The sequence below is a fragment of the Ischnura elegans genome, chromosome 12 (genome assembly GCF_921293095.1).
Source record: "Ischnura elegans chromosome 12, ioIscEleg1.1, whole genome shotgun sequence".
Classification (NCBI taxonomy): Eukaryota; Metazoa; Arthropoda; class Insecta; order Odonata; family Coenagrionidae; genus Ischnura; species Ischnura elegans.
The window spans coordinates 59000102-59144280 of NC_060257.1; the positions used below are offsets into that span (position 1 = coordinate 59000102).

The 144179-nt window shown below is 37.8% G+C and overlaps 4 protein-coding genes and 1 long non-coding RNA gene across 6 annotated transcripts; 3 read left to right on the forward strand and 2 right to left on the reverse strand.

The window, feature by feature from the left end:
* Positions 1–25633: 25633 nt before the first annotated feature.
* Positions 25634–49769, forward strand: LOC124169361. Its single transcript, XM_046547949.1, has 4 exons — positions 25634–25862; positions 42004–42159; positions 47214–47306; positions 48966–49769. Exons 1-4 carry the CDS (start codon positions 25769–25771, stop codon positions 49460–49462), a joined length of 840 nt encoding a protein of 279 aa, XP_046403905.1. The 5' UTR covers positions 25634–25768; the 3' UTR covers positions 49463–49769.
* Positions 49770–52065: 2296 nt separating this feature from the next.
* LOC124169448 lies at positions 52066–55384 on the reverse strand. Its single transcript, XR_006867132.1, has 3 exons — positions 55344–55384; positions 54601–54671; positions 52066–52161 (listed from the first exon to the last, which is right to left on the reverse strand). It is a non-coding gene; the product is annotated as an uncharacterized LOC124169448 (long non-coding RNA).
* Positions 55385–64932: 9548 nt separating this feature from the next.
* LOC124169043 lies at positions 64933–78173 on the forward strand. The gene is made up of 4 exons (XM_046547512.1): positions 64933–65058; positions 71080–71327; positions 72068–72154; positions 73418–78173. Exons 2-4 carry the CDS (start codon positions 71186–71188, stop codon positions 76561–76563), a joined length of 3375 nt encoding a protein of 1124 aa, XP_046403468.1. The 5' UTR covers positions 64933–65058; positions 71080–71185; the 3' UTR covers positions 76564–78173.
* A 17851-nt stretch (positions 78174–96024) lies between these two features.
* LOC124169042 lies at positions 96025–109002 on the forward strand. Of its 2 annotated transcripts, none has more exons than XM_046547510.1 (4): positions 96025–96118; positions 102966–103187; positions 103920–104006; positions 104781–109002. In XM_046547510.1, exons 2-4 carry the CDS (start codon positions 103061–103063, stop codon positions 107909–107911), a joined length of 3345 nt encoding a protein of 1114 aa, XP_046403466.1. In that variant the 5' UTR covers positions 96025–96118; positions 102966–103060; the 3' UTR covers positions 107912–109002. The 2 variants fall into 2 exon arrangements, with proteins under 2 accessions (XP_046403466.1, XP_046403467.1); XM_046547511.1 differs by lacking the exon at positions 96025–96118 and adding an exon at positions 100774–100789.
* Positions 109003–133468: 24466 nt separating this feature from the next.
* On the reverse strand, positions 133469–134758 carry LOC124168698 (putative nuclease HARBI1). The gene is made up of 4 exons (XM_046546964.1): positions 134559–134758; positions 134339–134474; positions 133885–134029; positions 133469–133805 (listed from the first exon to the last, which is right to left on the reverse strand). Exons 1-4 carry the CDS (start codon positions 134756–134758, stop codon positions 133555–133557), a joined length of 732 nt encoding a protein of 243 aa, XP_046402920.1. The 3' UTR covers positions 133469–133554.
* Positions 134759–144179: the final 9421 nt, after the last annotated feature.

The window sequence follows — 144179 nt, forward strand, 5'->3', positions numbered from 1 at the left end:
CCAAAGGATTTATTTATCAAATATATGTGCATTTTCCTCATCTTATGCTTTGTTCAAAGTAAATGAACTTATGTGGCGTAACCATGTAGTGGAATGCTCATAAATGGCGACTGTTTATTCAAAACAACAGCAAATCAAAGTGACATAACTCGACATAGGATAATCATTAGGTGATAAAAAGCTAAAATTTATCTTGAAATTAACCCGTCACAGGGAAGATAGTTTTATCTATAGAGAGACATAAAAATTATAGTGAGTCTTTCAAAATCGATATTACGAATGATGCACTATTTGTGCCGAAATTGAAGGAAAGTGTCATCAATCGGTCCGATTCACAGAAAGTCAAGTTACGCCAAGTTAAGTTGTTGTGAACGGGGCTTCAAGCTGCCGATTGCCACGTCCAAGGAGGCTGCATTGAGGTCGACCCGTTCCATCCCACAGAAGGCTGATTTCTGTCGCCTCTTCGGTCGCATTTTAATCGGTTTTCAAAAATGACCGCGGCGCGGTGATGAGTGCAAAGCGATCCAATATTTTGCATTAAAATGTTTGTCATTACGAGGAATAACATTGAAATGTTATGAATTTGATGGAGTGATATAGAGAGATATTTGATCACGTGTATAAATTTTGGTTAAGACCCCTAATTACGCCTTATTTCCCCGTGAAACACGGATCACTTAGTCCGTCAGCGACGCGAGTGGCGACTTTTGTAAACTTATTTAAATGCGCGGAGGTTGACAACACATTTAGACACCGACCTGAAGATCATCTTTTGTAATATTCGTGGTCACGTCGAACAAAGGAAGCGTACATAAATGTTTTCTTTCACAAAAAAGCAACCGGAAATTTTTGACAATGGCCATATGGCATGAAGAGGCTTGTGTGGGAGTCTTAAATGTAGTGATCCACCGCAACACGCATTAGTGAAGCAGTAAAGGTGCGACAAAGGGGAATGAGTTCGGGGGGGCTTTGAATTCAATTGTGTCGAAGAATGGTGAGATTAAGACGTGCGAACGATGAAGAGATCACTCGCATACAGATGGAAATGGAAGCCAGCGGGCTCTAGAGGCTGATGGGTTTGACAGAAAATCTAATCTGAACAGACAGAGAAACATCAGACATCGACAATTTAAGATATTTTTTTCAATTTAATAAATCAAAATTCTTAGGTCACTGTGAGTTGTATATATTAGGTTAGTTACCATCAATAAACAAATATAAAACATTGCAAAAAAGGTATGAAAAGACTCTCATTTCATCTTTTTAATCAATTTACGACTGAATTCTATTTTGTTGAATCACAGACACACTTTTGTTTTACTTGGTAAAGCCTGAATCACACGATAATTTTATCCGTCATTTCCGAGTGATCACTACAGCGATCACTAGAGTGATCACTCGCAAATGGTCGTCGCCGGCAATTGTTTTTCGCGATCATTTCAATGATGAGTATTCCCATCAGTTTTTTCATCACTCGTCCGGTCGCTTTTTCCGTCGCTGAAACCGTCACTGAAACCACATCAGCCAATCAGAACGAATTCCCGTATGGAGCGATTACAGCGTAACGTTTGACAAACGTGGGAACGACATTGATAAACCAACACGCGATATATTTTCGTTATGCGGGTCTTATGACAACGAGCTGTGATATCGGAAGTGATGCGAAAGGCGACGGCGCACAGTGGGCTGAAATCGAAAAAAGCTGGACAAAACCTCGAAAATGGTTTTTTGGAGTATGGAAGTTGAAACTTTGCACAGTTGTTGCCAACACATTAGTGCATTTGTTGACGCAAAATGTTTTTCGTAGGTTGATTTTTTGTATAAAATACATAGCCTCAAAGTTGAACAAATTTGGCGCAAATTGCCCGCTTTGAATTTTTTTCGAAATTCAGCATGTTTAAACTAATGTCACACCTTTAGTAGGAATTCAATAGCAACAAAAATTTATAAAATTGTTAAACGGTTTGTTAGCATCGATTACCATCAACTTTCACGACTTAGTTGTTGTGTTTGTGACCAATACGATACAAAATGGCGGACCCTGTTTTTCGTCGAATTTTTGGGTTTATGTAGGATTTTAAAAAAAGGATCACCGAGTTACCTCGAGATATTTACACCACATATACAACAAAGTATATAGATTACGATAATCGGAAGTGCAGCTGCGACCACCTGCGACGCCGAAAGTAAGATCGATTTTTCGAACGTGCGGCACCGCCCGGAGCTTGCTGCTGGCCACGGGAATTGCCGTACTCGACGGACGTTGGATAGTGAATCATTTTAAGCAAATTTATTGTATAAAAGCTAAGATATATTATTACTACATTTATTTTCCTTTTGTTATAACCTGATTTCTTTACTCTCTTATAATATTTATAGTCGATGCAGTACAAAATGGCGGACGCTAATTTCAGTAACATTTTTGCCCGTGTGTGGCTATATAAAAAGAAGGACACCGAGTTGCTCTCAGATATTTACATCGTAATTGCATCAAGCCTTTTAGAGTCTCCATCCACATAAATAATCTGCGACCGTTCGCAACAAACAAAATGAAAATCGATGTTTCTACCGTGCCGCGCAGTCCGCGGCTGCTCCCTGGGCGGATGGAATGTCGTGTGCAGCGTACATGATAAAGCGCTATGAAGTCTTTTCTGTGGTTATGTTTGATTCCAACATAATTATTACTATTTCATTTCAAGTTGGCTTGTGATGACTTTAGGAAAATGAATTCGCTCCTCTATCAATTTATGCTGACTAGTGACTATTTACAAAATTCCCGAATGCAAACTAGCTGACTTCAAACTATGACAATTCCGCACGTGAATTGTACCCCTTGGATGGGTAAAACGGCTCTATTAGCCTGCTTCTAACCTCAAAGACGAAATAGATTTTACAACCAGCCGACCAGCCCACAGCTGGTTGGTATTTGCCCGTCCACCTCCTGCGGTAGTCGCGAAAATGGTCTTTTTATGACCCCACGTTGCTCGTGTGCGGTCCCTTATACCTTTTTCGGAAATTCCGTTTCCAGAAAGAAATGCATATATGAATTTAGTTTTGAACATACAGTGAAAGAGGTTTGTTGTGCTGTGGTGATTTTGGATGCACGCGCTTTGGATATTGAGAACTTCGGGGAACCTCATCGGTTTTCTGCTTTAACTCCATTGGCGGTGTCAATCACTCATTCGCCAGGCATCTATCATCCAAACTGGTAAGATATTTTCATTTGTAGTTCTTTATATTTTGCCTCGTGCTATAAGCAATTTCCCTTTTTTTATTTACCATGAACGCCTCTAGAATTGACCCTTTCTTTAATTTTCATGTATGTTACTTGCTATTGGTAACTCGTAGAGCTGAAATAGAACCAGTGTTGTATTGTCAAATCCGGACGTAAATCCTTTGTTGAGAGATATGAATTTTTAATGAAATATCTGACGAAAATATTTCACGTGCAAGGTAATATTGAAGCTACGAAGGGCCTTAGTGACTGTCTTAAACGATATTTTTTGATTCGCTACCAAAGAAATGGGAATCCTGTAGTAGAAATAATGAAAGATTTTAGAGGAGAAATATTAAGTGGCTGAAAGCACCTATATATGTACCAGAAAACGTTCTAGAATTGCCAAGAGCTTCTAATTCTTCGGGTAAGTATATTCCATAATACATTACAACGACCACTCCAACCAGAGCAAAAAGAAATAAAGGAAATAGCCAAGGCAGAAGAGATGCACCTTAAGAAGCAAATAAAAAAATTGAGGCCGATTCATGTGGGAGATTACACCATCGGGTTCTCAATGCTTCTCACAATAGTTAACGGAAAGGTGGGCATAACTGCCATATAACTGAAACGAAAATACTCTTTCATTCTTGATAGCATGAATTAATTACTTTAGGTCTGCAATGCATTGACTGAGACGGAAAGCATGACATGCTTTGTTTGGGGTGCAAAAATTTCGGAAATGCATCGAATTCAAGAATTGAAAAGCCGACCTGTAAAAACGAAAAATCTGAAATTTGGCATTTCCACATTGCACTGCTACATAAGATTTTTTAAATGTCTTCTACATATTTCATACATATTGGATTTTAAGCAGTGGCAGGTAGGTTGTAATTTCACTGAAAGACAACTTTTTCTTTTACCCTATGAAAATTACTTATCATATCATTCAATATAACTTTCTCAACCAAGCCCGCGGAGACCAAAGCAACTGCTATTACACCGAAGAGGATTAATACAAAATACGTTTAAAGAAGAAATAGGTTTGATTGTTGATGTGACGAAACAGGGTGATGAACAACAAACGACGGCTCTTCTTTGAAAATCCCACTCTGTCATCTGAAATATTAGGTAAAAACATTTTAATTCATATTATGATGAAAAGGCAGGTCTGACTTTACAACCTCGATTGGCATTTCTGTCAACAGCTGCCTTATAATTTTAGCTAAATCTCTCATGCTTAATTTGCAGAAATTGATGAAGAGCTTATCAAAAGATTTTCAACTATTTTGAGGGCTATTTCCAGCGATACACCCATAAAAGAATATCAATTCAAAGATTATTGCTTGGAAACCGCTGTGCTCTTCGTCACTCTGTACACATGGTTTCACATGACTCCGACCGTTCATAAGGTCCTAATACACAGAGCATATATAGCTTCAGAGATGATTCTTCCTTTAGGGCAATTATCTGAAGAAGAAATTGAAGCACGCGATAAAGATACCAGAAAATATCGAGAAAGCTTCAGCAGGAAGCACTCAAGAATATCTACCAACAATTACTTATTTCGCCGGCTCCTCCTGACCTCGGATACAGTAATATCCAACGCCGCATCCCTAATTACGAAGAAATCCCGAAGAATGCCGATAGAAGTGAGTAATTTACTTACTTACACTAAATGACGATGAGCCAGAAATCCTGCAGCCTGGAAATGAATCCGACAGTTCTTCAACCGACCCGGAGTGATACTATTGCACGTACATGGGGAAAGTTCAATAGTTATTTAGATATTCATTGATAACCTTTTATCAAAATGAAAGGGCTGAGAAAAAAGCCTAAAAGGCTATACTGTTAATAATAACATTAAATACATCCTCAACAAAGACTATGCATTCATAGCGTTTTATAATGCACGCTGCACACGACATTCCATCCGCCCAGGGAGCAGCCGCGGACTGCGCGGCACGGTAGAAACATCGATTTTCATTTTGTTTGTTGCGAACGGTCGCAGATTATTTATGTGGATGGAGACTCTAAAAGGCTTGATGCAATTACGATGTAAATATCTGAGAGCAACTCGGTGTCCTTCTTTTTATATAGCCAAAGTCTAAAGCTGGGCTCACCCTCCTACATAGGAAGGAAAGATCATAAATTCAAAATTAAGTTAAAAAAAACAGAAAACAGAAATTTTGAAAAAAATCCTTCCTGCACAGAGGAATAAAGGAGTGGAACGATCTACCTGAAGTTATTTTTAAGGTCTTCCCTGCAAATGCGAACATTTTTAGGAATAAGTATCCATCACTTATTGATTAATTACATAGTGGTTCAATAGGGAGAGTGTTAAATTGGGTTAATTGGGTCAATTTTCATTTGTTAGTTGTATTATATTAGAATTAATGAATTTTATGGAGTGTTTGAAATTGTGTTATTTGGGTGAATGTTCAATTGTTAGTTGTATGATATTAGCATTAATGTTTTATAATTTTTTTACTTTAGTGTCTTTTCTGTTTCTTACTTAGTAATTAGATTGGTACATTTGTTATTCATGCATGTAAATCTAATGCTGCCACCAGGTAATGGCCTACTTGCAGCAATATGTAATAATAATATCATCCCCATTCAGAGCGGGGGATACTTTAAAAATATACTGAAAGTTTGGGGAGGCTTCTTGTTATATAATATAAGCCCGTTGAAATTCTGCCGGGGTGAAATTAATTGTATTTAGTATTGTTAATTTCCGCTAATGAGATTGAAGCATTGCCTAAATGTTGGAGTTTAAGTTAAAATGATGCAAAAATTTTATGCCGACGATAAAGCAAGCAATCTTTTTTTAATTAATGTTAAAGAATATTGTTTTTAATCTTTAATTTTGTTTATTGGACTTTCGTTTTTCATTTAAAGCCCTGAAGATGGTTTATAAATAAACCGAAACGTCGGCATAAAAGTGTTGCATCATTTTGACCTAACCTCCAAGATACTTATGGTCATTAAAATTAGAAGTCAAGACAAGAAAAAAATCTAATTGTCTAATGAATGTTTGGAATTAATATGTCCATTATCATGCCGGCCTCTACGGCGGCGGAATAAAGTCCTTACCTGCCACATCAGAGCTCGCGGGTTGGAGTACTGCCTAGGTAGATTGCCCCTATTCACGGCATGGATTTTCGTATTCTTTTGATTGCAAGTTAAAAGTCCTGATGTAAAGGCCAAAGGTTCTGTTTTCCGTGGTACATTTTATCATGCATTTCTTCTACCACCTAGCAGCTTCAAGCTTTGATTCAAATGCATGTCTAAATCGGAGATGTACTCAACTAAGTAACCGATAATTTAAGTAGCATAATCGTCATTTGATCGAGAACGAAAATAATAATTTGTATGGGTCTGATGTAGTTTTAAGTATTCATCATCATCACTAACATTCACGTATACACATACACATTCACATACATAACACGTCAACAATCCTAACATTGGTGTGACGCAGCTCTCCATTCCTCTCTCCTATCCGATATCGTTTCCATAGCGACGTATTTATTCTGTTTTACATTCTTTATGACCTACCTATGTAACTCATTCGGGGCCGTCCCTTGCCCTAATTCCTTTCCACCTGTCCTTCTTATATTGTTTTCAGCAGTGTGTGAGCTCCTATGTGAAGATAAGACTGGTTCGGAAAGAGAGAAAGATAAAATATTTTTTTTCGTAATCCCAATGAAGAATGTTTTGACAAAAAATTTGAAACACACTCGGAGGCTACTCAGCCTAATACGAGCATTTTATACATTTACAGGAGAATTTTTGTCTGTATTTAGCATATATCCCGGTATATAGCGGACCTTTTTTTCAAGCAATGCAAACAAAACAAGAAAATATAGTGATATAGGAAACTCAACATTACAATTTATAAAATAATGATCATCATTAGTCAACTATCCTAAGATTGGTATGAAAATCTCTCCATTCCTCTCCTCCATTCACTAGCCTTTTCATAGTGGCGTGTTTCTTCTCTTTTACATCCTTTATAACCTGTCCTATGTAACTCATTCGGGGCCGTCCCTTGCCCTTCTTCCCTTCCACTAGTCCATCTACGGTTGTCTTCATGAGGCCATAGTGCTTCAAAATAGTGGCCAACTTAAGTTGTCCCGGCTTGACCTTAAGGTTTTTAGAAAACTTCTCTTTTCTCTCACTCTTCTTAACACTTCCTCATTACTTACACGGTCAATCCATTTTATCTTCATTATTCTTCGTTAGCACCGCGTTCTTGATTATTATTCTTCATCATTAATCATAATTATGCTTCGTATTAGCTGTAATATTCGCCGGCAATCTCAAATAATAACACAAGTGTTTCCTTGCGTGAAATCGTTTCATGGTAGGTTTTTCAATTTCGAATGCTCGCCATCTATTCTCTTTTCATCGAAGTGTAACTGTGCGCAACAGTGTGTTTCCTTTGTCTACTTAAGCGTAAAAATCCGTGTATTGTGTTCCAATAAGTTCTTCAGTTTTGCATTCCGTTTCCTTCCAAGGGTCTACATTATTCATACTAATATAGCATTTCCTATTGCAGTCACAATGAGGGAGACTCGCTCTATGAATTTCGGAAGCATGGTCCATTCCGTTTGGCTGGTCGATGAAATTTCCATTTCGTGAAATCCAATATGAAACTCTTTCAATTTCTTGTGTGGGATTTCGCGGTGTGCCGACGACTCAGGGCAGATGTTCATCTACATCTACATAATACTCTGCGAGCCATCTGTAGGGTGCTTGGCAGGGGGTGATCAATCACCAGCATTCGGCATGCAATTGATTTGCATGCCGAATGCACACCACACGGTCCAAAAACATTACTCATACTAACAAACTATACTATCACATTCATGAAAAGGCAAAACCTGCCTACTGCTCATTAAGTTAATCTGCCAAATCAGCTAGTAGAACAGAAAACGTGCTGTTAGAAATAATATGAAAATTCATAAAAATGCATTAGAGAAAACACTGCTCTTGAATTTACATAATAGGTTTTGTCTACCAGGTAATTAGAGTAGAACATCTCATTAGGGATATTTCCGAGTAAATGTTAAAGAGATGTGTTTATAGTTTATATTTTCTTCGGTCACAAAGATTTTTTAGCTAAAAAAATGCAGTTAAACTCCGTTACCAAAACCCAGTATCAGCCAATCAGAACGGATACCCGTATGGAGTGATTGCATCGCAACGTTTGACAATCGTGGGATTATTTTCTTTCGTTGCGAAAAGTGATCACTCTTGCGATCTCTTTTCGCGACCGGAAAAGTGATCGCTCAAGTGATCATTTTTCTGAATCACACGGTCCCTCCCGCCGTCGCCTTTCGCATCACTTCCGATATCACAGCTCGTTGTCATAGGACCCACATCACGAAAATATGTAGCGTGTTTGTTTATCTGTGCCGTTCCCACGATTCTCAAACGTTGCGCTGCAATTTCTCCATACGGGAATGCGTTCTGATTGGCTGATATGGGGCTTTAGTGACGGTTTCAGAACGGAAAAAGCGACCGGACTAGTGATGAAAAATAGCGATGGTAATCCTCATCATTAGAGTGATCGCGAAAAACAATTGCCGGCGACGATAATTTGCGAGTGATGACTCGAGTGAACGCGATAGTGATCACTAGGAAATGACGGATGAAATGATCGTGTGATTCAGGCTTTAATCTCGGTGACGGGATTAGTAAGAGTGGGAATTATTGAAAAACGAAAATGGTAATCGTTTAAGTCGTCTTCAGACGGAGGCGCAGTCGGCTATACTTTCGAGAAGAAGGTATTTAGCAGTTGAATTGGCACCTAACAGTCTCGGCTCCGAAGCGGTTGTTTTTCTGCAAAGTAACGGTCTACGGCTTCTTGTGAGAAGTAGGCCTCGCTGAACTGAAAAATGATGAAGTGATAGGGACCGGATTTTAACCTGATCCGAGCTCTAAAACATGGCAATGAAAAAATAAAATAAAAACTATTTTAAAAACACACTCCTTCTTCTAAAGACAGCATAAAATGCACTAAAAATTAAAAAAAAATAGCTTTGAATCATTAGGATAATAAAGCGTGGGGAACGATTAGGTTAATTAGAAAAGAGCCTGGTTGGTGAATAAGGATTGGCCCGAAATATCAATATCTAAAATTAATTGAGCTATATCTCTTTATTGTCCGAGTTGTGAAAAGCTTTTTTATTTACTTTCTGGTGCATTTTATTGTTGTTGGAAGAAGTTTGTTTTAATTTTATTCCCGAACTACCGAATACAGCTCTCACAAGCCATATGATATTGGGGTACTTAACAAATTCAACAATTGCAAGTAACGAACAACCATGCCCTGGAGAGGAATAACTTACGCCGGTGGGACTTGAACTCGCGATCTCTTATTTAGAAGGCGAGGAATTTACCCCGCCGCCACCGAGGCCGGCATATTTCAAACCTCCTTATATTGATTCGAGTTTCACTTGGAAATAAGGTATAATTAGGGGTATTGACCAAAGTTTATGCAAATGATGATGTGATCTATCAAATTCATAACTTTTGAATGCTATTCCTTACATTGTCATAAATTACACTGCAAAATATTGGGAAAAAAGTGAATCGCATTGCACTCACCACCGCGCTGTGGACATTTTTGAAACTCGCTTAAAATACGACCGAAGTGGCAACAGAAATCAGCCTTCTACGAGATGTAATTGGGCCTGCAGATCCCTTGGTTGGAATTTTTTCTTTCATTTTTTACCCACCTTCCAATGTCGGATCGGTTTGAAATTTTGCACACTCTCTTGCTTCTGATGTCAATACGATATTCAAAAATGAAACGTTTGAAATTTTGTTTCATCGCGCTTTGTATTAATTAACTAAAATTCTATTTCCATTTTATAAATTCACTAAAATTCTATTTCTAAGATGGGCGTGCCCCCACCTTAATCCGCCGGTGGATGAATCCATATTTAATCAACAGATATAAAGTATCGACGCAGAAAATTCTCCACTGTGAGCAACGCGGCACTCATCATGCCGGAACCCCGATATTTTGAGAAATAAAAAATATACACTTCAAGTGCATCCAAAATTATGTGTTTTCCCTAAGTTTCAGACCTCAACAATGAAAAATGACCCGAGAAAAAATTGAAACACGATTTTTAGTTTTTTAACCATTTCTCCAGTTTTTATTTTTATAAAATCGTTATCTTGATTTTAACATGTAAATACAATTACGTTCTACCATCCTGATTTTTTTCAAAAGTTTTTAACCGAAAACTCAACTTTTACATAAGTTTGAAAATTTCAAAATTAAATTAAAAAATTTAGTAAACAATAGACACGCCGAAAAAATATATGTTCTTATCCCTACCCTGAAGTATAATCTAAATTTTTTTCAAATTTTTAAAATTGGCGGAACAGGGTCAAAAACACGAATAACTGTTTTGTGCCATTTGCATCTATGTATTCCAAGAGGATATTTGATTTGATTGTAGAGAGGAACTATTGTTGATCTGTTTCTAATATTATTGATTAAGTATAAACATTAGCATAAACAATGCCCATCACACTTACTTTAATCGGAATTATTGTTTATAACCATACTGTTAAGCTTTAATTTCCTATTTAATACGTGAAAATGGCAGAAGCGGTGATAATTGAATTGTCTTTTCGAATATACATAAAGGCCGTTATACACGGTGCAAATCATTCCGCAGGTTAGCATTGAAAAAAATTGTTGAAATTGCAAGAATTAGAGCAGGGGCTATTTCCCCTTTCCCTTGAAGTGTATATTTTTTATTTCTCAAAATATCGGGGGGCACTTTTCACCATCTTAACCTGCTAGACCCTTTAACTAAATTGTATTTCGCGCACTTCGCTCGTCTATCACTTAAAACCATGTCGTGCATCTTTTCAAATATTTCGGGTGTGTGCACTTCAACGTAGCGATTTTCATCTTTTTTTAATGTACGGCAATGGAATTCATTTACACAATATAACCCTTCACCGCATTTCGTATCATACATGATGCATTACACTCATTGCAGGTTATTTCTGAAGGGCACAAGTCTTCCTCTCTAACGCATAGTGCATCCAAGAAGGTTGTAAATATACTGGAGGGGGCACCACTAGTTCCGAGCGTTGAGCGCAGTGTGGTAAGAATGGGGGTGCTTGGGTAGGATAGCCACGCCTACTTTGACCAAAACATTGATAGCTAGAGTCAATGCTAACTATTTGGTGAAATATTCGGTCATGATCGTTGTTACGTTAAAATAAACTATCGCAAAAGAACACAGTAAACCTTTTTTCTATCATTATGGGAAGGCTTAGTGAGAATATGCCTCGAATATCTTTTCCCAAGGAAAAATTGTTGTCAATCACCACGGTTCCGCTGTGCAACTAGCTTAGCCGAAAATAACATTTTACAAGCGTTAAATAATCATTCCCCTGCACTTCTACTGGTAATTAATAAGATTACAAACAATTGAAATCTTACGATAGCGGGCCGGTCGCAATAATAGTACGAAAGTATGTTCACGAGGACATATTATCCCCACAATATGACTATATGGACACTTAAATATACTTAGTAGTATGGCCAAAGATCGGAAAACTCCGATGACAGTCTAAAAGTATTTGTTGCATTTTCATTTAAATTTTTTTTTCTCTCTTCTTATCTTGGCCTTGTTTAATATAAGTCATAATATTTCTTGGAGTTTAGGTCAATGTAAAACAAGTTATAGCCAACGTATCGTTTTATTTTCAATCATCATCAGGGCTATAAAAGAAAAAACATGAACAATATAAAATACAAAGATAACAGCGATATACAATATTTTTACATAAAAAGTCACTATCGCTTTTTTTATACAATAATATAATTTTTTTAAAATATATAAACATATATATATATATACATATAAACAGAATAGAATACACAAAATATTTTGACATACCTCTTAACTTTGAACATATTTTTTGATGTTATTAGATTTTTTGATGTATTGCCACACCTAGTTACCATTAATTTTGATTGTTTTTAACGATATACGTCTGATGCTGACCAGTAGCGAAGCCAGGAATTTTGTTCGGGGGGGGGTCCAAAACCAGGGGGGGTGGGGAAATTTTTGAAAAACAGAATTCTAAGTAATGAGTTTTTAACTAATTTTAACACTTTTCATAATCGAAAAAACTTCATTTGTTAAAGAAATATTTTGTAAATTCCTGATTTTTCAATATTTTGTTTCCTTTTATAAAGGAAAATAATTGTGTTTTTATATTTCGGGGGGGGGGGGGGGTCCGGACCCCCTTGACCGCCCACCCTGGCTTCGCTACTGATGCTGACGCCAATGCATTGGTGACCGTTACGCGATAAATCTTGTCTAATGTTACGATTCGAGTTTTACCATTCGCAGTGCGAATACCCTTTGAGAATCCCTTCTGTATATAACGTTCTCATCAATCAGTAGAATCGGTGCGACCATTTCACGTGCATTAATCATGACACCTTGTTCTTCACTTGCTGTTGGCTGCTCATCTCCCGTAATAACTAGGTTTAGTCCACGAACAAACAAGAAAAGAAAGAAAATTCCCGTCACTTATCCACCGGACGCCAATTTCATCTCGATCAGCGCGTCTTTTTGTCGATCACCTCGCGAAAGAGTGTAATGGCAACCGTAGCGTAACGTAATCGCTCACGCGAGCAGTGGTCACTTTTTTTCCCACAAAATCCATCTCCACTTCTCGGCCTCACGTCCCGCTGCCTTTTTCGACCAACTCCATTTAATGAACTCCACGTAATGGAATTGCGATCGCAGTCTTATTCCTGGGTATAAGAGAGTGATTCTTGGCGTCTGCGCTCGCGAACAATATTTGGATGAAAAAATCCGTGACCGCGTCATAAATTTGTTAGGTCTGATTAGATTAGCTCACATGTGGAAGGATTTTTTTTTGTATTTAGTAAACTTTGGGAGCTACCCCTGTGTTTCATTAGAAAACTGATACGTATGCAATGTGGGAGTGGAAGTTAGCATAGAAATTATAGTTTTTTGTGTCGTTTCTTATGGTTCTTTTGTTCACGCGAGCAGTCACTTTTTGTTCCCTACAAAATCCATCTATACGGTCTGATAAACCACTGCCTTTTTCAACTATCAACAATTGATCAACATTACTAAGATTGGTTTGACGCAATTCTCCATTCTTCTCTCCTATTAGCTCGCTTTTCATATCGACATATTTCTTCTCTTTTACATCCTTTATAACCTGGCCTTTGTAATTCAATAGGGGCCATCCTTTGCCCCAGTAGCGGATACAGAAAAAACTCAAGGGGGTGGGCGCAAAATATTTCTTTAGCTACCTTTACTTTTATCGCAATGAAAAATAAGTCGCATGCAAAGTTTAAGAAAGTTTTATTCTAAATAATTTTACACGTATACAAGAAAATGCCATCTTACGGCATAAAAAAAGTTCCAATTATGGTTCTGCAATAAATCCAATCTTTGTAATGTTAGGCAATGCGAGCGGCCCCGCAAGGGGTGGCGCGCGCCCCCTACGCCCCCCATATGTATCCACCACTGCCTTGCCCTTCTTCCCTTCTCTTCTTCTGACAATCTTGATTTCGATCGATTAATCGATAATTTCGATATTTTTAAGGACATTAAATACATAAGGTCTGACGATAATGTGCGATTATAACTGCCAGACACAATGGATCTCAAAATGGGTGAGATTGCGCAATCGCATTGTTGAATTTCGCTCAAAGCTCTCGTTTAATTAAGCTCAAATATTTTAATGGTCATGTAGAAACAGAGCGAGTATAACGCGACTTGAATTTTCATTGGATTCCAAAAGAAGGCATTGCCCTTCGCGAAGTATCCGATCAGTGGGATTCTTCCTTGTGACCTCGTGGACGTAAGTTAACCGTTCGAAATCCCTCGCGACTCTTTTCAGACGACTCATCTCCTTTTGAGTACTCCCCGTTGGCTCATTACCAGTTACCAGCCGTTGGTCCCGCGGAGGCTGTTGATCTAACCGACGCGACGACGACTACACAATACCCAGCAAGCCGCCTAAAAGGTGTGTGGCAGGGGGTGTTAAGACACCACCCGTCTATACATAAAAATGAAGTGGTCTAACGAAGTTAGGACTAGCATTTATTAAAGTCCTTTATGGTTCGGAGGAAAAATGAATTCCCATATCTATCCGTTCGGCAAAACATCTCTCTTAATTTGTCGCTTCCATCGGACCTGGAAATATAGTGTGGCTCTAATATTATGTTCTCCGTGTCGCTCATAAAGATATTCATTCCCAATTGTTCAAGCAATCTAAGCACATTTCTTCTACTTTCTCATCCAAATATCTTCCCACAATACGCTTGACGAATCCTAATTTCTTCACGACTATGCCGCAAATATTCCTTATATGTGTTCCCCACGAGAGGTTCGAGGTTATCGTAACTCCAAGGTACTTTACTTCGCCTGTTACCTTTATGTTAATAACATTCACGGCATGAACATGGTTATAGTTGGACGAATTCCGCAAGAAATGTACCACATGCATTTTCTCAGATTAAGTTCGAGTCCCCACTCTTGACTCCACAAATGAACGTTGTTTTAAGTCCGATGATAGATTTTCATAGTCAAAGTGATCACTAATTTCACGACAGATGACAGCGTCGTCAGCAAATAAATCTATTTTACTGCTAATGCGGGAGCAGTGATCATTAATGTCAAGTAGGAATTAGGAATTATAGAATGGAATGGAGGTGAGTGGGGAATATTTTGGCTCCATCTATTTCTCTACATTTTCATTTACAGAAGTAACGAATTCAGAATATATATTCGGGGCGTAAGAGAGCCTTGATGAATGGAGATAGATAGATAGGTTTTTTTAGATATTGATGACCCTCACCGTTCTACGAAGACGATGAAATTATCTCTGGTGTTATATTGGCACATATTAGAATTACTAGCCACGACAGTTGTTTTGTAACTTGAGTAGAGAATTGTTTTGAATTGAGGAGAGAAAGTAACATTTTTCATGTATCAGCTAGGAATGGTCATGATTTGAAGTACTGTATAATTCATTTAAAATGACCCTTTAAGTTATTTCGGATGGTAAGAACCGTTCTAACATTTTCCAGGGGTAATTTTTTTCCACGCATTATACCATGCCTGACAATTGTAGCTGCATAAGGTCAAGTTAATTTTAAATAAGCCCTCCCCATTTTATTTCATATTAAGAATAATCATGCAATTTAAAAGATTATGAAATTAGGTTAATACTATAAGCTATACCACAATTGTATGGGCTTCCTCAAGCATTGCCGTGTAGCGGCAATTGAATTATTTTCCAGATTAATCACCACCCGCGATTTATTACGTTTCTCTCTTTATTTCCTTGCGAAGATTTTACGCACAAAAATTTGAACTTTCGCGTTTATTACCATAATCATAACACCTTGTTATTCACTTGCTTTTTACCATTACCCCGTCATAATCAACTATCATTAATCAAAACTCACATTATTGCTTTTTCATGGCCTTTTTGAGGGTATAAGGATATGCGTTTTTCTTTATCGTGCTTTCCTCATCATTTAGACCATATGTCAACATCCGTAATAAAAACTGTTCCAATAATGAATTAAAGAAGCATTTATGACACAGCTATTAACAATTTCAGAGAAAAATAAGCAATTGCTACCCGTAATTTCATTCATCTTTCTCTAAATAATCTTGTATGCTGTAAAATGAATTTTAAAAAAATTCAAAATTCCCTTTAAAATATTTTTGAATCTTTTATCCTCTATACTCAGGCCTTTTCCTTCCAAATGAAGTCTATCGTGCAATATATTTTCATATTTTCCATGTATAAATATTTTTTCCCAGATAATTCAGTTTTTTGAGCATTGATGTCCTGCACTGGGGTTTTATTGGTACATATCAGTATATCTAGCCACAAAGGCAGCGTTGTCGCATGAGTAGAGAATCACATTTTCCATATGTCATCTAGGAATGGTCGTCATTTGAAGTATTGTATAATATTTCCGGAAGAATTCTTTAGCATTTAATGAAAAATGGCCCCTAAACTTTTTTTGGAGCTTAAGAACCTTTCTATCATTTTCCTGTGATGAGTTTTCCCCAGTTACTCCAAAGTTAGGTTCTTAAAAATTGTTTCCTTACTTCTTGGTTAATTTTCCCACATAAGTATTTTGATTATTCTCATGACGAAATGCTCTCTTCGCCTGAGCTATTCTGATGATAATTTCTTTCTATCTAATTATACCTGACAGTAGGAGCTTCACAAGATTATGTAAAGTAATTTTAAATAAGCAATACCCATTATATTTCGCATTAAAAAGAATTATGCGATTTAAAACCTAACGAAAATACGTCAGTACTAGTGCATGAATAGTGATTACTGCATTAACTCCTGGCAGCAAGCAGAATACAACATTAATAGTCAATATTTTCCCCAATTCGGAGGGGACTCAGACCCCTGCACGCCAATATATATGTCCTTGGTCCACGTACTACCCCGTAAGCCTACTCAATAGGCGCCTTGCGGGAGGTGTTAGGACACCAACCATTTACCTGCAAGAGAATGTAATAGCATTAGGCGCATGATGTGAGAAATTTGAATGCCAGAGTAAGAGATTTGAATGCTCGAGTTCGACCATGCGTTTATTATAGTTTTTCATTATTCTAGGGAAAAATGAAATCCTAGACTTATCTGTTCGGCAGAATATTATCCTCATTTCCACCATTTTATCAAGTCCCATATTGATAACTACGAAAGAAAATAAGGTACTTTATTTCATCGTGCATCGACGTAACTTGTACGATTTACGCTATCGCGCGTTGGTGTATCTTTTTCGTTAAGTCTTCGGGTTACATTATATTTAAACCGTTTTGCGTTCATGCAATTGTAAAACTGTGATAATCGTGGAATGATTTTTTCACCACCGACGTGACGCTCATAAGGGTACATTATCATCACTAGCCAACAATCCTAACATTTACGCTCTCCTATCCGCTAGCCTTTCATAGTGACGTATTTCTTTTCTTTTACATCCTGTCCTTCGTTTGGGTACGATAGGGGTAAAGGCAACTTCTTCGAGAGTGATACAGAGGAAGTTCGACAAATTAAAATTAAAAAGCAATAAAATACAAATTGTCTACAATTCTTGTAGAAAAAAGGCATTAAGTTTTATTTGATGCAATCCGCTTTTTCGCGATTATTTTCCATTTACGGTTGTCATAGGATTAGGAAAATTAGATACTCGTGTTTTTTTATTTATCTATCCGCTATCTTTTTCTCAGGGTCTCCAACTTCAATTCTTTTAGTTCAGTTAGGTTTTTCAGTCAAAAAACGTAATAAAACTGCAATTCTAATATTGTTTAATGGAAAATAAACATAAAAATTAATTACTTTAGGTTTTGGTCATTTATTAATTAAATATGTGATCTCAATGCAGATTAATTATGGCAATATTAGGGATGGAAAATCGACGGTCTTAGCCCTTTCGTTGTTGAGTTGATGACGTCATAAACTTGTCTTATACCGTATTCCTCTTTTCTTTCTTATATTATTTATATCACCGATTCGCACATTTTGAGACCGCGAATTCTTAAATCTGATCTTTTTTTAAATATAAGCGCAGGCCTAGCGGAACGTGCTTCACGGCAAGCTCTTCATGGCTGCTCATAAAAATGTTTTGATACATAAATGTAATCAAGTCCAAAGCAAAAAGAACAATATTAACCATTGTTTTTTCATAGTAGACTCGGCCATACCAATAACCGACGTCCGCGTATTGTCCGCGTAAACTTCGAATGCCAAATGAAATAATTCCAAAACAAGCAATGGAATATCAATCATTTGGCAAGAGAAACTAGGGAGGAAAATATAAAAAAATACAGGAAGACCAAGAAAAAGATGGTAATTTGGAGCCGGAACAGGCTTAGTAGCCTAATCCCGGAAGGAAGAAGAAGAGAAGAAGTAGATTTACGGAACCACATTATAGAGGGGTCTTCTATCTTTTTTCGATGAAAGGGCCAAAAATCGATTTCACACCCTCCGGTGGGTCACAATGTTCCACATCACTTATCCACCACATCAATTAAATAAAAAACACTTAATTTAAAAGCGCAACAATCTTTATTGGTTAAAAAGTTCAATCGATCAACGCAATTTTTGACATTGTTTATTTGTGACGTGTGTGTCGATATTTGGCTCGTGATGAAATATTTTCTTTAGCCTATAGGGGCCGCGCAAGAAATAAGGCGGCGGGCCGCATTGAGACCCTTGAGAAGGTTTGATTACTCCGGTTTTGCGAACGAGTTTCAAGACCGTGCGTCATAAAGATTCTTTTTATCTTTCGTTACGAAGAAATTCCACCCAGTCCACCGTGTTGACTTGGTCCTGTTTGACGCCTTCCGTTAAATTTTTCTCCCGCAATGGTTAACCTCCCTTTCCGAACCCAAACCTCCCCCTTAAATCCTCTCCAAGGCTTTCCCTTCCGCCCATTGTTTGCCTTCTCCACTTCCACGAAGAACATGCCTTTCCAAGCAAGACCACCTAACTTCTCATCCCGCTACCCATCTTTCCGTATGCACAGTCAAAAAGATTGGAATTTTCGGTATGACTGCTAACGGAAAGTACACCATTTGAGTATTAGCAAGGGGATTGCATAGAGGCGGCCCAATTCCAATCCATATAAGGCTGATGTCTGTTGCCACTTCGGTCGCATTTTGATCGGTTTTATTAAATAAATCCAGAATCGCTTCAACAACTTAATTTTAGTAGCTTTTCCTTCTATTTATTTTCATTTTAAGGACACATTTTAATATGCGTCACAGATTTGCCAATTTTCCACACAAGATTTTCATTTCACATACTCATCGAAAACTTCTCATGGTCAAATTGGTTAATGATTTCACTATACTATGCAATACTAATGACACGTATTGATACCACTCGAGTAAATCATCGTAATCGTTTCTCATGCGTGGAGCTGACTTCTTTCAACATTAATAGGAATCCGATCGCCTTTGGCACCCAAGGCTAGCTAAGCGGTGCGCTAGGCTTAGATTGCTTGAACAATTGAGAAAGCATATCTTAAATAGCGACACGGAGAACATAATATTAGAGCCGCACTATAATTCCAGATCCGATAGAAGCGATAAATTAAGAGAAATGTTTTGCCGAACGGATAGATATGGGAATTCTTTTTTCCCCCGAACCATAAAGGACTTTAATAAACGCTAGTCCCAACTTCGTTAGGGCACTTAATTTTTTTTTAAACCTGTAAACGGCTGGTGTACTAACACCCCCTGCCACACGCCTTTTAGGGGACTTGCGGGGTATTATGTAGATATAGATATAGAAGCGTAGTTTTCTTTATATTGATGAATCCTGGCTCCCAGCCAATCAGCTGTCTTCTCGGGATTTCAGGAACTGTGTTGGTTTACACTACTTCATTTCTTCAGGTTTCTGTCTTGGCTTGCAGGGATTAGGTAAGGTAGGGAATATGGGAAGGGATTAGGGCACATTTAGGGGTTATGTGTTTAGGTTTATTAGGAGTAACGTAGTCTAGGGCGTACCCAGGATCATAACAAGGGGGGGCAAGCCATGGCCTAGGGGTGGAAGCCAAGTTGTGACATTAGTTTATGAGATTATTTCCTTGAAAAAATAGTTTTATTTTAGTTACATATCTTATACTAACACATATCATTTTTTGTGGGTTTAAATAAATATTTTTTGAATACTTTCGTTTCAATTCAGTACTGTTTTTGCTTAAATACTTTTGCTATTTATGCTTCTAGGGTGGGGGAGGGGGGGGCAACTGCCCCCCTGCCCCTCGCTGGGTACGCCCATGGCGTAGTCCCAAAGATATCTAAAGCCTGAATCATACGATCATTTTATCCGTCATTTCCGAGTGATCACTTTCGCGATCACTAGAGTGATCACTCGCGAATGATCGTCGCCGGCGATTGTTTTTCGCGTTGACTCCAATGATGAGGATTACCATCACTTTTTTCATCACTCCTCTGTTCGCTTTTTCCGTCGCTCAAACACTATATCAGCCAATCGGAACGCATTCCCGTATGGAGCGATTGCAGCGCAACGTTTGGCAATCGTGGGAACGACATAGATAAACAAACACGCGATATGTTTTCATGATGCGGGTCCTATGACAACGAGCTGTGATTTAGTAAATGATACGAAAAGCGGCGGCGGGAGGGACTGTGTGATTCAGAAAAATGATCACGCGAGTGAAAACTTTTCCGGTCACGAAAAGCGATCCCTGGAGTGATCACTTTTCGCAACGAAAGAAAATGATCATGTGATTCAGGCTTTAGTAATTGATTTTTTAGATGCATGTTGAAATTTAAATAGAGTGGCCTTCAGGAAAATTAAAATGGGAGTGAGCTTGAGATCGTTGCGGATTTGTCTATTGCTAATGTACCAGCGGGCTCCTAATACCTTTCTGACTACCTTATTTTCACATGTTTGTATGCGTTTAAGATGGGTAGTGGCGGCGTGTAGCCATGCTAGCGAGGCATATATTAAAAGTGGATTTATCGATGAATTATATGAAAGCAGATTAGTTTTCAGAGCTGAAGAGATTTTGCTTTCGTCAGCGGGAAAAGAGCTGAGTCAATAGGGTGGTTACCAATTTTTTTAATTGCCTGAATCGAAATATTATTACTTCTGGAGTACGCATTTTACTATCTTCGCCTACTTTGTACCCCGTTAACCTTCAAAATCTACTGTTTTCAGCGTGCCTTTGTCTCTGAAGTGCATTGATGAATCCAAGGGCGAATCCAGAATATTTTTCTGGGGCGTCGCACAAGGGTCTGACAGTGAAACTATCTTCTCATATGTGGGATTCAAAACAGCATACAACAATTCATCAATGCACTTCAGAGACAAAAGCACGCTGAAAACAGTATATTTTGAAGGTTAACTGGGTAAAAAGCAGGCGAATATAGTGCAATCGGCCGGCAAGGTTATGGCCACGATCTTTTGGGAATCGCACGTAATAATTTAAAACGATTTCTTGGAATAGGGGAAAACATCATGCATCGTAAAGCCGTTATTGGACGCGCATCTATCATGCATCGTTATTGGAATGGTTGAGCGAAGAAACCAAGGGAAAACGTCCTTATTTAAAACGGAAAAAGATCCTCTCCAATCAAGGGAATTTTTGGGTGCCTTGTGAAATACTAAGATTTAAATAAATTCACCCAAAATAATTTGTTTTCCTTTCTTATTCCGAAGACCTATTTAACGACCCTATTATAATAAATGCAGTATCGCATAGTGTTTTCATATGCGCGAAGCACTGCTATTACTTTCAGAGCTTTATGACTTCCACGAAGGTAGTGCGTAAAGGAACGATCCTTTCTTCGCAAACCCAGAAGAAATACCGTTACTGTCCCCCTACGAGTCGCCGCAGTAAGAACTTTCCCATTGGCGATGATCATCCGCGAAGATGCGGGAATCCGCAAGGTAGCTGGGGACTATTCTCCGTCGGAGAAAGGCAAACTGGCGGATATGGCCTTACTCCCTAAAAAGGGGCGTGGTAGAGGAGGTCGCCCGTGATGAGGTGGGAAATTCGGTTCACTTCGATGATACGGTTCACCTGATTTGGTTCTCGGGAGTGATTCGTTCCATTAAATCGTTCGCAATGAACGGAAGCAATGGCAAATTACGATTCATGGGGTTGATAGCAATTTAATTAATGGTTTACATACTAGGCCACGATGTAGAACACGTCTTTAGAAATATATTAGTAGAAAACCATATTGGAATTTGTTATAAACTTAATTCAATCGATAACATTTTTATCAAATAATGTAATAATTAAATACCTTTTCCTATGATATATCATAAAAATAATTTAAAATAAGATTATAAAGTTTAAGGAGAAGTTAGTTTTTTCACAAATAAAATGCTCAAATTTCATATTTTTTTAGTATTGCAATCCGACACCTTTTCATAATTTTTTCAGGCGAAAATTTTTTATTTTATCTCTGAAATAGATTTTTATTTTATATACTTGTGTAGTAGTACTTCTTAAAACAGGTAGTAAGCGGATACAATTTTTTACAGATTCCAGCCAATCATTAAAGTTTGTATAAAATAAACTTTATATTTCATTACCTTTCCCTATGAAGAACTATAAAAATAAGCTATTGTATGCATTTCTGTTTTACTTATTTTGTGAGATATCATTCCTTATGCTAACCGGTATAGATAGTATTTATATTGGTTTGGGTCTCTAGAATTTAATAAGTAGAATAAGTAGATTATGGTAAATCATGATTCCGCTGATAATAGTAAAAAAAATAATAATTTACCCAATGATTTACTTGCATGGCCACGATACAGGACATGTCTTTAGAAATAAATTAGTAAAAAACAAATATAAAGTTAAGGGGAAGTTAATTTTTTCATAAATTAAATATTCAAAATTCATATTTTATCAGTATTAAATTCTGATACGTTATCATAATTTTTTCAGGCAAAAATGTTTTCATTCTCCGTTTGAAAATGGATATTCAGCGGATTGAAAAACGTTATAAACCTTATTTAATCGTTTATATTTTTATGAAATAATCAAAGAACTACCTTTCTCCATGTAAGACCGTAGAAATAACTTTGAGGGGAAGTTATTTTTTTCATAAATTAATCGCTCAAAATATCTATTTTATCAGAATTAAAATCCGACAAGTTATCATTTTTCTTTCAGTCAAAAAGTTTTTATTTTATTTTTGAAAATAGGTAGCTATTTATTTTATACCCTTGTTTAGCAATATTTTTTCGAATTCGCTGTTTGGTAATATTTCTCTTATACCTTTGTATTTATGTAGCAGTTTATTTTACAGATGTATGTAATTTTTTAATTTTCAAAATTAATTTTGGTGCAAGGGATATAGTTCGATTTTAATCAGTATACATTTTATATATATCTCTTACTTCACCGCTTAATGGTGATTATGTGATGCAGCCTTACAGATTTCGATAAAAAACAGGAAATGAAAATTTATTCATGAAAGGGCGTGATCTTGGAAGGTAGGGTAGATCGAATGAAAACCCACCTCTACGGACAAGTGAGTGAAATATATCACGAATCTTGGAATTATTTATTATATTTCCGAACATCTTACTGATTAAATTACACTTCTCGTGTTGAAGTTGTTTTATTGATGGAAATACTTTATTCTTTTCATTTTTAATGAAAACTTGTTTTTTTTTAGATTATGTTTTTAATCAATAGAAATATTATTCTCCCCATGCTATTTCATAAAATTGAGGCCTAGAAGGCTACAAAATACTTTTTCAATAAAAAGTGCGGAAAAAAACAAAAACGATGGAAGACGTGCAAAGTCATTTTGTAAAAAAACGTTAAAATTATACGAAGTAGGAGTGTTTCAATTAATTTCAGGATACTAAACCCTTCATTGGCTATCTCATATGGAAGACGTATTTATACATCCCCACATAGAATATTAGTGTTCAGTGTGCTACTCCCTTAAATGCAGCCTGGAGGTACTTCAGCACGAAGTATTCTTAACCATTTACACTCCAATTAAACTAATTTAATAAATTATTATTAGTTGTCATTTAGGAACAGAATTATAAAAAAATCATGAAAATTATATTTCGTATATGTGATTACTTTTATAGCTTTTGTTATGTAAATAAAATATGGAAGTATTTATTGTAAAGTGATCGCATGACTTGTGTATACATTGGTCGTTAAGTAATCATTTTCACAATTGTTTATTTTCAACACCTATGTAGTAAGCTTGCGGTTTATTCGATATTTTCCCACACTCGCTCTCGGGTAACAATTGCTCATTTTTTTCAAAAGATATCCATTACGTTGTTAAAATTAGTTTTTTGGTCAAGTAGGTACATATATTTGTTTTTCAAGCAATAGCAAAACTTTGTGTCGTGATTCCATTTGAGAACATGCTTGAAAATGAATTTAACATTTTGGTTGTGGTTTTCTTTCATAATGTCTCTTTATTAGTTGTACAATAAATAGGATAAGTAAAAAAAATTTAAAAATCAGTTTGTAAGTTAGTTCGGTGTTCAAAAGGTTAAGCAATTCCCCTTCGTTTTGTCTTCTTAAGAAATGATCTAGTTTTTCTTACTTCAAAATTTTACCCGCTTCTATTTTTTTGTTGTACTATGGCGACCACCTATGAGCATCAGTCAATTGATTTTCATTCCAATTTTTTCCTGTCTATTTTTCGTGTTATTTTTCTTTTCCTCCCCGCCCCCCCCGTTTGTTTTTTTTCGAGTTTTTTTTTTATAAAAAGGCAAGTCCATTACTTCTTCCTCATTCCTCGATTTCTTCTTTTTCGATGAAAATAATCAATTTTCAAGTTCGTCCCTTTATTAACTGCTTATGAGTGCGTCAACCGTTCCATTCAAAAACCTATAAAAAATTTCTGCTTCATTTTTTGTTTCCTTTCATCCGGTTAGTTCCTTCCTGCATTTTTTTTCCCTGTTGAGGGTTTTTTTGAGAAAAAGAATTAATCCGTCTTCCAATCCTTTACCAACTTACAATCATATGTGGATTGCGATTCGGGATTTCCACCGGGTCAGGTTCTCCATGACGGCCGACGTTTTGATGAATGAAACGTCATCAGTGCATGACGATGGACGTTCATCGAAACGTCGACCTTGATGGAGGACATGACCCAGTGGAAATCCCGAATAACCCGCCACAATACAATACGCCGGGATCAGGGGCGGTCTGGGGTGATTGGGGATCCACGGCTGGGGCTTTCTGGAAAACTTTTGGAAATTCCATGCACGGAAATGGATTTTGACGCTATTCTGGCTCTTGATAACTAGATAAAATTTAATAAAAATGATCAATTTCGTATAAAAAATACTACGCATAAAAAGTGATAACGTTTCGTGGTTCCATTACCCATTTTGTGAATTTCATCCTTGAAACTGCCCTGAAATCCAAAAAGAAACTCTAAAATAACCCTCTCAAAAAAGCATCACAATCTCTTTTATCTTTTGACACCTATATTTAATTTAGTTTTTAGTATAATGTTTTTACACTGAGTATGCTGTGAATAAATTCACTAATAAAAACGCAAAATTCAATATTTGACAAAAAACATCGGTTCAGGTTATCTCAATCTTTTATTACACCTTTCAAATACGCTTTATGATAAACAAGGGCGTTATAGGTCCCCCCTGAGCTCGGGGCTCTCGTTGATTGCCGAACGAACCGTTCAATTAGAACGATTCGTTCGCTTGACGTCGCGGCTCTGATTGTAGGCGTGGCCGCGGATTGGTGTTGAGGACCCATCCTTCTCTCTCTCTCTTCTTTCTCTTTCCGCTCACAAGTGGGTCATCGGAGACGGGGATGAGTGGGAGGGGGGTGGTGGTGATGATGTTGCCCCGCATGGCGAGTAGGGGTTGTCCCGGCAGACGGCCTAAGCTTTTCCCGCCGGCCACTCTCCCAACAGCCTCCGTTCCCGCCTTCTTGTGTTCCCGCGCATCTTCGTGTCTTCGCCGCCCGCGATGGCCGCTCCGCCGCCGCCAAAGGTCCTCCTCTTCGCCGGCGTCCTGCTAGCGGCGTTCCTGGTAGCGCCCTCCGACTCTGCCGGCATCTTGGGTGAGCCACCAAAGGGGAGATGTTTTGTGGAGAAAAAAAACATCGTGTTCAATTCTGCTTCGTTAGAAACGACCCATTTTTTCGTATTCCAAAAAGTTCGTACGGTATTATTTTTTTTTTGCTCCGAACGGCCACCTATGGTTATCAACCGGTTCGTTTCCATTCAAATTTTTTCGTGTTTTTGTTTTTTTTCGAGTTTTTTTTCTTTTCTGTTTTCTTTTAACAAAAAGGCAAGTCCTCCTTCCACGTATTCTTCCTTTTCGTTAAAACAATCCATGTTTTAATCTCACCCCTTTATTTACTGCACAGACTACTTATGAGTATCATTTTCGCATTCCAAAACGCTCGTCCGCTATTATTATTTTTTTTTTACTACGAACGGCCACCTAAGGTTATCAACCGGTTCGTTTCCATCCGAATTTTTTCGTGCCCTTATTTTTTTCGTGTTTACTTTCGTGTTTTTTCAAACAAAATTGTCTTCTTTTCTTCTTCCCCACCCTCGTTTTCTTCTTCTTCGCCAGACACAATCCATGTTTTAAGCTTGTCCCTTTAATATCTGCACCAACTGCTACTGAATGTCAACAGGTTCTTTTCCATCCGAATTTTTTCGATTTTATGTGTTTTCTTGTATTTTGCTATTTTTTCCTGTTTTTTTAAACACAAAAAAGCAAGTCATCCTCTTCTTCTTCCTTCCTCGTAGTTTTCTTCTTCGGTAGAAACAATCAACTTTTTTCGAATTCCACAAGCTTTTCCACCTTTATTTTTTGTTATGCTCTGGCGACGACAGATGGGTATCATTCAATTTTCCATTCCAATTTTTTTTCCTTTTTATTTTTCGTGGTTTTATTCTTTATTCTTTTGTATTTTTGTGTTTTTAATATAAAAGGCAAGTCTTCTTCTCACTCCTTCCTGGTTTTCTTCTTCTTCATTGGACACAATCCATGCTTTAAAGCTCCTACCAATATTGACTGCACCGAATGCTTATGAGTGTCAACCGGTTCTTTCCGTTCGAACGTTTTCTAATACAATTTTTTTGTTTAATTTTTAAATCTTAAATTCTGTGTTTTCCATAATATGCAATTTCCCTTCTTCGTTTTCTTCTTCTTCGTAAGAAAACAATATTTTTTCCCATCACAATTTCCACTTCATTTTTTATACTTTCGCGACCGCTTATTGGTGTCACCCGGTTTGTTTCCATTCAAACTTTTTTCTGTGGCATGTATGTCGTGTCTTTGTAAAATAGCCATTTCTCATCATCTTCCTTTTCCTTCCTCTCTTCTCCTTCTTGTTCTTTTTCCTTGGAAACAGACAATTTTTCATAAATCATTACCTCGCCAGCATTTTATTTTTTCTCCATCCCCCAACGGGTGGCAACCGGTTCATTCCACACCGGATGTTTTTTTGCATTAAAAAAATAATTGTTCGTGTTTATTCAATCAAGCAATGTCTTCTCTTTATCTTCTGTACTCGGTTCTTCTTCTTTTGAAATGATCCATTTTTTTCGCATACTGAAAGCTCGACCCTTATGACAGACTCCGCCAACTGCTTTTGGGCGTTATCTGGTGCGCGCCTTCACTACTTAACACCCCATTCGTCCACCCACTAGTTTTTTCTGTCTTGCGTTCTTTTAAAGAGGAAAATCAAATTCTCTACTGTTCATTTACCACCTTACACTTAAAACTTTACTTATATGTCATGATGTATGCCTCCATAAGTTTCCGAAAAAAAATTCTATTACTCCTATTATTCCTTTTATGCATTCATCCTGGCCACTAATCGTTACGTGCTTGGTTTAAAATATTTAAATAACTTGATAAGTACAAAATCGTCTGAGAACCGAACTACATTTCGATTGTCACTGAATTGCCTTACTTATGAAATTATTACGATAATTATTTTACGAGAAAATCGGCTGAAACCTATAAGATTACAATAAAGCCATAGGAAAAAACCTTTCGGTTTGATCTGAATTATGTATCACGCTTATTTAGTTGGCCGGCTGGGTATAGTGTACATAAAGCTGGAGACCTGGAGGCTGCGCGCTAGGCTTAGATTGCTTGAACAATTGAGAATGGGTCTCTTTAAGAGCGATACGGAGAATATATTATTAGAGCCACACTATATATCCAAGTCCGACAGAAGCGATAAATCAAGAGAGATATTTAGCCGAACGGATAGATATGGGAATTCGTTTTTCACCCAAACCATAAGGGACTTAAATAAATGGCATTCCTAATTTCTTTAGAGCATTTCCCTTTTATGTGTAAATGGTTGGTGTCCTAACACCCCCTGCCACACGCCTTTTAGGCGGCTTGTGGGGTAGTATGTAAAGTAGATGTAAAGATGATAATGAAGAAAAAATGACCAGTTACTCCGTGCATGTTTACTTTTGGCTGGGTTTCGCTGACCCCTTTACCAAACATGCCTTTGCATGACGAAGCCGCCAAAAGGGTCGGTGAAAGCTCGCAGAAAAATAAATTTATGGAGTGTAACCGAGAGTGCTAAACTATCAGAGAAAACGTGAGGAAAACGTGGGAAAACAGAGAAGAAATGGGACGATTCCACGGAGGAAGCATTTTACAGAGTAAATATGATGCACGTTGGACGAAGCAAGAAAGAAGTGACCGTAGTTTAGCGCAGGCGAAGAGAACTTATAGTAAAAAGAAAATTCTGAGAATGCAAGCTTAGAATTAACAATGTTTGGTTAAAATCAAAATATTAACAATGTTTATCTTTTATTGATTTTTCATTTTGTGATGTTTAGTTCGCATCAGCGAATTTAATGATTATTTTCATTTTTTTCATTATTTGCAATTTGAAATTAAGTAAATATCAATAATTAAAAACGAGTGATTTGAAGGTCGTCACGAGTTGACTGGAGACATGAACATTTTTAAATTTAAAATATAAATTTTCATTATTATTTTTTCCATTCTAAATGTTGTTCTTTTTTATTTTATTAATCAACTGTTAACAATGCTTGATTATTTTTTTATATTTGACAGTTAATTCGAATCAGCAAACTTAATGAATATTATTTTTTGTATTTTTTTCTCTTCTTATCTTGACCTTGTTTAATATAAGTTACAATATTTCCTGGGGTTTAGGTCAATGCAAAACAAGTTATAGCCAACGATTCGATTTATTTTAAATGATGATGATGAAACTGGTGATCATTTAAAATAAATCCAAACGTTGGCTATAACTTGTTTTACATTGACCTAAACTCCAGGAAATATTGTAACTTATTATTTTTTGGCGATTTGAAGTTAAGAAAATAGCAATAATTAAAAACCAATGTTTTGAAGGAGGTCATAACGTAGAAAAGACTCATAGAAACAATTTATTAAAGCCTGAGTCATTCAATAATTATATATGGACCATACATGCTGTATCTGTTGATGATTAGACATGCACAGTCCCATACGCTACAGCCAAGAAATGATTATGTTTCCCGTCTCTTGATTCCAATAATTATTAATTTCAACCCCCTTAAATAAGTAGCCACGTGCCAGACTAAAATTAATGAATTTGGAATTTCCGAGCCAAGGGTTGGCTCTACGTCCTTGAAAATGAAACGCTGACGTTGAAACCGATCGTGGTAATGAAAAAGCTGCATGAAAAGAAAGAAAAATATTCAAAAACCAAAATTATCAATCAACAAAGGTATCAAAATTTTATGATTTCATTATTTTTTCAAATATGAAGGTAAGGACAGATCAATAGTGTATAGGCATTTGGTCTCTGATAAAATTAGTTTTGTTTTTTTTTTCCCTGATTTCGAGGGCCTCCCAAATAATTCTCGTTCGAATTCAACAACTTTTTATTTAACTTTTCAGACTGCTCTCATTTATTGTATGATCTTCTATAAGGACTCTCTGAATATTCTCAAGCATATAAAAAACCAACCCCTTTACAGGTCATAAGACACAGAGAAGACTCATAGACGAGTAATTAGTTGCGGCAGTGAGTTTGTAGTTGGGATGTCCGTCAATTACAGAATTATTATTTTTTCAAATATGTAGGTAAGGATTGATTAATGGTTCATATTTGTCTTGTGCTAAGATTATTTTGTTTGTTTTTTTCTTTTAATAAGTCTGACTAACCAAGATCGTACGGGTGAAGAATTGAATAACTCTACGACAATACTGAATACAAATACTACAAATAATGAATAGTGGGTATGATAGAAGAAACATGCAGAAGACACAATTTCTCGTAAACTTAAATCTTTGGCAACCAAAGGGGTCCCACATTTAGATTCTACCCTGCAAGCCGCCTAAAAAGGCGTGTGGCAAGGGGATTTAGGACTCCGTTTATGCATAAAAATCAAATGCTCAAACAAAATTTCTACTAGAATTTATATAAGTCCTTAATGGTTCGGGGAAAAAATTCGCACATCTATCGGTTCGGCAAAATATCTCTCTCAATTTATCGCTTCTGTCTGACCTGGAAATATATCTGGGGCTCTAATATGATGTTCTCCGTGTCGCTCTTAAAGATATGTATTCCAAATTGCTCAAGCAATCTGAGCCTAGAGCGCAGCCTCCGTGTCTCTAGCAGCTCTCAGCCTAATAGGGTGGTTACCTATTATTTTTTTATTGCCTAAATCGAAAGATTATCCTGGAGTACGCATTTCACGCTTTCAGATTTTTAAATGACGATATCTATTTTTCGCTATTAATTGAAAAGTGAAAAATTTCAAGCGCGCGAAAACGCGATGGCTAAGTATGAATGCTGGGAAAAGCCCGTCTGACGTCATTCTGGACCCCGCTTTCACCGTGTGAGGTGACCTTCGGGCGAGGATATTGTGCGCCACTGCGATGCTGGAGGTAGCGCTTGGCTTAAATAAGGATCCTTATCAAACGACAGAAGCTTTCCGACCATAGGCAGTTTTAATAGGTGATTATTAAGAGATGTTTCCCTGAAGTCTGTGCATCATGCTTGCATTGGTAATGTCAGACGATGTAAAACTCCCATCTACTCGTATAGATACTAGGTCCCTGTGACGTCACGTGGAGTGGCATCGCATGGGCGCCAATCAGGCCTTGTTCAAATGCAGTTATAATTGACCATTGCCATTCGTCTAAACTGGGAATTCTAAAACCAAATAATTTTTATATTATGAATACACTAATGGTGGGTAGCGAATCGCATTCAATGCCTTCCGTTTTCTTTGATGAAGGAAACTACCCTATTCGCTTAGCATCTGAGCAACGCTGTCTGTACGCCTCCAGCAGTTTTTTTTTGCGAATCCCGCAGCTTTCCTTATTATTTTATTCAGTTCACGGATTACGTATTCCTGAAACAGATCCCATATATTTGCTGCATATTTACGGTGTGGCCGCACGAATGCGAAATAGCGCATTTTTCGTCCGAAAATCTTCCCACAATACCCTTTACAGTATTCAAACAAAATATCCAGTCGAATGACGTCCTCATGCTCCTTTAATCTCGTTCTAATGGCTCTGCCTGTTTCTCCAACGTATACCTTTACGCACGTTTGGCTACTAAATTTATAAACTCCGTTTCTATCTCATTTTCTTCCTTTATGCTTCAAATAACGTAACTGAGTTGTCTCCGTGGTTTAAGTTCATTCTGTTCTTACCTCGTTTTTTTGTGAAATTATAGCCAATTCATCGGTGGCTCCCTAAATTTATAGCATGTTTGATCTCAGCGGTCGGTACCTTACCATATTATACCAAGTTTGGTATAGTGTTTATAATAATAGTCAATGTGATACTGTTGAAATCTCTCAAACCCTGAAGATGGAAAATAAGTTTTCGAAACTTTGGCGAGAGGGCTGATATGTTTTGTCAGTGGACTTAGCGAGTGGACTTAACGAGAGGTCCCCGAAGAAGTCTTCCTGGGCACAAACCAGTCACGGCAGAGTCGCTGGAAAAATACGAATACAGTAGAAGCCTAAGGGTGGTACTTTAAAGAATTTTAATTGGTTGTGCAAATATGCTCATTAAATTTCTTAAAAAAATAATTGCATTACTTTCGAATGCACCCTGTATTCTCAACTGTAAAGGCCGTTTTACACGGGGCACTTACTTGCACAATGTGACGTGTGTACGAAGGCGCAGTCAAAATTGCGTCGTTTAAAGCGGTGTAATGTTAGAACACAGGCGAGAATGCGTGGACGTGGGATGGAAAAATAGCCCCTGTTCTAATGTCGTTCATGCATTCGCGCAATTCCACGCCATTTTAGAAATTAATGCAGATCTAACCTGCGCAATTCCGTGCCCCGTGTAAAACGGCCTGAGAAAGGTTTTTCTTTTTGCATCCTCTTCCCATCCGCTTTTCTACTGACTATTTCTTTCTTGCTTCGTCCATCGTGTCATCTTAAATTCATCCTCACGTTTTAACTTTTTTTATCCGGCTTCGCACGAAAAATATTTAGTTTTTGACGCTCGGAAAACAGAAGATCCACTTTGAACTCAGTGCACTTGAGAACTTTTCAATGTATTGGCGTGATATTTCATGCAATGAATGTGTAAACTCTTTTTAAATGCTGGCCCCTAAGAAAAACTTTATAATGATTGCACTAGAGCAAAAAAGTATTGCTAAAGAAAACTCCAATACATTCGTTATTTCAAGATTTACGCAAAATTTAAAGTCACCTTCGGCATCGTGTACATGCGCGATTGACGAATGTTGAAGTAAAAATGATTGGAATTAATTGCTCATCGCTTAGGAGTCCACACCATGTTGTAAGGAACAGGCCAAAAATTTCCACAGAGAGTAGAGATTCCTCGGTAGCTTAACTGGCTAAAGCACTCGACCAAAAACTGGGTTCGAATACCGGTCAAGGCGAATGATTTTTTCTCTGTGGAATTATAGCACAGTAATTGAACAGTAACCGTGACGGTTACGAATCTCCCAACGGTTTGCTCTGGATATGTCGCATCTTCCTGCCTCAGACATAATTTTGCCGAGTGCAGAACTCGTTGTCGGCTATTGGCGATTCCGGATCAAATCGGCCAGTGGGAACGGACGTAAGAGAAAAAGATTGACGAGGAAATTAACGCCTCGTTTTTTTTTCGTTTTTGAAGATGAGGAAGACACGTTGTTCGGGTTTGCTGGGTAGTCCGTTTTACCACCACCAGGGAGTGCTGTAGGGGACGGAAATTGTTGGTGGTAGGAAGGAAATCAGGCCATCAACGATTATAATTTTGAACTGGACGAATCGGGGTCTACTCCGCACTATAAGGCCGGAATATTTTTCGTTCGGGCGATGATAACCTTGGTGACGGCTCTGAACAACTTCAGACTAGATTGCTGAAGGATATTACGCAGTAAGCGAAAGCGAATTATGCACGGTAGGCGGAAATCAAAGAAACCATGCCAAAACCCTAAAGAGTCCAGCAGGTTAAGATGATAAAAAGTGCCCCCAGATATTTTGAAAAATAAAAAATATACACTTAAAGTGCATCCAATATTATATGTTTCCCCAAAATTTCAGGCTTCAACAATGGAAAATAACCCCCAAAAAATTGAAACACGATTTTTAGTTTTTTAACCATATCTCAAGTTTTTATTTTTGTAAAATCGTTTTCTTGATTTTAAAGTGAATATTCTGTTCCTTTCTACCATCTTGATTTTTCAAAAGTTTTTGACCGAAAACTAAACTTTTACACAAGTTTGAAATTTTCAAAATTAAATTAAAAATTTTAGTATGTATATCGTATAATGTATCGTATCGTATCATAAGCCGTTTAAAATGAGAAAAAATTATAAAAAAGTTCAAATCGGAATTTTTGCAAAAATCGAGTTTTTACTTTCACTCGTAAGTCGTTAAGCGGGTTTTCCATAAATTTAAAAGCATATTTTCTGAAATAATACCAAAATTAATCACTGAAATTTTATATTTATCAGTCATCAATTTACTGAAATTATGCTTTTATAATTGAGTATTGTTCTTCACCTCTTATCTAATTTTATGGTGCGCGGAGTCATTTATTGCACTCGCGTGTCTACATTTTTGAGTTTTTCATAAAACAAAAAATAGATTAGAATTAAGAATAAAATTTCCTTTAAAATGACATATTATTCATTATTGTGGAATGCACAGAAGTCCAGATATAAATTTTCAAAATACAGCGGCACATCATCTGGGGTGAAGGAGACGAGGTACAAAAAAAAAACCATGCAATCGACCCCCTTTAAAATAGTCTTAAACCCTAGAAGAAATAGTTAAAACACTAAATTTTCCATCTATTTTTAAAAAAGCCAAGGATAGATATTACTGGAAAAACGATCCTTATGGAACAAACGATAGACGAACATTTTAAGAACTGGCTGAGCGACCGGAAAAGGCCAAAGCCTCTAGAAAACTCTACTCTCGGCGTCAGAATGATGTGCCGCTGTACTTTGCAAATTTATATCTGTACTTCAGGGTATGCCATAGTAATGAATAATACGTCATTTTAACGTAATTTTTATTCTCAATTCTGATTTATTTTTTGTTTAGTGAAAATTTCAAAAATCAAGACACGCGAGCGAAATAAATGACTCCGCGCACCATAAAATTAGCCGTTTTGTCAACTTCATGAACTTTGTAACTCAACCTAGGGAAAACTACTACGTCTACAGCATTCATCTTCCGCTATAAGTTGCAAACATTAATGTAGATTAATAAAATGGCTTATGCGTATTTTTAGAACTGATTTTTTCCTCCTGATGAGACATCATTTCCTTAGATGAAAAAATTGGGAAAATCGGGCAGCACAGCGAGGAAAAAGTATGGAAATACAAGAATGTGTACTTGTACAAATTAAAAAAAATATCACGTAGTTTCACGGCATAACGCCTGAATTCAGACAACACTTCGTGTACGATGAACTTTTCGCGTGGAATTTGGCATATTCCCGGGCTTCCCGAAAGAATATGAAGTAACTGCAAATGCGACATCAGCCTACTGTCGGCGTCAGATGATGTGCCGCTGTATTTTGAAAATTTATATCTGGACTTCTGTGCATTCCATAAAAATGAATAATATGTCATTTTAAAGGAAAATTTATTCTCAATTCTGATATATAATTTGTTTTATGAAAAAGTCAAAAATCAAGACAAGCGAGCGCAATAAATGACTCCGCGCACCATAAAATTAGCCGTTTTGTCAACTTCATAAACTTTGTAACTCAACCTAGGGAAAACTACTACGTCTACAACACTCATCTTCCGCAAAAAGTTGGAAAAGATTAATTTAGATTAATAAAATGGCTTATGCGTATTTTTAGAACGAAAATTTTGTCGTTAAATAACAAAATGTTTAAACATTATCTAGTCCTAGTTTACCCCGAAAGAAAAAAAATGATAGAAACACTTTTTAATTTATTTGCAATTTTTATATGATCCGAAAATATATGATTTTTATGTAGTGCAGATTAAATGTGGGCATTAAAAAAATCCGCCAGAGCGAACGAATGCTGCGTTGCCTCGTCTTACGCGCGAAAATTTGCTTCCTGCAGCTCGATTCTGTAAATGTGATATGGCCGTCACAAGCGGATTTCGTCAATGTATTCACGGCTTTGACGCTGGAGCGATTCTGAAACTTTTTAGTGACGTCACTCTCACAGCCGCGTCCGTGAAAGTATTCACGCCCAAGAGGGCCCGTGGTAGCTTCGTCGCGGCAATGCGCTCTAATTTTTCATTATGAATTTACGCTGTGATTGATAATTAATAGCACATTATTCATTAATTACGATGGTGGCTATTTCATATTGTCACTTCCCATAAGTAATATGTATTAAAAACAAATAAAAGAAATGCGTAAAGTTAAATTTACATTCGCGTCCTATTTAAATTGATTGGCCTTCATTGCGATTGAAGTTGGTGGGAAGTTAAACCTTGCGCTGAGGGTTTGACAATTATCTTATATTTGTGCATCTTCTAGAATGTACAAGTAAAATACTCACAACTTAATGTTCATAATAATTTGGAGTAGAACCAATGGTAAAAGTATTGTGCGGTACTGAATGTTAACAGATTTATTTAATATTTGTTTCGTAAGTTCAAGCCTTCGATTTGTTTTTATTAACGAGAATGGAGGCTCTTTACATACCTCCGCTACTTTTGCATGAGCATCAATGTCGACGGAGGCAATAGATGCACATACTTCGGCGGCAGATACGCGATATCAACAATCCCTGCGAGACGTGAGATTGGCGATGGATCACTGAGTTCACACCACGATTAATTCGTAGACGATTAGATGGCTTGCCGGGGCATACTTTAGTACGTTAAGATAAACATTGATCATCTATTCCATCTCTTCCATGCATTATTGCTGCCGTTCAGTAACACGACCAACATGATTCGTTTTTCTGTTGACACAATAGAAATACTAAGACATGTAAACATCTCGCCCTCTAGCAGTAACTGTTAATAATCTACTCGTATTCGCGCCATAAACATTTTCATCAGTATAAATCGTGAATAGTGGCATGTGCTTGCACAATCAGACACATATATGTATACGCACCACAGCGCATTTAAAATTATATACTGAAATGATGAGAGCTCAAACGCATACGAGAATGAACCATTATTAAATAATAAAATAACACTTGTTATCATTCCGCGTAAGCATTAGCTCCATACTATGAGGAAATAAGAGCTAATTGTGCAATTACGAGCCCGCTACGTGATAACTGACTTCGATACGCAGCACTTGACAACATATAAAAGAGGTAATATACAGTTTATAGCTACAAACTAATTAAGCAACCGTAACTTATCATTAATAGGTACTTTTAAAAGAAAAGACCTCACTCAAAATTGAGTAAAGAAGTATTATTTACTTTGGGAGTGAATATTCCACGGCATTGTATATGTTTCTCTATGGTAACTGAAGTTGCAGTTGGCCGCTGAAGTAAGTTTGTATCGGAGATTCTGATTCGTTCCTCGCGTCCGCACAGCTACCAACATAAGAAACTTAAGTGATCGTTCGCAATCCGTCAAACATCTCACGACACAGGCTTACAGGATCGCTTGAACGTCTTTCACGGTGAGAGGCGTGAGAACTCCGCTGTGGTTCGAACCACGCGAAGCACAGGTATGACATTTACAGAATCGAGCTGCTGGTGACCCGCACTTGCCCCGCGCGGCCCCGTTTGGCTACACGGCATTAATAAAAGTTATTAACATAAAAAATATCAATAGTTTTATAGATTATGGATCATAAATATTGAAAAAAAATTAAGAAGTGTTTCCATCAATTTTTTTCTTTCGAGGTAAACTGTGGGACTAGATAGTGTTTAAACATTTTGTTATTTAACAAAAAAAATACGCAAAAGCCATTTTATTAATCTACTAAATATGTTTGCAACTTATTGCGGAAGATGAATGCTGTATACGCAGTAGTTTTCCCTGGGTTGAGTTACTAAATTCATGAAGTTGACAAAACGGCTAATTTTATGGTGCGCGGAGTGATTTATTGCGCTCGCGTGTCTTGATTTTTGACTTTTTCATAAAACAAATAATATATCAGAATTGAGAATAAAATTTCCTTTAAAATGACGTATTATTGATTATTATGGAATGCACAGAAGTCCATATATAAATTTTCAAAATACAGCGGCACATCATCTGACGCCGACAGTAGGCTGATGTCGCACTTGCAGTTACTTCACATTCTTTCGGGAAGCCCGGGAATATGCCAAATTCCACGCGAAAAGTTAATCGTACACGAAGTGTTGTCTGAATTCAGGCGTTATGCCGTGAAACTACGTGATATTTGTTTTTATTTGTACAAGTACACATTCTTGTATTTCCATACTTTTCCCTCGCTGTGCTGCCCGATTTTCCCAATTTTTTCATCTAAGGAAATGATGTCTCATCAGGAGGAAGGCCTTTTTTGGGAAACATTAGTGGTGAAACCAACGCTTTATTGTCTTGAGTGATGAAAACCTTATTTTTTTTACTTTCAAGTGCATTTTGCACTCCTGTTAGAAAAAGCGTGTTCATTAAGACTCTTTATTGTATTTATTATTTTTCATTAAACTTTGGTCATGGTGCAATTCAGTTTTTCAGTTTACTCTGCCCAAGTAGCAAAATCTTATGTAAAAATTATTTTAAAATATATTGCGAGAACATTTTGAAATGACTTTAACATAATTTTGAAAACATATTAGCTCTCTCTGTTTCAACCTTACAAATCTTTTTTTCATTATTTCAAAATGATTTTAACTTAAGTTTAAAATATGTCTAACTCTTGAAGGAGCAATGAATTATACTTTTTTAAATTGTTTTAAAGTACGCCGTAACTAACTCAGTCTCCTTTTAAAATGACTAATTTTTATATTAATATGATATAAGTAAACACGTTTGAAAGTACGAACTGTGCCAGAAACAGTAAAAGAAATTTTCCCACCTAATAATTATTTTACCTACATGATAGTTTAGCATGCATGAATATTTCGAATGAGGTAGAACAATTATCATGAGAAGTGAAGAATCTCCTTATATCCATGCTTCCTCTGAATATCCATCACTACCCAAGATGCATTTAAAACAAACAAGTTAGATATTCTTGCTGCGATTATGAGACATTTGTAATTCAATGAGTCATGTTTTCAGGGCTTATACGATTTCAGTATGCAAAAAAGCTCATATTGAGAGTTTTTTTCAGGCGTTGCTTGATTGCATTCTGAGATCATTCAATGTCCATTTTTCAATGATATGCCCTCTTTTTGGAATTTTTTTTCATAACTTCATTATTGTAAATTTCTAGAAATCTTATGGAAAACTGCCAAAAAATACCATTTTGTGGATTTCAAGAAGTCCTGGAAACAGCGAAATTCAAACTCACTTTTGAAAAAAGGGATTCATTTTTGGTGGAAGAAGTCTCCAAAATCATCTGTATTACTTTTTTTTATGTATAGCTACTTGTAGTTATCTCACATTCACCTCAAAAGAATGATAATTTTTATACTGGTTTATTTAGCCCCATTGGTATGACTAAGATTATATACTTACCAATGAAAATGATATATGAGTGTTTTAAAAAGATTTAAAAATAATTACCTAATTATTTCAAAATATGTTAAAATGATTTCAACATTAGGTTAAAATGATTAGAAAATAATTATCAAATTATTTTAAAATGTGTGTAAAATAATTTTGAAATTGTTTTAAAATAATATTCACATAATTATTTTTCTGTGAAGTTATAAAAGGGACATTTTATGCAAAAAATAAGCCATTACTTCCTACATATCCATATATATACTATCAACAAAATGAGATCAAATGGTACAAGACTCAAAAAGATCAACACCCAATACATTATTTTAAAATCTTGAAAAAGTCATGAAGTTAGCCATCTAATGATATTTTGATTTTAAATTTATTTTTCAATATTCTTTTGCTACTTGGGTGAGACTAGGTTGAATTTGTCAGTTATTGCAAAACATAAGCATTTTTTGAGTTGAGCCTGAGGAAAAATTAACTCCAATTCATATTTTTTCTCCAACTTTTCAACAGCCATCAGTCAGTGTGAAAAACCAGAGATACTGTCTAATAGCAACAATCATTGGTACTTCATCATTTAATAAGTATGCATCTCTTCATTTAGGAATAAAAAGCTGCAATATGGTAAATACGTACGGATATTTCGAGATTTACCTTATTTTGAGCAAAAAACTCAAAGTCGATTGTATATTCTTTTATATTTAAATGGAGTATTTTTTTATATTTCCATCGTCATAGAGGAATAAATAACGCTATTAATTTTCCCCAGCTATATTTTTACTGAGGTATTATGCAGCCAGTAGAAAACTGTAGGGGGCCCTGAAAGAGGGCAAATTACCTTCCTTCCATGTTACTCCTGAGATTACCTAAAAATTATCATTAGAGGTATGTGAAAATAGCACTTTTATTTTTATTTTATAGCAATTTAAATTGCAGTTTATAGCATTTTGTAGCATCTTTTTTTTCTTTATTTTCATAATGCATCACTAGTAGTTGACGGCAAAGTGGGATGAAGCACAGTTATTTGAAAAAATAGGGAATACTTTAAATAATTATGGGGTATAACAGTAATAAATTTAGAAATTAGTCATAAAGCAAATGATTAAAATTGATATTAGTAGCCCGATATTCATTTAAACTAGTTGAACATCAGCATTGACCAAGTTTCAACACTTTCTTCCTTCAACCGGTTAAGTCTGTCAGTCACAACTAGATTTTACTGGCTGAAAAACCTCTCTACATCCATGATGCGAACCGATCTCTGAATTTTTTTAGGGTTTTCCTCCACATCAACTTTTTTTATAGACAACAGTTTCGCTGGCTATTCTGCCAGTGTCTTCAGGAGGAAGATTCGACCTGAAGACGCTGGCAGGATAGCCAGCGAAACTGTTGTCTATAAACAAGCTGATGTGGAAGAAAACCCTGAAGAAATGCAGAGATCAGACCATCGCTGCGGAAACCTACGTTCTAACACGATGCCTTACGTTACATTTGAACACTCCCATACAACAAATTTTGATCCAAATATTTCCAGTAGAACACTTAATCAGCAAGTTTAATGAGTGTAGCTTTGAAAACCTGTGAAGATCATATATTTTCCTTATTTGCCTACATTTGAGGGTATCATTCTGTATCCATACACAATTTCTCATTATAGCAATGTTTCCTTTTTTATTTTCTCCATTAATGTGAAATATATAGACTATTATTTTTCATGAGTATTAATCATTTTTATCGGCAAAAAGATTAAAATCCCTTTAGCGGCCTCAAAAAAATAAATAAGATTTTTTTCTATAATATCTTTAAAGTAAATGAGGTAAGAAAATTTACTCTGTGCTCAAGTAGAATAATGGATAGGAATTCCTTTGGAAATAGGTTCATGAACAAATTCACTCAAATAATCTCTGTTATTATATTTGTAATTGTATTATTGAAGCTTTAATTGAAGATTTATTTCTTTGAAAAGGAAAAACTATTTGCTATAAATTCAAATTCATTTTTTATGCTATGAGTTAAGAAATCATTTTATGCATATAAAACTTGCTTATAATGAATTTCAGATGACCATCATTCTCTTATGTTACAAACAGGATTTCATTATATCCATAATAAAGGATTTTGCCATACATATCACAGGAGTAATGGCCAATATTCCATAAATCATCATTTTTTAAGCAACAGATCCTTAACATAAAACCATCGTCCAACCAATTCAATCAAACGGCTGCTAAGGAAAGGATTTTAAGATCAAAATAACAACTATGTGGTGACCACACGAAAGAACAACAGATGTTAAGATTTGTTCTAAATGTATTCCTTACTGATTCCAATTGGTCATGGTTAAGAAGTAAAGATGGCCATAATTTCTTTGTAAAAGGGGAAATAATTTGCCAAGGGACCAAAGAATAGTTAATAATAATAATTTATTTTGTCCAAAGATCTACAAGGAGATATAAGACACGTCAAAAAAAAAAGAAAGGGAGAAGGAGATTCATACAATTCAACAATATGCAAGAAACATATAGTAGAAATATTATATACAAGTATGTATTTTCACATATAATATATTTTAAAAACATGAAAATGATGCACTAGAATGTGGAGTCTGACAGGTATTCCATAACAGAGTAATAGCTCTTTTCCAGTGGGAATGCCTTCAACTTCCTTTTAAAGGATGCCAATGACTCACATTGATTTTTTAAATGGTGCGGGAGTTTATATATGTTCAGAGTCCCATTTCTCTTGGACCTAATTTAGTTCTATTTCTCCTCACTGTATTATAGTGAAGGCTTTGCCTATTTCTGGTTTCATAATTATGAAAACTGGAGTTAATTTCAAACATGTCCAGATTTCTATGCGTAAATAGTAGCAGAGATAATAGTAGCAGAGTTTGTAATAGCAGGGATTTTGTATCATCAAAACTCGTTACATAGCGGGAAATTAACATTGGTTATCATAGGAAATTCCACAGGACCAGGGTCTCACTCCTCGTTATGCGGGATTTCATTACATGCGTGATCATTATAATCAACTTTTATTGCACTTCCATTCATATTTTATGCCCTCCTTCATTATTTTCTGTCTAGGGCTGTAGAATTATTTTTAATGTTGATGCGTGAATCTGACCTAGCTTCATGAGATTATCTATATTTTTTACTTTCAGATGTGGTATCATGGGGATTGGACTATGTGATTGATATGACTCCAAAAGAGAAGAGGGATGGAGAGACAGAGGAAGCTCCAAGGAATTGCTTTTGCCAGAGTTCTCTAAATTGTGTTTGCTGCATGGAATTGCCACTGGTGGAGTTTACTGGGCCTGGTAAATATATTCCCCGTGACAAAAACTTAAAACAGTTCAAAGAAGCTCAAGTTCTTAAAAGCACACCCACTTCCAAGGGTCTGCAACCAGAATAGGGTAGTTCCCTATTATTTTTTTAATTGCCTAAATCGAAAGATTATTACTCCTGGAGTACGTATTTCACACTTATAGAATTTTAAATGACAATATCTATTTTTCGTGATAAAATGAAAAGTGAAAATTTTCAAGCACGGGAAAATGCAACAATTAAGTAAGAATGCTGGGAAAAGCCCGTGTGATGTCATTCTGATTCCAGCTACTGATGTGTAAGGTTACCTTGGTGCGAGGCTATGAGCGCTGCTATGATGCAGGCTGCTAGCAGGTAGCAGAGTACCCTTCTAGTAAGTGGAGCTTGGCTTAAATAAGGATTATTGATACCCTATCAAGCAAAGGAAACTTTCCGACCAAAGACAATTTTTCTATGCGATTATTAAGAGATGTTTCCCTGAGCTTTGTGCCTCATGCATGCATTGTTAGTACCAGACAAAGTAAACCTCCTGACTACTCATGTAGCACCTAGTTCCCTGTGACGCTAGCATAAGATCAATTCGATAATCAATCCATTGAATCCGGAAAATCTGCTAGTCAGGGTCCAATCCACATTATATTGTCTACAAACGCTCCCAAAACTATGAAACTAATTTTCCGTTAGGTGCTAACTTGTACTTATCAGTTATTTTATCTATAAATTGACATTAACAGAAAAAGCAACACTTATCCCCAAACCCGAGGGAAACATCTTAACTCTCCCCTTTTTTTGGAATAGGGTGGTTTCCTATTATTTTTTTTTGCCTAAATCGAAAGATTATTACTCCTGGAGTACGTATTTCACGCTCTTAGATTTTCGAATGAGGATATCTATTTTTCGCGATTAAACGAAAAGTGAAAATTTTCAAGCGCGCGAAAACGTGGCTAAGTAGGAATGCTGGGAAAAGTCCGTGTGACGTATTTCTGGTTCCAGCTATCGTCGTGTGAGGTGACTTTGGGGCGAGGCTTTGAGCGCTGATACGACGCAGGCTGCTAGCAGGTAGCAAAGTACCCTGCTAGCAGGTAGCGCTTTGCTAAAATAATAATTATTAATAGCCTATCAAACGAAGGAAACTTTCCGAACTTAGGTAATTTTAATGGGTGATTATTAAGAGAAGTTAACCTGAGCTTTGTGCCTCATGCATGCATTGGTAATATCAGACAATGTAAAACTCCTATCTACTCGAATAGAAACTATGTCCCTGAGGCGTCACGTGGAGTGACATTGCATGGGCGCCAATCTGACCTTTTTCAAATGAGGTTAAAATTGACCATTAGCATTTGTATAAACTGGGGTTTCTAAAACCAAATAATTTGTATATCATGAATACACAAATGGTGGGTAACGAATCGCAATCAATGCCTTTCATTTTCTTTGATGAAGGATACTTCCCTATTCTTCTGCACACTTCTGGAAACAGTTCTACTGTATGAAATTCACATTTATAACTCCACAGACTGTAAAAAAAAGCAAGATACTGGAGTTTAAAGATCTCTATTGTCCAAACATAGCAAAGCATTTTAATGCAAAAAAATGCATTAGATGTACTGTTTCTTTTAAAAATACTTATTGTATTTCTTTTGCTTAGCTTTGTTCTTAAATTTTTTGCACCTAAAATTAAGTTGCCCAACTTCAAGTGCTTGGTATTCCTGCAATTAATGCGTTGTGTGCGGATCACGAGAATCTCCGTTTTTCTCCAAAATTTTCAATAATGTCCAGCAGTCTCCTCGAACTTCTCCAAGTTCTAAATAAAGTACGCCTAACATGATTGTTAAAAAAATCATAGGCTGAATTTTAATGGAAAAAATGGAAAATTAAAACAAAGAGGTATGTAATCACCATGAATGTGATATTACCAAGTTGCAAAATTAAGACAGGAGGTGATCGAGTCTCTGATCTTGACATTCAGCCTCTTAATATGCTCATCTCCTCTGTCCTGAACCTATCAGAAATACTACCCTATTCTTCTGCAAACCTCTGGAAATAGTTCTAATGAATGAAATTCACATTTATAGCTCCACAGCCTGTAAAAAAAAGCAAGATACTGGAAATAATAATGGATAATCTTAAATCAGATTGTTGTCTTGTGGTCATGGATACACCTCAAAGTTTCTTTTTTTATATAACTCAAACTAATTCAGTCACCGCTTGACGACAATGGGCAAGTTGTCCATATTCCTATGCTTATACACCTCAAGTTCTTAAAAGTACTCCCACTCTTAAATCCTGCAACCATAGTCTCTTCTTTAAAACCCTGGAAATGGCTGATTTAATTTGATTGATTTGACAAATGTCATGTTTTATAAATGTGTTAGGGGCATTCAATAATTACATGAGGCGTTTAGGGGTCCAGCCAATTCTTTCCCAATGTCATGTGGTGGACAGGACGGGTCAGGGCAAGTATCATGTCATTTTTTTCCACAAGAAACAGTGTAAATGTGATTCTAGTCTATTGGTAATCTTAAATATTAGTCTTAACTAATCTTAAATAAAGATGATTTTTAAAAATCGATTTTTTTTAACGAACCCAACACAATGAAGCATAGATTAACAATGAAAATATCCATTTTGAAAAATAACAATCTCATGTGAGATTAGAGGCAGGGGGTCGAACCAAATCTCACAATATCTCACTAAGGGGGGAGGAAAGGTCCAAAAATTGCCAAAATCACCTCATGTGCAACATAATTTCCATTTCGCTAAAATTAGATTATGCCTCTTATGATTTCAGCTACAGTTTAAACTCCCTTCCCCTCAGACGAGTCTCCACCATCAAAGATTTAGGTGTCTTAATGGATCAAAAATTAAATTACTGTGAGCATATTACAAAAATTAAAAACAAAGCTATGTCTCTCCTTGGCCTCCTCTACCGCTTCTCAGAAATTGTAGACCCGATAGCATTACGCGCATATTTTTCAACTATTGTCATTCCCGTTATAATGTATTGCTCCCCCATTTGGACAATCTCAGCCCCATCCAATGTTTTGGCTCTTAAAAGTGTGACAAATTTTTTCACTAATATAGTTAAGTGCAGAGCCCCTCATCTTCGTAATATGTCCACTGATTCTGTTTTGCACACTCTCTATATCTAATATTCCAAATTTAATCTTAAAATCTGATTTAAAACTAATACATAGCATTCTAAACTCTTCCATAGACTGTCCCGATCTCGTCTCCAATCTAAACTTTAAAGTTCCATGCAGACCCACTCGAACGCATTCGCTCCTCCATGTGCCCATTCCCAGATTGTCACTAACCAAACGTTCCATCCTCTCCCGCCTCTCTTCCCTCATAAATTCCCTTCCAGATCACATTGACCCGTTCTCCATTCCAAACCACTCCTTTACAAACCGCGCTCTTTCCTACCTTAATGTAAGCTCTTAAGGTCAAAGAGCTTCTTACTTCAATGCATTGTTATTTATTTAAATTAATTATGTTTGATTGTGTTTGTGCTTTTATGTTTGTTATACTGTGCCACTATAAAATGGCAAACTATGCTGTATGTGGACAATTTGATAAATAAATAAATAAATAAATGTAAATAATTTTGTGATATGTTTTGATTTGAACCAGTGGGTATCTCAACAAGACTTCACCAAAAATATTCCCACTTGCAAAAAACAAATTGTTGGTTCTGCTAAAATTAATGACATTATTGTAAAAATGCCACCCTCTACTGACTCCAAAACTGATGGCTAAATTGCGAATTTATTGGTAATCTGGTATGCTAATCCTTCTTTTTATCCCAAGATCTTTCTGACATGCATTTAAAAAATCTCCTAATTTTATTTAATCCCACTCATTGTTAAGTTTATAACCCAATAAGACTCCAGTAAAATGATTTCTAGGAATAATTTACATCATATTGACACGTTGCGTAACGGGGTATTTAAATTCCTTAGAACGCCGAGATTGGAAATATGTGCCTATTAGTGCGTAATGCCTTTGGTTTAAACATGGTTAAAAAGCTAATGTTTAGAATATAACTTTACCCAATCAAACGTTATGATGCATCAATTCATTATGAATAATGAACAACAATTTAAAACGTACTAACGAATACGTATTGTACGATTTAAAATAGTTTAGGTTGACGCACCTAAATGACGAGAATCTTCGTCATCCGTCCGGAACTTTCGGAAAAAAAATGACGAGAATTCTCGCCATCTGGACGCAACGTGTAAAAGAAAGGAATATATTTAGCTTGCTAATAGCAGAATTACAAGTTATGAGAATGTTAACGTTAACTATGGGAATCTCAAGAATTTGAAGTTGGGCAACTTAATTTTACGCACAAAAAAATGGTTTGTTATTTTTAAGAAAAACTAAATTCGCCATTGTATTTATTTAGTTTTTTTTCCTAAAAACTTCGTAACAATGGGGAATTTTTAAAGCATAGGATCCAATGTAGAATGAAACTGTCCAGGTAATGCATTTTTTTCATTTAAACGATTTGCTATGTTTGGGCTAATAGAAATTTTGGAAACACCTTAGTATTTTCCCAAATATTTTCAGCAGTCACCTCCTAAAGTGGCCACTTTTCTCCAATCCATCTGAAGGCTGCTGACGATAGAAACCGTTTTGAGCCAAATTTGGGAAAGATAGGATTTATTTCAAGTAATTCCATTGCTCCATGCATTAAGATTTAAATTAGCCTTGCAATATTTTTTATATTAAGAGTACAATATGAAACAACAACACTATGAAAATGAAACGGTGAGGGTTATTAGTCATCTGCATCCCTAATTTCATGTTTCATAAATTTGAAATACATATTTATTTTAATATACGTACATATTTTTTTATGTTTTATGCCCCTGATTGCAAGCCTGTCTGTAATCTGTTCCCACATAATATCAACATGCTGCCGTCAGCATAGTATTTTCTCAGCAGAACTGGACTCGCTGAAAAAAATAGATTAGAATTACACACATAAGTTGGTTACATTTGCTAATATGATTTGATTTTGTGTTATTTCTTTTTCCAGGTTGTGTTCAGATGAAATATTTGTCCGAATCGGAATCAATGGCAGTGAATGTGTCTTACGGAGGAAACGTTCTACACACAGATGTAATAAAAGGTCAGTTAATAATTTGATTCTCATATGGTTTCAGTTTATTTTGGAAAAAAATGGATGAAAATTTTTCACTTAGAATGTATGAAGAAGTATACAAATCCGGTAAGTTCCACACTATGAGGGTGAGTTTTATTGGAGATGCATATTTAAATCACATATACTTTGTTTAATTTGAGAGATAACAAATATTCAGAGCAGATATAGACATGTAAAATTCTGTAGCCTTAAAAACATTAAGAAATATCAATGAAAGAGCAGGAAGGCCACAATAAATGGAGGGGATCACTCAGGATTTGAACCTGCCTACTTCCTCAGATGTGCTGCTCACTGGCGTTGTTGTGGTGGACAATAAAACACAATATGGGCATGAAAAATTTATGCACTATACACGCAATACAAGAGGGCCATACTCACAAAAAATTCTCAGGAAAGATGGAAAGAAAAAACATAAAACTTCACGCCAGGAGTGAAAAAATGTATCTACCACCATTAAGATCTGTCATGGCAACAAAAATGCTGTGAATTCACTAGTTTTTCCCTCAATACAAAACTCACAAAATATAGCAGCACACAAACCTCAACTTGTACACCAACCTGTGGCAGATAGCCGACACAATATGTTACCCCCCAACAGGTTACTCTGACTAGTGACCATACCAGTAATTTTTAAAAGTTACTCTTGCCAGTAATCATTTAATTAAAAGTAACTTCTATGATGCCCTTTTATAACCAACTTCCCAGGGACCAGAAACGCTTGGTCTACATTTGTATAATAAATTGCCAAATGAGATAAAAGGCATTAATGGCAATAATTGCTTCATATCTAGAGTGAAGAAACTTTTGTGAAAAAATTGAATTAATCAATTGAAGAATATATATAGGATATATCCAAATAACCTATTTACCCAGGTTATAACAGATACTGTTTTTTATCGTACAACCTAGATTATATACATTGTGTAATTATTCTTAATATATACAGTGTATTTCAGGAGGTTGTAGGGAAAAAATTTAAAGTATTTTTTGTCTTATAACATGGGGTTGCAACTCCTTAGTTACTGAGCTGTGGCAATGCAAGCATTTTCATGAATGCCTTTTACATTTACTGTGAAAATGGTTCTTCTTGGGTAGTAAACCTTTTCGGAATTTTATTTAATGCTACGGATTTTTAAGAACAGTAAATAATTAATTTCAGACGAAAATGTGCGATTACAGTCATCTGAAACAATGAATCTCAAAATGGTGATATTGCGCAATTGTATTGTTGATACTCCCTCAAAGCTCTCTTTTAATTAAGCTCAATGATTAGTTGTTTCAGACAATTATAATCACACATTTTTCATCTGAACTTAAATATTTAATCTCCTTAAAAATCCAGAGTATTCAATAAAATGTTGAAAAGGCTGAATACCCAAGGAAAACCATTTTCATAGTAACTACAAAGTGCATTGAAAATAGTATTTTTGTTGCCATATCTCTGTAACTAATGAGTTGCAGCCCCATGTTTATAGGACAAAAAATAAATAACAAGTAGGTCACCCTAACACCTCCTGAGATATTCCATATTCCTCCGCAAACACCCTATAATATAAACTTGAGGATTCCTATAGCATGTACTCATTGGTCTCAGGATAATAAAGATTGTTATTATTATTGTTGCAGGTCCCAATCCAGAGCCTTCATGCATGAACATCATATCTGATTGGGCACAAATCTGCGCACGTTTCAACGACCTTTCTCCTGCTGACGACGGGATGAGGGCCTGCTTGCAGTTCGAGCCTGTGCTTTTCGGAGAGATTCAGACTCAATATCCAGTGGGTTGCTTCCACATGGGACCTTCAGGACTGAACTTCAACACCACTCCACCACTGTCAGTGGTTGAGTCAGTCATCGGATCGGTCAACAGCAATGAGACCTCGAATGACAATTCCACCACCACGCAAGAAGGAATAAGCGAAGCAGCATTGCTGGCTGCCGTCAATGAGTCAGCAGAGGAAGGCATTGCATTCTTTAGTAACCTATTAGGGCTCACATTTGGCGGAGCAAACAACGCAGACGGTCAAAACAGTACTTCTGAAGCTGAAACATCCGAAACCTCAGCATCTGTCCCACAGATTTCCACCGAGGCAAATTTACACGAAACTTCACGCAAGGAATGAAGAAATGCGACTCCCACCGTTGAGATCTCTCATATTTACAAAAATGCCGTTAATTCATTAGTGTTTACCTCAGTATTTCATGATATTTAAATGTAAATAGTTTATATTTATTTTAATACTTTTTATTATTTTTTTTAACTAGATGTAATTTTGAATTTCTTGCCTAAATATATAATTATTGTAATCATTTTACCCAGGTGTCACTATTGTCCACAACTGTTGAAGGGGTTGGATGAAGATGGTATTAAAACCGCACTTCAAGCAATTAGCACACATAAAACAACTTTTATATCAATACTGTGGTCCAGGCAAAGGAATCGGCCCCCTCCCTCCCTGATAATGTGCTAATCTTATGCATGTGGCACTCACCTATCCAAAAATACATTCGGCTTGAACCATGAATAAGTGAATATTCTCCTTCATCAAAATATACATGAGTTTTATCCAAAATTTTACAAGTCCTTGTACCATCGCATTTCCAGCGGCAGATTAAGAAATGGAAATTGGGGGTTCATAAAGAAGGTAGAAAATCTGTGAGGTGAGTGATGATAATTGCTTGTAAATTATAAAACAATGACTTCAAGTCATCACATACATCTCCATACTACTCTGCACCTAAAAAGGCATAGAACATGGGGTGTTAGGACATTAGCCGTCTATTTATAAAAAGCAAATGCTGAAACATGATAATGAATAGCATTTATGTAAGTCCTTTATGGCTTGAGGGAAAAACCAATTCCCATATCTATCCGTTAGGCTAAATATCTCTCTTAATTTATCGCTTCTGTTGGACCTGGAAATATAGTGGGGCTCTAATGTTACGTTCTCCGATTAATATAATTTTTGGTTTTTTCTCGGCGAACAATTGCAGTGAAGTTTTCTCGGGTTTCACACCGGGTCAGGTCCTCCATTTCTCCTTCCAACGTTTCGATGAGCAACTCGCCCATCGTCTTCAGGGATTCAGGAATCCAATACCAATTCCTCAAAATCTCGGGGTATATATACATAATTCTGAGGTTGAGGGCGGTTCAGCGTCACCTGATTGGCTGCCAGTCTCCTCGTATTTTTAGGAGGTGGTCCCATATGTGGCTTAAATTATAGCCGCAGTCTCTGTTGATGTTATTTCTGTTTTTCCGAATCTGAATAGATTCTTTTACTACGCGGTCCCAGTATCCATGAGATCGAGAGAGCAGCTTCGCTTCTTTCCAGTGAATCATATGATTCTCCAGGATGCTGTGCTCAGCCACTGCCGATTTTTCCAGCTGTCCTAATCTTAGGTGTCTGCGATGCTCTTTCAATCTCGTCTCAATAGTGCGGCCCCTCTCTCCAATGTAGGTTTTTCCGCATTCACATGGTATGGCGTACACTCCAGCAATTTTTAGCCCGGATGGGTCTTTTGCCTTCACAAGTTGATCACGTAATTTTGGTGGAGGCAAGTGAATGGTGTGGATGTCAAACCTCTTCAGGATTCTAGAGATTTTCCCTGATATGGTGGAAACATATGGGAGGTATGCCTTGGTCGTCGCAGTGGACTCTTCCTTTGGTGAAGTCTTGAAGGGGTAAAGGCCCTTTTTAGGGCCAAGTCTAAATGACGTCTGCTGAAGCCGTTCTGAGTGAAGGTTTTCTTCAGGTGTCCTATTTCTTTGCGGAGGTTATCCTTGTCAGCGATAGAGATGGCCCTGTGTATGAGAGCAGAGTCCTCTGGATGGCAGTTCTCTACACTACTACCTCATAGGGTCGAGTCGTTCCATACACTTCCACTATGGGAATTGAGACGTCCGCCATTTTAGTTCTTCCGTCTCTATAGAGTCTTACGGGGGAAAGTGATATAATGCCAATTTTTTCATAAATACGCGATTCCTGTCGCATTTTCGGTAATTATAAATTATAATACATTTAATCTTGATGTTCTGGGAACACTTTACTATCAATTTGTAAATTTTAAATCGTGAAAAATAACAAATAATCGCGCTTCAGTCAAGTTTTGATTATTTTCACAGGACGTTTTTCTAGATATGAAACTCTCATATTTATGTCTGAAACAAGGTAAATTATTTCCAAAACTACTATTACTGCTCCCAGGGCTACTATATAGCGTTTTGTTCTCGTCAAAGGAATAATTTCAGATTTTGAAAAGTCCAATATCAACTGAGAGAGAATCGTTATCTTCAGATCGGAAGACATTTCGCATGTAATATCCGAGCAAACTTCCATGAAAACAGCGCAATGGATATTATACTAGGAATTTGAGGAAAAGTCTGGTCAATTTTTAGTGCCGACAAATCGGAAATATTATCCTACCCCAAAATTAGACAAGAAAAACTACAGAAGTCCCAAGCTGTCATGCAGTTTATGTACTTTTCACGAGAGCTGCAGATCATAAAAGATATCATCAAAGGAGGTATATAATAGAAAAAAATCACATTTTTCCAATGCATATAATGTACACACACCACAAATGCTACATTTTAAGATTTCCAGAATGATTTAACAATTCCATCGAAACCAAGATTATTTACATAATGCAAAATAAAAAATAAATCTTAAGTGCACAAGATATAAAATTTCTATTAAAATGGATTCAAATTAGTAGGAGAGAATGATGAATAATTGATAACACCTGCCACACATCTTGCATTCTTCTCAATGTTGCTATGTTCCTTTACCACCAATGATATTGACTACTCGAATATCTGAACCTGTAATTAAAAATATAAATGAAATTTCGAGCTTTATCACACCAAAATCATTAATTCATAAGTAATTTCAATGAACAGCATCTTAGTGATACATCAAATTCTCACAATCAACAGTCATGATAAAGTTCTATAATGTGTAGATGTTTATTAAACATGCAATCACATAAGTTTCTATATCATCTTTCACGGTTTGAGCAATAGGAAATTAATAAACATGCAATTTCAATTGGCAGACAACTTTCTGGAAATTAATTCTATTACCAAGATGGCAATCTTCCTGTCAGCATACAAAATTATAAAAAGGAATAATATGACATTAACATTCCACAACACTGTTACTCAGTAGCATAACTATGGGGGGAGGAAGGGAAAGATCCCTCCCCAAAGCCTCAGAGAAATAAAAAAAATATTTATAATTATTTTTTATATTGAACTGCATCGACTAAAAGTTAAATCTTTAGCGCCAAAATGATTTCAAATGTATTTCCAGGAATGTTATTCTTCAAAAATTTTCTTGGACTGATTCGTTGTCTGAGGGGGAGGGGGGGGGGTTGCTACTCCAGGCCATCCTATCCTTCCCAAAGCATATTCGTAGTTATGCCATTGCCATTACTCCTTCACGCAAATATTTCAACATTTATCAGATCATCTAAAATTATTATCAAATTGTATACATACAGTCATATTAAACTACTCCATTGCCTAACCTCGAACATCGTATGCTCTCCCCCTTTAAAAAATATTTACATTTTAAAACATTCCAAACAGCGGAATAGGTTGATAGATTTCACATTTAATACGCATTCTCAAACGTATCCCATATTTTAACCCCAGAATACTGTTCAGCAAAGAATTCATGTCAATGGTGAAGGTACCCCCAACTAATGACCCTCATTATAATGATGAACACCTATCTCCATCAACACCACCATGGAATGTGTCATACAGTTTCCTCTGGTATTACATCCATTATAATAACATTCAGACCAGGATTAAGCAGTCAATAGTTATGGAAAAAAATTGACTGTATAAGAGGAATCTCAGAATAGTAGTGAATTAATGCACAGCAAGACCAAACTTGCCTATCAAAAGAACCACTAGTAATTATGAAGAACAGATTTCAACCCCAGAAAACTGTTCAGTGAAGAGTTAAAGTCAATGCTCATGGTACCCTCCAATCAATGAGATGAACAACATTTACTTTCTCCATTAACACTGTCATGGAATACATATATATTCCTTTAAGTACAACATATAATGTAGTAATTTGCCAAGAAGGATTAAGTAATCCACACTTCTGGAAAGAAACTAACTTAAAAAGAGGAATCTCAGAATTGCAGTGCATTTATGCACAAAAAAACTAAACTTACCCATCAAAAGAAGCATTCTCAATTATGAAGAAGAGACTTGGCACTAGAAAAAGTTTGCAATGCAATGACCGAGTGGTTGAGGACATGGGATGAGTTGGGGAAAAGGTTGACATTATGGAGGACAGAGGAGTCTGAAGAGACAACTTGTTGGTAAGGCCAAATATCAACTTGGATTTGAGTATGGAATCATATTACTTGCAATATTTACTTTGATTAAACATGTTTTGTGCTTCAATTCCCCCTCTCTACGAACGACTGTTGCACTTATTTGTAATTTGATTTCAGCATTAATCTCATGAACATAATAACATTTCATACATACTAATTTCCTCTTCAAAAATAAGGGGGTACTTCGTAACTGGAACTTTAAAACTTGACTGAAGGATTAAAAGCAGTGGCTTCATAGTATGTGGTTTAGAATACCATTGATTAAAAAATTCAACCATGTTGCAATGACCTAATGCAATTTTTTTTAACCACATGCTGAAGTAGAAAACTGAAAGTAAGAATTACAACTCTACAGCATGCTTAAAACACTCCGTTGTATTTAAACCATACAGTATAGTAGGCCTTTATAATGTATTCTACTGAAGACCAAATGATTCTTTGGTGTTCTATACAACAATTACATGAACTAAACGAGAAACCCAAAAATTATATTTAAACATGAATTCTCTTCTGCATGTTAATCGATGAAGCCATAATATCTTTGGAAAAGAATGATGCCAAGCTGAAAATGATAAGAATTCAGCCAATCAGTGATGTATAAAAAAAGTAAAGCTTATACTACAATTAAGTTAAGTTCGAACTCAAAGAGAACCAATGCGTCTAATATTTATATGCCACTTTCATTATGAGGTTTTTGGCTTTTACTTTGCAGTGCACCATTTTCCTCTAGGAACTCTAATGAATTACCTTCAACAAATATATTCAAAGCTACAGACACTAACCTCAACCCTTAAGAAACAAATAAATGGCAATGTGGTATCCTATTCATACATGCATGCTGGTGAGAAGGGGTAGTTGAACATTCAATGCCAGGGTATTTCTTGTAAAATGTAGAACTTACCCAATCAGTAATGTAGCATCGTGTGCAAGTTCTTCCTATGTTGCTCCCTTGCCAAATGACACTCTTGGAACCTGCATGAACAGCAGCAGCAACATGCAAGTGGTAATGCAAATCAAATTTATTAATTTATTCCAATGGTAAACATTACTAATCACTAGAATATAGAATCAACGCAAAAGGAAATGGCAGAAAATCCCCCTACGGCTTAGGATAAACACCATAAATGGATTTAGGAGTACAATATCCTTGGTTTATCACAACGTATCACTAAGAAATGCATTTTAAAGAAGTTTTTATTGCAACAGAAATCATGATATCTCAAATATATCATTAAAACCATATTATTTTCACACAATACCGCATCAGGTCTTGAATAAGTTATATCTACACATTAACAATAAGCTCCCACTCCACTCTTGACAATCACTATTTATAAAACATTTATAAAAGCACAATTAAACACACATGCGTAATAAAAGTAAATATATAAGTAAAACAATAAGTTCAAAAAAAAGTTTATATGAATAATGTACACACTGACAACAACGCATTGAAATTGAAATGATGTACGAAGAAATAATCAAAAACTCCTAGTTTTCCATAGCCATATTTTTTAAATGACTCGCAATAATTAGGCATGAATAGTACCGTCCTGTTTGATAATCACTGAAGCCATTTCAGAAAAACCTAATTAATTATATATTTCCATATTTTACAATTAGTTAATAAGCCCGAATACGTACCACAAGTAAATATTCGGCCAAAGATGTTGAAACTTCAAGTACACAGGAGCAGACAGCAGCATAAGCACTGGGCCACGACAAAAGTTCGGTGTTTATGTATTTTTCCGTTTTAACCAGCCCTAGGAATGTAATCCTCTTCACTGGACTTAAACTGGAATTAAAAATTCGGAATGAGTCAAGGAAAAGATTAGTCGCAAAAGCGACTCGTTGAGATTTTAATTGCATCCTAAAATTAAGCATTCACACTACTTCGAAATATAATAGTCATTCTTCTCATAAACTACACACAAATAAAGCAATGAAAAGTGGAGTTTCGTCCACTAATATGTATCCAGATGCGCAGATTCTAGTCAAAAACGTAATTGCCTTTATTGTTGTAAATGACCGTAAGATTACTTCATACCGGCATTGACAAAAACAAATATTTTTATTGAATACAAAACTAGCAGCACTAATAGTTATTGTTACACTTTCTGGTACGTAGTAAAGAACTACGTCAATCGTCTCTGCAACCCAGACTAAATATTATATTTTAATCACAAAATTTCACATATTCCATTGATGAATAGAAAAAACAGAAGCACAAAAACACTCGTCAAGAACCTCGCCGGATTATCCGACCGGAATACATATTTTTTAAAATTACTACTCATGCACAGTTCAAACCTAATAATTGAAATACGTGGATCAACGCTATTAAAAATTTAAGGTAATAGTATTAAAGGAACCATTAAGTGTAGAAAAACTTACCTCACGTAGGCGGGAAGACGTTGTTTGGTGTCACTTGTCCCTTCGGCATATTTGAAGCCATTTCGCTCTTCTCTCAGTATTTTGAGGGAAACTAATATTTTTAAACACGTCCTTAGTGCTAATGGAGCAATTAGGAGCCGAACTACAACATATTGTGCCGTATTTCTACTACAAATAACGGAAAATCTTGCCGAGCAACTGCCAGACACATTCACTTTCTACATGTAAACAGCAAGTGCAGAGAACAAAGATGGTAGGATGCGACGACTCAACTTTGTAGTGTATTATCAACAATCCAGAGGACTCTGTATGAGAGTTGAGAGCACTGACATCTTCTGGGAGGGATGATGATGGCTTTTCTCATTCAGGTTGAGGTCGGTGTGGGTTCTTTTTCTATAAACACTATGTCCCAGGGTTCTGTCCCGTTTCCAGTGAATTAATAAGTCCAGAAATGGAAGTTTTCCGTCACTTTCTTTCTCCATCGTAAATTGTATGTTTCGGTGCTGTCCATTCATATGCAGTAGAAACTCATTGAGAGTATCAGGTCCATGCGGCCACACAATAAATGTATCGTCAACATATCTAAAAAAAATGCTTTGGTCGGAGTGGGGCTGAATTGAGAGCTTTTCGTTCAAAATTCTCCATATAAAAGTTTGCAACAGCTGGTGATAAGGGCGAACCCATGGCTACACCTTCTGTTTCTCGAAGAATCTTCCCTCATATTGAAAATAGGTTTCTAAAAACCGGGAAAACTCCCGGTTTTAAAAATCACCAAAGAACGACCATAATGTTATGGTGAGTGAAATAACAACGAAACTATTCTTGGCAGCCTCAATGTTTAAGGGGACAAGGCTGGATAAGAAGATGAAATATGAAAATATTGTGAATCGAGTGATTCATTCATTGATCAACGTAACATGATGGAGGTATTGGGAAAATTACTACCAAAGGTTGGGTTTTGGAGACAACTAGGTCCATGATGAATCTTTCTCAGGCTTCTGCTCAATCATTGATTGTGTACTACTGAGGTCAGATGATAAACAAAGATATCTTACTGCCCAATAACTTTATTCAACAGCTCAACACGCATTTTGATTGCTTTACAATCATCATCAGTAGAGATGCGTGAAAATCGCAAATGTGATAAATGCGATGCGTGCTAATAAATGCGATGACTGGACTTTTACGATATTTTTACGCAAATTTGCCTTTTTGACGGCAAAATTCGTACATTTTGTGCCGAGCGCAGTTTAAATGCTCCGCCGACACTCAACCGCTTAAAGCATGTGAGTGACCATGGCCAGCTGCTAGTTGGCTGGGATTCTACAGGGCTGTGAACTACAAGTGGGCACGGGCTAGCTACACCGCCGCCACTATATGTGTTGTTCCTTAATTTATTATTGTTCTACAACATAATTATTTAAAATATTCTGTATTTTGTCATGTAACTGTGTTTCACTACATTTTATCGTCATCTACCTCATTATGCAAAATAAAAAAATAGACGCTACAAAATGCGATAAACTGTTAATGAAAGTGCGATAAAATAAAAATGAAAGTGCGATTTTCAAGTATCTCTAATCATCAGGTACATGAGTATTTCGATTGCTTTACAATCATACTTGTTGTGAACTGTTACATAAAATATTGGGCAGGATGATACCTTTGTTTACCATTCGATACGTTATTCCACGGTATCCCTCCATAAAAAGTTGACCTTTTCCTGAGGAAAATGCAAATTTATTCCATTGAAACATTGGACTAGCCCAGTCGGAAGCATGAGAAGGAGCCCTCACAGCAGTTCAAAGGAAAACATCAATTCCAACACAACTAAATTCATTTGCCTCATGAGGAAAGATTACGTAGATATGATTTGGCTACTGAAGAGAAAACACCAATGCCAGGAAAGCAACTAATGGAAAGGTGGAAGGATTATTCTGAATTGGATGGACGAGGCAGATAATTTGTGGAGATCCATTATGAGATACAAAGCAAAACACTTGGCACTTTCCACATAAAAATTTATTAACCTACAGTCAACAATCCCATTTTTAACCCTAATACGGGCAACATATTTTTCTGACGTAATCGGGCAAGGTAAGTCTAATGGACTCTTTTAACTTATGCTTTTAATTTAAACTATTTAACAGTGAAAAATAGTACTTTTTGCATCAATTTGTAAATATTGTGCACTATAGAATCATTTAACATAAAATTGATTATTTTTTGTTTAACAAAAGTTTTACATTACTTATAAATTTCATACATAGTCAAACAGCGAGTACAGTGGACTCTTATGACTGATTCTTTCTGTTTTCACTACATAAAACACCAAATATTTATCGTCACATGTACATAGTGATAATTTTACATCATTTTGACAATTCAAACCAAATATTTGTAAAATGCACATTACTTTTTACATTTCGTGAAACGGACTTACCTTGCCCGGATTTGTGGGAATTCAGGGGAAAAAAATATTTTTTAAGTTACTTTAATTCCTAAAGAAGTTGGAATTACTCTAATTTATAGGAAATATACAATTAGAAGAAGTAAAAAATTTACAACATGCCGACATTTCAACAACATAATAAAACTCGCACGCTCCGCGCGCTCGTTAAGGGGCTCCGCCCCTTAAAACCCCGGTTCCGGCTTCGCCGTCTACATTTGTGGTCGTTCGAAGACTTTTGAAGTTCGAATAATCTCAACACGGCTAGGGGCCGGCTTCGCCGGCCAGGGGGTAGGGAGGTGCCCCACTCATTCCTCGGAACGGCTTCGCCGTTCCTCGCTGAAGGGCGGCTTCGCCGCCTGGGGGTTTAGTGTGCCAGAGGGCGAGGGCATTTCGGAACTGTTTCACCGTTATTCGTTTAAGGGGCGGCTTCGCCGCCCAGAGGTGGGGGGAGTCCACAGCGGTTGCGCCGCTTGAACATCGGGGCGGCTACGCCGCCCGGGGGTTGCTGAAGCTCCCCCTCGCCTACGCCAGTTCCTCGTTGTGGGGCGGCTTCGCCGCCTTGGGGTTGAGGAGCCCCCCCGCGGCTGCTCCGCCTAGTCCTTATAATCGGTCTTCCCCGCCGAGAGGGGTGCCCAGGGGGATTCGGGGATTTTAATGTGTTATGCATGCGGTCACCAAAAGTCCACAGTGATCATGTAGCGATGATTTTAAAAGGTAGTGCAATACGGATTAATAGTGGCGACAAGTACCCATAAAAGAAGACTTAATGGCAAGTTTTTCATTTTTTTTTTCGGGGGGTTCCTACGGAATACCGGCGGTTTTATACTTGTGTTAAACCAGTGGTCACTAATAGTTCTCATAAATTCCGTGCCGATAAGTCCTAGGGGACCGGAAGAGTGGTCTTACGATTCTTTTCCCTGGAGAGGCTATTTATTAGAAATTTTTTGGGAGGTTTCACGGGGTTATCGGGGGTTTTAATAAGTGGTAGGGGCACCGGTTAAATTGTGTCGAAAACTATTCGGAAGGGCAACTTTAAAATTATTTTTTCGGCGATGTTCCAGGAGGTGATCGGGGGTTTTCTGGTATTTTTTCCCGTATGGTTTACGGTGGCTCGCCCTCACCAAATATTCCGGAAGTAGTGCGGCACAATGTTTGCGAGAGGTTCCCAAATAGGAGACACATTTTACATTTGGGGGGATTTCACGGGGATACCGGGGGTTTAAATGTGTGTACTCCTGGCGGTCACCATCCATTCACATAAATTTCGGGGGGATGAGTCGTTGGGGGCGGTGGAATAGTCATGAAAATTACCGAAAAAGTAGACTTATTTGAAAATTTTATTTTTTTGGGGGGGGGGGGTGTATGTGGGTTTACCGGGGGTTTATAGGTTTTTACTGCCAGCGGTCATCAATCGTCCACATCAATTCCGTAGCGATGAGTGGTAAGGATTGGAAAAGCATCGGAATTGTGACGAAAGGTACCCGACAAGGCTACTTATATGCTAATTTTAATTTTTTAGGGGGTTTCGGGGGGTTAAAAGATGACGGTACTATATGGTCACATTCATTTACTGTCATGTCTAAAAGAATTGTGCCCTATGACATCCATATTTCGAAAGTAATACAATAAAAAGCAAACCAGTCCCTGAAAAATGTTAGCAGTGCCCGCCATTTTTATTTTTTCGCGGTTAAATCTATTAAATAATTATTAAACTGCTTATGTCTTCTGAAATAAAATGCTAAGCTGTATGTAACTACAAAGTTTGAAAGAAATCGGTTGAGTAAAAATTGACAAAACCTTGTGTTAATCTTTTGAAAATTGTAATTTTCGGTGATTTTCGGAATATTTTAATTTTTTTCTGAGTAACCAAGGACGACGAAAGAAAATTGTTACCTACATTTCGTAGACGATGTTATAAGCATATATAATAATCATTTTCGTTATCCTATACCTTAAATTAAGTCGAAGGGAGTGGAAGTTATGAAATTTTAATAGAAAAACGAATATTTGGGCGCCATTTTGGCTGCAATTTTCTTAAAAAGAAATTAACAACATTACGTAGTTACGTGCCCACGTTTATCAGCTTTCAGAAAATGCATTAGCGATCTGTGTGGCACACACCATTCGCGCGCAGTAAAATAAAAACCGAAAGACTGTCCCCGAAAAAAGCCCGATTTCGGCCATTTTGTCGTCCTAGCGACGACACGTGGCGGAAACTTCCGGTTTTCGGATTTTTCCTCCGGATCATTTCGGATTCCCCGCACGCGTGCCAAATTTCAGCTCTCCAGCACTTCTGGAAGTGGTCGGGAATTTGTATCCATGAGTGAGTCAGTCACCACGAGGGCTGTATATAGATAGGATTCTCAAAAATGTGATGCGATGAGTCTAAGAGACTCGCCTTGCCCGCATTAGGGTTAAAATCCTATCTTAATTAACCACCGAAAACGTTAAACAAGGCCACTAAAGACAGAAAAAGGGCGGTGGGAACAAAAGAAAATTGATTGAAAGCTGCCAGGTTGAGGAAGTGGGGGTAGCAGTAGCGGATGCAGACAAAACTCAAGGGGGGGGGGGGGGCGCAAAAGACATCTGAGTCACCTTTACATTTATCGAAATAAACAATTATCAAGTCACATGCAAAGCTTCAGAAATTTTTACTTAAAGTGATTATACACATATTCAATAGACAATGCCATCTTATGATATAAAAAAGTTACAATTGTGGTTCTGCAATGTTTGGCAATACGGGTGGCCTCGCAAGGGGGGACGCCCCCTGGGCCCCCCAACTGTATCCGCCACTGAGTGGGGGCAGGATAAAGAGAGAGAGGGTTGGGTAAAGGGCCGTCAGCCATGCCTGAAGGCCGTTTTACACGGGGCACGTACTTGCACAATCTGACGTGTGTACGAAGGCGCAATCAAAATTGCGTCGTGTAAAGCGATAAATTGCTAGAACACATGCGAGTATGCGTGGACGTGGGATGGAAAAATTGTCCCTGTTCTAACTTCCTTCATGAATTCGCGCAATTCCACGCCATTCTATAAATTAATGCAGCTCTAACTTGCGCGATTCCGTGCCCCGTATAAAGGCCGTTTTACACGGGGCACGGAATTGCGCAGGTTAGAACTGCATTAATTTCTAAAATGGTCTGGAATTGCGCGAATTCATGGACGAAATTAGAACGGGCAATTTCGTCCATGAATTCGCGCAATTCCAGACCAGTTTAGAAATTAATGCAGCTCTAACCGGCGCAATTCCGTACCCCGTGTAAAACGGCCTTTATACGGGGCACGGAATCGCGCAAGTTAGAGCTGCATAAAATTCTGAAATGGCGTGGAATTGCGCGAATTCATGAAGGAAGTTAGAACAGCGACAATTTTTCCATCTCACGTCCACGCATTCTCACATGTGTTCTAGAAATTCACCGCTTCACACGACGTAATTTTGATTGCGCCTTCGCACGTACATCAGATTGCGCAATTCCGTGGACCGTGTGAAACGGCCTTGAGACTACGTTTGGGGACCGTGTTTTTTTTTACGACGCAGTCAAGCACCGTCACCGGAGAGAGGTGGGAAATGCTAGGGAAGGGAAGAAATGGAGGGTGTTTTGGGATGCGTAAGTTGGGTGTCAGGAAGATCAGCAAAAGGCTGTAGGAGAGAGTAAACGAAGGCATTGGAAAGAAAGATTACTCAGAATGGGGGAACGGGTAGGAGTCCTACAAGAAAGTTCATTGCTAGAGTAGGAAGTGCCTCTTCATTACGAAAAGCCTGCAAAATAAATTGGTGGTAAATACAGCCCAATATTTAAGATACTCGGTTTCACTTTCATCTTCGTCGCCGCTGCTGTCAGTGGCGTAACTATGGGGGGATGAGGGGATAGATCCCCCTTCCAAAGCCTCTGAGAAATAAAAAATTTATTTAAAACTATTGTCTAGTTTTGAACTTTAATAACTGCATCTGCTTAAAGTTAAATTTTTAGAGCCAAAATGATGAAAATTGTATATCCAGGCATGTCATTTTTCAAAAATTTTCCCGAAAAAATTGCCGGGCGGGGGGGAGTCGCCACCCCATCCCCCCCCCCAAAGCATATTCATTGTTACGCCACTGACTGCTGTCATGTCTAGTACCGGCCGCTGCTTCTTCTCCACTGTTTGCAGCTTAGAAACACGCTAGGCACCGATTGAAGCCCTTCGCACATTCTCTGAGGAATTCAGTTCGAGCCCCTACCTTACGATACAGCGCTTCCAGGACGAAAGACAGCCAGACACCGCACCTCTTGTGGATATATAGCAACGTAATTACGCGAAAACTTATTGCATAGAATCGTCATATTCCCGTTCAAATTGACAATAGAGGAGCCATTTCGCCCTCAATATGGATTCTTGTGTAAAATGTTATATCATCTATGATATCCCAACACTTGTTTTATCATTTATCAACATATTTAGGTGAAGCATTGGTTCACTTTAGTGGATTCCAAAAAAATACCCCAAAACGTGTGATTTAACCTCATTTAGTTTTCGTGTTTCTTTCTCTATCGTATAGAAAATTATGCAAAGTATCAATTAAGCAATCCATGTTAGCACTAAAAATAAGTCGCGCCATAAGCGTAAAATAAATAGCAGCGTGGAAAGGACAAACAAAATAACTAATTTCTGATGAAAGTCTGCAGAGAACCCAGAGACTCCTTTAAATATCAGAATCATAAATTTTAATTACATCAGGAGTTACAAAAAAACGAGGGTAGCCTATCAGGTGAGGTGGAAATTTACTAATTTTACGTGATCCGCAGATCGACAATGAGTCTGATGGGATGACATCGGACGACGATTCTTTTAAAATTCGTTTTTTATGATACATGAGAGCGATTTTATTGCAAATCGAACATTATTTTCCTCAATGTTCTTAATATCAGTCATTTTATTTCATCTAATGTGACTTATCAAATGCATGTAAGCCAAAAATGAGTGAGAGTGAGTATTTTTTCCGATTTTGGTATCTCACCGACTATGCTGATGGTCGCGGGTTCGAATCTCACCAATTTCATGTCGTAAATTCTACAATGGGTTTTAACTACAATTCATACATCTTTTACCTTAAAATTATACGATTTTAAGCTCTCCATGAACACCAAATCATCGCCATTCGCAATGACATCTATATCGAGATTTTCTAAAAATTGTTAAAATAATAACAGCTCATAAAATTCTAAAATGAAGAGATATCGTAAAAATAATGCCAAAATCATATTCAGACGATCAAAATCACTATGGGACATCCACATTTGTTGCTATTTTATGTAAAATTACAACGTTATTAATTTTGGCCAGCTTTTTTCGATTTGGGACCACTGTGCGCCGCTGCGATAGGAGCCCGACGACGCGCGCCGGTTTGTTTAATACCGACGAGACATCAAGGTACGAGGTACAAGTCGTCTCAATACGCCTTCTTTTTTACCTTCAACCATCCGCCGATTTATATTATCAAATATGAGCGCCCTCGTAGCAGTACACGCGGGATGAATTTTGCTGTATTCGGGGCGTGGGAGGGGGAGAGGCGAGCGGGGAGGGGACATATGCGTCCACCCCTGTGAAGTAGCATAATAGAAGACAGGACGAACTATAGTCAAGCATAGGCAATTTCTATGATTTCTTTTGTATGTGCTATTTTTATTTAAGGCTAATCCTATGAAATTTACTGCCTAGCATCGCCTAATATTCATGGAATGGCAACCCGGCCATAAGATTATTGCTTCAAGAGTGACTAATTTCACTGGTTTGCCTACATTTTTCCTGAATTCAGAGTATAATTTATAACAGCGGAATCAATATCCTTGTTTGAGATACTTCTGTATACTGCTATACCTGTTACCGAAAGGAGATTTGACCAATTCATAAATGTATTACGTGATCAATTACTTCGTTGCTAATTCTAAATGCGTAAATTCTCTGACTGAAATTTACGGAATGCTGACCACCAGTGGCGGAGCTAGGAATATGCTTATAAGAGGGGGGGGATGGGATGGCCTGGGTGGCGACCCCCCCCCCCTCCCCTTACCAGTCAACTTTTTCGGGAAAATTTTTGAAAAATTGCACGCCTGGATATACATTTTACATAATTTTGGCAATAAATATTTAACTTTAGGCAGATGCAGTTATTTAAGTACAAAACTAGGCAATAGTTTCAAATAATTTTTTATTTATCGGTGGCTTTCGGAGGGGGGGGGATCTATCCCCTCATCGCCCCATATTCACGCCACTGCTGACCACGGATTACGATGGATGTTTTCTAACCTCTGAGAGCGAAGAAGATCGCAGAACTGCCCATACAGCAACTGTCTCAGCATCTTTTTCTCGACGAGCAATTGATAAACGTCGGTCGCGCCGACCCCCACCACCACTACCAAGAAACCAACCGTCTTATCTCCAGAATACGGAGAAGCGAAGGGTTTCGTACCCAGCTCCCAGACGATTAGCATCTCGTGCCCCGGATGGACGGCAGCAGACAGTCATCCGATCGTGAGTAATGAATTGTTAATATTATTTTAAAACGGACGAAGGAGTCGTATAGTCTGTCCAATTCCGGAAGGCGGGTAATGCCTGTTCTATACGCAATGCTCAGCGGCTGGGATCATCCGTCCCAGCGGCTGATCTTGCCGTGTGGATTATCACGGCTCAGCCGAGCAGACGGGAACCCTACGTCTGCTCGGCTGTGGAGCAGACGTACGATTTTCTTCTAAGTGTGGATCTTCTCACTGAGCTCACAAATGATAAATTTAGTGACTCGTGCTAAAATGGGGTTGTGGATGACACCAATGCCCTTGCTAGAATATTATAATACGTGCATTGTGAACAAGACATTTGAAAGCCTTTACCGTCGCACAGTGGGTTTTGAATCGAAAAAAAGCTGGCCAAAACCTCAAAAACGAGTTTTTTGAGATAGGAAGTCGAAACTTCGCATGCGTATTTTCAAATAAATTGAGCACAACTATCCATATTATTTCTTTCCTCTGTCTTCACGTTAACAATATATGTGAGGTCAAAGTTGAACAAATTTAGCGAAAAACGACCACCCTCGATTTTTTCTGAAAATTGCCAACTTTATCCTCGTGCAGTGGTTTCATGAATAGTTTTATCGACAAAAATGTTATACCATCTTAATTGACACTTCATTGTCTTCCATTTGAAGGGTTTTAAAAGATTTTGTTTCATCAATAACCATAGATATATAACAAAATGGCGCAGCCTGTTTTCAGCCCTTTTTTTACATAAACGTAGAGAAAAAGTACATATTAACACGGACTTTCTCTAAGCGACTTATAACACGTCGTTTTATGAAGCTTCTACATTGTGGATCTAAAGTAAAACCTTCCACCTACTTGCAACCCCGAATTTTAAATCGTTTTTTCGAGCGTGCGGTCTTCTCCGGTTCTGGCCGGCGGCGGCGGAGAGTACGGCGACGCGGCGAGCGTGTGGATGCGATATGGTCTCATTCACTTTTATAGGCGGATAATAGATATAATAGTCATAGAAAATAATCACCAGAAAGTAAAATTAATAAATATTGCTATGAATTACTCTGATTATGCAATCGCTGGGCACTGCAAGAGGTACACTGAAAGGTTTCTTTCTTTGAGTGCATTCCATATACTACTACGGAGAATGGACTTAAATCGTGTGAACTTAAATCACCAGGAACTTGTATAATTTAGGGATAGAGTTATTTATGTTTTTAAGGATCTTGGCTATTAGTAACATGAGGTTATTAAGACGGTATTCATTAGAGGCAAGACTTTGTGACAAATCTGCATATGTACGGGAAAGTTTAAATCCATGATAAAATAAGAAACGTATTTGCGAAAAAAACTGCCTGAACCAGGCAAGGCGGCTGGAAATCTCTGGTACCAGCATCGCAAAACGAAAACCACTGCAGCGGCTTCGCCAAAATTACGCTAATATATTTAGTTTTCCGGCTTTGCAGTAATACCTTTTAACCCATCCGTGATTGTGCGGAGTACCTCAGTTACCCCAAATTATGTTAATGTTACATAATTTTTTAAAATTTTGTTCTTTTGTTATTTTTTTGTATTTGAGCTCAACCTCTTTGCCGTTATTTAGGCGACGAATGATTTTTTTTTCATTTAAATTGTTTATGAAAACTTCAATTTTTATTAGTGGGGTAACTAAGTTACCCCGCCCCGCTGTTGGCGGGAAGAAAAAAATCTTGTTTGCTAAATGAGTGCGGGGATAAAAGTTGAAGGAAATAAAATTCTTTATATTATGTAGAACTTCAATAATCCTAATGTTCTACCTGATGGCACCTTTTCTACACTTTTTTCATAGCATGTTAGTCAATGTACAGTTATAATAGCAAAATATGAAAGATTTCTGCCATTTCGCACAAAATCAATGTACAAATCTAAATGTGGCCTACAATGTATTCATAAACTATCCAAAGAAGATATTATATCATTAAAAAAGAGCCATGGTTTTGAATTACAGTAAATACTAACGAAGTACAACATAAAATATATGAATTATAAACGATAAGAGGCATATATAGAGGTCTATACGAGTATTATCGTCTGCCCAATAGGTTGGTTTCCTATTTTTTTCAATTGCCTAAATCGAAATATTATTACTCCTGGAGTACGTATTTCTCGCTTTTAGATTTTTAAATGACGATATCTATTTTTCGCGATTGAATAAAAAGTAAAAAATTTCAAGCGGGCGAAAACGCGACGGCTAAGTAGGAATGCTGGGAAAAATCCGCGTGACGTCATTCTGGTTCCGGTTGCGGCTGTGTAATGCCACCTTGGTGCGAGGGTATGAGCGCCGCTAGGATGCAGGCTTCTAGCAGGTATCAGAGTACCCTGCTAGCAGGTATCAGAGTACCCTGTTAGCAGGTAGCGTTTGGCTTAAATAAGGATTACTAATACCCTATCAAACGAAGGAAACATTCTGCCCGTAGGCAGTTTTACAGGTGATTATTAAGATATGTTTCCCTGAGCTCTGTGCCTCATGAATGCATTGGTAATCTCAGACGATGTAGAACTCCTATCTACTCGTATAGAAACTAGGCTCCTGTGACGTCACGTGGAATGGCATAGCATGGGCGCCAATCTGGACTTTTTCAAATGCGGTTAAAATTGACCATTGCCATTCGTCTGAACTGAACTAAAACCAAAAATTTGTATATTATGAATACACTATTGGTGGGTGACAAATCTCAATCAATACCTTTCGTTTTCTTTGATGAAGGAATCTACTGTATTGCTCAAGATACCTAAATCTAGACCCTACCCTCCGAGTCTCTTGCGATAACCAGCCCAATTCGTTTAGCTTTTATGTAACGCTTTCAGAACGCCAGTAGCAGTTCACGATGAACCACGCAGCTTTTTTTAGTATTTTATTAAGTTCGCGGTTCAAGTCTTCATGCACCGAATCCCATATGCTCGCTGCATATTCAAGGTTCGGCCGGATTGGTCCGAAATAGCAAATGTACTATTTCATACAAAAATGTTCTCACAACATGCTTGACAAACCCCGACTTCTTCACGACCATCTTCAGGTACTCAGGTCTCATAACATATAGATGCAAGCAAGGCCGTAGCCAGGGGGGGGGGGATCAAGGGGGATTGATCCCCCCCGAAATGAAAAAAATTACATACGTACTTTATGCTTGCTTGATGCTCACGCGACGATATTATATAACGGCGCAGGGTCATCTAGTAGTCCAATGCGACTTAAGTCAATAATTATCCAAGCGAATTCGTAGGTGCAGTGTGTGTAGTTGTAGTGCAGTGTGTGAAATAATAGTGCTGTGAATTAGTAGAGAGGTGATGACTTATGAGCCTCCTGAGGGACCGCAGAGTTCACATCGACACCGAGGAGTTTATTCGTTTGGTCGCTGCAAAAAAAGCTAAAAGGCTAAATTCAATTTTATAATAATATTTTTATATTTTCCTTAAAGGGTTTATAATAAATATGTGTATTTAACCGTAAACGCTATTTTATTTAGCTTATAAAAATAACTTTATTTTTGTCTACTATTCCATAAACCCCCCCGAAAATATTTTCTGGCTGCGGCCTTGGATGCAAGACATATCCTACAAAGGGTTCCCTCAGCAGCTCTTCGATTAATTTTTAATGAATAGGGTACACGATATATGGCTAGATTTGCGCCAAGCATTACCTCAGACGAATATTCCGACCGTCATTTGCTGTGCATATAAAGTAGTATTCAGGATAATTTATATGCAATTCCACACTACCCCACAAGCCGCCTAAAAAGGCGTGTGGCAGGGAGTGTTAGGACACCAGCCGTTAAAAGCAAACACCCTCAAAAGTAATTTACGCCCAGCATTATTTTAGATAGCCATCTATTATTAAATTTTAACCATTTTTGTAAACCCATAATATATTAACTTTCATTGAAGAGCCATCTGAATGATTACAATCTTTTTAGTTTTTGAGAATTTGCTTGCGGGGATAACTACTCCATTAATCCGCCAATGCACCATGCTTTCCTAATCTAATTTTATCTCTTATTGGTATGGATGGGGTGCGGCTGCCTTGGTAATGAATCATCTTCTAGTCATTCGACTGAGATATCGTGCTGTTTACTCAACGCAGCAGCAGTCGCAAGAGCAAATTTCGTAAATAATGCCTTAAATCGGTATATTCTTCATAATTCAGTACTATTCCAATCGATCGATATGATAGTATTTACTATTACAACATCTCACTATGTAAGGCTTATCAAATTTATTTTGTAACTGTTTATTCATAGTTAACGATGTAAATGATGGTATTCCTCAGTGTACATCATTATTTGAAGTGAATTAAAGAAGCCATATATATTTTCGTGATGCGGGTCCTATGACAACGAGCTGTGATATCGGAAATGATGCGAAAAGCGACGGCGGTAGGGACCGTGTGATTCTGAAAAATGATCACTCGAGCGATCACTTTTCCGGTCGCGGAAAATTTGAATGATCACTAAGAGGGACGGAAAAAATGATGGTGTATTTCAGGCTTAATATTGTTCAATATCTACGAGTGACCGGATACGTCGGGTGAATCTTCAAGCCAAGCATATTTTTAGATGAAGGAGAATAGAAATACTATTTCTCATAAACCTCATAACTAAACGCATTCCCTTCCCAGATTCAAAAAAATAAACATCTTACCTTTGAGATATTTATTTGTTCATAAGGTCCTTGGGGTATTTTATATTAGAAGTGGTGAAAAGAACTTACCAAGATTAAATAATCTCCATTATTGTAATAATGCTCACATGCCCAGACCAAGAACAGAATTATTTAAACAAAGCTTCCAATTTTTGGGACCGCAAATTTACGGTGAGTTACCAAAATACATAACTGACGAAAAGAATTAATACAGATATTGCAAAAGGGTCATGATATGGTTTTCTGTTCAATATTTTGTTTCAAATGGCCAGTGGCCATTCTTAATTTAGGTTACTTTTCTTGCTCTCTGTCACAGCTTCGGTTAGTTTCTGCCGTCCTCTTAAGAGAAGGAATTAATAATTTACCGTTGCCACGTTAACGTTTGTTAATTTTATTAATAATATTTTCGTATACAACTCAACAAAAGGAGTTTCAAGTGAATTATTGGTGCTTGCCTCCGTATGTTTCAGCAATAGTTAGGTTCGTTTGTCCCCCATGACAAGCAGCGACCTCGGTGCCGCTTCCCTGGTGTGATCTGGTGGCCGATATAGATTCTCTATTCCAGGAAGATAAATATTTTGAAAATAGAATACAAGTTTGGGGCATAAAGGCCGCCACACGCCTAAGCCATTGTCCACTGTACATTTTTAAGTTAACAATTTATGTCGAAAACAGTAAAAGGGTTCATTATTAAATTAAACCTGAGGGTATATTACTAAAATACTGACTCGCTATTGTAAAAAAATGTACTTTTTGGGTCTGAGGTAACTCGGGCTTCACATCGTGTGTTGGATGGATTTGCCATTTTACTCCTGCATTAGAGCAAATGAACTACTTCATGCATGTACAACGTTTACACTTGAAACAAATATTTAATACATATAACCTTAATGCTAAATCAATTTAGTAAGTAATAAAATAGTAATGCATTTAATGCTGGAAATAATTATCAATATTTACAGCTTGAATGAATGAAGTTTGAATGAGATTCTCATTGCCAGCGGATAAATCTGAGAAATATTCCTAGCGGCCCAGTTTTGCTCTGAAGCAACATGCAGTAAAATCTACGTGTGAGGGAATGTTGAAAATATTATAATAACGTATTCTGATGGTTTTTATTTACGCAACCTGACGAAAAAAAATTAAATAAAATCATGGCAAAACATATTCGATTTTAAAGGTTTAAGTGTTTACTATTTCATCAAAGCCGAGGATATGTTACTAAAATACTAATTCACCATTGTGAAGAAAAATACTTTTTGGGCCTGAGGGAACTCGGGTGTGTCGGATAGCATTTCTGATAATATAATAGCTGTTGACTACGTTTCTGGTTTTCCATTTTTTCCAGGATGAGAATCGAAAGAGCTTAAACCCAAGGTTTGGCGACGCGAGGAGGTGGTTTCTCCATCAGTGTAACCGAGGTTTAACCTCCGCTTTTGGAAGGATTGGGAAGTATGGAGTGGGGAAGTATGGAGTGGATTTCCCGCTTCCTGATACTGTTGGCGCTGAGTGCATCACTTAGCGGCAAGGCCGTGGTGAAACCCGATCATCCACTCATTTTCAATGAAGATCAGTCCGACAGATACGTGCCTTCAAGTAAGTATACGCGATGTGTTTAGATATTAGCGGGGATTTTTTTTAAAATTTCGCTCTTGGAATTGGAATGTTTGGAGTGTCCGACTGATAAAATATTTAAAATAAGTTTAAGGAAGTTTAAATAAATAAAAGATCGTAGCAATTTTCCACAAACCGTTTACTGCGTACAACGCGTTTCGGCTCACTGAGCCATCTTCTAGTAAAAGACACTGCAAAACATTTGAAAATCACCTTTATACCCTTGAGAAAGGGGGTTACGGAGGATTTGACATCTTTGAAGAAGGGAGTGGGAACATTCGTACAGAGTAGAGGCAGTGGGAAACGACCTACCCCTTTTTTTAACTCTTCTCAACCCCCCTCCCCTTTTTCTGTGGTTCTTCCCACGTGTCGTTATTTTATAGTTATGACTAGACTCCTCCTTCCAACGTGGGTTCCCCACATCCCGTAGTTGTATCTTTTCCCACTGTCTCTACTCTGTACGCCTGTTCCCACCCCCTTCTTCAAAGATATGAAATCCTTCCCAACCAAAGTACAAAATATTTTTCACTTATACTTAGAATAAAAACATTAAATTCACCATGGAATCAGTATATAAATCAATCAATTACTAAGATGATCACTTACGTTAAAACCGAGTTGTTATTCCCTACACGGTCAAGTCTATTTCCTGATAACTCCTTCCATGCTAACTCATTCACAAAAAATGAAAAGAATTACTCAAAATTTATACCCTTTTTTAGATGCGCTGGAAGCAGAGGAAAAGAGTGATAACACAGCAGTCCTCATTGGGGATAAATTCATCAGTTTAACGGAGCAATGTTACGAAGGTAAGTTTTCTTTCATCCTTAAGAGGAAATAACGAAGGTAGATAACGACAATCATCATCATCACTGGTCCAAAATCTTAAGTTTGGTTTGCAGCAGCTCCCCAACTCAACTCTCCTATCAGCTAATCATTTCACACCAACATATTTCTTCTCTATCACATCCTTCTTTTACCTGTTCCATATATTTTGTTCGAGGTCTTCCTTTCATATCCTTGTCATGTATGATCCCCTCAACATTTCTCTTCATCAAGCAATTACGTCTCAAAATATGGCCGATAAGGTTTATGCCAATACATAGGAAATATGATTCGGGCGCAATAATCATGTACTAGTCCCATAACACTATCCCTCCCTTTATGCTGGATTTTACCGGGGATTTCTTATAGGATGAATGATCCGGATTCCCATACACAACTGAGTTTGCTAGTCGGCTGACTCGGCTTAAAGATACCGGGCCGTCGCCTAACGAGTGATGCCCCTGGGATCAGACTTTTAATTGAATCAAAAGGTCATGGATAGGGTTGACCCGAGTTCCGCGATAATCGCGATGAGGTCTTGAGTAATGCGCTCGAAGGATGGGAAATTAAGGATGTTAGCCTTTGAATCACGAAAATTCTTGTGATTTCTGCGATAACAGTTAATAAACTCCAATACTTATGAGCCAACGTCGGCACCTACAACACTCACTTTACACACACACACGGCTTCTCCTCAAATACCCTCAAAATCACACGTCTCCTTATCAAGGATTTCACGAGGCTTCTCTTCTCACCTACTTTTCCTGGGACTTCCTCATTATTTACTCGGAAGATCCATCAGATCCTCATTCTTTCAGAATCACATTTCGAAGCCTCTATCCTTTATTTCTCCGCTGCTGTCTTTGTCCAGGCCTCACTTCCTTGGCGAAGTATACTCCAAATATAAATAATACCAAAGTTTTTGCTAAATTCTATGTTTAAATTTCCCGCAGTAAGTAGATCTTTCCTAGATGATAATAACAGTTTTTAAGCATGAAAATTCCAAATGGGAAAATAGCAGGATGGGAGGATGTCCAGGGATAAAAAAATCGTGGATACTCGAACATTTTCACTTTTTCAATGACTTCAGTGATTCATCATCCTCATCTACTGTATTTATTCGCTATTGCAAGTTTTTGCCACATTAGTTTTCGTTACTGAAGTATCAGTAAATGTGGTACATAAATTGATTCCAACGATGTGAATTCTAACTAATCTCTATATTATCACTTAATTTGTTCCTGTAGAGCCAATGAAGTACGACATCATATACCAGACGGCCTGGAAGCCAGCCCAAAACAACGAAGCCATTCGGATGTTTGAACCCGCCAATTTCGTCGTGGTACTTGACGGAGAAGTAGGTTGCTACTCGAAGGCTGACTGCATTTACGATGTTCAACAACAAGCGACACCCAATCTGCCAGATGGATGCAAACTCCGGGAAAATTTCTACATTGGCGGAGACGGAAACGTCTACGAAGGAAGAGGATGGAAGATATCACCTTACTGGTACCTGAGCGGACTCAGGAATCAGTCCCTCGCGGTCAAATTCATGGGTAACCACGATTCGAAACTACCCTCCCACAAAGCCCTACAAGCATTCAAATCTTTGCTTGTCGCGGGAGTTTGGCTGGGAACCCTGTCTCCCCGTTACCAGATCGTCTCCATCAGGCAGCTCGCGGAAACCGAAGCAACCGTGGGCGAAATGCTACACGAAAACGTTCAGGAGTGGGCAGGTTGGGTCAATGACGAGGTTCCCATGTCGAGGTGGGAGTATCAGCCCCAAGGCTTCCTCAACCTCGTATTTCGTCGAGAATGGAACGCCACGGAACCGTTGAGGCAACCAGAGGACACAATACAACCAGTCTTGTACGTGCTCCTCAACAACGTCGGCCAGCGTTGTCATTCTCGCAAGGAATGCATCTCACTGATGAAATCCTTGCAACAGTCACACCGCGAAGATTACGGGGACCTCCTGGATAATTTTTACATCGGAGAAGACGGGAACGTCTACGAAGGCAGGGGTTGGGATTACCTACCTCAATGGTACGTAAAAGGCATGCAAAGGAGTTATGTCAGCGTCAGTTTCCTGGGAGCGTTCGATTCCGAGATACCGGCGTACCGAGCGATAACCTCTTTCAAGGAGCTCATCAACACCGGCATTAGACTGGGAAAACTATCCACACTATACAAATTGACATCCCTCCGCGTGATATATGATGACCAGGTTCTGCTAGGGGACGCGCTACACACTTACGTCCAGAAATGGACACCTTGGGCACACATTTACGATGAGCTGACGACCGAAGGACGCATGGAAGCCAATTTAGTTCCCCTGATAGGGCGTTCTGGATGGATATATGAAAGTCCACCCGCACCTACATTTAAAAATATCGAACCCAGTTTTCCTGTCGAATTCATCGTAATACAGGATGGTGGAGAAGCCTGTTTTTATGTAACGGATTGCAGGGATAATATGAATTTAGAGAAGAATGACCTTCTTTATAACTTTTACGTCGGAGGAGACGGTATAGTGTATGAAGGCCGCGGGTGGGAATACTCCCCACCATTATACCTAAAACATTTCCATCATTCCTACATTACCATCAAGTTCTTTGGGACTTACAACGATACCGTGCCCAATAACATGACAATGCTAGCATTCAGGTCTTTCATCAAACTTGGGATCGATACGGGAAAGATATCTCCCTCCTACCAATTATACTCCCTACGGCACATCTACAATGACTCCACCTTCTTGGGGAGCGCTCTCAGTGAGTATGCCGAAGGATTGCCTCAGTGGTCGAGCGAAATGGAGGTTGACGATGACAAGGAGCGCAAATCAAGGGGCATGCTGCCGCTAGTCTCCCGCGATGACTGGAACGCTACTTCTCTAGGTGAAAAATTCCTCGAGATCAAAGGTCATGTTCATTACGTGCTGGTCGGAGCGACAGGAGGAGAAAAATGCTACTCTTGGTCCGAATGTATTCTACGGATCCAAGAACAACAGCGACGGGGAAAAGATCTGTGCGATTCCGTCACAGATCATTTCTACATCGGCGACGACGGTAACTTTCACGAAGCCTTGGGCTGGGCAGAATATTCCGGCGATATCAGCGAACAGTCTCAGGAGAGGGCCATATCAGTGCGATTTTTCGGCAGTTTCCAGTATGACATCCCATCTCGCTTGGCGATGTCAGCCTTTCGGAGGTTTTTGGAATATGGAATAAGTACCGGAAAGCTTTCGGAAGACTATGTGGTCAAAACTTATCGACAGTTGAGTAATTGCTCGAACGAATTGGGAGACAGATTCCAGGGCGTGATTGAAAGTTTGGATCGTTTCTCTAACGAGACCATTTCGTCAAATGTTTCAGAGTCCCTCCCTTACAATCCATTCCTCATCGTTCCCAACGCGAATAAGAAATCCTACTATGCCACTTCCCGGCGTAGCAACAGTGTTTCTCGCCCGGCTACATACGTTGTTATATCCGACGGAGGAGAACGTTGTTTTGATCAAGACCAATGCCTCACCCAGGTGAAGACCCTTCCTTCCGGAAAGGACGATTACGAGAACTTCTTCATAGGCGAAGATGGTCGTTCGTACGAAGGATCAGGTTGGAGCACAAACTTTTACGGACGACGTTTCTGCCCAGACTGCGAAATGATTTTCATAGGTTTCCTGGGAAAATTCAATTACGATTTACCGTCGTCGACTGCACTTAATGCCATGAACTATCTCATAAAGCGCGGAATCCGCTGGGGAAAGGTACATCCCGACTATACATTAGTCTCCATCCGTCAGCTATGCAGTAACTGCTCACTGGTGGGAGATTCCCTGAACATCGCCATTCGCACCTGGAGCAAATGGAATGAACAGGTAAACATCACCGCGGAATGCAAACCATTTGAGAGTGAAATAGTGCCAAGAAATGTCTGGAGAAATTATCATCAAGATTTTTCCTCTGACAGCAATTATCGCCACACATGGGATTTCTACAGAAACATTCAAGTTACAAATTATCACGATGAATGCTACACCAAGGAAGAATGCATCACTTCGTTACGTAATCATGACGGCAATTCCCCAGATATAAATTTCTACATTACTGGCGATGGAGAAGTTTACCAGTGCCTTGGTTGGGAATATGGAAGAATATACTACAATTATAATCGCAATTATGGGTATCGAGAAAGCCAAATCGATACCCTCAAGGTCGCATTTGTTGGCGACTTTGACAACGAAGTTTCTTCAAATGCTATGGCCCATGCGTTCAGAAAATTCATTGTTAAAAAAGGAATTGAAAATGGAAGGCTTCAATCATCATACACACTGAGCGGCAGTTTAAGTGGCACATACGGTGACGAAGTTTACGATATGCTTCGTCAACGCTAAAAAAATAAAAGTTGTGGAAATATATGTGGAAATCTCATATTGAGCTTGATTTTAAAATAAAATTAAGATCGCAAGTTTCCGAAGCTTGTATAGAAAAAGTCTTAATTTCAGATAGAACCCAATGACATAATTAACTTACTGATAATATTCATCGTAAGGTATTTTCTCTGTCATATACATATTCTTAACGCAAGGACAAAAAAACTATAAATATGAAGAAACCACCATGCGATGTTACCGTATGAACGATTGATTATTTTCATTCCATATATTTTAGTATCCACTGGTTAAAATTATACTACGAAGTTGAAGTGTTGGCTGGTGATGGCTACTTTGGCTGTTGAGGTAGTACTGTGGGCATAGATTTATCCATATTTTAAGGATTTCATGCTATGAGTTGTTTGTGGTTACTTGATATTATTAGAAGGATAACAATATAGCATGCTTAGGCACATCTAATATCACTGTGAGCAATATCTGGATATACTCGATGGAAGAAAGAAGATTCACAGAATAATTTAAAATAAATATATATTCATTAGTTTGCGAGCTAATTTAAGAAACCTTCCACATGCATATCCACACAATAATTTTATTGCAACCCGTTTGAACAGCTGAGTGCAAGAACCAGGTAATAACCAGGCAAATACGAAATTTTCACAAACAAATAAAGCTACAGCTCCTCACTACCAGCAGAAATTGTTAGTCCGGTAGTAGTACACTTTAGTTCATCCGATATCGATAAAATCTTTATATCTACTCTCCGAGTGCAAAAGCCATTATTTTTTCCTCGAAAATTCCCCTTTGGATGTTATCTTGCTTTTGCAAAAAATTCACCAATTCCACTTACCGATTCGCCGCTCCATGATGTTGTATAACAATTCACCACGAATAAATGAGTAGTATAACTAGAGAGAAAAGTTTCAGGGTTACTCTGGTGGAATTGCAACAAAATAGCAAATAAAAAAGTTACTGAAAATTTTCCACAAATACAAATAATTATGGAAAATAACCAGTAACTTTTCATTAAATAAAATGTGACGAATGTTACTTCCTCATCGTACCAGTGCCTAACCATGCAGACATTCACAGAAACTGCTCTTCAATTTCACTTCCGTCAGTATCATGCATCGGGATCACGTTTCAGTCGATATCCAGACTATAGTGATATATACTGATGAGTTGTTTCTTTACAACTCTTATTCCTATTTTTTTAAATGGTTTTAATGTAATAAAATCAATAAAGAAAAGATCACAATGACTTTACACAACTGTCCATTTACATTTAAATTTTATTTCATGCCATTTCAAAAGCAGAATAGCATAGTTGCAATACGCTAAAGTTAATTACGAGATGTTAGAGCGGACGAATCTAGGAAAGTATCTAGTAGATGTCAATTTATTGTGAGAGTTACGGGCGATGTAGGCACACAACATTGCGGAAATAGAAACATTTAATATTTAATATTGATGATATTTTATTACCATTCCAGATTCATGTATATATCTGGAATGGTAATTAAATATCACCTTCCACCCTTGCTTGTATCACGGTAGAGCTAATTTTTAAGCAGAAATGGGCGAAAAAAAGTTATTTATGTGGATGAAAAGGCTTTTATTTATTTTAAATGATACATTATTACCATTCCAGAATATAACTTATCTTTGTGAGTACCTTAAGAATTTGGCCAGTTTTTTTAAGTCTAAATTGTTTAAGATAGGAATCATGCTTAACAGTTAGTTATGAGTAGAGCGCGGAAAAAAAGTCTCCAATTTTTCAAAAAAAAGTCGCCTAAAAAGTCGTCAATATTTTTGAAAAAAGTCTCTTTAAAAGTCTGAGTTATTTCCATGAGAAAGTGGCTGGATTTAACTGAATTGATGGAGAAAAGAGGGTAGAGATGCGGATTATTGGGTTTACGTGTTATTTTATGGTCTCTTAAGACAGGAGATCACCATAATTTTACAAAATATATTTTTTAATTCTGAATAACACTTTCTTTGATGATCAGCAATTGTTTAAGAATATAGTTGACCCCTGTAATTTTTTTAGCTGATCAATGTCTATTTTTATTTTGAAATAGGGAAATTAAAGTCAAATTACAGGTTATGGATAACAGATTTTATTTATTAATTGCATGATATAAAATAAAGGAAAAAAACGTATATTCATTCACTTCGAGTTGTATTGCTAAAAACTTTTTTAATGAAATAGTGACAGATAAGGTATTTTTCTGTTTTCCATGGTAAATGTTGTGCGACGTTCGGTCAAAATAAGTTTATACGTCGAAAACGATCGCTCAACTTCACGTGTTGTAATAGGAGCATATCGCAGCGTAGCCACTTCACTTAAGGTGAGTTTTTGAAAACATTAGATGTCTGCCCCTTGACCTCTCCGTTGAGAATCTGAGCTATATCAGTCATTAACTTGAAGCCTTCGTTTTTATCCAAAACATTGCACAATTTGCCATAAACACTTGCGGCTTGTTCACCCTTTACACATACAAGTTTCTTCTTCACATCCATTATTGTAGACACCGAGTCACTGAGGCTCAGGATGGAAGATTCAAGATATTTGATTTTTTCTACCAAAAACCCAAAGGATGCTGAAATACATATCATTTCCAGTGGGAGTGTGCTATCTTCTAAGAGTTCTCGAGCATTTTCTATACATTCTGCATCGTCTTCAGGGTCAATATTCTGTATAACCTGAAGTAAAAAATTAAAATACAGTTTTCCTCTTTAATTTAGAACGTGCAGTTGTAGTTATTTTTAATTGAGCAAAATTGCAGGTATTCTATTTCATATAATGAAATTGATTTATCAGTCACAATCATAACTACAAATAATTACTTACATTCTTAATTTTCTCGAAGTGTTGGGCATTGAACACGCAAGCTTCCAGCCATGTTCCAAATCTCGTGAGGACTGGATCCGGAGGCAATGGCAGATCGCAGCAAAATGTTTTGTATATTTCCACGCGCGATGGTGCTTTCAAAAATACCTACGAAAATATTAGTTCTGCAGTAATATATTGGAAAATTTATTTTTATTTTTATTAACGGCAAGTACCTACCTTCTTAATGGTAGAGACCCACTTATTTGCAGTGGGAAATCTTTTGCGAATTTCTTCGCATACTCTGTGAAGAGTATGCACTTTGCAAGTGATGTGAATCATTTTAGGGTAGAAAAACACCAAAACTTTGGCGGCTTTAACCATGTAGGCCGCTCCATCGGTTAGGAGAAGAAGCAAATTCTCTCTAGCACTATTAACTCCAAACAAGGAAGCTGTAAAAAAATGAATACATTACGATAAGCAAGGTAAATATGCGGCAAAAACTCATCAACATAAGTTATACCGTTAATTAATTTCAGTTCTAATTTGAATATGCTAGCCTTTTCAGCAAAAATTTCACAATACCAAATTAGGTATCATCACTTACTCAAAGATTCGTCAATGCAACGAGCGACCGTTTCATTATTTACTCTTTCAAGTTCCTTGGATACTATGAGGTAGGGTTCATTGGGCTCATCTGGTGTCAATTTTCCGACCAATATGTTGCACACATATCGACCCTTAACATCAGTCGTTTCATCAACAATGGCATATAACTTGCTTACTTTCAGGTCATCCTTGATACTTTTCGTTATCTAAAACACAAGAGAATTTTTTTTAATATTAAGGCAAACACTTAAAGAGCAATAAAAATTGGCCAGGGCACATAATTACTTTCTTAGTAAATAGTTAATACTTTTTCGTTCTTAATCTTATTCCATTTTGATTACGACCAGGAAATAGTAAAAGTATTTCAATAGATAATACTATTTCCGACGCAAACTATGCATCTTGAAAGGCAGGCAGAAAATAGGTCTTTATATTTTATGAAGAATTATAATTAAAAACACACGCAATGTATATTTAAAGATGTATCGAACAATGTTGACTTATTCGGGAATGCCCATTCATCATATATGTTATATTTTAGTGAACTATTTATGCAATACAATGATTGATACAGCCGAATATTTCTTTGAAATCGTATCAAACCAAAGTTTCAAACGCTTATATCCAAAGAGCAGGCATGCAAAAGATTTTTACAGCATTTACTACGTAAAAGTATTTAGAAACTCATACCTTTTCATGGAGTCTCGGCAAGTAAGTTTTCCGAAGAGAACTCTCAGATGGAACTGTCCTTCTTAAATATTTTTCCATAAACGATGTGAATAGAGGGTGTTTTGATTTGTAGGAATGTTCAATGCCACAAATAGCTCGCACAAGTCTAAAGCAAACTCATCGCCGGTGGCTGCAAACGATAGTTGGCTCTGTCGTAAACTCTGCAAGCTCACGGTTTCCTTTAATTTCACTTGAGATAGATGCGATGAGCTGTCAATGTGCTGTTTTACATGTGACTTTTTGTCTGATGATATCTTGAAAAATAATGAGAAAGATAAATTATTATTAGAATTACTTTTAATGTTAATTTTTCAGCATAGCTCAAAATAGGTCTTTGTATTTTTATAAAGAATTATAATAAAAAACACACACAATGTACAGTTAAAGATTTATCTCACAATTTTGACTTATTCGGGAATGTCAAAAAATTCTTAGTAATAGTTATTATTATTATAGTCGTCAGATTCAAAAATTGCATTGATACTCACGGTTTTTTCACAAGCATTGCAGTAAATACTGTTGCTCATAACTTGCAGGAACTTGCATAGTGAAGCATACGCAGTCAGCTTGGCTTCTGAAGACGCCTGTCCTTTCACCTTGTACATTTTCTTGGGCTGGGCTGCACAAACGAGCGGACGATGGTCTTGCGACGCTTGGGGACCTCAGCAAATGACTGAAACTTTACGCGTCTCACTCGAATATATAGAATTGTGTTCATACAATGTGTATAGATTCACCAGTCCTTGTTGAGCCTTCATATTCCCTCTTCGACCGAGTGCCAAGAGCGCATAGTTTGCCTCTCTACAATGTAGGCTCATTTTGTAACCATCTACACTCAACGTGAGACATTCACTTCGTCGGAAATTCTAGATAAAATTTCATATATTTGTATCATTTTTCCACTAATCTCCTGCAAAAAGCAGAGTGCTAGCTTACAGTGTAGCGCTGTCCCCTTGTCAGCAGACCACCCGGGTTCAAATAAGTTCACATCCTCAGTTACTGTACAAAACAACCCTATCATTTCATTTCAGTTACATTTATTATTTAAAAATTATGGGATCACGTTTGAGTCGTTCCTCAAGTATTTGACGGTCTTGATGATTTGTTTATATTATTTACATGTCAAATATAATTTTTTGCATTGGCGATGTCGTGAAATAGATAAAGAATATATTACAACTAATCTGCATTTAAGTTACCATTCATAGCAATGGTATCATGATATTTCAATTAAAGAATTAACACGAATAAAGAAGTTACAATTCGCAACAGCACAAGTAATTACTGGAGAGAATAATAACGGACGGCCCTCGGAAAGAACTTCATAGATCTAAATTTACCGAGGCAGTGAAATACTTAGGAGTGAAAATAATGATATTGATCAATTTTACTTCTACGTCTACATTCATTAAAAAAAAGCCGTTAATGGTTTTCTTGTGACCCATTTCCACAAAAAAAAATCGCTTCACCTTAGCGTGACTTTCATTCCTGTGACAGCAAATAAAATCCGTACCTAAAAATATTTTTACGGTGGCGCTATGGCAATGAGAACGAAGGTAAGTTGAGAAACCATTTCTTGAGAGTAAGTATGGCCTCGTCTTGTCCCTTCACAAATGACAAAATGGAAGAATTGGCGAATGTAATCATTGAGGAAATAAAATACAATGCGAATTGTTTACTCCGTGCAAGTCTATCTGCTTGCATAGAAGTTTGGAAAACTGTCATAAAGTATGGCATTTAAGAGTTCATGGAATGAACAAATAAATAAACACCGGAATAGAAACCATTTAACTGTGAAATATTGCCAAGAATTGTCTGAAGAAATTACCATCAACAATTTTCCTCCGACATCCATTACCGTATGGAGAATTTCTTCACAATTATTGAAATTAAAAATTCTTACGCAAACTGCAACACTAAGGAGGAATACATCACCTGGTTGCGTAATCATAACAGCCATTCTCCAGAGATAAATTTCTACATTTGCGGCGATCGAGAAGTTTACCAGTGCCTTGGCTGGGAGTACATCAGAAGAAGCTATTATGGCTATCATGAAAGCCAAATAGACCCCCTCAAAGTTTCATTAAATTCTATGACCTATGCGTTTAAAAAAACTCATTGTAAAAAGAGGATATTGAAAATGGAAGGCTTCATTCATCGTACAGTGGCAGTTATAGTGATTTAATTATCACAAAGTCAAGATTACTGGCGAATATAATTTTTATACCAATTAATGATAATAAATTTGCCCCACAAGAACGACGAAACACCCCTTGACCGCCAGCAGAAAACAAGCCTACTGTTGACTCACTGTTATGACATAACGGATGCGGTATGTCCAGGGCGACGCTAGTGGTCATATAAGGACCATGGTATTGGTATTGGTTTCATCGGGCGCCTAGAAAACTGAGCACCACACCTTCTACTGACTGCTTTTTATCTAGAGGTAAAGATTTACATAGCATAATTCAAACTACTGTCAGCTTGAAAACGATGTTCCGCTGTATTTTGCAAATTTATATCTAGACTTCAGTGCATGCCATAATAATAAATAATACGTCATTTTAAAGGAAATTTTATTCTCAATTCTGATTTATTTTTTGTTTTTTGAAAAATTCCAAAATGAAGACACGCGAGTGAAATAAATGACTTCGATCACCATGATATTAGCAGTTTTGTCAACTTCATGAGCTTTGTAACTCTACCTAGGGAAAACTACAACGTCTACAACATTAATATTCCACAATAAGTAGCAAAAATTAATTTAGATTAATAAAATGGCTTATTTGTATTTTTAGAACGCATATTTCATTGTAAAATGGCGAATATGTTTAAACACTATCTAGTCCTACAGTTTACCCCAAAAGAAAAAAGAAAATTCATATAAAACCTTATTTATTTGCATTTTTTCTATGATCCATAATCCAGCCTAGTTTACTGCGAGTAGATTTTTACCGGTCTACCCATATGATCAATTTTGAGTATTTCAAGTTCTAAACGTCGCTTTTGCTCTTCTTTCTGATCATTTGTTGCTGTCCATTAGTCTATTTTTAACTTGGCCATGCCAGGATGTGCCCTATTGGCATAATTAATGTTGCTTAATAACTTCTGCCGCAAGTAATTTGCTGCCAAGAACCTATTCAAGCAAATTCGATATACCGAAGATATTGAGCTCGATGTTAGAGAGCCAAAACTCTGAGTGTAATAGGATTTTGGAAAGGAAGAAAGATATTTTGTCCTTGACAATTTAATAGTTGAAGGGCTGGACGAATAGGACGAAGTTTTATATAACACGTAATAACCTGCGCTGGACGTTGAAGTTCCGTCTTTATTTTTAGACGGAATGTTAAAAGTCTCCAAAAAGCCATTTTTGGCCACCCTGCCGTCCTCTTTCTCTAACCGATGGGCGAGGTAAGCTTTTCTCCCCATAACTCACCCTCCTCTCATTGTCATTCTCCTTCTTCAGGGGCCAAGAGCTTTCAAACAACCCGTATAAACTGGGGAAAGAATTATCGATACTCATTAACAATACTACTTGGCCAACTTAACATGGGTTCACGGCCCGTACCGCTTGAAATCGATGCCCATATGATCTCACCGTTTTAGGTTTGGCTTGTCAGTTCGTCCCAACGATCATATACCCCACGGAAAGATTCGGCACTCCACGTTTAAAATCGCGTCGTAAGTTCGACTTCAGCGGTGCCAGCCGATCCTGCGGCGAATATGGAACTACTGTGATCGGGAGTGGGCGAATCCATAAAAAATCTGTTGATTCGTCATTTATTGTGTTCACCTTTAAACGAATCTGTACCTATCCTCTCATTTCTTGACATTCTCATTTATCTTCTGTCTCCAAAATGTAAATTCCACATTTTTCCTCGGTGTTTTGAAACATATTAATTTAAAGTTGTTTTATCGTAGCAAATTTAAGTTAATGGGAGCGCGTTCACCATGTAAAATGTACTTTAAACTATTACAGATTAGAAATGTGATATAATAATTTTTATTACACGGATTAAAATAAATTGTTTTACATAAGTGACCGTATGCCATTTACAAAAATGTTTACAAAAAAATTACAGCTAGCAGGAAAGAAAGAATATAAGTTTGAAAAAAAATACAAAATACCGCCGAGAATAATTAAGTATAACCTTGTCATTATGGCTATTGGTGAACCAGAATCTTAAATTTTCTTTTAGCAGCCATTTTCATAGGTGATGCAGAGATCTCCCTATTTTTTTCTTCTGCACCACAAAGGTAAGTAATTTTTATCAATGCATTGTTCATTGTAACCTCAATAGTATAAAAATGCTCCGAAAAGCCGTCTTGAATCCATTTATTATCAATGTTTTCTTTTGAAAATGATAGGAGGAGGCTCTTTATATGACCCTTACGGGTAAAAATTGATAAATATTCATCAATTAAAATGGCAGCTTGGCTCACTGCTTATGTTAGGCCATTACATGGATAAATACGGTCTTCTTTTTCAATTACTTAAAAATTATACCCCTATGCTGGAAATAATCAGGAGCTGGTGCCACTATACATGTCCTACAATTAATACACTCATTTCCAACTAACAGTTTTCGGACTACATAGCCACTTAAATACGCAGCAATGCAGCTGTCATTTTCTGCTTCATATTCTTGAATTTGTCATGGAAATGAGGATGCTGCGATGGATCATAGGCATCTCTCGCCTTGATCACGTCATGAATGAAGACACCCGGAAAAGAATGGGAGTTGCACCAATCGCGGGCAAGATGCGGTAGGCTCTACTGCGTTGGTATGGGCATGTGGTACGTAGCGACGAGAACTCCGCGGCGAGAACAGCAACGCGGCTGAGCCCTGAAGGACGTCGACCACGAGGACGGCCTAAGATGTGCTGGCTCGACAGAATCAAGGCAGATATGAAAACCGTCAACGCCACGCCAGTATCACGCTCGGATCGAGCCAAGTGAAGAAGACGAAGCAAAACAGCTGACCCTGCAATAGCGCGGGACAAACGCTAGGATGAAGAAGAATATTCTTGACTTTTTTCACTGTGAAAATTTTCTGCACAGTTTGTGTCTGTTTATTTTAGGAGTTGCTCACATACAGCATTTCTGCCAAATTATAATGACGCAGTAACAAATAGAGATTTCAACATAAAAAATCCGAACAAAGAGTACAGACATAAGATAGTACAGAACGAAATAGAAGGCACGAGGAAAGGGAGGTGGAGAGGTAGGTTTATTAATTAGCCGAGGAATGGGACATGGCGACTTTGAAAAATGAGTTGAAGGGTAGAAGAAACGGATCAATATTGTCCGGTAATGAATAGAGAAGGGAGCAAAGGCGGTGTTGGAGTGAGCGCTTAACGAGGGATAGTCTAGGGATAGGCGTGTGGAGTAAGGAATGAGTACGAGTGGATCGGCAAGGCGCTCTGAAATTAATGGATGAAAGCAAATCAGGACAATCAATGTGTGAATTTAGAATATTGTGAATAATTTTAAAGTCTGCTTTAATCCCTTGTTGTGAGAGATCAGTCATTAATAGGGAAGATAAGAGTGAGATGGTGCACATTTCACGTAAGTGGGGAACTCTGCGTCTTACGATTCTGGCGAAGAAGCTGGCTATACTGTCAAGAGAGGGAGCTGCGATGGACCATATCGGAGAGCAATATCCGGTGACTGGAAGGATAAATCTGAGAAGTATGATTTTAGAGCTGTGGGTTCGGTTATTTCTGTGTAGTGGTAGAGGAGACCTAAAAGTGACATAGCTTGCTCTTGATTATATGAATGTGTTCCGAGAAGTTATGTTTAGGGTCAGTCATGACGTCTAACACCTTCACAGCCGAAACACGTTAATGAGGATCGGAATTAATTGAATATTAAAAAGTAATAAGGGATTATTTAAAGGGAAATCGAAAGGGAATGGAATTTACTGAAATTTAACGGTAGGTTCCAAGTATTGCACCATTTTTCCGTCAAGTTCACAGTTGCCACCAGTTCGCAGTTGTCATCTCCTGCACATCCCAATGTTGCAATTTTGCCTTCAAATCCCTTAAAGCTCTTTGTTTTTTGGGCAAGTGGCATATAAAAACCTTTCTCGAGGGGCAAGCTGACTTATCCGTCCACAATTCATTTGATGCATCCTGAATGTTGATTTTTTGGGAAATATCCGGTGGTTTCGAATCATAAGATGTTGATGGAGCATCTATGGTTTGGGATTTCGCACTTCCCACCTGATTTACTTCATCACTTGACAGTACTTCGCGTGACATGTTTGGGGGGGAGATTGAGGAGGCAGATTTGAATGTTCACTCTGGATCTCATCTTTATCTTCACATGAATAATTGGTACAGTCAACTTGAGCGGCAGAATTCAATTCTGCACAATTTGACGGTAAAGGATAATTAGATGAGGAAGGTAAAGTCCGGGTCAAGTACTGAAGGTGTTGCTCCTGTAATCAAATAACATTAGTAAGGGTCCTTAACTTGATTACCATTAAAATGCCGTGAGCACAGTGTTTTTGGCTTCTCGGGATTCAAATTAGGGATTTCAGCAAAAGAAGCCTATTCTTGGTACCTAATTAAACCAAATTTGTTTCATTTAATAACGATACCAATTACATTTAAATACTTGAATTTATGATTATGGTAATCCATTTCTCTTATCATAAATTTTTACTGTTTAAGAATTAGTTACAGCTTAAGGGACACAGAGATTTCAATTCATTTATTAGTTCAGTGACATAACTTAGCCGGTGGGTCATTCCATTTCAAATCATCCAGGTAAGGTTACTCGACATTTTTATTTTCCTGATTTTTTTTTCATTTGTTGCCTACAAGTAGACAATCACAAAACGCTATTCGAAAAAAAAATTACAAGCCATACTTTTTTTGGGCATGTATTTTTAAAAGGGCGGCCGGGCAAATTTTGATGGAAAACGTGGTTTGCGTAAATTTTAATTTCGAATCTATTTTAAAAGATATCAGAATAATTTAAAAACCAATGTGTTCACCAGGAAAGGAACGTAAGGAAACCATTTTTATAAATTGTCCATCATAAAAACTTTACAAACAAAACACTAACAAAAAAATGGAATGCCGAATCTTTCCGTAAGGGTATGTGACCGTTGGTAGTGAATTTATGACATCCAAATACAATCCACAGCTTGTTCAATAAATTAAATAACCGCAAACAATCCCAAAAGGCAATGAGGCCAGAGCAACATTTGTAGTAAAATTGAGAATTACGAAGAAAGAACGGGAGGGAAAAATAAAAGAAATGGTGGCGCAAAGTGAAGGTGTAACGCACATACCGAAGCGGAAGGACACATCAACCTACCCAATGTGGTGTTCTTAAATAGGAATAATATTTGTAACAACAGAAATGATTGAAATAACTGAAGGTGCCGACTTGAACGAAGAAAAAGAAATGAATCAAGATCAGAAACGTAAATGAAATGCGAGAAATTCCCAAGTCCCAACATCATATAGTCTCTACAATAGAGATCCGTGGTCCACCATGTAATGTGCTGTGAAACAGTAGTACCTAGACAAGTAGAAAGACGAAGAATAGGAAAGTGAAGAAAAAAAACCACTGTGGTTGGAGGTGTGCAAGGAGTTTGTAGAAAATTGGATGGACCTAGGAGATAATTAAAAGGATGAAAAAGGTAAGTGGCTTTTTCTCTTTCTTTAAATTGTAAAATGTATTGATAGTAGTCGTTTTGCATCCACTGATTAGTGGTAATAATTAAATAGGCAATAGGTGAGGGAGGGTACAATAAACCAATAGTCCTGTTAGATTCAGAATTCTTTGATAACATCTCAGAACATTCCAATTTCATTTATTTATTAATAATACATTTTAATTTTATCATAATGCCAAGGAACACAACCCTGGGGCAAAATGAAATAATTTGCAATATTATCCCTACTCGCGGTACCTTGCTAGTCACCCCTTGTCCCAATATTTTCAATTCGTTCCAATGCACATTCAAAAAATGTATTCTCGAAACGAATGTCATCATGTCTTCTAACGTAATTATGAAGGATGCAAAACGCTTTTTCAATACTGTCAGAAAATTCGACTTCTGTGTCCAGATGCCTATGGAATATGCGCCATTTTTGCTAATATGCCTAATGATAATATAGATAATATAATGTTAATACCAAATAATAATAATAATATATGAAATAAAAGACACTCCGTCCTCTTGTTAGTCTGTGGTTTGCATGTCTGTTCTAGTTAGTATGTTCATTGTTTTACTGATATATTTTTGTTAGGATAATTAATTCAATACATTCTCTGAAAGAGCAAAGGCCTCATCCCTTATAAGTAGAAATGGCATTGCTTCTCCATTTCTATCATTAGGAAGATGTTTAGATCCGGGAACATTTAATGCATTCCTTTCTATTAATTTTGAACAAGTAGATTTTTTTAATCGTTAGAATCGCTTGAAGATCCGAAAGACGCTCCCTCTACGTATGTAAAATTATAATTGGAATCTGCAATAGCTAAAAGTACTATGGGAAAAATTTTTGTAATTAAAATACTCCGACCCACTTGAATTAGGCTTTTTTTATTCTTATGTGCTACCCATCCACTGCTCCGATACAATTTGGGAAGTTGGGTGTTTTCGTAAAATTCCTTAGAGGTCTTCTGCCAAGAATCTTGATTCATTTCAGGCGTATAATCCCGCAGCAAGCATTCCCACATTGCATCACATGTACCCCTTACAATCTCCCCGATTGATGTTTCTCCTAGTAAATACTCGTAATGTAGGGATAAAACGCTTTTACCAGTTCCTAAATATCTGGGAATAAAATACAAAATGTGAGCAAATATTATAATATACAGGAAGTAGCAAATATTGACTAAATGGAAAAAAGTGAAATTTGTATATCTCTTATTTCCAGGTCAGGAATTGCAAAAAAATGGAAGAATTAAAGAACCTGCTTCAAATGGGAAATGATGCCCAAAAAAATCAGCCTTCAGGATTAGCAGCAAAGAGGCGTAAATATCTGTATTTTGGGCAGTTATTATTTCTTTGATACTCGCTTGAATGCAGGAAGACATCTAGCAGTCTCGAACAGAATAACCATAGAGTTTACATTACTAAGGAGGCCCCACTAGGTGGCAGTAGCAGTCATAATTTGAACACGGGTCCCGCGCATTAATTCAAGCTCCAACTTTTGCCACTTGTGGCCCGACCGACAATACTATTCCTATCATTTGGCTTGTTGTCAGTGGCGGCTTATGAGTGAGCGGCTGTTATCATCCTCTGTGAGCCGAGAATTTCACCGATTTTGGTGTTTTTTTTTAGTATTTCTCCACCAGTAAGATATTTACGAAATATCATGGGTAAATCTCGGTGTTTTGTGCCCGGATGCAGCTCCGGCTACGATTGGGAGCTGAGGGAAAATAAGCGGTTGGGGATACAGGACCATAGCAAGAATTTTTATCATACAGACTGTCCCAAGGGTCGTGTGTCATTTTTGACCTGTAATTTTAGTAACTTTGCATGGAAATTTATGAAAATTGTCACACTTATGGGGAAAGGTCCTAAGTTTTGTTGAGTGTAAGCAAAATTTTACAATTTTGACCTTTTGACCTCACAAAGCGGGTCCAAACCAAAAATTTGAATTTGCCTTATAGAGGTATGTTTTGAAATAATAGGAAAACTAATGTCCCCAACCAAAGGTTGTTTTGTTGCTTGTTTCCTATTATTTCAAAACATACCTCTATGACCTCTGACCCCATTGTGACCCTCGCTGGTAATAAAAAGTCGACAATATGGATTTAAAAACAGCAAAACTGACTTGGGCACCCTTTAAAACACATTGTTACACTCTTTTGCTGTCATGGTGGGCCGATTTAACTCTATGACCCTTGACCCCCATTATGACCTTCGGAGGTCAAAATATCAACAATACGGATCTACGAACAGCCTAATCGACTTTGGCACCCTTCAAAACCTATGGTTTGACCCCTTGGTTGTTATGATTGCCCCACTTTTAACTCTATGACCTTTGACCCCCGTGGAGACCCTCGGAGGTCAATTAGTGAATAATACGGGTATTTGGACAATACCAATGACTTGGGCACCCTACAAAACCCATGGATCGACACCTTTGTTGGTATGCTATTCCTTTTGCCACCCTTATGACCTTGACGGTGGCCTTACTGGGTCAACGGTTGAATATTCGTAAATAAAAGTGTTATTTTCGGTTTTCTCGTGTCCGAAAACCTAAGAATTGACATATTGGTCAATGAAATTCACACTTTTGTCTATCTCGATTTTTTTAACATTGAAACCCCATAAGGAAAATTCAAATTTTTGGTTTGGACCCACTTTGTGAGGTCAAAAGGTCAAAATTGTAAAATTTTGCTTACACTCAACAAAACTTAGGACCTTTCCCCATAAGTGTGACAATTTTCATGAATTTCCATGCAAAGTTACTAAAATTACAGGTCAAAAATGACACACGACCCTTGGGACAGTCTGTATGATAACGGGATCAAAATTCTGGAATTCTCTCCCTGAGGATCTTAGACAGAGGGGCTCCATCCATGCTTTTAAAATTAAATTGTACATGGATTTACTCAGTGGAGAGCTAAAATAAACTCCCACGAAAATACAGCCTATTATGTATCATTATTATGTATTATGTACTATATTCCGTCTGCCTATGATGTCAAATTTCAATCCTTGTTACGTGTTATTTCTTTTTTATAGGTGCGTATCAAACAACTTTACTTGACATTTTTCATGAACTTTTTGCTTTGATGAGCCATTATTTTTGTAAATTGTGTTTTTTGCTCCAAGGGTTTTTTCCCAGAGCATAATAAATATCTATTCTATTCTATTCTATGATAAAAATTCTTGCTATGGTCCTAATACCGGATCTGACCCGTCCCCAAGTGTGCCTAGGTGGTCTGGTAATGATGTCAACGAGTGCTCTTCTTTATGAGCTGCGCAGGAATCATTCTTAATTCTCTAAAACATAGGTGCCGGAAGTTTAAAGACATGGTTGATATCTAGGGGCCCTCAAACTTAATTCGGGCTAGGGAAAGTTAACAGCGTTTCCTTACCCACTTATTCTTCCCTACTCTCAACGTGAATTAGCGTACCGATTTTGTGATTACTTACATTTTCACCTCCAGGAAACTACATAAACTCACGGTGATAGTTATATTTTCGTGGGCAGATGACACGAACTTTATTGTTTAGCAATGAACGATTGAGACATGGATTCAAATTCGCCGCAAAGCGTGCCTCTCGCGGCCATATTAGGGTGCCTTCACAGCTCCGCGTTGCGTCGACGCCACGAGAGCTCCCGCTCCGCCAGCAAATTTTGCCCTTCACAGCTCTGCGTTGCGAAACGTGGATTCAAATTCGCCGCGTAGTGTGCCTCTTGTAGGCGTGTATTGCTTGGGAACAACCGGGGCTCGCTACATCAGCGCCGCTATTTGATGCGATCGGTGGGAATCACAGGAACCAAGGGAGTGGAGAATCCTGTGTAGAGTATTTATGAGAATAACATTGATTTAACACTAGAACGTCCGAGGGGATCATTTTGATCCTTTTTCGATTTGCAATGTATTTATTTTGGAAACCACAATAGGTAGAATGATTTCCTCTCGTGACTTTTACACATTTTTAAGTTACTTTAGAGACCAAGAAGAAGAACCACCAGATCTGTTTACTTTGTAAGATAATGTCATTTTCACCTTAAACGTCCGCGGGGATCAATTTGATCCCTAAGCGAGAAAAATTGTATTTCGTAGGGTGATAGCCTTTGAACTTTCTGCGACAGCATTAATTTTGTTGCAACTTAACATTCAAACCTTTTCACCGCCTTTTCATGTATGCAAGTTGATATCCCTCATTTGCATGACCTATTTCGCATCCATTCCAACTGCCTTAGGTCGGACAATTTGTCATCGCCAGGGTGCGGATAAGTAAGTAAGCAGGGTGCGAAGTTAGCCATATCTTACGGACGCCAACATACTACGCAAGATCATATCATATAAAAAAATAAGAGAGATAGACTGTAGAACTGACAGATTCGGAATGTCTTTCTTTCCACGATCAATAAGAGATTATAACGGCAGCGAAAAAACTCATAAATAGATTAGATGACTTGTAGTGTAGCCTACTAACCTATGTAAAACTTAATACATGTTTCTTAATTTTGTTATTATTTCTAACAGCATATGGTAGTATAATTTGTTATTATGAGTGACGTTTTCTTTTGTACTGTGTGGCGTGCATGTGGGAGTCCAATAGGGTGGTTTCCTATTATTTTTTTATTGCCTTAATCGAAAGATTATTACTCCTGGAGTACGTATTTCGCGCTTTTAGATTTTTAAATGACAACATCTATTTTTCGCGATTAAATGAAAAGTGAAAATTTTCAAGCGCGCGAAAACGCGACGCTTAAGTATGAATGTCGGGAAATATCTCCGTACGTCGTATTTCTGGTTCCCCCTCCCGCCCGGTGAGATGACCTTGAGGCGAGGCTTAGCTCTGATACGTCGCAGGATGCTAGCGGATAGCTGAGTACCTTGCTGAACGGTAGCGCTTGGCTTAAAAAAGGTTTATTAATACCTTATCAAACGAAGAAAACTTTCCGACATTAGCCAGTTTTAATAGGTGATTATTAAGACATGTTTCCCTGAGCTCTGTGCCTCATGCTTGCATTGGTAACCTCAGACGATGCATAACTCCTATCCTCTCGTGTAGAAACTAGGTCCCTGTGACGTCATGCGGAGTGGAATCGCATGGGCGCCAATCTGGCCTTTTTCAAATGAGGATAAAATTTGACCCTTGCCATTCGTCTAAACCGGTATTTCAAAAACCAAATAATTTGTGTATTATGAATACACTAATGGTGGGTAACGAATCGCAATCAATGCCTTTCGTTTTCTTTGATGAAGGAAACTACCCTATTGCATGCTGGTGATTGATCACCCCCTGCCAACACCCTAGAGGTGGCTAGCAGGTTATTATGTAGATGTAGATGTTCTTATAAAATTTCCCGGGGCAATGTCCCCGGTCTGCACCCCCCCCAATATTTTTTGTAAGTCCGCATCCCTGTATTGAGGTATAATACTCGAAGGTAAACCAACATTGCAAAATTTTAAATCTACATATCTTGCTAATAGCACGATATTTAGAAAATAACGGGCTCAAAATGCGACGTATTTCTAGCATCATTTAAGTTTGTTACATTTCGTCCGCAGATCTCTCAAAATACTTCTTCATTGGAGGGAAACTTATGCTCCTTCTTGCATTTACACGCACAAATATCGCAGAATAGGGTAGTCTTCTTCATCAAAGAAAACGAATGGCATTGATTACGATTCGTTGCCCACCATTAGTGTATTCATAATATACAAATTATTTGGTTTTAGAAATTTAGAGTTCCCAGTTTAGACGAATGGCGATGGTCAATTTTAACCGCATTTGAAAAAGGCCAGATTCGCGCCCATGCGATGCCCCCCCCGTAACGTCACAAGGACCTAGTTTACGAGTAGATAGGAGTTTTACATCGTCTGAGATTACCAATGCATGCATGAGGCACAGAGCTCAGGGAAATATCTCTTAATAATCACCTGTTAAAACTGCCTATGGTCGGAAAGTTTCCTTCGCTTGACAAGGTATTAATAATCTTTATTTAAGCCAAGCGCAAACCTGCTAAAAGGGTACTCTGCCACCTGCCAGCAGCCTGCATCGCAGCGGAGCACACATCCTCGCCACAAGGTCACCTCACACGGCGGCAGAGGGAACCAGAATGACGTCATACGGGCTTTTCCTAGCATTCAAACTAAGCCGTCGCGTTTTCGCGCGCTTGAAATTTTTCACTTTTCATTTAATCGTGAAAAATAGATATTGTAATTGAAAAATCGTGAAAGCGTGAAACGCGTACTTTAAGAGTAATAATCTTTCGATTTAGGCAATTAAAAACAATAGGAATAATGTGTCTACAAAAGTGTTTGAGTTTTGTTTTTCAATAAAACCCCTCTTTGTCCTACTCGCATTTTTCCGTAAGTTTTAGTACTTCCTACGGTACCGCAAAATCTATTTAGTCACAGACATTGAGAAAGAGAAGCGCGTCTCCAAAGTTCGCTTACCTTTCTAGCCACTCATGAGACCTCTTCATAGGCCGTAGGCTCATTGGCTGCGTTCTCGGTTCTAAAAATATCGCGAACAATACAAAAATATTTCATCACTTCTTTTAAGGTTGGAAACGCCGCGCCGGTTTGTTTAATACCGACGAGACATCAAGGTACGAGGTACAAGTCGTCTCGATACGCCTTCTTTTTCACCTTCAACCATCCGCCGATTTATATTATCAAAGATGAGCGCCCTCGTAGCAGTACACGCGGGATGAATTTTGCTGTATTTTGGGGCGTGGGAGGGAGAGAGGCGAGCGGGCAGGGTGCGGTAGCGGCCACCCCTGTGAAGTAGCATAATAGAAGACAGGACGAAGTACGAACTATAGCCAAGCATAGGCCATTTCTACGTTTTCTTTTGTATGTGCTATTTTTATTTAAGGCTAATCTCATGAAATTTACGGCCTAGCATCGCCTAATATTCACTGAATGGCAACCCCGCCGTAAGATGATCGCTTCTAGAGTGCCTAATTTCACTGGTTTGCCTACATTTTTCCTGAACTCAGAGTGTAATTTATAGTAGCGGAATCAATATCCTTGTTTGAGATACTTCTATATACTGCTATACCTGTCACCGAAAGGAAATTTGACCGATTCATAAAAGTATTGCGTGATCAATTACTTCGTTGCTAATTCTAAATGCGAATATTCTCTATCTGACTGAAATTTACGGAATGCTGACCACCAGTGGCGGAGCTAGAAATATGCTTATAAGGGGGGGGGATGGGATGGCCTGGGTGGCGACCCCCCCCCCCCTCCCCTAACCAGTCAACTTTTTCGGGAAAATTTTTGAAAAATAGCACGCCTGGATATACATTTTACATAATTTTGGCAATAAATATTTAACTTTAGGCAGATGTAGTTACTAAACCTCAAAACTAGACAATAGTTCCAAATAATTTTTAATATATCAGAGGCTTTGGGGGGGATCTATCCCCTCATCCCCCCTCATACTTACGCCACGGTTGGCTACGAATTACGAAGGATGTTTTCTAACCTTTGAGAGCGAAGAAGATCGCAGAACCGCCCAAACAGCAACTGTCTCAGTATTTTTCTCGACGAGCAATTGATAAACGTCGGTCGCGCCGACCCCCACCACCACTACCACGAAACCAACCGTCTTATCTCAAGAATACGGAGAAGCGAAGGAATTTATACCCAGCTCCCAGACGATTAGCATCTCGTGCCCCGGATAGACGGCAGCAGACAGTCCGACCGTGAGTAATGAATTGTTAATATTATTTTAAAACGGACGAAGGAGTCGTATAGTCTGTCCAATTCCGGAAGGCGGGTAATGCCTGTTCTAAACGCAATGCTCAGCGGCTGATCTTGCCGTGTGGATTACCACGGCTCAGCCGTGCAGACGGATCGTCTGCTCGGCTGTGGAGCAGACGTACGGTTTTCTTCTAAGTGCGGATCTTCTCACTGAGCTCACAAATGATAAATTTAGTGACTCGTGCTAAAATGGGGTTGTGGATGAGACCAATACCCTTGCTAGAATATTATAATAAGTTCATTGTGAACAAGAAATTTGAAAGCCTTTACCGTCGCACAGTGGGTTTTGAATCGAAAAAAAGCTGGCCAAAACCTCAAAAACGAGTTTTTTGAGCTAGGAAGTTGAAACTTCGCATACATATTCTCAAATAAATTGAGCATAACTTTCCGTATTATTTCTTTCCTCTGTCTTCACGTTAATAATATATGTGAGGCCAAAGTTGAACAAATTTAGCGAAAAACGACCACCTTCGATTTTTTCTGAAAATTGCCAACTTTATCCTCGTGCAGTGGTTTCATGAATAGTTTTATCGGCAAAAATGTTATACCATCTTAATTGACACTTCTTTTTCTTCCATTTGAAGGGTTTTTAAAGATTTTGTTTCATTAATAACCATAGATATGTAACAAAATGGCGCAGCCTGTTTTCAGCCCTTTTTTTACATAAACGTAGAGAAAAAGTACATATTTACACGGACTTTCGCTAAGCGACTTATACCACGTCGTTCTTTGAATCTTTTAAATTGTGGATCTAAAGTAAAACCTTGCACCAACTCGCAACCCCGAATTTAAATCGTTTTTTTTCGAGTGTGTGGTCTACTCCGGTTCTGGCCGGCGGCGGCGCAGAGTACGGCGACGCGGCAAGCGTGTGGATGCAATATGGTCTCATTCACTTTTATAAGTGGATAATAGATATAATAGTGATAGAAAATAATGAATGAAAGTAAAATTAATAAATATTGCTACGAATGACGCTTATTATGCAATCGCTGGGCACTGCAAGATGTACACTGAAAGGTTTCTTTCTTTGAGTGCATTCCACATACTACTACAGAGGATGGACTTAAATCGTGTGAACTTAAATCACCAGGAACTTGTATAATTTAGGCATAGAGTTATTTATGTTTTTAAGGACCTTGGCTATTAGTAACATGAGGTTATTAAGACGGTATTCATTAGAGGCAAGACTTTGTGGCAAATCTGCATATGTACGGGAAAGTTTAAATCCATGATAAAATAAGAAACGTATTCGCGAAAAAAACTGCCTGAACCAGGCAAGGCGGCTAGAAATCTCTGGTACCAGCATCGCAAAACGAAAACCACTGCAGCGGCTTCGCCAAAATTACGCTAATATATTTAGTTTTCCGGCTTTGCAGTAATACCTTTTAACCCATCCGTGATTGTGCGGAGTACCTCAGTTACCCCAAATTATGTTAATGTTACATAATTTTTTTAAATTTTGTTCTTTTGTTATTTTTTTGTATTTGAGCTCAACCTCTTTGCCGTTATTTAGGCGACGAATGATTTTTTTTTTCATTTAAATTGTTTATGAAAACTTCAATTTTTATTAGTGGGGTAACTAAGTTACCCCGCCCCGCTGTTGGCGGGAAGAAAAAAATCTTGTTTGCTAAATGAGTGCGGGGATAAAAGTTGAATGCAATAAATTTCTTTATATTATGTAGAACTTCAATAATCCTAATGTTCTACCTGATGGCACCTTTTCTACACTTTTTTCATAGCATGTTAGTCAATGTACAGTTATAATAGCAAAATATGAAAGATTTCTGCCATTTCGCACAAAATCAATGTACAAATCTAAATGTGGCCTACAATGTATTCATAAACTATCCAAAGAAGATATTATATCATTAAAAAAGAGCCATGGTTTTGAATTACAGTAAATACTAACGAAGTACAACATAAAATATATGAATTATAAACGATAAGAGGCATATATAGAGGTCTATACGAGTATTATCGTCTGCCCAATAGGTTGGTTTCCTATTTTTTTCAATTGCCTAAATCGAAATATTATTACTCCTGGAGTACGTATTTCTCGCTTATAGATTTTTAAATGACGATATCTATTTTTCGCGATTAAATGAAAAGTGAAAAATTTCAAGCGGGCAAAAACGCGACGGCTAAGTAGGAACGCAGGGAAAAGCACATGTGATGTCATTCTGGTTCCAGCTTCCGCCGTGTGAAGCCACCTTGGTGCGAGGCGATGAGCGCCGCGGCGCGCCGCTGCGATTCAGGCTGCTAGCAGAGAGCAGAGTACCCTGCTAGCAGGTTATAGCGCTTGGTTTAAATAAGTATTATTAATTCCCTATCAAACGAAGGAAACTTTCCGACCATAGGAAATTTTAATAGGTGATTATTAAGAGATGTTTGCCTGAGCTCTGTGCCACATGCATGTGATTCTGAAAAATGATGACTCGAGCGATCACTTTTCCGGTCGCGGCAAGTTTGAATGATCACTAAGAGGGACGGAAAAAATGATGGTGTACTTCAGGCTTAATATTGTTCAATATCTACGAGTGACCTAGATACGTCGGTTGAATCTTCAAGCCAAGCATATTTTTAGATGAAGGAGAATAGAAATACTATTTCTCATACACCTTAAAACTAAACGCATTCCCTTCCCCGATTCAAAAAAATAAAAATCTTACCTTTGAGATATTTATTTGTTCATAAGGTCCTTAGGGTATTTTATATTAGAAGTGGTGAAAATAACTTACCAAGAATACATAATCTCCATCATTGTAATAATGCTCACATACCCAGACCAAGAACAGAATTGTTTAAACAAAGCTTCCAATTTTTGGAACCGAAAATTTACGGTGAGTTACCAAAATACATAATTGACGAAAATAATTAATACAGATATTGCAAAAGGGTCATGATATGGTTTTCTACTCATAATTATGTTTCAAATTTGCTTAGATGAATGAGGTATGGTGATCAATGGAATGAGATGCAATGATTGTCTTAATTAGTGATTTCATATTTTATATGCACTTCCAGCATGATAACCCGAAAACGGAGTACTAACTCCAAAGGGGTACCTATGTTCCTACAGCAATGTATCACTTACAATTTATATTTATGTAGAACAATATACATTATTATTATTTAGAAAGTTGAAATAGGAGGGGAGTTCATTAAGTAATGTAACACATTTTTTTCTGAAACAGGGGTTGTTTAATTCAGCATTCAAATACATAATTTTATTCCTCAATCTTTTAGCTACACAAAGCTATTTTCCAACGTTATCTCCATTAAATATTACGGCTTGACGCCACCTTGAATAGAGGGTCTGTATTCCAGTACGGTACCATTCCACTGGTCGACGTCGGAGCCAACATCGTACTGCATCACTAACTTCATAAAATTAAGTGAACCCAAGGGATTTTGTGTTCTTATATAGGTAAACGGCTGGAGTCCTAACTCCGCCTGCATATTTTGGTTGCTATGTGGTTAGTTTGTAGATATGTAAATAAAGAAAAATTGCCAGTAGTAAAAAGAAAAAAGTATAGGCGGGAAATGTTATTAATTTTACGGAAACCAATTCATAAATATTAAGAACTTCCATGCCTTTAAATACAATACATTTAATACCTTTGAATACGTCCATTTTTTCAAATTTATCGCCTGAAATAAACCATGCAATAAAATTATATTATTTACAATGAGGTACGGGGAGAGTCCAATAATTAATGCAACACATTTTTTCGTGTAACAGGTGTTGTTTTATTCAAAATTCAAATACATCATGTTATTCCCCATTTTTTTTGTATGAAGATTTTCACAGCTTCTTTTATCAATGTTGGTGGTTGCTTTCGGGAAATGCTACGTAGGTAACATAATCTGCTCGACGTTTCACTCCTCGTACTGGGGGCGTTTTCAAGAGAATGGGAGGGAAACCGTACGCAAACTTGGACATTACGCCTCCAGCCCTGGGCATAAAATAATGTTTAACGCTACATGGGTATTGGCGAAGACGGAAGAATACCATCCGCGTCTTATACGTGAATCCGTCGAGATAGCGAAAAGGCCAAACAGTTTCAAAAGGGAGGATGGATATAACCTCAGCCGTATATGGAGAGGGTTCCTGGCCCAATATAATGACCAACGGCTATCGCCTTCCGTGAAAATTCATATCGGGTCAACAATGGGTTAACGAAACCTATATAAGCTCGGGACGAGAACGGAACCAACATTCCTTCCCCAATCTTTTAGCTACAAAACACTATTTTTCAACGTAATCTCAATTCAAAGTCCTTCGCCATTCTGCTCCTCGACCTGATGACTGGTACTCCTTACTTCGACTTCAAGCTCCTGTGACATAAAAACAATGATTATATTATTATGATCCTTGGCTGTGACCTCCAATTAGTATCAAATGTTTGTCCCACAAGCACATTATAAGTTTACTTACAGGAATGGCCTGAAATGGTAGTGAGGGCCCCGCTTCATCTAAAGAGGAGTTCCCCTCCACTGTGAGTGATAGCACTTTTTCTTCTATTGCAGTTAATTGGGTGCAGGGAGGTCCACCACCAGTTCCTACGGCATGCCGCTTAGCCTTGCTGTATTGTTTTTGTGTAGCACTTAAGGTCTGCCCACGTCTAGGATAAGAATTAGGGGATGTCAATGATTTTTTCCTTATGAAACTTTAATTATACGAGCGTGATGCGCCCTCTCCCAGCGGGCTTCCCCCGCTCTTTTCAATGCAGATCAACGGAGGGATAGGCGCGTTTCTAATTTTAAAATGCAGAAAAAAAGGCAGGGTCTTATGAACAAATTTAATTGGAATGTTCATGTACAAATTGAGGTCAGAGGACCTCTTTAAACACAACATTGGAAGTAATTACACTATCCTCTGTTAAACGCACATGATGACTCATACTACGTATCAACAGGAGAGTTGAATGTGGTATCAGCCGCATTTTGATGGAAGTTATTTAAAGAATGCGAGATATTGTTGCAGATGAACAAATGTATCAGTTTGTGCCCCGTTAACGTCAGGAATATTTACCGTTTTTTTATTATTAAAAAATCTCTTTTATAGGAAACAATAGCAATATTTAGGAAGTAAGATATGCCGTCGCATGTTCTCTGATAAATTATGTGCATTTTGGTACCTCATTTGTAGAGTTTGGTTCCGTATAAGTCGAGAAAAAGGTATCTATACAGTAGAAAAAATATAGAAGACTAGTTTGACCATCATCGAACATTACCTTTTGCCATTTATGTGCGAGCTTAGTAGGCCCGCTCCCATCTGCTTTTAGCAGGTCAAGTTCTTCTCACATTTTATTTTTTTTAAAGTCGGCCTGTGGGCCCTATAAATCCTCCAAGAGCAAACTGCTCATTCTCTTCCATACATTTTATCATTAAAGATATTTGCCCGAGAGACGCCTTTGTATCCCTTGAAAATTAAATAAGATGTACAGATTTTGATATACTTATCCAATCTCCAGACATTTATTACAACTTAGAGCTATTATAAAATTTACCTTCTTTATGGCATTTATTATGTTAACGTACCTGGCCATTCTTAATTTAGGTCACTTTTCTTGCTCTCTGTCACAGCTTCGGTTAGTTTCTGCCGTCCTCTTAAGCGAAGGAATTAATAATTTACCGTTGCCACGTTAACGTTTGTTAATTTTATAAAGAATTTTTTCGTAAACAACTCAACAACAGGAGTTTCAAGTGAATTATTGGTGCTTGCCTCCGTATGCTTCAACAGTAGTTAGGTTCGTTTGTCCCCCATGAGAAGCAGCGACCTCGGTGCCGCTACCCTGGTGTGATCTGGTGGCCGATGTAGATTCTCTATTCCAGGAAGATAAATATTTTGAAAATAGAATATAAGTTTGGGGCATAAAGGCCGCCACATGCCTAAGCCATTGTCCACTGTACATTTTTAAGTTAACAATTTATGTCGAAAACAGTAAAAGGGTTCATTATTAAATTAAACCTGAGGGTATATTACTAAAATACTGACTCGCTATTGTAAAAAAATGTACTTTTTGGGTCTGAAGTAACTCGGGCTTCACATCGTGTGTTGGATGGATTTGCCATTTTACTCCTGCATTAGAGCAAATGAACCACTTCATGCATGTACAAAGTTTACACTTGAAACAAATATTTAATACATATAACCTTCATGCTAAATTAATTAAGCACGTAATAAAATAGTAATGCATTTAATGCTGGAAATAATTATCAGTATTTACAGCTTGAATGAATGAAGTTTGAATTTAAGTATACCGGGACTAGCCACGGTGATAACTTTTACGGGAGTCACCCGCAATGCACAATTGTGCGAAAAATCCACAGAGAAAAAATCATTCGCCTTGACCGGGATCCCGGTCAAGGCGAATGATTTTTTCTCTGTGGATTTTTCGCAAGAATGAAGTTTGAATGAGATTCTCATTGCCAGCGGATAAATCTGAGAAAGATTCCTAGCGGCCCAGTTTTGCTCTGAAGCAACATGCAGTAAAATCTACGTGTGAGGAAATGTTGAAAAAAGATTGTATTAACGTATTCTGATGGTTTTATTTACGCAACCAGACCACAAATTTTAACAAAAAATTCATGGCAAAACACATTGGATTTTAAAGGCTTTAAGTGTTTACTATTTCATCAAAGCCGAGGATATGTTACTAAAATACTAATTCACCATTGTGAAGAAAAATACTTTTTGGGCCTGAGGGAACTCGGGTGTGTCGGACAGCATTGCTGATTATATAATAGCTGTTGACTACGTTTCTGGTTTTCCATTTTTTCTAGGATGAGAATCGAAAGAGCTTAAACCCAAGGTTTGGCGACGCGAGGAGGTGGTTTCTCCATCAGTTTAACCTCCGCATTAGGAAGGATTGGGAAGTATGGAGTGGGTTTCCCGCTTCCTAATACTGTTGGCGCTGAGTGCAACACTTAGCGGCAAGGCCGTGGTGAAACCCGATCATCCACTCATTTTCAATGAAGATCAGTCCGACAGATACGTACCTTCAAGTAAGTATACGCGGTGTGTTTAGTTATTAACGGGCGTTTTTTAAATTTCGCTCTTGGAATTGAAGTGTTTGAAGTTTAGAGAGTCCGATTGATAAAATATTTTTACACTTTAAATAAATAAAAGATCGTAGCACTTTTCAACAAACCTTTTACTGCGTACAAAGCGTTTCGGCTCACTGAGCCATCATCTGGTACAGGACACTGCAAAACATTTGAAAATCACCTTTATACCCTTGAGAAAGGGGGTTGCGGAGGATTTGACACCTTTGAAGAAGGGAGTGGGAACAGGCGTACAGAGTAGAGACAGTGGGAAAAGACCTACCCCTTTTTTTAATTCTTCTCAACCCCCCTCCCCTTTTTCTGTGGTTCTTCCCACGTGTCGTTATTTTATAGTTATGACTAGAGTCCTCCTTCCAACGTGGGTTCCCCACATCCCGTAGTTGTATCTTTTCCCACTGTCTCTACTCTGTACGCCTGTTCCCACCCCCTTCTTCAAAGATATGAAATCCTTCCCAACCAAAGTACAAAATATTTTTCACTTACACTAAGAATAACAACATTAAATTCACCATGGAATCAGTATATAAATCAATCAATTACTAAGACTATTGCTTACGGTAAAACCGAGTTGTTATTTCCTACACGGTCAAGTCTATTTCCTGTTAATTCCTTCCATGCTAACTCATGCACAAAAAATGAAAAGAATGACTCAAAATGTATACCTTTTTTTAGATGTGCTGGAAGCAGAGGAAAATAGTCATAACACAACAGTCCTCATTGGGGATAAATTCATCAGTTTAACGGAGCAATGTTACGAAGGTAAGTTTTCTTTCATCCTTAAGAGGAAATAACGAAGGTAGATAACGACAATCATCATCATCACTGGACCAAAATCTTAAGTATGGTTTGAAGCAGCTCCCCCACTATACTCTCCTATCAGCTAATCATTTCACACCAACATATTTCTTCTCTATCACATCCTTCTTTTACCTGTTCCATGTATTTTGTTCGAGGTCTTCCTTTCATATCTTTGTCATGTACGATCCCCTCAACATTTTTCTTCATAAAGCAATTACGTCTCAAAATATGGCCGATAAGGTTTATGCCAATACATAGGAAATATGATTCGGGCGCAATAATCATGTACTAGTCCCATAACACTATCCCTCCCTTTATGCTGGATTTTACCGGGGATTTCTTATAGGATAAATGATCCGGATTCCCATACACAACAAAGTATACTCCAAATATAAATTATACCAAAGTTTTTGCTAAATTCTATGCTTAAAATTCCCAAAAGAAGTGGATCTTTCTTTGATGATAATAACTGTTTTTAAGCTTGAAAATTCCAAATGGGAAAATAGCAGGATGGGAGGATATCCAGGGATAAAAAATCGTGGATACTGGAACATTTTCAGTTTTTCAACGACTTCAGTGATTCATCATCCTCATCTACTGTATTTATTCGCTATTGCAAGTTTTTGCCACGCTAGTTTTCGTTACTGAAGTATCAGTAAATGTGGTACATAAATTGATTCCAACGATGTGAATTCCAACTAATCTCTATATTATCACTTTACTTTCTCCTTATAGAGCCAATGAAGTACGACATCATATACCAGACGGCCTGGAAGCCAGCTCAAAACAACGAAGCCATTCGGATGTTTGAACCCGCCAATTTCGTCGTGGTACTTGACGGAGAAGAAGGTTGCTACTCGAAGGCTGACTGCATTTACGATGTTCAACAACAAGCGACACCCAATCTGCCCGATGGATGCAAACTCCGGGAAAATTTCTACATTGGCGGAGACGGAAACATCTACGAAGGAAGAGGATGGAAGATATCACCTTACTGGTACCTGAGCGGACTCAGGAATCAGTCCCTCGCGGTCAAATTCACGGGTAACCACGAATCAAAACTACCCTCCCACAAAGCCCTACAAGCATTCAAATCTTTGCTTGTCGCGGGAGTTTGGCTGGGAACCCTCTCTCCCCGTTACCAGATCGTCTCCATCAGGCAGCTCGCGGAAACCGAAGCAACCGTGGGCGAAATCCTACACGAAAACGTTCAGGAGTGGTCAGGTTGGGTCAATGACGAGGTTCCCATGTCGAGGTGGGAGTATCAGCCCCAAGGCTTCCTCAACCTCGTATTCCGTCGAGAATGGAACGCCACGGAACCGTTGAGGGAACCAGAGGGCGCAACACAACCAGTCTCGTACGTGCTCCTCAACAACGTCGGCCAGCGTTGTCATTCTCGCAAGGAATGCATCTCACTGATGAAATCCTTGCAACAGTCACACCGCGAAGATTACGGGGACCTCCTGGATAATTTTTACATCGGAGAGGACGGGAACGTCTACGAAGGCAGGGGTTGGGATTACCTCCCTCAATGGTACGTAAAAGGCATGCGATGGAGTTATGTCAGCGTCAGTTTCCTGGGAGCGTTCGATTCCGAGATACCGGCGTACCGAGCGATAACATCTTTCAAGGAGCTCATCAGCACTGGCTTGCGACTGGGAAAACTATCCACACTATACAAATTGACATCTCTCCGCATGATATATGATGACCAGGTTCTGCTAGGGGACGCGCTACACACTTATGTCCAGAAATGGACACCATGGGCACACATTTACGATGAGCTGACGATCGAAGGACGTATGGAAGCCGATTTAGTTCCTCTGATACGGCGTTCTGGATGGATATATGAAATGCCACCCGCACCTACATTTAAAAAAATCGAACCCAGTTTTCCCGTCGAATTCATCTTAATTCAGGATGGTGGAGAAGCCTGTTTTTATTTAACGGATTGCATGGATAACATGAATTCAGAGAGGAATGACCTTCTTTATAATTTTTACGTCGGAGGAGACGGTATAGTGTATGAAGGCCGCGGGTGGGAAGACTCCCCACCATTATACCTAAAACATTTCCATCATTCCTACATTACCATCAAGTTCTTTGGTACTTACAACGATACCGTACCCAATAACATGACAATGCAAGCATTCAGGTCTTTCATCAAACTTGGGATCGATACGGGAAAGATATCTCCCTCCTACCAATTATACTCCCTAAGGCACATCTACAATGACTCCACCTTCTTGGGGAGCGCTCTCAGTGAGTATGCCGAAGGATTGCCTCAGTGGTCGAGCGAAATGGAGATTAACGATGACCAGGAGCGCTTATCAAGGGGCATGCTGCCGCTAGTCTCCCGCGATGACTGGAACGCTACTTCTCTAGGTGAAAAATTCCTCGAGATCAAAGGTCAGGTTCATTACGTGCTGGTCGGAGCGACAGGAGGAGAAAAATGCTACTCTTGGTCCGAATGTATTCTACGGATCCAAGAACAACAGCGACGGGGAAAAGATCTGTGCGATTCCGTCACAGATCATTTCTACATCGGCGACGACGGTAACTTTTACGAAGCCTTGGGCTGGGCGGAATATTCCGGCGATATCAGCGAACAGTCTCAGGAGAGGGCCATATCAGTGCGATTTTTCGGCAGTTTCCAGCATGACATCCCATCTCGCTTGGCGATGTCAGCCTTGGGGAGGTTTTTGGAGTACGGAATAAGTACCGGAAAGCTTTCGGAAGACTATGAGGTCAAAACCTATCGACAGTTGTGTAACTGCTCGAGCGAATTGGGAGACAGATTCCAGCGCGTGATTGAAAGTTTGGATCGTTTCTCTAACGAGACCATTTCGTTAAATGTTTCAGGATCCCTCCCTTACAATCCATTCCTCATCGTTCCCAACACGAATAATAAATCCTACTCTGCCACTTCCCGGCGTACCAACAGTGTTTCTCGCCCGGCTACATACATAGTTATATCCGACGGAGGAGAACGTTGTTTTGATCAAGACCAATGCCTCACCCAGGTGAAGGCCCTTCCTTCCGGAAGGGACGATTACGAGAACTTCTTCATAGGCGAAGATGGTCGTTCGTATGAAGGATCAGGTTGGAGCACAAACGTTTACGGACGACGTTTCTGCCCAGACTGCGAAACAATTTTCATAGGTTTTCTGGGGAAATTCAATTACGATTTACCGTCGTCGACTGCACTTAATGCCATGAACTATCTCATAAAGGGCGGAATCCGCTGGGGAAAGGTACATCCCGACTATACATTAGTCTCCATCCGTCAGCTATGCAGTAACTGCTCACTGGTGGGAGATTCCCTGAACATCGCCATTCGCACCTGGAGCAATTGGAATGAACAGATAAACATCACAGCGGAATGCGAACTATTTGAGAGTGAAATAGTGCCAAGAAATGTCTGGAGAAATTATCATCAAGATTTTTCCTCAAACAGGAATTATCGCCGGTCGAATGTTTACGGAACGATTGTAGTTTCAAATTCTTACGCCCACTGCAACAATAAGGAAGAATGCATCGCCTGGTTGCGCAATCATGATAGTAATTCCCCAGAGACGAATTTCTACATTTCTGGCAATGGTAATGTTTACCAGTGCCTTGGCTGGGATTACATCAGGGGAATTACTAACAGCAGGCACCGTTGGGATCCTCCAGAACCAGATACCCTCAAAGTGGAATTCATTGGCGATTTTGACAGTCGAGTTTCAGCAGATGCTATGACCCAGGCGTTCAGAAAGCTCATTGTAAACAAAGGAATTGAAAATGGAAATCTTCGTTCATCATACACACTGAGCGGCGTTTTAATTGGCATATACGGTGATGAAACTTACGACATGCTTGGCTAAAGAAATAAAAGGTGTGCGAATTATACGTGGAAATTTGAGCTTGATTTTAGTAAAAAATTATACTCGCAACTTTTCGAAGCATAAATAGAAATCGTCAGGTCGTCGTGTTAGCGCAAGGCCGAAAAACTAAAAAAAAAAAAACAAAACAGGAAGAATCGACCATGCAATGGTAACCATGTGAGCGATTGGTTATTTTCATCCCAGATATTTTAGTATGCATTCATTTTAAATTGCACTACGAAGTTGACGTGTTGGCTGGTGATGGCTACTTTGGCTGTTGAGGTAATACTGTGGGCATAAGTATATCCTCATTAGTTTGCGAACTAACTTTAGGGAACCTTCTACCAGTATTTCCACACAATTGTTTTATTGCAACCCATTTGAACACCTGAGTGCAAGAACCAGATAATAACCAGTTAGGCAAATACGAGATTTCCACAAAGAAAGGAAGCCGCAGCTCCCCTTACCATCAGAAATTGTTATTTTAAACAATAAGCCTCACTTTAGTAGATCCAATATCGGTGAAATCCTGCTATCTACTCTTCAGGTGCAAAAGCCATTATGTTTTCCTCGAAAATACACCTTTGGATATTATATAATTCTTGCGAACAATTCTCCAACTCCATTTACACAAGTACCGCACCATGACTATGCACTACAATTGCACCACAAGCAACAGTGTAGGATGACTAGAGAGAGAAGTTTCAGGGTTACTCTGGTGGAATTGCAACAGAGTAGCAAATAAAAAAGTTACAGAAAATTTTCCACACATACAAATAACTGTGAAAAACAACCAGAAACTTTTCATTAAATGAAATGTGACGGATGTTATTTCCTCATCGTACCAGTGCCTAACCATACAGTCATTCACAGAAACTGCACTTTTCGAAGCAAGAAGGATAAGGAAAGCATCTCATTGATTCAACTTCCTTCATTATCATGCATCGGGATCACGTTTCAGTCGATATCCAGAGATTATATGATCCTGATGACTGTACTTTACATCTCATATTCACATTTTTAAAAATTATAATATATAATGTACTGAAAACAATAAAGAAAAGATCTCAATGATTTTTAACAACGGTCAACTAACATTTTACATTAATTTCATGCAATTTCAATAAGAGAATAGCATAGTTGCAATACGCTAACGTTATTTACGTGAGGTTATAGCGGATCGATATAGGAAAGAATTTAAGAGATGTCATTTCATCGTGAGAGTTACGGGCGATGTTGGCACACATTACTGCGGGAATATAAAGATGTAATATTTTATATTGATATTATTTTATTACCATTCCAGATTCATGCATATATGTGGAATGGTAATAAAATATCACCTTCACCCTCGCTTGTACTTGCTTCTCGTATCACGATAGAGCGAATTTTGAGCAGAAATGGGCGACAAAGTTATTTACGTAGATGTACAGGCTTTAATTTATTTCGAATGATACTTTATTACCATCCCAGAGAAAAGTCTATCTTGATAAGTATCTATAATAGTAGGCCAAAATTGTTGGATGAATTGTCTACGATAGGAATCAATATAATGCTCAAAAGTTAGTAGTAAGACTGCCTTTCTATTTCACTTCCTCTGTTACTGTACAAAACTGCACTATCTTCTCATTTCAGTTACATTTATTATTCGCAAATAATGGGATCGGGTTTAAGTCGTTCCCCAATTAATTGACGATCTTGATGATTTGTTTCTGTTATTTACATGTCAAATATAATTTTTTGCATTTGCGATGTTGTGGAATCGATAAGGAATATATTACCACGAATCTGCTTTTCAGTTATCATACATAGCAATGGTATCATGATATTTCTATTTACACGAAGAAAGAAGTTACATTTCGCGACAGCACAAGTAATTACAAGAGAGAAATATTAAGGACGGCCCTTGGAAAGAACTTCAGAGATCTAACTTGACCGAGACAGTGAAATAATTAGGAGTAAAAATAATGATATTGACCGATTTAATTTCTAAGTCTACTTTCATTTAAAATTTTAAAACCCGTTAATGACTTATCTGTAACCCATTTTCACAAAAAAACTCGCTTCACCTTGGCGTGACTTTCATTCCTTTGACAAAAAATAAAATCCGTAGCTAAAAAATATTCTTATGCTGGAGCTATGGAGATGAGAACGAAGGCAAGTTGAGAAACTCTTTCCTGAAAGTAAGTATGACCTCTTCTTGTTCCTTCAAATAAGACGAAATGGAAGAATGAGCGAATTTAATCATAGAGGAAATAAAATACAATGAGAACTGCTTACTCCGAGCAAGTCTATCTGCTTGCATAGAAGTTTGGAAAACTTTCACGAAGTATGACATTTAAGAGTTAATGGAATGAACAGATAAAAAAACAGCGGAATAGAAACCATTTGAGTGTCTTTGAGTGTTTGAGTTTGCCAAAAAATGTCTGGAGTAATTACCATCAACAATTTTCCTCCGATAGCCATAAACGCATGGAGAATCCCTTCAAAATCATTGAAATTAAAATTTTTTACGCCGATCGCAACATTAAGGAAGAATACATCACGTGGTTGCGTAATCATAACAGCCATTCCCCACGGATACATTTCTACATTTATGGCGATCGAGAAGTTTACCAGTGCCTTGGCTGGGAGTACTTCAGGAGAAGCTATTATGGCTATCATGAAAGCCAAATAGATACCCTCAAAGTCGAATTCATTGGCGATTTTGACAGTGAATTTTCATTAAATTCTATGACCTATGCGTTAAAAAAGAACTAATTGTAAAAAGAAGAAAAATGAAATGGAAGTCCTCATTCATCATACACACCTAGTGGCAGTTACGATGATGAAGTTTACAACTTTCTCCATCAATTATTTAAAAAAATAAAAGGTTGCAAAAGGAATGATTTAATTAACACAAGGTCAAGATTACTGGCGCATAGAAAAATTTTACCAATTAATCATAACTTATTTGCCCCACAAGAACGACGAAACACCCCTTGACCGCCACCAGAAAACAAGTCTACAGTTGACTCATTTTTATTACATAACGGATATGGTAAGTCCAGGGCGAGGGTATGGTATTGGTTTCATCGGGCGCATAGAAAACTGAGCACCGCACCTTCTACTGACTGCTTTTTATCAAGGGGTAAAGATTTACATAGCATAATTCAAACAACCGTCGGCGTCAAACGATGTGCGGCTGTACTTTGCAAATTTATATCTAGACTTCAGCGCATGCCATAATAATGGATAATGCGTCTTATTAAAGAAAATTTTATCTTAATTCCGATTAATTTTTTGTTTAGTGAAAATTTCAAAAATCAAGGAACGCGAGTGCAATAAATGAGACTCCGCGCACCATAAAATTAGCCGCTTTGTCATCTTCACGAACTTAGTAACTCAACCAGGGGAAAACTAGGTTGGATTATGGATCATAGAAAAATTGCACAAATAAATTAGGAAGGTTTTATATCAATTTTATTTTTGTTGGGGTAAACTGTAGGACTAGATAGTGTTTAATTATTTTCGTTATTCTACAATAAAATATGCGTTCCAAAAATACAAAAAAGCATTTTATTAATGTACATTATTGCTTGCAACTTATTGTGGAAGATGAATATTGTAGACTTAGTAGTTTTCCCTAGGTTGAGTTACAAAATTCACTAAGTTGACAAAACGGTTATTATTATGGCATGCAATGAAGTCCAGGTATAAATTTGCAAAGTACAGCGGCGCATCATTTTGACGCCGACAGTATATATATTAAATGAGGACGGTTTTTTTTCAACCACCAACATGAACAGAAGACGAAGCGATAGATAAAAATTACTTATTTCAAAGCTAAATATTGGTACATTTCCTTTCGACATAATCGCCTCGGCGTTTGAGGAATTGGTCGTTTACTATTCCGTCTCGCTTTACTATTCCTTCTTCATAGGATGTTGCCGCCAATGACTTCAAATAAATTTTGCCTTTGCCCTGAAGCCCATCGCCCGTTTGAAAACGCTTTCCTCCTCGCAAAATCTTCATTTCAGTGCAAGGATGGAAGTCACACGGAACTAGGTCGGCATCACACGGCGAATGATCGAAAATGTCCGATTGGAATTGCTCAAGGAACACTTGGGCTGCATCAGCGCTGAGATGACGGGCGTTGTCATGGATCAGAATACTTCCAGAAGTCGGCGAGTCGACTCTTTTGTGTAGAATGGAAGTAATGTTTCACACTGTCTCACGACCTAGCCACAGTGCATTCAAAAAATTCTCTTTTATCGCCATAAGGGTCAAGAAGGGTCAATGCTGAAGCCACTCGGCGAGTTTTTTTGGCTGTTGCTACGCAGTTAACACTCGGCGAGAGAATTGATCGAGACAGTGAAATTAATGGGTTTGCTACTAACCTTGAACAAACAACTTCGGCCGACTTGAGCGTGTGTGGGGGGGGGGGGGGGGGGGGAGGACGCGCAATTTCCCTATCCGTAAATTTACCCGCCTGTCGCTTGTATGGTGTTTTTCCTGAGCGATCGGAGGGTGACAAAAACACCGTCCTCGTATATAAAAAGTACATACTCAACAAGAGTTGCAGGCTAGCATTTTTTCCTATTATATGTGGAGATGGGTAAGTCAAGATCTCCACGTTTATCTAATTAATTTACTAGTGCTTACAAAGGAACTCCCTTCAAAATCGCAGTCTCTGATTTACATGGAGACTTGGCGTAAGTGATGTTAAGAACTAAGATGAAACATTTTATGCTTGATAGTAGACACTTAGATATAAATGTGGTTGTAGGGTTTTGTCCATATACGCCCGGGTTCGAGAGAAACAAGCATTTAAAATGTTAAAAATACGCTCCCGATGAATTTCATTAAAAAATTTCGCCCATTTTTTCACGGGGTATTTAGCCTACTCATAACATAACGCTTTCTCGTTTTGAAAGACCAGGTTTCGAGACTCGGAGAAAGTGAATATTTCCCAGTCCGCCACTTCGTCCATATTTTGTAATCTGTTCCATGTTCGTTAGGTTTGTTGATTTCAGGGGTTTCACATTTTTTTACTCGACCGCTTGTTGAGAATAAGCCCTAAATTGACATTCATGTCGCTATCTAGCCCTTGCTTCGAATAATTTTTTCCGTAGCCAAGATTCATCCAATCAAGAGTGATAAAACTAGTGCTGGCGTCGATGTGAAGAGAGCTCATTTCCAAAGCAAAAGGTTTTAAACAAGCCATTTCTTTTCCAGACATATTGAGAATGGTTTTTCAAACTTTTTATGAAAAAATGAAAAGGTATGTTAAACTTTAATTAACATGCAAATGCAAAAACATCTGTGGATTGAACCTAGGGACCTACTTGTGCAATATTCCCGGATATCACAGTGGACTTAATATTTTTGAGACAAATTGAAAAGAAATTTCGAAATAATTCAAAATCTGATTTTTCTGAGAAGTTTGGAGAATTAAACATTAAAACTATAGACCGCGTGAGCCTGAAATAGATGTTAAAAGAGTCAATACGAAACAAACTGCACGTAATACATCATGATGATATACTTGCAAATGAAATGATTAAGTAACAGCAACCTTGATTCAGAGCCGTAATTAAAATTATATTGAGGAAATGAAATAAGACATTTAGATGATGATTCTGGGCTATTGGTGAGACAGAATCTTAAATTTTCTTTTAGCATCCATTATATTAGGTGATGCAGAGATCTCCCTATTTTTTCTTTTGCATCACCAAGGTAAGTAATTTTTTATCACTGCCTTGTTCAGTGTAACCTCATTAGTAGAAAAATGCTCCGAAAAGCCGTCTTCAATCCACTTATTATCAATGTTTTCCTTTAAAAATGATAGGAGGAGGCTCTTTATATGACCCTTACGGGTAAAAATTGATAAATATTCATCAATTAAAATGGCAGCTTGGCTGACTGCTTCTGTTAGGCCATTACATGGATAAATACGGTCTTCTTTTTAAATTATTTAAAAGTTCTTTAAAAGTTATACCCCAATGCTGGAAATAATCAGGAGCTGGTGCCACTATACATGTCCTACAATTGATGCACTTATTTCCAACTAACAGTTCTCGGACTAAATAGCCACTTAAATACACAGCAGTGAAGCTGTCATTTTCTGCATCATATTCTTGAATTTGCCATGGAAATGAGGATACTGCGATGGATCCTGGGCGTCTCCCGCCTTGATCACGTCATGAATGACGACACCCGGAAAAGAATGGGAGTTGCACCAATCGCGGACTAGATGCGGTAGGCTCGACTGCGTTGGTATGGGCATGTGGTACGTAGCGACGAGAACTCCGCGGCGAGAACAGCAACGCGGCTGAGCCCTGAAGGACGCCGACCTAAGATGCGCTAGCTCGACAGAATAAAGGCAGATATGAAAACCGTCAACGCCATGCCAGTATCACTTTCGGATTGAGCCAAGTGGAGAAGACCCAACTACCGTTGCAAACCAGTTGCGTCTGAAACCAGTTTGCAACTGAAACAAAACTTCTGTCCGCACACGTGTGTACACGCAATGGGCTTATTGTAAATAAGTCGCGTCTATTGAGCAATCAGTGGAGTGTAATAATTTGGTGCAGTACGAGTTGTTTTTAAGGCCTTGGCTTAGCCGTGTGGCAAAATTAAATATATAATATCTTTGTTTACCTGGCAAACCCAATTCAACAAACACCTCTTTCCATGCCTTCTCCGTCAAATCTTTCCTTGAATATCCTAGTAGTTGTACACAACTTTATGCTTCTCCAACGAGATACATGTTGAGTTCTTGATCATTCATTTTGAGATCGGCACTACACGGCCGTCAAAACACCACGTGGTCTCGTGCAACTGAAGTCTGCAACGCAACTGCAACCACGGGCCCACGGTCAAGGCCGTAGCCAGAAAATATTTTCGGGGGGGGGGAGGGGGGTTTATGGAATAGGAGACAAACATAAAATTATTTTTATAAGATAGATAAAATAGCGTACTCGGTTAAATATTCATATTTATTATAAACCCTTTATGGAAAATATAAAAATATTATTATAAAATTGAATTTCCTTCTAGCTTTTTTTGCAGCGACCAAATTAATTAACTCCTCGGTGTCGCGGTCAATTCTGCGGTCTCTCAGGAGGCTCATAAGTCATCACCTCTCTACTAAGTTAGGTTCCAAGTATTGCACCATTTTGCCGTCAAGTTCACAGTTGCCATTAGTTCGCAGTTTTCATCATCAGTTGTCATCTCTTGCACATCCCAATGTTGCAGTTTTGCCTTTAAATCCCTTAAAGCTCTTTGCTTTTTGGGCAAATGGCATATAAAATCTTTCTCGAGGGGCAAGCTGACTTTTCCGTCCACAATTCATATGATGTATCAATGAATGTTTATTTTTTGGGGAAATTTCCGGTGGTTTCGAATCATAAGATGTTGATGGAGCATCTATGGCTTGGGATTGCGCAATTCCCACCTGATTTCCTTCATCACTTGACAGTACTTCGCGTGACATGTTTGGGGAGGAGATTGAGGAAGCAGATTTGCATTTTCACTCTGGATCTCATCTTTATCTTCACATGAATAATTGGTACAGTCAACTTGAGCGGCAGAATTCAATTCTGCACAATTTGACGTTAAAGGATAATTAGATGAGGAAGGTAAAGTCCGGGTCAAGTACTGAAGGTGTTGCTCCTGTAATCAAATAACATTAGTAAGGGTCCTTAACTTGATTACCATTAAAATGCCATGATCACAGTGTTTTTGGCTTCTCGAGATTCAAATTAGGGATTTCAGCAAAAGAAGCCCATTCTTGGTAACTAATTAAACCATATTTCTTTAATTTAATTATGATACCAATTAAATTTAAATACTTGAATTTATGATTATGGTAATCCATTACTGTTGTCATACCGTTTTACTGTTTAAGAATTAGTTACAGCTCAAGGGACACAGACATTTCAAATCATTTATTAGTTCTGTGACATATTTTAGCCGGTGGGTCAATCCATTTCAATTCATCCAGGTAAGGTTGCTCGTTATTTTTGATTTTCCTGATTTTTTATCATTTTTGCCTACAAGTAGACAATCACAAAACGCTATTTGAAAAAAAATTACAAGCCATACTTTTTTTTGGTAGCCATCGTTAAAAGGGCGGCCGGGCAAATTTCGATCAAAAACGTGGTTTGCGTAAAGTTTAGTTTCGAATCTATTTTAAAAGATATCAGAATAATTTAATAATCAATGTGTTTAGCAGGAAATGAACTTTAGGAAATCATTTTTATAAATTGTCTATGATAAAAAACTTTACAAACAAAACACTAACAAAAAATGGATTGCCGAATCTTTCCGTAAGGGTATATGACCGTTGGTAGTGAATTTATGACATCCAAATACAATCCACAGCTTGTTCAATAAATTAAATAACCGCTATCAATCCCAAAAGGCAATGAGGCCAGAGCAACATTTGTAGTAAAATTGAGTATTACGAAGAAAGAACGGGAGGGAAAAAATAAAAGAGATAATTTGTAGCGCGGGGATGATTACGCACGTGGTTAATGATGCAATCACCAATTATGCATAATAGGGTTTATTTCGCTTTGTTTCCGTAGCACAGACAAGCTCTACAATATCGACACCTAAACCCGTCTCGTCCGGACTGTCATGGCGTCGCTCTCTCTAGGCGTCCTCCTTACCCAACGCTCTCTTGTGGCCGTTGGTGGAAAAACAATTGCAACGCCTTCTGCTTGTCCGCCACAACACCCTGTGGCGTAGAGTGAAGGTGTAACGCACATACCGAAGCGGAAGGACACATCAACCTACCCAATGTGGTGTTTTTAAATAGGAATAATATTTGGAACAACAGAAATGATTGAAATAATTGAAGGTGACGACTTGAACGAAGAAAAAGAAATGAATCAAGATCAGAAACGCAAATGGAATGCGAGAAATTCCAATTCCCAACATTATATAGTCTCTACAATAGAGATCCGTGGTCCACCATGCTGTGAAACAGTAGTACCTAGACAAGTAGAAAGACGAAGTATAGGAAAGTGAAGAAAATAATTTAAAAAAACATTGTGCGTGTGCGAGGAGTTTGTAGAAAATTGGATGGACCTAGGAGATAATGAAAAGGATGAAAAAGGTAAGTGGCTTTTTCTCTTTCTTTAAATTGTAAAATGTATTGATAGTAGTCGGTTTGCATCCACTGATTAGTGGTAATAATTAAATAGGCAATAGGTGAGGGAGGGTACAATAAACCTAATAGTCCTGTTAGATTCAGAATTCTTTAATAACATCTCAGAACATTCCAATTTCATTTATTTATTAATAATACATTTTAATTTTATCATATTGCCCAGGAACACAACCCTGGGGCAAAATGAAATAATTTGCAATATAATCCCTACTCGCAGTACCTTGCTAGTTACCCCTTCTCCCAATATTTTCAATTCGTTCCAATGCAAATTCAAAAAATGTATTCTCGAAACGAATATCAGGTCTTCTAACGTAATTATGAAGGATGCAAAACGCTTTTTCAATAGTGTCAGAAAATTCGACATTTGTGTCCAGAGGCCTACGGAATATGCGCCATTTGTTTGCTAATATACTTAAAGATAATATATATATAATATAATGTTAATACCAAATAATAATAATAATATATGAAATAAAAGACACTCCGTCCTTTTGTTAGTCTGTAGTTGAATGTTCTTTGCTTTACTGAAAGATTTTTGTTAGGATAATTAATTCAATACATGCTCTGTAAGAGCAAAGGCCTCATCCCTTACAAGTAAAAATGGCATTGCTTCTCCATTTCCATCATTGGGAAGATGTTAAGATCCAGGAACATTTAATGCATTCCTTTCTATTAATTTTGAAAAAGTAGATTTTTTAAAACCATTAGAATCGCTTGAATATCCATAAGACCCTCCCTCTACGTATATAAAATTATAATTGGAATCTGCAATAGCTAAAAGTACCATGGGAAAAATTTTTGTAATTAAAATACTCCGACCCGCTTGAATTAGGCTTTTTTATTCTTATGTGCTACCCATCGACTGCTCCGATACAATTTGGGAAGTTAGTGTTTTCGTAAAATTCCTTAGAGGGCTTCTGCCAAGAATCTCGATTCATTTCAGGCGTATAATCCCGAAGCAAGCATTCCCAAATTGCATCACATGTACCCCTTACAATCTCCCTGATTGATGTTTCTCCTAGTAAATACTCGTAATGTAGGGATACAACGCTATTACCAGTTGCTAAATATCTGGAAATAAAATACAAAATGTTAGCAAATATTATGATATACAGGAAGTAGCAAATATTGACATAATGGAAAAAGTGAAATTTGTATATCTCTTATTTCCAGGTCAGGCATTGAAAAAATGAAAGATTTAAAAAACCGGCTTAAAATGGGAATATGATGCCCAATAAAATCAGCCTTCAGGATTAGCAGCAAAGAGGCGTAAATATGTGTATTTTGAGCAGTTATTGTTTCTTTGATACTCGCTTGAATGCAGGAAGACGTCTCGCAGTCTCGAACAGAATAACATCGATTTAACACTTGAACGTCCGCGGGGATTTGATCCCTAAACGAGAAAAATTGTATTTCGTAGGGTGATAGCCTTTGGACTTTCTGCGAGAGCATTAATTTTGTTGCAACTTAACATTCAAACCTTTTCACCGCCTTTTCATGTATGCAAGTTGATATCCCTCATTTGCATGACCTATTTCGCATCCATTCCAACTGCCTTAGGTCGGACAAGTTGTCATCGCCAGGGTGCGGATTTTATTGAGGTTCTAAATTGGAACGAAGACTTCATCTGCGTCTTCAATACTACATTATAGAGCTAGCTAATATCCACTATGGGGAATCTGATAGTAGTGAATTGTCCTCAGAGGATGAAGAGTGTATAGTAGGCAGTGATTCAGAGTCGAGTGAATCAGGGGTAGAAATGGAAGTGCCCGAGACCCAAGGAAGGAATTCCGAAAATATCAGTGATATTAATGGTGAGATTTACTTCATATTTCTTTTTTACCAACTATATTTCAAGCACTTTTGCCCATCATTCATGATGCAATGGCATAATGCTCTAAATACAGATTCTGTTGACGAGCCTCTCAGCATACTTCGACGCCAAGATATATTCCTGAACGAGTGTCGAAGTTTTGACAAAACTAGTAGTCCTTGCACTAAGGAAGCTCAAGGGGTTTCACAGGAAAACTTTGCCGCCAGCAATAAGCAAAACGGTAGGTGTATTATATGCATTTCACTAGTATTATCTATCCTTATCCTTTTTGCCGTTTCATGCTTATATTGGATACCAGGTGAAACAAAAGAGAACCAACACACTACCCCCGATGGCACGGTGTGGTCGAATGCGGACACAGGCACTTTTCTTCCTGGGCGTAAACCTCAGCATAATGTCCTGAGGGAAAAAGCTGGACCAACCTATGCAAAAAGTCACTTGAGCGGTGAAAGAGTTACTAGCGACTGGCGTATGTTAATTGATAATTCCATACTACTCCACATACGTAAGTCCACCGAATCAGAGGCTTATCGTGTTTTTCAAGGAAATTCCTGGTACATATCAATACCTGAACTGGAGGCATTCATCGCAATTCTCTATGCAAGGGGTGTTAGTGTATCAAGAAATATTGAACTGCAAGCGCTTTGGTCCTAACCTCTGGGTCTACCATTTTGAAGTGAAATTATGTTACGAAATCGTTTTCGTGAAATTATGTGTTTTCTCAGGTTTGATGAGAAGACGACTCGCTCTTTTCGTTTGAAAACAGATAAATTTGCCTTAATTTCCGAAGTTTGGAATAAGTTTGCAAAGAATTGTTTTAGCTATTATAGACTAGGAGAAAATAGCACTGTAACGAGAAGTTATTTCCAGCCAGGCCAGCAAAGCCAGGTGTCCGTTCACGCAATTCATAGCTTCAAAACCTGACAAGTACGGGAAAAAGTTCTGGCTTACCGTGGATACGGATTCAAAATATGTGCAGAATGGCTTTCCCTATCTCGGCAAGGATTATTTACGACAGTCAGCGTCTACCGGATTATGTGGTGATGCGTCTGATGCGGCCATATCTAAATAAAGGCAGAAATGTTACCGTGGATAACTATTTTTCATCTCTAAAATTGGAAAAAATGCGAAAAGAAAGAGCTCTAGTTGGAACGTGAATAGGGTAAGAAAAGAAATATCCGTATCTGTGAAAACATCAAAAACGGCGATTCACAGTACTCAGGTTATGACACATGATGGAATTTTAATTACAAAGTATCAGGGCAAGAAAAATAAGAATGTTATCTTACTTAGTAGCCAACATTCTAGCGTAAACAATCTTACAAAAAAGAAGAAGACACCGGAAACAATGAAGTATTACAACCACACAAAATATGGTGTCGATATAGTCGACCATGGCAAGACACCTATCGGTAAAAGCTTCATCAAGAAGGTGGCCCGTGAATAGATTCTACAATATTCTTGACCTCGCTGCAGTAAACACTGTCGTGATATATAATGCTGTCACGGGAAAAAAGCTGTCAAGGAAAGTATTTCTTAAAAAATTATCAGAAGAGTTGAGATACGACAACTTAAAAACAAAAAGTGATGGAATTGAGCCAGTACCTGAACTTTATGAAAAAAAATTACAACTGAGCACCAAAAGACATAATTGCCAAGTGCAGAAAAACTGCAATAGTAATAAAACAAGGGAGAAGTGCATGGAGTGCAGGAAAATTGTTTGCGAACAATTCACTGATAGAGTGAATTACTTTTGTGTTGACTGCACGGAGTCTTAATTAGTAAACAAAAATCTTTAAAGTGATGTAAAATTTTAAATCTATTTATATAAGTATTTAGCATGTAAAATTATTCGAAATCCTTGCAATATCTTCTCAAACTTCATTTTTCTAAAACAAATGGAATAAAAAATTCAAAAAGAATATTTGTCAAAAAATGAGTTTTTTGTTGTTTTTTTTTGACGCCCTGCCCCGCGTCTGATTGACCTTATACTAGTAAAACGAAATAAATGGACCAGTAAAAACAATAATATTTATGTTATAATTTCATTACCCACACCTATTTGTATATATATTCGAATAAGTCGAAGGGGATCAATTTGATCCCCTCGGCCGTTGAAGGTGAAGTGGAAGTCCGGACGTTCTAGTGTTAAACGTAAGCGCAAGTGAAGATACTGACGTAAAGCCTTCACATAAAGCCGTCTGCACTCCTAAACCTAGTTCGATGTCGAATAGTCGAAAGCATTCTACAATCCGAAGAGTCTTTGCTGCAAATTCTTAAGAGAAGAGGGACGAAGATAAAGACATTGACGAAGACAAGTATTTTCTGTTGTCACTGATTCCAGCTTTCAAAAGATTTAATGACGACCACAAATTTTACGCACGGACAGAAATCATGAACATTATGAGGAAAGTCCGACAATCAGGGAGCCAAAATCAAATGCAGACCCCGTATGTATTAGAGCAGCCCAATTCTCAGGCAACAAAATCTCAGTATTTTTCAACATTTGTACCAAGAGAGCTTCAAGAGCTTCTGTCACCAGCTGCAATCACTATTCAAGATGGATGGGAAAATACGTCGAAGTGTCCTCAATTTTGAACTTAAATTAATTAGTTTAATTCCGAAACTACCATCAAAGATCAATAAAAACGTTCTATTTCCATTTCATGGACAATAAAATATTTAAACTGTTTATTATTTTTTAATTTAAAAATTTCTTTACCTAAGAGTCACCGCCAATCTTTCTTGAGGTGGTAGAGCCAGTCGTAATGATGTATTTTAGTAAGGTATTCGAGATCCAAGGGTAACCAGCAGTCGATCAAAAGTTTCTATGCTCATTCTAAAATATAATTAAACTTATTTGGGTGTTCTCTCAATCTATCAAACAGATAATAAAATCGCCCATCAAAAAGTCTGAAACTAATTATTGGATGTACCCAAAACCTTTTGTTCCTTCGCTTATTTTTTCGCTGTCTCAGAATGAGCGCAACAACACAACTAGCTTCCACGAGATCCATTGTAAACTGAGCTGAGAGACAACTATTAAATCGCCAGTGCGCAACTCTTTGGTGAGTTAATTGTTTAGTTGCCGGGGGTTTAAGTTGCCAGTGCGCCCTAAGCAGAAATTTCTTCTAATTTAATTGACAGCAGTCCAAGATTTCCTGTGCTTGGACGTATGTAAATTATTTTCATTCTATTGCTTGGCGAAGTCTTAGAGTATCAATTTAGTTTTGCTTGCCAATTATTCAAGTAATTACATAATTAATGATACATTAAAGAAGCACAGCCGTGGTTACATTTAAACAAATATCAAATGCTCCAGTTGGTTAGTGTACCAATTATTATTCGCTCTTTTTTATTGGAAGGCATATGGAATTGATTGCAGCGAGTGAAAAGTCATTGCCTACTAGTTAACAAGTTGGGTATTCCTCAGATTTTATTTAGTCATGACTCCTATTTGGTGAATCGATTCTTATTAATGCCTGTAAGTCTTAATTCTCAATAATTCATATTCAAACAATTATTGTTGTAATCGGTGCCTCTGCACACAAGTTTTCTCAAGCCTAAGAATGGAAGGCATAAGGAGTAAAATAGCAAAATAGAGTAGACCAGAGCAATTAAAAATGCTTTAAAATATATTATTAGTCGTCCAAAATGTCCTGTGATAGAAAGTGAGCGATTTAATTTTTAATATGAGCGTAAATATGAAAACTATAAAATTTTATTGTTGTACTGAGACCTAAATAGTGAATTGCATTACTTTTACAGGTGTGTGTGCGAAGAGCATGTCGCTCCTCGTGAAATAATCCGTGAAGTAGAGAAGTATGTTGAGAGGATATAGATATTATTTTCCACGACATTGAAATGGTCACGACTGAGACATGGAGCTGTGCCATCCTTATATTCCCAATTGTCTGTCTTCCCCGGCAAGCTTACGGGAGAGACCAGGCAAACGAAGGAAGGTGAAGGAATTTTCTGCATTGGAAGAGGCAGTGGAGGAAAGTGTTAGGGAGAAGGAGATAAAATAATTTCTTCCTCAGTGAATCTTGGAGAAAAGATTAGGTTTATTGCTTTGTGAAATATTTGTACAGTTTTTCATAAGCATGACTTCATTGTTCCGAACATTATTCTCAACCCCATACCTTGAATTCAGCGTTTTGTTGTGGTAAACGAGGCACGCCATTAAATATGTTATGGAATTATTATGTTAATTTGGAAAAGGTTTAAATTTTAAGACTGGGGAAGTTTAGGTTGCCCGTTAAAGTTGAAAATGTTAGAATCTTGGATGAGATTTTGTCCAAAATGTCTTGAAGTGCCTCTTCTGGTAGACATAGCAGTGACTTCTTAGTCCTTGCCACTGATTTCTGTAAGTCTGTCACGCCAGACAATGATCCCTCTTATTACTTTACTGGGGAACAGCTGTCCTTGAAATGTGCCAATAAACCTGACTATTCCTCAGATATGTAGATATTTAGTGCAATTCTACTCTCTCTCACCTTCTGCTTATATCTTTATTAGGCAAACAGGGAAATGTGTACAGCCCCATTCGAGAATGTCCTCTGCTATGAATACGATTACACTCTTGTTTTCATGATAATAATAAACATCTCCATACGCAACTCTTAAGACATCCTTATTTACGCATCACCTCCACTCTCCTGTGATAAACAGGTCCTGATTTTTAAACAGGTCCATGGTATCCAGATAATCAATTTCGGAGAGGAACTATTCACGTAAGTGTGCTGTTTAACGTTCCTTTTACATTAAAAAAACATCGTATTAAACCTACACTGCATTGTGTGCCATATATGGCACATCTTATTTAATTGCTTGAACTGTGGGTATTATACTAGATACCGGCTTGAAATTGCATAGTCCTATTTCCTGTTGTCTGCTGAAAACAATGAAGGCCAATGGCTACCGCTACTGCGCAGCACCGTTATTTCATGTGAATGCGTTAAAAATTGGTTTCCCCAATATTTAAATTTTAACTTTCTTATAAATTGTAGTTCTAGCAAACACAGGCAGCTAAAATAATTTACTAATTGATGAATTATGTGTAATGTGTATACTATGTTTCTGGTAGTTTGAATAACACAAAAGTATTTGTTTGGTGCGTAAAATTTTTTATAAGTACAAATTTTTGTTGCCATTTAATGTGGCCAATTTTTCGGATAGGCGAGGCCTACATGGACCTACCAAAGTTGTTTTTTTCATGGTATCAGTGGGCTATACCTATATTATGTTACTCTTCAAACTCCTTTGTTCATAACAGTACTAATTTTTCCTATCCTACCCCTCCAATGTTTGTACGCTGCCTCTACAAATGAAATTTTCAGTTCAGATATCCTTGAACGTCATTCCCATTACGTCGATGACCCCTGTGACGTCACCAGGGGGGGTGTGCTTGAATCGCTCGAGATTAATTCCGATACGTAACCAAGGACTCGCCCGGAAAATCTCGATACGGAATGTGATTTGGAGTGCTTGAAACCTTCGAGATGTGTTTTTGCCCGGGATCTGCTGATTCCGTGCCGGAATGAAAGCCGAGTGGTCGTAGTTAGGTGAGATTATGATTCCGAGTCGAAATCTTGAACAATATGGCGGATGTTATGGTTTATTTGCGGTTAATGAGAGAATTAGAATAGGAAGACGATGAAGTTTTTGGAAGAAGGAAATACTTCAGGGAAACAGAGGATTCCTTCAATGTGAGCGACGGCGAATTCAAGAGCCTTTTCTGTCTCTCAAAGGTATTGACAAGAGATTTGATTGAATCTCTCACAGATCTCACACATTCCTCATCGCTTTCGGTAGATACTAAGGCGAGTAACATTTTTTGCTGAAATCGTATCAGGGTAACGTGCCTATGAGTAAATTTTATTAACGTAATTAAGTCCCTTCATCTTGAATTCTTTGAGTTTCCTAAATTTTAAAAGCATATTCATTGCCATAACTTCAGGTAATGGTACAATTTCAGATTTTTGCACTACATACGCGGCTGCGCGTGTGATGCGCATCCAGAAACATTATGTTAATTTTCGAAGACCATATAAATTAACATTTTCGAATATTGGCGATGCAAAGATTACCGCAGCGCCCCTAGCGGCCGCGCCTGGAATCACTCTAACTCAGACACACTCCATCCTTTGTCGTATTTACTGCAAGTGTTTCAACGTGAAAAGCGTGAGAAGACGGTAATTTCTTGCTCATGTTATAGGTTGTGGACGCCAATGAAAGCAACCTCAGGGTATGTGAGGCCCATGCGTGAGGGAGAAGAAGTTTTAAATGCTGGCTTTGTGATTTCGGTGAGGAAAAGGGAGGAAAAAGAGTCGGTGGTTCATGTGCAGGCTTTGGTCCTTTGCCCTCTGACTTCTGAGCATCCGTATTCCGTGGATTTGTGGATTGATTTATCTCAGAATTACGGCGATCGGTTATCGAGGGGTCAGAGTTTATAGTGTGGCCGTATTGTTGTGTAACTTTTTAGTACTGGCGCATCATTGACCTCCTTTATACACTTCAGGTGCCCCTGGTAGTGAAATATCTATGTTTTACTCGGGGATGAGAGTGGGTGAAGGACTTTCGTTCTGTACTTCCCGGTCCTCCTCCTCTGCGTCTCAGGACATCCATATCATTAGCAGTCTCTTGAGCAACCCCCCTTTCGAGGTGATTCCGAATGTGGAAGCACTCACCCAGATAAAACTCCAAAATGTGGATGCAGTTCTGCTGGAATTTTATGAGCAAAATGATACCGTGACCTAAAACCAAGTGGCTTCGCTCTTGGCAACCCCGCACAGGACTGATGCTTGGCTCAAAGGCAGAAATATGTCTATCCCAGCATCTAAGGCATACAGCCAGTCCACTTATGTGGTAAATCCTAAAGCTAACTGGAAAAATACGTTAAGCAGATTTGTACTACAACAATTTTACTGGTAACAAGTACACAGACAGAGGCAACAAACTTGAAACTGTAGCGAGAAAGAGGTATGAGGAGCTTGAGGGTTGTCAGGTGGTGGAATCAGGACTTCTAGTCCGCCCAGAAATTCCTTGGGTGAGAGCAAGTTTGGATGGAACAGCTTTGGTTGATGGCAGGTTATTAAGAAATGTTGAAATTAAGACATTTAAGGATGGTGAGACTTTGACGGCAGCTGAGTTTTTGGATCAAAGAACAGTGAAGACCTTGGACAACAATGTTAATTTGAAGAAGAATACTGACTATTTTGCCCAAGTTCAAATAGGTATGGCTTTGATTGGCATCCCAGAATGTGATTACATTGTGTATTCTCAGGCTGGTAATGATTATCTTAAAGTACGTGTTCCTTTTCATTCGGATTATGTGTTCAATCTCTTAAGTAGATTGTGTGATGTTTATTTTGATCATTTTCTTCCTCTAATGATGGAGGATCATTATGCTAACTCTTAAACCTCTCTTAAGGTGCTTTTTCCTTCAATTTTTTTCTCCTGACATTTGTCATAAAACTGATTTTTTAAAATGCAAACTGAGTCAACTTATGTTTACATGTTTGTTTTTCAGTTTTAGTGTTTGTCATTGTGTTTTTTTGTATTCTTGAACTATTTGATTTGTCCAGAAATATTGTCTTCATCTAGTTTTTTTTTCTCTTGCTCAACTGTTATGTTATAGTCTATGTATTTTGACGTGCCAGTATCAAGTTACCAGTGTGAAGTTTTATTTTCAATGTTTTACTATAATATTTTGCATTTTACCAATGTTTTTGTTCCGTAATGCCAAAGTAACTTTATTTTATGTATCTAATCAGAAAATATAATAGGATTTCTTTTGCAACAGCTTCATTTACGTTTTTTTCTCTCAAAAGCAGTGTCTGTGGAGAAGTACGTGGTTGACAATTCCACATGTAAGTTAATATAACACAAAACAAGGAGAAAAGACAAATGTTGATGAACAGTTCTCAGATAAAAAGTTTTCAGTTCTTATTCACAGTTCAGTCTCTCTAGTCACAAACACAATACTTGTGTGTAATAGCATTACATGAACTTGTCAATATTCATGATTGGAGGTCCAAAATTAGTTAATCAACACGCAATAAAAATAATTTCATCAGCATATGGGAGTAGCGTCCATTATATTGGACCCAGTATCATTTAATATGCCCGCAGGCGTTGAATCACTTTCTCAACATGACCTCTAGCTCTGGCAATGTCAGCATCATTCTTAGATAACTGACTTTCTTCTGAAGAAATTGAGGGCGGATGAGTCTTAAATTTCTCTGCAAGAGAGGACAATCTTACTTATGCACCTGCAAAATTACATTACTTCAAGAAAATAAATTCAAAAATATCTACTGGGCGACACTGATTTTCAATTCTGTATTCTTTGTCCTGCATCACTCCATTTTGGTAGTCTAATATATCCAACTCGCAGCTATCAATGACAATAAACTTGTCCGAGGCTCGTCCACCATATAAAGAACTTATCTCAGTTATTAGTCCAGATGGGGCAGTGCCAAGATTGACCCTCGCAGTGTGACCTCTCTTGTACTGGGAATACGTTAAAATTCTACATTTGAGACTCTTGCATTTTTCCATGCAATCCAGTACAATCCTGGTGAACTTGTATTTTGAAAATGATGATGGTAGGTTTGCTCGGATCGTAGCTTGACCAGGCCAGGGTATCACTGACTTCAACACGCGTGCTAGTAAAGGACATGTGTGCTTAAAATAATTTGTGGTTGGACACTCGTTTTCCCATCTTCAGTACTATAACCCACTTTTGCCGTAAACTTTCTTCCTTCGGAAAAAATGGAAGCTTACTTAGGGGGCATTATAACTTGAACACTGTGGAACGCTGCACGGGGTGTTTCTAGAGTTTTTCTGGGAGTGCGGCACAGACAAATAATCGTGGTCCATGATTTCCGCAACGTAAACAAAGATATACGAGTAACGAATGTGTCTGAGTTAGAGTGCTTCCAGGCGCGGCCGCCAGGGGCGCTGGGGAGAATCTTTGCATCGCCAATACCGCTGTACGCGTTGAAGAACCCGACACGAATATCGAATGTCTGTGTGATGTGTATACTGTGGTTAACTGTTTCCTGTTGCTGCTGAACGAAATCAAAGGACGTACTTGAAGGTAGTACATTTAATAATTTTTGGTCGCCGAAAGTTACTAGGAAGAGTTCTCGTTATTTATGTTTACCTATTCACTGAAAGTTGTGACAAAAAATGCCTTTTTTGGGCTCAAGGAGTCTAGATTAATTAATAAAATGCTATTGCATACTGTATTTCAAGTGGATCAAATAAAAAACTCTTTATTTAATCTAGAGATTTCATTTAATTTTACTTTCCCCTGCAGTAATCCTAATTTTTGTTATTCTTATTATTCCTGCCAGTATAAATACTTACTAATTGTTAAGACAGGGGAAAAGTTACTAAGGTTAATATTTATGATTATTGAGAATGCAATTTGGATGGTGGTAAACACTTTAGTAATTTCACGATTTTAATTTCTCCTGGTGAATACTATTGATGTTCTCGGGTTCTCAGCCAGGTGAAATTGGACTTTCAAAGAGTAAAATGGCCTTGAAGATGGGAGACAAGTCGTCTCTCGAAACGTCGCACAGTGGGCTAGAATCGAAAAAAGCTGGCCAAAACCTCAAAATCGATTTTTTTTGAGCTAGGAAGTTGAAACTTCGCATACACATTTTTAAATAAATTGTGCATTACTACCCAGATTATTTTGGTCCTGTGTTTTCACTTTAACAATATATGTGAGGTCAAAGTTGAGCAAATTTAGCGAAAAACGACCACCCTCGAATTTTTCTGAAAATTGCCGACTTTATCCTCGTGCAGTGGTTTTATAAATAGTTTTATCGAATAAACTGTTATACCATCTTAATTGGCACTTCTTATTCTTTCATTTGAAGGGGTTTTAAAGATTTTGTTTCATCAATAACCATAGATACATAACAAAATGGCGGAGCCTGTTTTCAACCCATTTTTTTACATAAACGTAGAAAAAAAGTAGACATTGTCACCGGCTTACACTAAGTAACTTATATCATGTCGTTCTTTGAAGCTTCTATATTGTGAATCTAAAGTCAAACCTTGCACCAATTTGCAACCCCGAATTTTAAATCGTTTTTTCGAACGCACGGACGACTCCGGTTCTGGCCGGCGGCGGCGGAGAGTACGGCGACGCGGCAAGCGGGTGGATGCAATATGGTCTCATTCACTTTTATGTGTGGATAACAGATATATTAGTGACAGAAAATAATCACCAGAAAGTAAAATTAATAAATATTGCTACGAATGACTCTCATTATGCAATCGTTGGGCACTGCAAGAGGTGCACTGAAAGGTTTCTTTCTTTGAGTGCATTCCGTGGAGAATGGACTTAAATCGCGTGCTTTAAGTGGGGAAACGGCCCCCGACTGCCAACCTAGAGGTCGCGGTTTCACATCCCGCCAGGATGATTCAACAACCATTAGGAGCATAGCTATACGTGATTGTTGAAAACAAGTAAATTGTAAGAAAGGAATAAATAGTCTTAAATTCGCTTGAAATAGATACAACATTATTTTTGTTTTTTTTTGTGCCACAGCTTTTCACGATCAATTCACCAGCCAGGACCTTTTAAATTATATTTCCGTAAAAAAATATAACAGAGAATGTAGAACATCAAATGAGCAACTGGGTGCAATGCTGCAATTCATGGAGCAGCACCCAGGACTCGCGAGGGGCCGGTTGCTGGGCCCTGCAGGAAGGGCTAGGGCCAATGAGCTGTGGGAGGAGATGGCCACAGTATTGAATTCCTGTGGGAATGGCCCAATGAGGCCCGCCCACAAGTGGCAGAAGGTACGATACTTATTAGAATGATCTTACTATAGTTAGATATTTAATGTATTTACATGCATAATTGAAAAATATATTGCTTACATTTAGTTGTTATTATTATGTAATAGGTATGGCAGGACTGGAAATGCAACACAAAGAAGAAATATATAAGGATCAAAGCCCATCGGTTGGCAACTGGGTCGGGGTCACCATTGACATCCGAACTCAATCTTCTTGAGGAGAGGTTAATTTTTTTCCTCACTACGGAGGGTGTCCAAGGTGATGCCAATTTAGTTGAGGCGGGACCCCCTCCGAGGGAAGAGGCAAGTATTGCAGAATTTTTATATACTTCCTGTACTTTCCAAATGATGCCGATGTACGTGTACCTAACAGAGAGCAGCATAATTTTCTTCAAAAAACCTAACTTAAGCTTTTTTTCACAGGAAATTGACCGAGGAGATGAGGTAGAAGTTACCGAAGTGCCAGACCCGGTAAGAACTGTTTAGCTATAGGTTAATATTGTGATTTTACTATGCCAAGATCTAAGAGATTACAAGTTGTCGAATGGGAATCGGTAAATTTTAAAATACCTATAGGGCCAATAACAGTAATGCTGTGGCAAATAAGGTTGCTAAATTCTTATTGAACATTTTATGCATGCAAAGGACTCAAAGTAATTGTTGAATGAAATTTAGAATTTAACAGAATTGATGCAGTATTTTCGTGATGAAATACCCCTTAAATGATGGAGTTGGATTATTTTATTTGTTATTAAGACCAAGTTGAGGGCTATGATGTGTTGAGAGGCCCTTTCACGACCTAAAATCAGAAGAATAATAACAATAGAACTGAAATAATTCCCTCTCACCCAAATTATAATGAATGAGGAAATTAAAATTATGCAAAATCATATTTTGAAATGAGTGTGCATGTTCATATTATATTTAAGGTCGATGATGAAGCTGATAATGGTGGAGCAGAGGCAGAGGCCGTAGCGAGACGTGGGCAAGGGAGGAAACTGGTGGCTAGTTTTGTTGGAGTGGAGGAGAAGAGACTGGACTTGGAGAGGCGAAGACTAGAGGTGGATGAAAGGAAGCTGCAGGTTGAGGAGAGGAAGCTAGAGTTAGAGGAGAGGAAATTGGAAGTTAAGGTGAAGAAGCAGAAAAGTTTTGAAAGGATTGTACAGTTGCTGGAGTCGGGTTTGGAGTTGTTAGAAGAGCATTTGCAAAAATAGTTCACATTTATATATTTTTATATCATAAGTTTTTAAATAATAAAGCATTTCATTTAAGAAATTTTATTTTCCTTTATATATATCTCAATCATAATTTTATACAAATGAAGTAGATCAGTAGTGTAATGATCACAATTACACATTAAATTCAGTGAATCAAATACATAAATTCTGACTATTAATGATATGGCAGGTTGCGGGAAGAATATAAAAATTGAACTTGTTATTCATTATTTAAGAATTCGGTAGGTTTTATTTCTAAACAATTGGTGAATTACTCTGGTCCAGGATTCCCTTTTTATTTCACCTTAAAGCCTAATCTCTGTCAGTTACATCCAAAGATTAAATACTTTACTTCCCCCAAACGTCTTAAAATATACTTTCTAAAAATAGGCAGTTATGACATCCTCCCCCCCTCTGCACTCACCCCATCCGAATTCTGCCTCCTCAGCATTTCATCTAAAGTTTCTTGTCTTCACAAGGCATGTTTAGTCTACTTTTTCCTCTTACTCATTGTAACCCTTCACCTTCTCTAATCTTATCCACACCCACATACCCCTAGGTACTATGCGAAGAGTTACTGCAGCTAATTTGTCTGCTCTCCATGTTTTCTGAGCAGTTGGCAGGGTTTACCATATGGTAGTTTTCTTCTTCAAAGAAAATGAAAGGCATTGATTGCGATTCGTTACCCACCATTACTGTACTCATAATATAAAAGTTATTTGGTTTTAGAAATACCGGTTTAGACGAATGGCAAGGGTCAAATTTATCCTCATTTGAAAAAGGCCAGATTGGCGCCCATGCGATGCCACTCCACGTGACGTCACAGGGACCTAGTTTCTATACGAGTAGATATGGGTTTTACATCATCTGAGGTTACCAATGCATGCATGAGGCATAGAGCTCAGGGAAACGTCTTAATAATCACCTATTAAAACTGGCTAAGGTTGGAAAGTTTCCCTCATTTGATAAGATATTAATAATCCTTATTTAAGCCAAGCGCTACCAGCTAACATGGTACTATGCTACCTGCTAGCATCTTGAATCGTATCAGCGCTCAGAGCCTCGCCCCAAGGCCACCTCACTTCCAGCATTCATACTTAGCCGTCACATTTTCGCATGCTTCAAAATTTTCACTTTTCATTTAATCAGGACAAATAGATATCGTCATTCAAAAATCTAAAAGCGTGAGATACGTACTCCAGGAGTAATAATCTTTCAATTCAGGCAATTAAAAAATTATAGGAAACCACCCTATTGTAACAGCGTACACCATCACATGGACTACCTTTCGTCCGACTCTTACCCTTCAACCCATCTGGCATGGATGCCCATACTGGGGACAATACCCAAACCAGTGCAATCTATGGGTCATGGGAACTAACAAACCTTTTCAACATTTTAAGGTTGCAAATCAGGGAAAGGAATTGAAGAACTGTAATTAAAGATAGTTCATCAAGAACAAAGTTGAACACACACAAATATTTTCAAGAACTAAGAACTCATTAACGAAGAACAACAGACAATAATGAAACACAAAAAGGAAAATAAAGAAGCAGAGGATATCCACAAAAAAAGGCCAGGGCACAAAACACACTAGGATCAAAAATGCACAATCACGTAGAGGATAAAGTACCCTGTAAAATAGGAAAAAGTAGGTCAAATGTTTTACTTCAACATTAGAATGGGTATTCGTTAATGGGTACATAATAGGGTAGTTTCCTTCATTAAAGAAAACGAAAGGCTTTGATTGTGATTCGTTACCCACCATTACTGTACTCATAACATACAAAATATTTGGTTTTAGAAATCCCAGTTTAAATGAATGTTAATGGTTCGACAGGGTACTAATAATGCTTATTTAAGCCAAGCAATACCTGCTAGCATCCTGCACCGTATCGGTGCTCAAGGCTTCACACCAAGGTGGTCACACATTATGTCTGGGGGAACCAGAATGACGCCACACAAGCTTTTCCCAGCATTCATACTTAGCCATTGAATTTTGCACGTGCTTTTCTCTTTTAATTTAATCGCGAAAAATGGATATCGTCATTTAAAAATTTAAAAGCATGAAATATATATTCTAGGAGTAATAATCTTTCAATTTAGGCAATGAAAAATAATTGGAAACCACCCTATTGAGTAACCATAAAATTTTCTATTGAATAATTCATAAGGTAATTGGCATGAAGTTTGCAACTGACACAAACCAATTTTCACTTCCTTAAATCTTACGTGAAATGCAATTGCACCAATCTCCTCCTCACAGCATTTCCCTCCCCACCACCAGCTCCATCCATCGCAACATTCACCTGATCCTCAAGTACACACACAAATAGGATATAGGACAAATGAAAATATTAGCACATTGAGACTAAAATTTCCTGCTTACCAATAAGCCAACTACTCTTGTCACCTTGCTGGTGACACTCCTGCAAGTGCTGTCGCAGTCTGGAGGCACGCCAAATGTGAGCGTCATGCGCTCTGCCTCCATGCTGCGCATTAACATATTAGAATGGCTCAGGGAGGTCCACTCGGTAATGAAGAGCCATGTTGTGGAGCACAGCGCATGCGTTAATTATCACCCCTAATGAAATAAACATCAAATATTATTTATTTTCTAAATTCTCAAATGTGAAGGCAGGCAACAGAAATTTTGTACAACCTGCACGCTCAGGTGAATAGTGGAGAGCGCGGTCCCTCCTCAGGCATCTGAACCACCCCTTCCAGACACCAAAGCACCTCTCAACACACGCCCTGGCTCTGGTGAAACGAGCATTGTATCGGGCCTCTGGGGTTCCCTCATGAGGACCAATGAAAGGTGTCATGAGCCATGGCTCAAGGGGATATGCAGAATCACCTAATTTATAGAGAAAATAATACAGCACAGGGGTGAAAATGAAAATATTAGCACATTGAGACTAAAATTTCCTGCTTACCAATAAGCCAACTACTCTTGTCACCTTGCTGGTGACACTCCTGCAAGTGCTGTCGCAGTCTGGAGGCACGCCAAATGTGAGAGTCATGCGCTCTGCCTCCATGCTGCGCATTAACAGCAATAATTTTTAGGTCATAGTCACACACCTTAAAAGACAGAAACATTTCATTATGATAATTTCAAAGCCAAGGAATACCAATGCCAACATGTAGTAATAATCCTTTATTCTGATAAATAGGTTTTTCCTATGTTATCATCATATGACATGATAGAAAATCAATCTGCATCACGATCATGAATAAATTTCGTTACATTTCATACAAATTTTACAAATTCCTCATTACCATAAGCAAAACCATTTCATTTATCGTTAATTTAAATTAATGTCAACTAATATATAGCTCAGAAATGTTATGCAAGGCCATCAACTGCCATAATATGTAAAAGATGCTCACAACTTGCACATTTTTACTGTGGAAGTGCTTGCGGTTGAAGTAAATGTGCTCCCTGTTGTTTTCGGGAGGCACAATGGCGATATGGGTCCCATCTATGGCACCGATCACACCAGGGAATCGAATCTTCTCCATGAACCTTATGGGTGCAATAAATATCAATACAAAGCATTCATGTGTTCAAAATATGAAAAATTACCACACCACTTAAAAACCAGGATACCTAGCCTTTATAGCAAACTTCTCCCTCTGCGTTTGCGGGTATCTCACCCATGCGGCCATTAGGTGCAAATTTATGATGTCACTCACCACCCTGATGCTTTTACATACCTCTGTTTGGCACATAGGATGCAAATACTTCTGCCCAACTCGTCGCTGGTAGCTCCCACCAGCAAAAAAATGCAGAGCAACAACTTGTATCATAAAATGTATTTACTTTTTTCTCGTATTGTTGTAGCAGGACTAAGCTCTTAGAGTAAACTTATTCCACTAGTGTTAACTCTATTATTTTAACAGGTTATGGACCCAGAGAACGTGAAAGTTTTTCTTTATTGAGTGTTATATAGTCCGTTATTAACGCAGTGAACATGGGGAAGCCCCGGAAGCCCGAAGATAGTTTGGCGGCATGCCCAGTGACGATTTCCACTTCTGTACCTAATATTGACAAATTAGAAGGCCAACAAAATTACGGTACGTGGAAAATCGCTAAGAAAATGAGCCTCACGTTAGAGGGATTATGGGATATCGTGAGTGGTAATGAGACGGTGACGGACAGTAATCGGGATAGAGATTCGCGGGCGTTAGCCAAAATATGTCTGAGTGTTAAATCTTCCTGTTATATTCATGTCCAAACTGCTATATCCGCTAAAATGGCCTGGGATAGTCTTCAAGCTGCATTTGAAGGGTCAAGTATGAGCCACGTTTTCGATTTAACAAGACGACTGTCCAACAGCCGTCAATCCCAATTTCCATGCATAGAAGATTTTACTAATGAAGTAATTGCAACTCATCGTAAATTACTCGACATGGGTGAGATCATCGAGGACAAGTGCCTTTCTTTTGCTCTGATGAACGGAGTTGATGAGAGTTATGAGACTCTTGTCATGATGCTGACGCGAGACAAGAAGACGACTCCTCCTTCGGACGAAGTTAAGATTGCTTTTCTGGAGGAAAGTGCTCGTAGAAAATTGAAGTGTCCAGAGGAGAGTTCATGTGCATTGCTGTCTCAAGGTGCTAAGAAGAAGCAATGGAGACCAAAGCAAGAAAATGCTAAGGTGATATTGCACCTAGACTGTCTGGAACTCTTGTAGGAGGCCTTTATATCGCTGATCAATATAGCCAGGATACAGAGCAAGTGAGGGCCACGTTGTCGGAGACAAGAGAATTAAAGAGACAAATTGGTCAAAGCTTTAAGATGAAAGACTTAGGCGAATTAAAGCAATGTTTGGGAATGACAGTTGTTAGGAGCAAAGACACTGGCACAATAAAACTCAATCAATCTAAATATGCAGAGGAAATTATTGCCAAGTTTGGCCTGGAAAGCTGTAAGCCAGTTAAGACTCCAATGGAAGTTAATTTAAAACTTGAAAAAGAAATAGATAGTCATAAGAATTTTGACTACCAAAGAATTATTGGTTCTTTAATGTATCTTGCTGTATGTACTAGACCTGATATATGTTATTCAATTAGCTATTTAAGTTAATTCAATAATGGTCATGGTAGGAATCACATTATAGCTGTAAAGCGTGTTCTTAGATATTTAAAAGGGACTCTTGATTATTCTTTGTGTTTCACGAAATGTGATAGTAAACTGACTGCATATGCTGATGCTGATTATGGAAATTGTACAATTGATGGTCATTCTTATTCTGGATGTGTTTTGACTTATAATAATGGACTTATATCTTGGATTTCCAAGAAGCAAAGTACTATATCATTAAGTTCAACTGAAGCAGAATATGTTGCTATATGTGAAACAGGTAAAGATATTGTTTATGTTAAAGGTGTAACAAAAAAAAGGTTTATTGCCTCAGATACACAATCACAATTTCAATTTCTATCACAAAACGGTGCCGTGCACACGCGGCCAGGCTTCGACCGCACTCTCCAGCTCAGCACTTATTCCACTTGTGTTAACTCTATTAATAACTCTACACTTTCGTCTATTCTACCACCTTCTTGATATCATTGTGATCAACTGAGGGCTATTATACGGACGAGTGCTCATTCATAAAAAGATATCGCAAAATACACATCTCTAGCGGACTTCAGAACTGAGTTGGGGATTACTCTGTGCTAAGGGGCAAGAAAAGCAAGGGCTAATAATGAAGCTTTCAGAAGATTTTATTTATATTGTGCGAGTAAGATGTTTAACCTCCTACCATTTCGTATCACATCAATAAAGTCCTTCACGCTGTTTTTACGTGAATTAAAAATATGGTTATTCTCTATAGACAATATTGAAGTGTACTTCTAAATACTATCTTTGCACATTATTTTTTACATTGTATGTTATTAGTCTGATTTCTGTACAGTGTATGAAATATTTCTATGTATCATGGTAATTAATGTATTTGTTTTCATTTATTTTTATGTTTCAATTTTTCATAATTTTTCTCAAAGGAACAGACGCTAAAGAAAAGCGTACTTTGACTCATTACTTACGGTATATTCTTTTGTTTTTGGCCGCACCAGCCAGCTGTATGTTTAATTTAAGAGATGGCAACCCCAACACTGGTTCTTACCACAGGGGTGCCTATATTCCACCTTTGTAAAAACTCACGCTTGAGTAACCTATTAAAATTTCATGTACCATAATGTGGAATAAATATATATACATTATTAAAAAAAAATAATAAATTTTTGCCGGGGTCTCTCTAGGTCACCATTCCTGCCATTGCTTGCACAGAAAAGGAAGAGGAAAAAAGGAGTAATCCTCAGTCCAAAAATGGTAAAAATTGCGGAAGTTATGCAATCCGCAGCACAGCACAACAATACGCCATCAGTGCTCTTCATCATAGCGAGGGAGTACAAGGGCCCATTTAATGGATTGCGCGGATGCATAATATGCAGGAGTTTTCCTGGTACTTTCCGTTGCTAATATCTCGAAAAGTATTGAGCGTTGGAGGCGGAACAAAAACTACACCTCATGGGTAACCATTTCCTATACCCTACCCAAATTTGAACGAGATCTGGTGGTGAGACTTGGAGGACTTCCCTTGCAAGTCAAGTCTTACACTATTTGTATAATTCCTCTCCTCTACTTACAATTACTGAGTGACCAGGGCCTGCGGCAATGAGAGACAGGTGGGGTTATTCGCCCGGTGGCCTGGACCAAAAATCGATTTAATTATAAATTTAAATGAAAGCAAGAATAAAAACGTATATAAGGTACGTAAGAAATAACCTGAAAGTGCGTACATCTCGTCTAAAGTGAGGGGGATTAAGGATGGGATTTAGGATAGGATTTAGGGGCCCGCATGCATCAGTAACCCAGGGGCCCATGAAAGCCATCACCGGGCACACATTCGATCATTTAGTCTTTGAAAGTGATAATCTGTGCTTTATATAGTTTTTTGAAAGCACTGATGAAACTGGCTGACCACTGCATGGTGTGCCATACATGGAACGGCAACTATTTTCAACTATTTTGCTACTTTAGTTCCCAAAATTTTGGAACAATTATTTTTTTCATTAATTTTGAAAAAATCATGCAGTGTAGGGTTAATCAATTTCTCGTGGAATAATTTATCATATATTCGGAGGAAACTAATGTGTTGCCGCTTTTCAAAGATTTTCCTCGCGGTAAAAATGTATTATTGAATCAGAAGTTCGAGCATTTCGTTTGCTCACTTTCGGTGGTTTAGTTTGAAGACGTAAATATATAGGACGTGAAGACCTGAAGACTAAAGTAAATCTGAAATATTTATGGTAAATACTTAATGTAATGAAGTAAATGCAAAATAATTCGAATATCTAATTGAAAGAATCACGCTTCAGTTCGTCGTTCAAGCGAACGACGAGTGGCAAGAATCTAATCCTTCTTGTCGTGACGTCACGGGTGGTTGCTAAGGCCTTGTCTCTCTGTGGCTACGGTTTGATTCGGTGGGCGATTGTTGATCGCTTGTGCAGTGGAGGTGACGATATGTCCACCAGCAGCTACGGGAAATGGTGACTTATATCATGTTTACTGCATTTCAGATTGTATCAGGTAGTACGGACGAGGTTAGGCGATTAAGCACTGCCGCCCGTGGTGTTCTGGCGGCGCGCAGTTCGGCCGTCAGTCGTTTATTCGGGGTAACTGGTTTTTGGTTTAAGATAAAGCACTGTCGGAATGATTTTAGGTGTTGCTTGGTTGCGTTCTTGGATTATTTGGTGTCCATTTTTCAGTGATGCCACATTATTTTGACAACTTTACCTTAAATCCATTATTACAAATTCCTAGACTCCAAAATTTAATGGACATCAGAAAAAATGCCTTTTCGTTGATTCTAGAATTCACAAAAACCGCGAAATTCTCACACACTTTTCAAGAAGGTATTCATTTTTAGTGAAAAAAGTCACTCAAATCGTCCGTATTACCTTAAGCAGAGTAAAAATAATCGAAAGAAAATATTATTCCTGGCTGCGGGAAGGCATAAAATCGACATGGATGTTTTTTGATATTAAAATGAAGGTAAAAGCAAATTTTTCTAACGAAAAATAACGATGTTTTGGTATAAAAATCGACGTTATAAATATCTTCTCTGAAGATGATACGACGAAAGACTCGAATTAGATCACACACATTTTTGGGGTTAGGTTTCAACTATTAATGCATTCAATTGAGTACTTAAGTTACAATTACCAACCTTACCGCTCATATGCCTGTCGACACGCGAATGTCTACTATCATTTCCTTATTTCCACATTATTTATTATATGAAGTGCTGAAAATAATTTTGAAATAACATTCACATTTTATTCTCTATGAAAATAAAAAATAAAACAACTTTCATTGCACAAAATAAGCCATCACTTCCTAAATATATCATTAAACATGTTATCGACGAAATGAGATAAAATGTTACTGGTCTTTAAATGAGTAATACCTAATAAATTATTTTAGAATCTTGGAAAAGCCACAATTAAAAAATCGGTTTCATCGGTTGCTTGGGCAATTGCTCAGTTAAATTCAACAAATTTAATCTTAAAATTTTCCGTATTCAGTTTTCACTTTACTCTAATGACACGCGGAAGCGGTAATGAGGGCGTCATATTCTGGCGACTGTTAATAATGGTTACCTCATAATATTAGATTTCAGCCATAAAATGTTCTTTTCTATGAATACGTTTTTAGGTGTCCTCCAAAACCCGGAGGCATAGAGCAGAAAAGTGTGCGAGGAAAAAATTGCGTTAGGAGCATTCAATGAGGATTGATGAAAATGAGGTCATTGATGACAATAATCCCTATGATTCGTTTCCGACTAAAAACAATGAGTGTGATAGACTATCTTCCTTTTACAAAGATTTCGATTGTTCTCTTGAAAAATTTGGAGGTGAAGATGGGTCCATCAGGAAGCCTGAACAGCCTGAACAGGGGAAAGTGAGTTGTCAGAGCAAAGTGAGGAAGAAGGGGAAGCTATGGGTCCTGTCCTTATTGAATATGAGCACAAGAGAAGTCTTCATATGAGAATTCTTCATAATTTTCTTTACAGAGTATCAAAGTACACAAACTCATGCAAAGCTCTGAAAATACTGTATTTCTCCTTTGTTAGAAGTAAATTAGAATATGGATCAATGGTTTGCGCACCATGTTCAAAAAAATACATTGAAGATATAAAATAAATTCAAAAGAAATCCATTAGGTACGTGTATTATATTTGTTTCAATATTTACACCGCTCAAGAGAATTATGTACCGTAAAAAAGCTTGCTGAAACTGTTTAACCTTCAAACTTTAGAAAAGAGAAGACATGTTAAAGATCTCATGTATTTATTTGACATTATAAATATAGGCGAATGGCAGTTTTGTTTGGCAAGTTTAAATTTTTCTGTTTCAAATGTTAATTTGAGATCCAAATCTTTGTTTTCCTTAAATAATGCGAAACATGATTAGGAAAAAATTCACCATTACGTAGATTGTGTAAGACATATAATATTATATTGCAATGAACTTAATTTGCTTCAACAGAAATGAGTATTGTAAGGTTTTAATATTGTTAATGAGCTATGACGACTAAATTTGATGTGTTATATTCTTAAAAACTTGGATCGTATTTTTGTATTATGTTTCTATAAATTCTATCAATTGTGTTCTTCCTGTATTATGTTGTTGGGAAAACAATAAAAAAAATTAATAAATAATTAATGAAATCACTGCAGGAATCATAGCAGGGAGTTTCAAAAAGGAAAGTTGACGAACTCCTCTTCAGGTGTAAGTCATTGTTTCCTTTTCTTACAAAAAGCTGTAAAGACCCTCTTATAAACACCCAGTTATACTATAACCATGATTATGAGTAATGGTGAACTATGCGACCAAGTTATTATAGTGAATCTCTCCTCAATTTTGACTGAAGACTACCTGAATGAGCATGATAGTGCAATAATAATTGATGTTGTGCCATTGATGGCCTACCTTTACCAAAGGGTTCCTCTGCACAATTTTGGCCTATTGTGGGCATGTCAAACAATAATAATGGAGGTCCTTCTATTATTCATCCCTTTTGTGGCAAAGGGAAACCATCTAGTTTGGAGTCATTTCTTGCTCAGTACATTGAGGAAGTTCAGTAGCTGACGAAATATGGCTTTTCTATAATGGTAAAATGTGTCACTTTCTTGAGGGAAACTACATATTAGATGCTCCTGCGCGTGCATTCATAAAGTGTATTGTTGGTCATACGGGTAATTCTGCATGCGAAAGTGCCCAGTGCCAGGTGAGTGGCGTGCCAATCCTATGACTTTTCCAGGGGTTGATTTTGAGGAGAAGACAGGTAAGTCCCTCCGAAATGGCATTGATACAGCTCATCATTCCTCTCCATGCCAGTATCTAAGTCCTCATTGGAGGACTTAGATACAGGCATGGTCTCTCAATTCAGATTGAAATATATGCACCTTGTATGTGAAGAAACTTTCAAAGACTAATGCATGCCTGGCTGACATTACCAGGACCATGGAAATTACATAGAGATGTAGAGAACATGATGCCCAATGATCTGTATATTGTTTAAATTTTCCTTATAAGGGATTTCAATCGACCTGCTTAGCCACAGACTGAATGGAAGATGTACAAAGCCACAGAGTTATGGCACATTCTCATGTAAGATGGACTCAAAGGGTTTCGATTAGTGGGTGAAAATATTTTCAAGCATTACCTTCTTCTATACAGTGGAATATTCATACTTGCAAGCGAAAAGTTAGTGAAAACTCACTTGTATATTGTTGTACATTTTTAACCTATGTTGAATCCTCAAGGTTGGCCACCATGTTGTGACTTGGTGTTGGAACTTTAACCCTTACAGTGCGGCAACGTTTTTTTACGTTTGGCACGCTGACTGCGGCATTTACTCAAAACTTTTACTACTCCCTGGATATCTTGCACTGGGGCACTTTCCCTTGGGACCCCTCAGGGGCTTAACTCTACCACACCAGCCCTCGTGACAGGGGGTGCCTCCTGCACAGGGGGTTTCTTCTGCACCGGCTGCCAGAAAAAATCTTGAATCCCCGCAGTCCAAAGGTTAAAGGTTGGCCACTAGATAGAGTGAAGTTAGCTTGGTAGAAGAATAGGTTGTTCACAATTATACACGTGAAAATAAACCTGTTAACTTTTAATACAACTAATAATTTAAGTGTTTTAATAAGAAGAAATACTACACGAAGTTTAAAACAGATATATGCTGAAAATTGCCTCAAAACGTATGTAAAACATAGATATATTATTCATGGCAAAGAATTCCTATCTTACTACATACATAGCCTGATTCACTTGGCTGATGAGTGTCCAACTCATGGGCCATTAGATTCATTAAACTGTAAGTGTCAATTGAAAAAAGCATGAGTCGCCAAAAGGCACGTGTTTCACATGAGCAGAGGGAAATTTTGATTCAATACATGCGGGAGCACGCAGGCTTGACACGCAACCGCATCAAAGGCATCAATGCTGCCATCACAGTGCAACGCCTGTGGACCAGTTTAAGTGACATATTAAATGCCTGCTCACCTGGAGCTACAAAATCAGCAGTTAAGTGGACGAAGGTAATTTGTAATTTATATTCCTCATTCATGAAGGCCTAAAGTTAGTCACTGCCTAAAGCATAGTAATCAAAATATTTTGCCAACGCTTTCAATCTACATTATTTAAGTTTAATGAACCAGATCTTTTTATGCCTTCCTAAGCATTCAAAATAATCTCAATGCAGAATTCTAATCTATTTTAAAGCGAATACTTGAATTATATATTCTTGTTAGACATGGCAAGACTGGCGTCTGGATACAAAAAAAAGGCATACAAAATAAGGAATCATGCTAGCGGAACTGGTGGAGGTGGCCACCTTAAAATCACCCCCTGTTCGGTAATAATTGAGAGAGAGGCCGCTAGGTGTCGGCCTATGACATAAGAGCTCCCAGGGTATAGAGGAGCAAGGGATTTCAACTGACTGTCGAGTTGTATTGTCGTGTGGACGGGACAGTACGGTGTTTTACGTGGTGTGACGAGGACCGCGAGCTGACCTCATCGGGGGAGAGGGGAGAAGGCAATGCAGCGAAAGGTAGGTGGACATCGGGGCGTTCTCTCTCTCTCCTATTCAGAAAACAGTCCAGTTATCTGTTCTTTTGGGGCGAATTTTTAAATTTCACATTTGGTGAAATTATATTGACCCAGACATTTGACGGTCCTTCGGGCCGGATAAGAATCTGGCATATCTAATGATTGGATCTGTGATCCAATATTGCTATATCTATTTCATATTTGTGTGATAATGGAAAAGGTAAATGGAACAGCCCCCCCTCACTGAGTTAGAGCAACAAGTGCCAAACTTGGTGGGGGAAAAGGCAGTGGATGGGAAGGATGGCCTTGTAGACCCGCTTTGACGGTAAGTTTAAATTGTTATTGAATGACCACTTAAATGGCCAATTTGTGGCAGTGACCACTCTTTAAAAAGATTTGTGGTTTTATGATAACTTTTATTAATATAAATTTAAAAAGTAAAGGTTTTATTTGATATTTTGGTCAATGGGCCATTTTACACATTAGTCTCCGAAATTCATGAATGATATAGTAATAGCAGATATTTTGCATTTCATGGTTTGATGTCTAACAATTTTTTAAACTTTTTTCAGCACCGCATAAGCCAAGAATCACATCCCCTTCCTGCATCTGATTCGCCTTCTCCTCCTTCATCACCTCATAAAAACCCCATTTATTGCTTAACATCGTATTCCCCTATGACAGTAAATACATCCCACCAACAGCCATTTCAAATTCCACTAAATTTTGAAGTAATACAATTTCACATATCAGCCACAGAAAATGCGATTACAAAGCCATCTACAATGCCATCCACCTCACAAACATTCCCCACGGAAGAAAATCATTCCCCTCCAGTCCTTCCTCCTTCAAATCCTGTACGTGCCACAGTACCAAGGGTCAGAAAAAGGAAGCGGCCATCTCCACCGAGTAAGAAATAATAACTACAGGTATGGTAATTATATGGAGGACTAAAAATGTCCCTAAATGCTCAGCTGCTATTGCAATAGCAACTATATTCATGTTGCCTTACATATTCCTGAACAACCGTTATTCAATATTATTATTCTTATATGAAATCGCAATTTCACTCCCTGACTGACTGATTCATCAAAATTCACAG

What these genes read in the sequence shown, in the direction of transcription:
- LOC124169043 (XM_046547512.1), top strand. Translation starts at nt 71,186, where the DNA reads ATGGAGTGGGGAAGTATGGAGTGGATTTCCCGCTTCCTGATACTGTTG. An exon ending in CGACAGATACGTGCCTTCAA is followed by an intron (nt 71,328 to 72,067) that starts GTAAGTATACGC and finishes ACCCTTTTTTAG; the next exon opens with ATGCGCTGGAAGCAGAGGAA. An exon ending in AACGGAGCAATGTTACGAAG is followed by an intron (nt 72,155 to 73,417) that starts GTAAGTTTTCTT and finishes TTGTTCCTGTAG; the next exon opens with AGCCAATGAAGTACGACATC.
- LOC124169361 (XM_046547949.1), top strand. Translation starts at nt 25,769, where the DNA reads ATGGCCGCTCCGCCGCCGCCAAAGGTCCTCCTCTTCGCCGGCGTCCTG. An exon ending in GGTGGAGTTTACTGGGCCTG is followed by an intron (nt 42,160 to 47,213) that starts GTAAATATATTC and finishes TTCTTTTTCCAG; the next exon opens with GTTGTGTTCAGATGAAATAT. An exon ending in ACACACAGATGTAATAAAAG is followed by an intron (nt 47,307 to 48,965) that starts GTCAGTTAATAA and finishes TTATTGTTGCAG; the next exon opens with GTCCCAATCCAGAGCCTTCA.
- LOC124169042 (XM_046547510.1), top strand. Translation starts at nt 103,061, where the DNA reads ATGGAGTGGGTTTCCCGCTTCCTAATACTGTTGGCGCTGAGTGCAACA. An exon ending in CGACAGATACGTACCTTCAA is followed by an intron (nt 103,188 to 103,919) that starts GTAAGTATACGC and finishes ACCTTTTTTTAG; the next exon opens with ATGTGCTGGAAGCAGAGGAA. An exon ending in AACGGAGCAATGTTACGAAG is followed by an intron (nt 104,007 to 104,780) that starts GTAAGTTTTCTT and finishes TTCTCCTTATAG; the next exon opens with AGCCAATGAAGTACGACATC.
- LOC124168698 (XM_046546964.1), bottom strand. Translation starts at nt 134,758, where the DNA reads ATGATACAAGTTGTTGCTCTGCATTTTTTTGCTGGTGGGAGCTACCAG. An exon ending in AAGTTTGCTATAAAGGCTAG is followed by an intron (nt 134,475 to 134,558) that starts GTATCCTGGTTT and finishes TGCACCCATAAG; the next exon opens with GTTCATGGAGAAGATTCGAT. An exon ending in ACAGTAAAAATGTGCAAGTT is followed by an intron (nt 134,030 to 134,338) that starts GTGAGCATCTTT and finishes CTGTCTTTTAAG; the next exon opens with GTGTGTGACTATGACCTAAA.